Source organism: Mesocricetus auratus, unplaced genomic scaffold (genome assembly GCF_017639785.1).
Source record: "Mesocricetus auratus isolate SY011 unplaced genomic scaffold, BCM_Maur_2.0 Super-Scaffold_100676, whole genome shotgun sequence".
In the NCBI taxonomy this organism is placed as follows: domain Eukaryota; kingdom Metazoa; phylum Chordata; class Mammalia; order Rodentia; family Cricetidae; genus Mesocricetus; species Mesocricetus auratus.
In genome coordinates, this window is record NW_024429266.1 from 1,742,994 (window position 1) to 1,871,714 (window position 128,721).

Consider the following 128,721-nt stretch of genomic DNA (forward strand, 5'->3'; position numbering starts at 1 on the left):
CCACAAGGAGTATGACAGAAACACGCACAGGAAGGAGTAGGGAGAGACTTAAGAGTTTTGAGGTATTTTGGGTTTGGGACAGCTGGAGAGGCACTCTCTTGCTGGGTCTCTGGCCAAAAAGGAAGGTCAGCTGGTTGCATCTGGGTCTATCTGAGATAGCAGGTTTTCACCCCCCACATCTGACTCCGAGTCTTTATTGATAAGTAGGATGATAGGGACTTAGTTAAAAACTACACTTGGCGGCAGCCTCAGAGCCAGCGCCAGAGGGAACAGAAATCCCACCAGGCCCGCAGCCTAAGTGGCAGGGTTCTGACTGCAGGGCCACAGGGCTGCAGAGGGTAGTTAAAACATCAGTAGATTTCGGTGCAGCCCCTTAGCCAAGGGAAAGCAACAGTTGGGGACTGTCTGACATGTGGGCTCACGTGCCTTCAGTCCTCCAGTTGGACTGAGTTCTGGAACTTCAGCAGAAGGTGCATATAGTTCCAGGCCTGGTCACCAGGACAATTCTCCATCAAGGAGTCTAGAAACCCTCCTGACTGAACATTAGGTCTCTCTTGACGCCCCCGCCCCCGCAACTCTGCTCTTGGTCTCTGCAGCATCCCTAATAAGATGTCCTGCCCAAGCCTCATTCCCAACACAGGTCCCCGGGTCACAGTCACTGCATTAGAACTCTACCCAGGGCTCCATACTGGGGAGACAATGGCATTGCCTCACCTCTGGCGTGTGTAGAATGTTGCCTTGACAGTCCTTGGCCTGAATTCTCCCACCAAACCACCCTCAAGCTACAGGCCTGGCCTTTGTCTGGCTCTTAACATCCCTTTGTTCAGTGAGATAATAAAGAGTTAGCTTTTATATTCTAGGCACTTAAAGACACACATACAGTGTGTACTCTGGAGGGGGATGGGGGCTCGGATTTTAATAAAGTTTTGAGTATGAAGAAAGCACAAAATATCACCCAGGGTTGCAGAGAAAGTAGATTATTTTGCTGTGCAGGCTTTCAGAATAAGGCCTGAGCTGTCCTTGATGCAGAGCCAGGAGGGAGTCCTCTGGGCAAAGCCATGGCACATGTTTGGTGTCTTCTTGTGATCTAGTCCAAAACAAAGCAAGGAGTCACCATCTCCCTCCATGCCCTGTGCATCCTCTTTGCAGACCTGCTGCCCAAACATGGGGATGCATCAGTAGCTTGGTTGGTACTGTTTCAGGCCCTGCCATCAGTGGAGGATTTTCTGTTCAGCACAGGCCTGGCCCCTCCCGGGAGCCTATAACCCGCCTCTCTGCAATGCTTTTTGTGCCGCCAGTCTCTTCGCTTTTTTTGTGCTGTTGATTTTTTTTCCCCTCCAAGGTTTTACAAAGCTGTACAGAACATTCTTTCTGCTTCCTCCCACCTGTTGGGGGTGGGGATGATGAAAGCTGAGATTAAAACGATGTGTGAGAAGAGCTGGCAGTGTCCGATGCGTTCTGCTCCCCCCGCCCCCCCGCCCCCGTGCTGCTGTGGGCCACCCTCGGTTGTAGAGCGACCGTCCTCGGGTCTGGAATACCCACGGTGCCTGGTTTCCACGCACCAAGGGAAACAGCCACTGTTCTCCATCTTTAGACACGATGCAGCCTGCCTGCCCCTCCCTCCCTCCACTGGGTTCTTTCAATCCATCTCTGAAGGTCATATTTGGACCAAGGAGCTGAGAACAGAGTCCAGAGGTCTGATGTCTAAATCAAGCAATTGTTTCTTCCTCAGAAGTCGATTATTTCTTTGGCTTCCCACTTGTCCTCGGTTCTGTTATGTAAATGTCTATCTCGGGAGCACTGGCCAGCAGACACTTAGCTAGGAAGGCGCTGTGGCCTCAGAACCTGGGCTCTCCTGGGAGCTAGAAATGGGGAAGGGAAGGAGAGAAAATGGGGTTCGCCTCCCTATGGGAAGTCTAGGCAGAAGACAACTGGAAAGATGGATTTACAGCTGTGTCTTCCCCCACGGCCATCTGGTGGGACAGGCGGCCCTAGAGGCTGGCTGGCTCCCAGGCACTAGGAATCAGCTCTAATCAAGAGCCCTGTCACCTTCCAAAACCACTACCCAAGGAGATTCGAGTTCTAGTCCTCCAGCTGGCTGCTCTGCGTCTAAACTGAACAGGGTTTGACTTAGACATCCTGGAGCATCAGAGGGCTCAGAACTCAGGATTTCTCTCTCTTGAAGAAGATAGCTGCTTGAGTCATTGTTCCACTGCTATGAAGAGACATGGTGACCAAGACAACTATTATAAGAGACATCATTTAATCGGGGGCTGATTTACAGTTTCAGAGGTTTAGTCCATGATCATCATGGCAGGGAGCAGTAGCGGAGAACTACATTCCTGATCCATAAGCAGAGAGAGAGAGAGACAGAGAGACAGACAGAGAGAGAAAAAGAGAGAGAAAGAGACAGAGACAGACAGACAGAGACAGAGAGAGACAGAAAGAGAGAGAGAGAGAGAGAGAGAGAGAGAGAGAGAGAGAGAGAGAGAGAGAGAGAGAGAGAGAGAGAGAGAGAGAGAGAAGGAGTCTAGGCCTGGCATGGGCCTTTGAAACCTCTAAGCCCACCCCCAGTGTGGTGATACATTGTTTATATTTTATTGAAGCTTGCCCGAGGATTCAGAAAGCAAAGTCAGCCACAAGCCATGGAAGCCAGGCACACACTTTTCATCCCAGCAGCCAGAAGCTAGGAGGTGGTGGCACACCTCCTTAATCCTAGGACTCAGGATTAAGAGGTAGACGGAGCTCTCTGAGTTCAAGGCCACCCAGGGACACATGAGATTGAATCAGTCTAAGAGAGTAAAAGGTAACACCTGCTTTAATCCCAACACTAGAGGGGTATAAGAGAAAGAAGCAGGAACTCCATTCATCAGTATGAGGCATTCATTCTGCAGCCACACTGAGGAGAGGAGCATTTGGTTTTCCAGCCACACCAAGGAAAGGCAGTGGTTTGAGACTCGGTAAGAACTCGTGCATAGATCAGCCCTTTCAGCCTGCGCTTGAGGTGGGAGCTAGTGGCTGGCTGCTTTGCTTTTCTAATTTTCAGCTTGAAGTTTGAACCCCAATGCCAGTCTCTCGGTCATTTATTTATTCGTGTTACACCCAGTGATACACTTCCTCAGACAAGGTCACACCTCCTAATCCCTCTCAAGTAGTTCCACTTGCTGATGACTAAGCATTCAACTGTATGAGCCTATGGGGGCCGTTCCTATTCAAACCACCACAACAGTCATCCCAGGAAGGGAGACCGCCTATCACCCTGCATCGAAGAGTCGTATGTCAAAACTTTGCTGTCCATGAACACCAGCCTTCAGACCTGCACACACCCTCTTCTTAGCCTGTCTGTAGTTCACCCGCTCTCTTAGGCCACTTGGCTGGCTGTGTGGATGGATCCTGTAGTGTTTTGCGTTGATTCCTGCCCACAAACGTCCTCTTCTCCTGTGCTTCTCATCACCTGGCATTCCATATACTTTTTATCTCATTGCTAGGACTCCCACGTTGAAGAAAATGTCTCTTATATAGATTTTTATGTCCAAGGAGTATCAAGATACTCACTGAGGTGCTCAAGTAATTCTTCGGCGGTTAAGAGAACACATTACTCTTTTCAGGGGACCCGAATTTTGTTCCCAGCACTCATGTTGGGCAGCCGGCAGCTGCCTGTAATTATAGCTTCCCAAGACCCGATGCCCCCTTCTGGCCTGGGGGGGGGGGGGCATCTGCACTCACGTGTATAGACACAAACACATACATATGGTTTTAAATGATATAAAGATTCTTAAAGAGAAACACCGAGGGCCTCGTTGCCATAGCAAAGCAGTTCAGAGTCAGCCTCTCTAGGATTCTTGATGTCTTCACTGTAGTGGCTTTCATGGGGGGGGGGGGGTCTATCTAGAGAAAGTACCCATGAAGGCCAGCTATTTCCAGAATATCTGTACTCTGTGCTGGGTGCTTGTAGAAGACACAAAAGACTACCAGGAAATCCCTGTGGTACTTCTGGGTTCTTTTTACAAATGGGAGAGGGTAGTAGGGGGCCTTAGCTCGGTCTCCTGGAGTTCCCAGAAGGCAGATATGCCCTGGCCGTGACTAGCTTAGATCTCCCCTTCAGCAGGAGGCAAGACTAAAAGAAGGTAGGGGAGTCAAAGCTGTGCCTGTCACATTGCTGTACCCTCAGAAGACACTGGCACACCATCACTGGCCTTCCAAACAAAGAAAGGGAGCTGCTGTCATGACCCAGCTCAGAAAAATGGAAACCTTAGAGGAAGGCAGGTGGTTGACCGGAAACAGCCCTACCAAGAAAATGTCATGCTTCCCCAGTACCAGTAGAGGGCAGCATAGCTCTCTGGGAGGAGGGAATAAACCAGGTTGAGCCCCAAGACAAGCTTTCCTGGAGTAGGGGGCTCCACTGTTGATGTCTGATGCCTAGTTTCACTCAGGAGGTTGAGAACTGCTGCCTAGTTTCACTCATGAGGAAAGGAAGGTCCATGAAATTTAGACTTGCCCCAGCTGAGAGCCTTGTGCTCAGGGGACAGACTCTTGGTCCTTCCAGAACCAAACCCAGGTTGAATCCGCAGCTGTCTACAAGGTAGATGCTAAATCCACAAAGCTGATGCTAGAACTCTACCCACTGTCATTCCCACCGCTTCCCCAACCATTCTGTTTGCTGTCTGTCCATTCCCGAGAAGAAGAAGAAGAAGAAGAAGAAGAAGAAGAAGAAGAAGAAGAAGAAGAAGAAGAAGAAGAAGGAGACAGAAGCCTAGTGGCTAGATCAGACTCTTTAGGCAGCCATGATAAAGTCTCCATGATGGAAGTTAGTTCATTGTCACACACTGCCAGCCCCTCACCCCACCCCCACCCCCACCACCCCTATGACTACCACCAGCACTAAACACACACACACACACACACACACACACACACACACACACACACACACTGGTGCTTCAAGGTCACTCACTGGACAGTTACTGCTCCTTCCTCCAGGTCCCACCCTTCAGAGTTTCCACCTGAGCACAGAAATCAGAGCCGCTTAGTGGTTCCCGCAGAGGAAGAGAGCCCCTCAGACCTAACAAGGACCAGAGGCAGGTCCTCACATAGGAACAAGCCAGGTCAGAGCAAAGTTTAGAAGCCCCCGAGTGATGGACTTTATGCCCCTTACACACACACACACACACACACACACACACACACACACACACACACACACGTTCCTGGACATACGATCTACTAAGTGCTGCTGGGAATTGCAGTCAGGCACAAAGGTAGTTAGATTTCTCTAGAGTGGTGCCACGTGCCAGATACCAGGATGAGGTGGAAGGATGCCCTCTCCCTTGTAGATGCTCTCTGGTCTAGGGCCATCGGCTCACAGAGTGTGGTGAGTGGGGAGGCTGCAGGGGGAGAAATGAGATGAAGAAGCCATTGGGGGGAGAAGGGAAAGCACAGTTGGAGCTGCATCCATGACCCTACCTGATGCTCAGTTCTCCGCAGACTGAAGTAATCTGGGAGGTGTCACACAATGGTAAGAGACTGGCTGTTTGTGTGTTCTTTGGGGACACTGTTGTTGGCAGCCCTGGTAAGGCCATGCATCCCTCTTCCTTTCCAAGGTTCGTGGAGTCCAATATAGAGCACTCTAGAAAACTCTCATTCTCGGTTTGCATTTGAGGGTCTCGTGGGAACTCCTTCACCTGCGAGGTGATGGCATCCAGGACACAGAAACACAGCTCCTACACTTCAGAGCTCTGTTGTGTAAGGAGACGCCCTGGTGTATCAGGCCAGTGGCTTCTCTGCTGGGAGAGAGGCCGGAGCTCCCATCAGAGGGTCTTTCCCATGCCTGTGTGGGCAGGGTACGCCAGGGAGGAGACGTTAAAGGATCAGATCACTTTTAAAATATGAGTCTCTGTCAGGCCATAGGAACAGTGTGGATTGGGACATTGTGTGAAACGCCCATTGCAAGTCCCAACAGAGAAGTCTCATTGTTTAAGACAAATCAATACCAAAGTGGCTTGTCTGTATCGATTGATGCCAGTGTGCCAGCCCGCCCGCCCTGTCCTGCCATTTCTGTTTCTCCCTAGAGCTATCGTCCCTGATCAGACAATTCACTCTCTACCCTCCAGCCTCGGGTTAGGAATATCTGTCAGTCTGTCTCACCATCCTCTGGCACGCTGCCTCCCCTCTACCTACCCTTCCTGGACTTCCGACTCTTCAGCAGCATGATTCCTTCCCGCCCCAGGACCTGCACACGTGCTGTGGCTTTGTCTCTCTAACTCCGACTTTACAAGCAGCCCATTCTGCTGGTTCCCTGTCATTGCCCCCTTCCTCCTTCCCAGTTCATCAAGTTCATCTCTGTTCTGCCTCCCTTTCCCCTTCCTCAGAGCAAACTGTAAGAGGCCCCCTTAGTTTGTTCGCTTGAGAGACGAACTCAAAGAGATGGAGCTCTGGAGAGGGAAGGCGGTTCCACAGGGCAGCCTCCAGCCCTTGCCAGCATCACCTGAGAGTCAAAAAGCTCAGGCCTGCCATGGCTTTGGATGAAGGAGTGTCCTCTGGTGCTCACAACCCTCTCTTCGGGTTCTGTCTTTTCCTCTTTTGTCCTACTGCTCCCTTAGTCCAGGCTCTAAAAAACACACAAATTTGGCTGATCCGCATGCCAGGGCAGTAGAAATTCTGTGAAGATGGGACCAACTCCAGTTTCATAGCCCCAGTGCCAGTTCATAGTCAGCATGTAATAAATATTTTATGGGATGAGTTTGTGTGCGTGCGTGTGTGTATGTGTGTGTGTGTGTGTGTGTGTATGCGCGTGTGCGTGTGCGTGTGTCCTGGGCAAAACTTCAGAGGGACCGTTTCAGCTTCCAAGGAGACAAACTCTGACTTACGTGGGTGACCACAGGTACTGCTCAGCTGTCCCCAGCCACAAAGGCTCCAAAGAATTTGTCAGGTACCCCGTTTAGAGGGTTAGATGTTGAATGAGACGCCAAGTCAGCAACAGTAACAAGCCACAGTCCTTGGCAACAATAGCAAAAGCACATTTCACCTTTGAATAGTCTATTGTCCTTGGCAACAGTAGCAAACACACATTTCACATTTTTACCTTTGAATGTATCTTATTTACTTGTAACTACCTAGAGGCTATAGTTACTTGAATGAGACTGCACCCCATAGGTTCAGATGCTTGACCACTTGGTTCCAAGGCTGTTGGCTCTGTTTTGGGGGAGGTTTAGGAGGTATGTATGGCCTTGCTGGAAAAAGTCAGACACAGGAGCTGCGCTCTGAGAGGTTATAGCCCCCCCACACACACACACTTCTGGTTTACTCATGGCTGAGTTGAGAAGTTCTCAGCTTCCTGATCCAGATGCCATGCCTGTGACTCACTGTTACACTTCCCTGCCATAATGGACTCATCCCTCTGGAACTGTAAGCCCAAATAAATTCCTTCTTCCGCACATCACTGTTGGTCATGATGTTTTATCACAGCAACAGAAAGGTAACTGATACCAAAGCCTTTCTATGGGTCCCAGAAACATTCCCAGAGCCAGGCATGCTGAGATATCTGGGAAGAGAACAGAAAACCCAGGCCAAGTCTCTGCTCTTATCAAGCAATGGGTTCAAAATGGGCAATAGAAATGGGGATGGCGGCATCTAGACAGAAGAAAGGGTGGATAAGGGGGTGTGGAAGACAAAGAGTTTGGGGAACGGCTTATAGCTGGAAGAAATGTGTCCAGGGAAGGAGACTGCAGCCTTCACATGTGTGAAGACCAATTTCAACTGTCAACTTGATGAAGTCTAAAATCGCCTCTAAATGGGCCTCTATGCATACATGTAGGGGAATTATCTTCATTATGATAATGTGAGAAGACCTGCCCACTGTGGGTGGTAACATTCCCTGGACTAAGATCCTCTATAAGAGGGAGAAAGTGGGCTGGACTGATCACAAGCGTTCATCACGTCTATCATAACCACAGATGAATGTGGCCGATTTCCTTGCCTTGGTGACTTATACTCTCAAACTATAAGCCAGGGTAAACTTTCTCTCTTAAGTTGCTTTTATTGGGTATTTTATCGGGAAAAGTAATATGAGTACTTTAATATGCAACATACCCACAGGCAGACACTGAGGGCGTATGGTAAGTGAAATGCCAGAAACCAGTGTTGGTGTGACTGGAGCATCAGATGGGTAAGATAAGAATATCTCATAAGAGCTGGTTTGTGCTGGATTTCAGAATGTTTTCTGCCCAGTGTGCCCAGATCTCATTCTATAGGCAAACTTTGAGGTAGAAGTGGCATGCTTTCTTTCTTTCTTTCTTTCTTTCTTTCTTTCTTTCTTTCTTTCTTTCTTTTTCTTTCTTCTCTGTGTAACATTCCCGACTGTCCTGGAACTCACTCTGTAGACCAGGCTGACCTCAAGCTCACAGAGATCTGCCTATCTCTGTCTCCTGAGTGCTGGGATTAAAGATAAACACTACCACCTACCACTGCCCAACTGTGGAGTCTTTTTATTTTCTTTTGAGAAGCAATGCCTTTAATTGAGAGAATTCTAAGAAGAATGGAAGCTGGATTTGAAAAGTGGTTTATTCTGCTAAGACTGATATAACAAAATACTATAAACCAGGTGACTTATAAACAACAGAAATGGATTTCTTTGTCGGGGGCCATATATTTTGGAAATCTCTTCCACCCAGCCATGGGTTCTGGAGAGCCCAGAATTTCTATTGTTTTTAAAAAGTCAGCTGAAGCCGGGTGTTGGTGGCACACACTTTTAATCCCAGCACTCGGGAGGCAGAGGCTGGCGGATCTCTGTAAGTTTGAGACCAGCCTGGACTACCAAGGGAGTTCCAGGACAGCCTCCAAAACCACAGAGAAACCCTGTCTCGAAAAAACCAAAAAAAAAAAAAGAAAGAAAGAAAAGAAAAAGAAGTCAGCTGAATACCGCTGGATGACCTAACATCGGTGGGGAATGACTCCTATTTAAATAGCAATAGCTTTGGGCCAGGGCAAGTCTACACCCACCCTGAAGTCTAATGAGACATGCTGGTGCCTGGTGCCTGAGGGCTTGAGTACTTGCAGCAAAGGAATGTCTCTAGGATTAAGGGAATTATTTGCTATCAGCCCTTCATACATGATAACAGATATCTTCTGCCACTGCCCCCACTTTTGGATGGTTACTTAAGATGATGGAACAATAAACCGTGGCCTTCAGTATTAACTGATTGCCCTCCTGATATGACGAGATGTCCCTGTCTCTTCTTTAATGTCGTTGGATAGTTAGCCTTCCCTTGTCCACACTCCTCCACTCAGGGTTGGACCTGGTTTTTTTTTTCCTGTGGTTCCAATTGCAACTCCAAAGACATCAGTTTGCGATAAATGGCCCCTGCAACATGGGGCTAATACAGGCCAGACCCAACATTTGATTCTGTGGGTTGGGAGTCCAAAGTTAAGATAAAACACCAGCAGACTCAGCACCTGATGGGAAATCACTTTAGATTCATAGAAGTGCCCTCATGTGTGAAAGGGGCAGGGAAGCTCACTGAGTTGCTTTGAGAGGCCTCTAATCCATTCATGAGGGCTCCCTCCCTGTGACCCAGTCACCACTCAAAGGCCCTGAACATCCTCATACAGGGTATTAGGCTTCAAGGCAGGAACCTGGGTGAAGGCATAAGTGTTCAGACCGGAGCCCAGAGACAGTGATTGCAGCTGACCAGATACTGGCGAGGGCTTCCGTCTCCCTTCACCCCATGAAGAAAGAAAGGCCAGTGATTGTTGCACAGGGCAGATAGGAAAAGTAAGGAAGAAGAAATTCACTTGGCCAAGGCCACATATCCAGTCTTTGGAAGACTTTGGAATCCAGCCCACACACATCTCCTGCCTCCTGCAACTCCTCAACCAGCACCTATGAGGGGGGTGGGGTGGCTGTCCTGCCCCTATCCCCAAAATGTCCAGGACAGAGAAGAAAGCAAGACGCAGAACAGGGCAGTCTGGAATAATGTTGCATGGATGGATACTGGTTAGATTTCATCAACTTGACACAAGCTAGAGTTACTTGGGGAGAGGGGATCTCAGTTAAAAGTTGCCTCTAGAATACTGCCCTGTGGGCATGTCTGGAGGGCATTTTCTCCAACAATGATAAATGCTGGAGGGCTCAGCCCATTGAGGGTAGAGCCACCTCTGGGTTGGCACCCACGGGGTGCTGGGCTATATAAGAAAGCAAGCGGAGCAAGCCAGTAAGCAGCATTCCTTCAGGTCTCTGCTTCAGGACTGTGCCATCCAGCAAACCACCCCATCCCCACCCAGGTGCTTTTCCGGTCATGGCATGTATCACAGAGACAGAAAACAGACTAGGAGACATCAGAAGGCACAACAAGGAGACATGCGTGCATTCCATGTGTTTGCATCCACGGGAGCAAACACCACAGGCATGCACAAGGACTAGCAAAAATGTCCCACCCCCACACCCCGCCCCCAGAAAGCTAGGTCAGGCCCAAGGGCAGAAGGATGGTGCCTTTTAATATGGCTCCCATTGTGGACCCATGGAAATGTTTTTTTTTTCCCCAAGTCCACAATGTGACACAGAATGGAAGGGATGATTTAAAAGCTAATTCATAAGAGCACATGCAAGTGACCAGGGGCTCACAGGATTTGGGGGTAGCAGAGACAAGGAGGGCTTCTGATGAGCATTGGGAAGACCGTTAGCCATTAACCTCCCTGGGGAAACTCCAGGAGGAAAGTGGGGTTGAAGGAAGCCGGAACATGGCAGCATTCGGTTAAGGGTTCCTTGTGATGGTGATTGCGGGATGGTGAGTGGGTAGCATTGAGACGTCGGAGAAGGAGAAAGCAAGATGCAGAAGTCGGAGGCCTAGGGCACCCACATAGGGAAAAGAACACTGGTCCCAGGGGCAGGGAAGAGAGGGGCAGGTGAGGGAACAAACAGAACACCTCCAGGTCTCAAAGGTTAAGACTGGGGACAGGACAGGGTTGAAGGGAGGAGTGGTGTCAAACATCAGGATAGAAAACAGCCAAGCCCAGGGCTTCTCTCCCCACTCCACGTCTGGGTAACTGAGGATCACTGCTTGTCAGCCCACATAGACGCCGTCGCAGGGCTGGGGGAAGGGGCTTTTAGACCACCTAACCCAGCAACTGCTGTGTGAAGTTCTTCCTGTTTACACTTCAGGGGAAGCCCACAACTTGATCTTGCCTGTTTACTGTTCTTGCATACATCGATGCAGACAAAATTTAACACAACTGTGTTAGCACAGCTGTGACCACAATTGCACAGCGTGTAGACAGACACTTGGGCATCAAAGGGTTATTTTTTTTTTTGACACAGCTCCCTGGGAGGGAGGGAGAGCAGTGCCCAGGAAAGCAAGGAGAGATACCAGCTACTCTAGCTACTTTTACTCCCCTTTAAGGCTGCCTGGTTACGGTCCTGGGAAAGAAAACCCCTGCATTCCTCCCCTTTAATTGGGTTTATTGTTAAAGCACTTGGGGAGCTAATGCTCACAGACCTGTAGGAGCAGGTTTGCTGGCCAAGACCACAGACTGGAGCTCCTTTCCTGTGCGTCCCTGGGTAAGACAGCTTTGCTTCTTCTCTGGGCTTTCAGGGGAGGTTATCTTGTTTAACCAGAAACGTGGGATGCCGGGAGGGAGAGTGGGTTTGAAGACTCACTTCCTTTCAACCCCAGTCAATGTCTCCGGGCTCCAACGGTCTCAAGGGTAAGTTGTAGCAGTCAGGAAAGAGAAGTCTGAATGGGAACCTGGTAGGTGCTTCCTGGGGGAGCCATCTGATCGTTGCCTCGGGGCTGGCCCATGGGAACCTTCTGTACCCACAGGCAGGGACAGAAATAGGGGACCTTCATGCCCAGGTCAATGAGCTCCTAGCTGGGAGGTGAGGGGCAGAGGGTATCAGGGCTGACAGCTCCTTGGCACCCCCTTTTCCAGCTCACCTTTCATTCCTTCACCTTTGGAACCTTCCCCATCTATGGAGAAAAGGCTCACCTAGCCCACACCAGCATCCTTGGTTGTGGTGGGTAGCCTGTAGGTACAAAGGCCCTTGCAATTAGCCCATGGCTGCTCTTCATACTCCAGGGGAAAAGATGGCCTCAGGCCCTGAAGCAGCAGGGTCCCTTGCAAGGCTCAGCTTCCCGCCCCAGGGCCAAGGCTGCTGCTGCCTTAAGATGCAAGGCACGGCCACAACCTGCTACATCTGTCAGTCATAACCCAGCTCCTTCACCTTCCCCAGGGGCTCAACTGCTCCCAGAGTCTTTAAACTTCCCTAGCCTGGCTCTGTGGGGTTCTCGGAATAGGTCTGGATTCACCACCCACCCTCTCTCCACGTAAGTTTGACGCACAACACTAGCCCTGAGACGAGTGGAGGTGGCTGCAGTGTGAGCCTGGCCAGCCTCCTGCTCTGGAAACAGACAATCGATCATGAGGGAAATCTCCGAGTCGGGTCAAGAGGGTCTGGCAGGTTCCATCTCGGGTAAGGAGAGAATCTTTTCCAGATCACAGATCACAGACACCACAGGCAGAGTGGAGCCACCATTCCTACGGACTGAGCTAAACGGGGGACAAAGATGAGACCCATATCGGGGACAGACCAGAGTGCAAAGTGCTTAGTAATCGCTGGTACTGCTGCACTTCACGGCTGGCAATGGGCTTTTAGTTAACCTGGCGGTGGGATAGATGGCTCCCCACTTAGTGTATAGATGGGGCCACTGGTACTCAGAGAGAGAAGGGGATTTCCTGCTATAAAGCCAGTTACCACAGGCTTCCCTTGTGTGCTGGTAGCATCTGGACCCCAGTCCATTTCATGCTGCTATGGTGTGTGTGTGTGTGTATGTGTGTGTGTCTGTCTGTCTGTGTCTGTGTGTGTCTCTGTCTATCTGTGTATGTGTGTATCTGTGTGTGTGTGTGTGCCTGTGTGTCTATGTATGTGTGTCTCTCTCTCTGTGTATGTGTGTGTCTGTGTCTGTGTATGTGTGTGTGTCTGTGTGTGTGTCTGTGTGTGTCTCTGTGCATCTATGTATGTGTGTGTCTCTGTGTGTGTAAGAGTCCTGTTTAGAAAAATGAGGAAAACTTTGGAAAAGGCTGAGGTCTGAGAAAGTGAGGGTTTAAGCTGGAGCCTGGAGCAGCTCAGGCAATAAACACAGTGTGTCCAGGCTTCAACAATGAGGAATTTGAGCACTACGGGAGGCTCAGCCTTTTTTCAGATCATTGAAGCCATGTGTCTCCCAAGAATAAGTAAGGTGCTATGCAGCACGACAGAATCATAAGGAGGAAGGTGGAAGAAATGAGTGACACCCCTGCAGCCACCTCCAAAAACAACAACAACAACAAAAGGCAACAGGTCCCATGGTACGCTGACAAGGACACTGGTTGGAGCCTTAGAACTGGGTTCCCAGACCAACATGGTCACAAACTATCTGCTTGATCAAGGGGCATATTTTCTTTCCTTGAACACTGTTACTCACCAGTATATCTCATCTATAAAATGCTGTCGCTTTGAAAAGTGGCCAGGAAGCCACAACAGGGGTCATGCCTGCAAAATGCCTGGCACTGCCCTGTCCAAGGGCTCTGTCCTTACCCCATCATTCTGTAAGGTCTGGGAGCAATTCTGGCTAGAAGGAAAAGAAAACCATCTCTAACAGGAGGGGCTGGTAATTGTTTCATCTCCCCCATACACACACACACACACACACATACACACACGCGCACACACACACGCACGCACGCATGCACGCACGCACGCACGCACACCCAGCCAGACATAAATCGCCACACAGAATGCGCGAGTGAGTGACGAGGGACGGCACCCAGCCGCAGCAGTGTGCCAGAGCCAGGGAGTGAATGAGCTGTGGCAGCATGAATGAGAGGGGGAGCGGTGGAGTCTGAGGAAAGACAGCGGCTGCCTCTACAACTGCAGGCACGCAGGCAGCCTTGGTCAACAGCAAGGGGGCTGGGGCAGAGCAGCTGCCAGACAGCAAGTAGCAACGGGGGAGGGCTGCACAGCCTCCTGTCTGTGAGGATCAGAGCTGTGTCCCCAGAGGGAGGGTTTCTAACTCCAGGCATCTTGATGCAGCATCCTGAGTTCAGCCTGGCCCCTCCTCTGGCTCCTCCAATATGGATCCTTGCTGCCCCCTTCTGAGAGCCCCGGGGGAAAGGGCCTGCCTGGCTGTGACAGTTCCTAGGATCGAGTCCCAGTCCTGCACAGCAGAGGCACCTGGTGCATGAGCGTTAGGCATCATAGCCACCAATGTGTGACACGAAGACACACAAGATGATGGGTCATTAGCTCCTAAGGGCAAAAGCGCGTGATGTGTGGAGAGACATACCCAGGTCTATTTTCCTTCCTTTTGAGGTAGATGCCTGGTTTCTCAGCTGAAGACTGGGTGGGAGATACGGAGCTCATGCCTGGGGGCCGTGCCCTATGAAAGTGGTCTTCTAGCCCTTCAGAACCCCCAGGGAGATAGATGCTCATGTCCTGAGAGGCCTGGGAGAGAGCATGGATGGCTTGGGGGACAGCAGTTCCTCATGTGCGGTCGTGACCGTTCCTTCTGGGATGTTTACCAGTAGGTAAAACATCACCTGCTGCCCATGCTTGCCTTCCACGCTTGGTGACCAGCTCCCGCGCTATGCTGGGAGTACGCCACACGTGCTGGAGAGGATTCACGGGCCTTTTGATGCATTTGACTGCACTGGGGTACTAAGCAACAGGCCGGAGATAGCTAGTCCCATCCTGCAGACGAAACCGAGGAGGCCAGTGCGGTTAAGACTAAGCAGCTATCCCACTTTGCTGACTTCTGCCTGTGTCCCAGCCTCTCAGCCACCAAGGCAAAGCCACGGGGAGGGCTCTTCCTTCTGGCTCTGAGCTCTGCACTCCTAACCTGAAGCCAGCTTGTCAGGCAAGCAGTGGGGATGAGTCGGTTGAGCTTAAATGTGGAAATCTGGGGTTTTCCTCTAAAATAAACTGCGGGCCGAGCTGAAAGCCTTAGGTCGTTCTGTGAGCAGAAATTGGCATGCGGAGCTGGTGACGGGGCTGAGAACGAGCAGAGTGAGCCTAGGTGTTCCTCTCCAGCAGGAGGCTCTGGGGTCCTGCTGGCCGAGGAGCCACCGGGTGGCAACCTATGGGCTAGAAGCAATGGGTGCCAGCTGCACAGATGTCACCCCGTGCCTGTGACACCACACGGGAAGGGCAGGACTGACGGATGGAAAAAAAAAAAAAAAACAGGCTGCTCGGGGACTGCACGCATCCCTCAAGAAGACAAAGTAGAAAAAAAAAGGTATTGGAAACGACCTCACCTGCATGAGCCGATGTGTGCCGCCCCGTGAGCAGCCTGGGAGTGGGGGGTGGGTCCCTGGTTATTAAGAAAGCATCTCATCAAGGAGATGTGAGGACTGCTAGGGGACATGGCAGTAAGCAAGAACCCGCAGTCATCCTCAGAGCTGATGTGGCAGCTGGTGTGACGGAGATTCTACAGGAAGCCACAAGCATAGCAGAGCTATCTTTCCACATGGGTCCCTCTCAGGACTCAGGCCCACAAGACTGCAGGGTCTCACCTAGTTCACTAAGGAGAAAGGCCAAAAATACAGATATCTATGGTGATCTGCCTTGGGCTGCACGGCTGCAGAGCTCCAGTCACGATGGGCGTTTTCGGTGTGTTGTCAATCCAGGCTCTGGAGTCCAGAGGATAAACAGAGTCTGGTTCAGGTCAGAATTTTAGAAATTGTGGTACCAGGTCAGGAAAAATGCCCAGCTTTCATCCTCCGGACTGGTGTAGTCTGCCCCGTGTGTAGCTCTGCTTGGAGGCAGGGTACACATTCTTATTAAAGATGACACAACTGATAACCTCCCCCTCCCAGCACCCCGGGGTGCACGATGCAGGGCTTCCAACAAATCCCAGAGAGGACAAAGAAGCCTTATGGTGGCTAAGGGTAGACTTCTGGGGTAGACTGCTTGCTTAGTGTGGCAGGCTCTGGATGGACTTGATCTCCAGCACTAGAGAAGAAAAATAAATCTTGAGCTCTCCTGACTCGTCTGGGGTCGGGGAGAGCTGGCGAGGCAACGCCTTGCTGAGAAACTCCAGGCAGGAGTGCGGAAAGCATGCCAGTGCCTCCTCTGCAGGTGGAACCGGGAGCCATTATCTGCGGGTTTAGAGCCAGAGAGATGGCACGCAAGGGATTCCCTGGCCCTACCCTCCCCCTTTTGATGTGGCACGCAAGGGATTCCCTGGCCCTACCCTCCCCCTTTTGATGTGGCACGCAAGGGATTCCCTGCCCCTACCCTCCCCCTTTTGATGTGTTCAGGACAGCTTAGGGGCACCATGTCCTCCCTGCACTGTGCATGCAGGGTGGAGGGAATGGGTTTGGATGGAAATTCCACAGGTGGGCTAGGACACAAGGGTTCCAGGACTCTGGCAAGGGCGGCGCCGACTCCTTAGATGGTCCTAAGTGGATGAGAGGAGGCCACAGGGAGCAAGGGAGTCGATGTAGGGGTCAGAAAGCGTGGGATCATGATGCGCGCCCTGCACACGTGGGCTTAGTGAGGACACTACACAGGTCCTCACCTTCCGAAGAGTTCTACCTGGGTGTGGGTCTGGACCCAGTGGAGCTGAGGAGGGGATAGTGAGCCCCGTGGGACACCACAGCGGGGCCTCTTGCCCGCTGGGCTCGTGCCCAGCATCTCTCAGCCATATCTCATCAACAGCCAGGCAGGCTGCCAACACGGGTTAGAGCGCTTGTCCCAGAAGCACAGGGAGAACTCATACACACGCCAGGGCTGGGAGCTGTCCGTCCTGCGTGTCCTCTGGGAGGAAGTGTCCCCTCTGGATCCCCCACCCCCTTGCTAGAAACTTAAAGGATCCCAAGAGGCTAGGAAGACCCGACCAAAACCACAGCAAGACCGAGGCTTCATCTCTTTGGGGTTATTTCTAGAGAGGATGATAACCTAAAACAGGGTAGCCAAACACCAAACGCACTGTAGAAGGGAACTGGGGGGGGGGAGTGACCTGACAGAGTGTCCCAGAGACTCAGGACTGGACTCAGATCCTGTTAGTCCTCCTTCCGACGCCAGGACAACGACAGGAAGCTAGGGAATCTGTCTTTCTGCCACCATCTTGCCTCCCTCCCACTGTGCCTCAGACAGGACTTCCTATCAATGGCTTCATCAGGGTGCCACCATCTGCACAGGCTCAGAGCAATGGCAAAGAAAAAAGGCACCCATCCACCATTCATACCCATCTTAAGCCTAGCTCCTATCTGAAACCAACCTACTTTGCAGGGGCTTAGGCTAGCTAGACCTCCTGTGTGCACCAGGCTCAGTAACAGGCACCGCATGTTGGGAATGCTTGTGCTTTAGGTACATTGCCCGGCACTTTGCCTGTAGAGTTCCATGGAGGCAGCGTCCATTCTTTACAGCTAGGTTGCAAGCGTTTGCAGGGCCAGGCTTACATCATGGAAATACCTGCATTCAGTCCTGGGTGTGCAAGAAGCACTTAGCAAATGCTCACCGGAGGGAAGGAAGGTTGCCACCTCGTGATTCAGAGACGGTCTCATATGAACACGGCCATTTTTCTTTGCCAGGAGTCTTTGGTGTAGAATCCTTCCTCACAGAGGTCCCACTTCGTTGAGGGGTGAGGGGCGTAAACCAGGCACACATGCCAACACGGGGGTTGCCTCTTGAAGGCCTCCAGGGCTCTGTGGGAACTAAGCTCTAAAGCCCAACGGCAGACCACCTTGGAAGCAAAGCGCATAATATCATAGCCCAGGGCGACTCTGAAGTCGGGGAGGGGGGAGAGGAGGGTAAGACCGGGGTAGAAAGCAGCATGACCCACCTGGGGTGTGCGTAGCCCCTCCCCCTCCCTCCCTGTGCCCACCCCACCTAGGCATCCCTTCCCAGGAAGTCTCTGTGACATCATGGATCGTGGGAGCCCAGCCCTCGAAGGTGTGGGGTCCGGATCTGGGACCTGAGTGTTCCACACAGATGATGAAGCTAAATTGTCAGGGGTGGGCGGGAAAGATGCTTTCCACGGCTTCTCCTCAGCTAAGAATACTATGTTTTTAAAGCTATTTAGGAGCAATGGGAAGGAAGGAACACTGAGCCCAGATCAGCTACCGAGGCCCCGGGAGCCTCCTGCAGAGCAGTCGGTCATTCTCCGCAGGACCTGAAGGGGGAGTGGTGTGCACAGTCAGGCTTCAGGCTCTTCATCAGCCCCCCACCCCCTCACCCAGAGCGAGCTCCAGGCCCTGGTGTTCTGTGGAGGGGAGAAACCAAAAGGGAGGCGTTGCAAACCAACCTTGCCCATTGCAAATCAACCTTGCCCATTCCGCACCGTTAGACACGGACCTCTTTACCCTTGGCTGCTGCCTTCTTCAAGACCTTCCACCCACAGGGTGCTACCCAGTAGGAAGCTATCCCTGGACACCAGCTAGCCCAGCCACAAGACTGACACATTGCCACGGACAAAGCTCAAGTACAGCCGTCCCCCACCTTCCTTTTCTGGCTGCCTGGTAGGCGCGGGTCCAGGCATTCCCCCAACACCAAGGGTCCTGAGAGATTTGGAATTTGCAGTCTGCAAAGGCGTCAAGCTCTCACCTTATCCGTCTTCCTCGAGCACCTGCCCCCCCCCCACAGTCCAGGAAGTTAATAGAGAGAAGGGGATTCGAAGCACAGGTTCCAAACCAGCGCCCTGCGCCAGACACAAAGCTGGAGACGACCAAACATTTCATGCACGTGTGTGTGCACGTGTGCGTGCCCGTGAACGTGCATGTGTGTAAAGGCCAGAGGACGGTCAGCTGTCACTCCTCAGTTGCTGTCAGATGCTGTCAGATGTTGTTGTTTTTGAGACCTCTTGGGCGTAGAATAGGCTGGCCCAGCAGCTGTCCCCACCTCCCCGGGGCTGGAGCTATAAGCATGCTGCATTCAGCTTTTCCTAGAGATCAAGCACAGATCCTCCTGCTTTCAAGACAGTCTACTAAAGGGCCTCAGGGATTTTTGTGGGCATTTGCTTTTGTCTTAAAGTGGGACGAGAGCCGCTGCCTGCGAGGAGTGACCACTAGACATCTTTTCCTACTTCTCTGTTAGGTTCAAGGGGTAGAGGGTGTCGGCAGAAGGGGTGTGTCTCCCATCACTCTCAGACGCTCGGTAGCTGTGCACCCCGCTAGCCTGGCTTCCCTCCCTGCCTTGGGAACTTTGTGCTCTGTTTTCCTGGAGGGAAGCCCCTCTCTGTGCGGTGTCTGCTTGTTTGACTCCTTCGCCAGCTTCAAGCCTCAGCCTGAATCCAACCTGCGTGCAATGCCTCCACTGGCCTTGTCTGAAGACACCTGCTTTGTCCCAGTGACCCACCAAGTCTCTTGCCACTTAGCCACTGGCGTGGGAGTTTCCTGGCTGTCTCATTGCCTGCCTCTTTTTTGCCTGGCTGCCCCAGGATGGCGGGCCACCTGATGTCCACCATCACCTATGTAGGCCCTGGAACATCACCTGTACGACATACATGTGTGCAGCCCCAGAGCTTTGATGCACCCTGAGGGCATGCTCCAATTCATATGCTAAAAAAAAAACAATCCCCCCCAGCTCCATGTGCATGCCGTGGGGGAGGCAGGGGAAACACAGTGATCCCTCACAGGAGAGGCTGCAGGTAGGGGTAGGATCGGGGAAGGAGAGGCAGAGCTTTGATGGTATGGAGGAGCCAGGCTGACTTCAGAGTCTGAACAAACACAGGAAGTTCCTGGGCACAGCTCTGATGCCCCACAGCTAGGCATGCCGCATCCATCTATACTCCGTGCACCTTCACTAATGCGCAGATTGCTCTCGGGCTTCTACCCCCACCCCCACCCCCCCACCCCACCCCCGATCTGATCCACACCCTATGGCATCTAGCAAGCAGACACAGAGCAGCCGCCATTCACCGAAGTCGCTCCAGCAACTTTTAGAAAGCAGGTGGGAGAATGCTCTTATTTTTGCCGTTTTACCGGGTTCTGCCCCCAGTCTTTTCTTCTGGCCGTTACGTCATGATCCGGGTGTTTTTTAGATTCTCTCGCAACCTGTTCTGTCTTATTTGGGAAACACTTTGACCAGACCTTGTCTTGCTTCCCTCCCTCCTTCCCTCCCACGAAGCTTCCCAGGCAGATTCAGCTCTGGAGGGGATGGGGCGAAAGGAGGAGGAGGAGGACGACTGTGGTTCCTGGAAGAAACAGACCACCAATATCAGGAAAACCTTCATCTTCATGGAAGTGCTGGGATCGTAAGTCCTGGGGCTGGGCTGCCTGCTCGGTCGGGGAGGGCAGCCCCTGGAATGAACTCCCAGTTGCACTAAGAGACTTGGGCAGAATGTTACATAGCCCTGAAGTTAAAAGAGTGTCAGAAAATATGCCTGTTACTTTAAGGGCATTAAAAGACACCACCACCACCCACCCCCAGATTCTGTATCCTGAGCCACCCCAGTGGCTCCTGACGTACTCCCGGAGAGCAGGTGGGCTCTTCACACACCCCCCCCCTCCCGGTCAGCTCCCCTTGACACTCCCCCCCCCATCCTTATTCCTGTGCTCTGTAAGTGCTGGAGCTCATGGTGTCTGGGCCAGGCCCCTGGACAGCAATCACACGGCTGGCTGACTCCATGTGAGGTTTGTCTGGAGGAGACTCATCACACTCAGTCCTGCCTGTGCCCCAGGAGGTCACAGCCTCTGACGCAGGCCAGCCAGCAGCTCCAGCCACCAGTCTGTGCCTCTTCAGAGCCCCAGCTGGCCAGCTAATGAGCCAGGGATAATTGGGCCTAGGCAAGCGAGGAGTCCACAGGCTGCTCCCTCCATAGCAAGCTTTCTAGTCAGTGCCGGCAAAGGGTCACTCCACCCTGCCTTGGCCAGGGTGCTGTGACCTCAGACAGTAAGAAAGATAGGCACCAGGCACCACTGAGAAGAGACTCAGGCCGTCCCTACACAGCGAGGTATCTGACTGTGTGTGCACAGGGGGACACAGAGGCAGTGTTGGTAGTCAGAGCCCTGGCCCTTCCTTCAAGGGCCCTGCGGACGTGGGGGTGGCTAGAAAACGCAGTTGGCAGAAGCGAGGCCAGGCTCACAAGTGAAATCAGAAACGATTTGCTAAGCCACCCTAAGCTCCAGCAGTGGGGAGCTAGAAGCCCAGGTTGACGAGGGCTGATGTGGCACCGCCTCCCAGAAGACATCCAGAGGCAAATGCGTCCTCCCTCATGATGATCAGGGAAGCCCACCAAGGCAGCATTGTGCAAACCTAGAGGGACTCAGGAGCCACTCGAGAGCTACGCTCCAGCTTTTAAAGGAGCTTAGGCACGAGTAAAAGGTGGGATGGACTCAAATAAACCCTTCCACCTAAATCCAACTGTCAGCATTTCACTGCTGGGCCATCCCCGCGTCCTTCAGTTTCAACACCTGCAGATTCAGCCATCAGAGAGTCACATAGAGAAGGAGAATGCTGGGTCCGTCCTCGACATGTTCAGGTTTTCCCCTGTCCTCATTCCCCAAAACAGATATGATTGGCACAGCACTTACCCCAAAAGCTAAGATTCCAACCCCGGCTAACCTGATGCTCTGATAGCTGATCTCCAGGGCCCTTCACCCCCGAAGCATGCCAAATCCTGCTGGGTTACATGCATCCTGCCCCCAGAATCTTCAGAGGCCTCTAGGATGAAGGAGTGGATAGTCAGCCTCCTTGTCTTCTGGGGACAGAACGGGGTTACTACCAGCAGTGCATCGGCAAGACACACCCGTAGTCCTAGCTGTGCAGGAAGCTGGAGCGAGAGGGTCATGTGACCCCGGGAGTTTGAGAGCAGTCTGAAGATAGTAAGATCCCCCATGCAATTAAATTAAGTAACTCATAAATAAAAGCTAATTGAACTTATCCAGGAGTCTTTCTTCTCTCACTGCCTGTGAGCCTGTCCTCTCCTGCTACCACCACTGGCCACACCACGCTGTGTTGACGGGCTGCGTGAATTGACTCTGCCAAGCCTTAATGGGGTCTGCCATGTGGGGAAACATCCACAGCTAAAGCAGAGTCTGTGAGGACTACACAGGGGGGAGCAGCCTCCTGGTCCCCACGTCTGCCCCATGCAATCCACAAGGGAAAGAACATATACCGGGCACGTCATCCCGCTCATCTGAGTGCATGGTGACAATGGAAACCCACCAGCCACACATTCCTCCTCTATTCTCTCCCCCCTTTCCTTTCTGGCAAGCTCCCTGCCAGCCGGTGCTACATTCTCTGTCTCAACCTCTTCCCCCACAGAGGAGCTTTCTCAGAAGTGTTCCTGGTGAAGCAGAGAGTGACTGGGAAACTCTTTGCCCTCAAGTGCATCAAGAAGTCACCAGCCTTCCGGGACAGTAGCCTAGAGAATGAGATTGCTGTGTTGAAAAGGTAAGTTCTGGGGACGAGCAGGGGAAGGGGTCAGGGCCAGCAGGGGTGGGGAGGGGGAGGCAGGTGCAGCTGTGGGATTCTAACCTGCCCGTCCCTCAGGGTTTCCACACCTGTGGGGCTCGTGTCCTTTGAGTTGCTGTCAGGTCAGTCAGGGGGCGGCTGGGTCAGATGAATTGCGTGCCCGGCAAACTGACTGGGGAACTCACTAGTTCATACATGTCGGCCAGAGAGTGAGTAGCTCAGAGAATCAAGAGACAGCTGATGGCCAACAGCGGGAAGAATCAAAAACTCAGTAGGCGGTCTGGTTTGATCCAGAGAGAACCCACACTCACCCTGGAAACTTCCAGAGGCTGCACTGATGCATCTATCGCCAACTTTCACAGTGAGACTCTTACCCCGAGCCCGTGGAATGCCTGTGACATACTAAAAGTGTGACAGGCTCACTGGCACACAATCAGAACCGTTGGATGAGGCACACCTAGCCTAGGAGCCCACATTGCCCAGCTGGGAAGAAGCACCCATAATTACCTGACTGGCTATAATCCAGTAGGAGGTAGTGTATGGAGGCGACAGGTTCAGTTTTTTTTGTTTGTTTTTTGTTTTTTGTTGGCCCACATGTCTGCTGAATGTGAATTATTCGATGTGTTTTTCAAAGAAGACAGATTTTGACGAGTGAGTAGAATTTTTGTGGGCAAGGAGGCAGCACAGAAAATAAATTCAAGAGTTTCTGCAAACCCTTGTGTGAGGCGAAAGCATGCACTAGAATCCCCACAGCTTTGTGTGGGTAGCATCAAGGACAGCCAGCGAGAGCAGGGTGTGGACCGGAACACGGTTTGCAGAGGGCCCTTTACCACAGGATCAAGGATGCAGGCTTAACTCTGTGAACAAAGAGGACTGAAGGAGGGATTTCAAACAAGGAAACAGAATCAGATAAATAATCTCCCGTCTTAGGCAGGCAGGAGGGTGGGCCAAGGAAACCAGCCTAGAAGACATGAGTTCCATTATAAAACCCTCATAGCAATTGACGGAGGGTGAAGAAAACACGAGAGGTGGGATTGTGTGCAGACAGTTAGGGGTTAACTGACAGGAGCGCCCAAGAGCAGAACATTTGAAATGATCCCGAGACTAAGCCAAGCGCCCAGTAAAAGAATAAAGAACAGCAAGCCTAGACTTCAAGGAAACAGGAAGAAATCGGTTGGAACATGTGGACTGTAGATGTCTACTCAACTCCACTGGGAGTTGCAGGGAGGCACACCGTAGTGAGCTTTCTTACTGCACTGTATTAACAGTCTAGATTTTTCAGGACACATCAATTCAAGGTATGACTACTAAGGAAGTTAATATGAGCATTGCCAGTCTATTCAGGTTCTAGGAACCACGGTACCAGCTTAAAGATACCCTTAAATCAGATAATTGCCATTGGCTACACCTTTCCTAAGCACTATGCTATGTATTTTCATTTTTAAAAAGACTTTTTTTCGATTTTACAATGTATTTATCATCATTATTATTATCATGTATACACATGCCGGGCATGTGGAGGTCTGGTCCCAGGGGTTGAACTCAGGCCACCAGACTTGTACAGCAAGCACCTTAATCACTGAGCCGTCTGCGTTTTCCTCCTTTAGTCCTGATATAACTATAGGAGAGAGATGTGCTTTTCAGGCCAAAATCAACCAAGCAAACAATAAAGAGCGGATCTGAGAAAGCCAGCTAAAGTTAGGATATGCCAGAGTCAGGTGGAATCCTAGGCCCCCAACTCAGTACCAACCACACCTAGAGACAGTCTTCCTCCCCAGGAATCCACAGGAAAACTTCTGGGAAAGCCACACCCCTTGTCTGTCTTGATTCTTCTGCTTAACTCAAGGGCAGGGCTTCACAACAACCGGTGGACCAGACCATTCTATCCATGCTGAGGGTGGCCCTGTCACATTACGGACTATTTAGCAGTCTTCCTACCCCCACCCCACAGGTGCCAGTGGCAGTCCCAGCCTCCAACAACAACGTTCAGAAATAAGTTTCTGGAGGGCTGGGAAGACGGCCCGTCAGTTAAGAGTACACACAGCTCACGCAGAGGGCCCAGGTTCAGCTCCAAGCCCCGAGACCACGACTCATAAGCAGCTGCTGGAACTCTGATTCCAGGGAGTCCAACACCCGTTGACCTCCGCAGCCATCTGCAGGCATATGGTGAACATACATTCTTGCGGGCACATGTGAATGCACACACACGCAAATAAATACTTAAAAAAAGAAAGTTATTCTTAAAAATACATTGCTAGATATGGTGGTAAATGCCTTTTAGCTTAGCACTTGGGAGACGCAGGGAGGAGGATCTGCACAAGTTTGAGGATAGTCTAGCAGTATACACAATGAGTTCTAAACTACCCTGGGTCTGACCTACATAGTAACGTCCTGCCGAAAGAAAGGAAAGGAAGGAAGGAAGGAGAAAAGGAAGGAGAAAAGGAAGGAAGAGGGGAAGAAAGAAAGAAGGGAGGGAGAGAGGGGGAACCAAGAATCACAATGCAAAGGATAATTAGAGGGATAGATGATTGGAAAATAGATATAAGTTAAAGATAGATGATAGATAGATAGACAGACAGATAGACAGACAGATGATACACGGTGTAGCATGAATTCTAACAGGTCTTAATAATAAAAGCCTGGAGTCAGATATTGGGAAAAACGTTGAAAGTTCAGAGAGACACAGACATCTCTACCTCACTAACTTCCCATCTTCCCCATCACTTCCTCCCTCCACCCAGCCATATCACTTCCTGTCTGTCTGTACAGACCTCCAGACCTCTTATGGTTAACTACAGTCTAGCTCTGCCCTCTGATCTCCAGGCAAGCTTCATTTGTTAGAGTATAAACAAGATATCACTACAACATGGATGCATGCACGAACGGATACATGGATAGTCGCCAAATGTCCTTCAAGGGGCAAATGTCCCGACAGAGAATCACTTATCTAAGGCGGTCCACAGAAAGTCAGCATCTGCTTTTTTTTTCCTCTTCATACCTCAACTCCCTTTTTGTCATTACTACATTAATTATTTTTGTTGTCACTGTGACAAAATACCTGACCCCCCCCCACTCAAAAAAATGTAAAGAAGGAAGACTATAGTGGCATCTTGATTCTCCAGTGAACTTGCGGTGGTGGCTACGCTTTTAATCCCAGCACACAGGAGGCAGGGCAATCAACGTGATTGGAAGCCACACCCATAGTACGTGCCCATGGGATGACACCACCAACACACAGAGCAGGGCCCTTCATCCGCACCTGCTTTGTGCTGGCCTCGTGGGGAAGGCTTCTCAGACCCAGTCAATCCTCTTACACTTACTTTGTCATCCACGCAATCTGGCAGAAATTTGCGTCTGGGCCGGCAGCCTTTGCCACTTGAACCACACGCACCCATCAATCACAGATTCTTATCTTTCCCAGGATCAAGCACGAAAACATAGTGACCCTGGAGGACATCTACGAGAGCACCACCCACTACTACCTGGTCATGCAACTGTAAGTGACGGGGCTCGGGGAGGAGGGTCAGGGGAAGAGTGGCTGCCGGGTGAAATGAAGAACGCTCCAAGGGCTCTGAAATACCGTCCTTCTGGGTGCTGGGCTGAAGGGCCGCACTGGGCTGACCGTGGAGTTGGTTCATACCAGCATGGGCTTGCCGGTTGGGATATTTCCCACGTCAGACAATAGCTCTTTCCAACCATAAGGTCTTCTGGGGCTTCCCAACCACTCAGCCGCTGAAGAGGTAAATGCCAGGCATAAGGGAGTCCACCAGAATCCTCCTCTGGAGCCACCTTTAATGAGTCTATTTCTATGAACTCCACCTATTAACACCATCCTAGGATAAAGTGGCTGTGAGGGAGGAAACCTTAGGAGGATGATTTCAATTCAGAATCAAGAAGGAATTTCTCAAGCGAGATCTACTTAAATTAAATGCAGACTACATGGTACACCCTCCTGCCTGACCATAGAATGGTCCCTGTGTCTGTCACCATCACTGAAGTAAGAGTTGCAGGGGTGGAGCTGTTGTAACTACAAGGTGTCAGCTTTCAACATGATACCTAGAAATACTCAGAACACACTCAAGGAGAACGCAGTCTTCCATTAGAGACTGCAAGTTCTCTAGCACTCATGTTCTAGTACTGGCTGGAAACTTCTAGAAACATAGCATAGATGACAGCAGAAGGTCAGTCTTGATTTTTAAGCTCCTAACTTCCCATTCCCCATTCCATTCAAGTTCCAAAATACTCCTACGTCTCTGTCTGAAATTGCAGGCATGGGTAGCCCAGTTTCCCTAAAGAGGAAAGTAGTCCTATTATAAAGGTATGCATAGTGAATCTTTCACACTTTGCTACAATGGCTTCCTGTGACCTGGGGAAAGCAAGGAGAGCATCCATAGGAAGGAATTCCTAGCTTTTCCAGGTTCTCTAACCAAGGTCATTTGAAATACAATAGAAGCTTCCAGAAAAAGATCAATTAACCAATGCTTGAACGAAAGAGATGGACCCTAGTGGCTGTCTCAGACACCCAGAGGGAGTATTCTGCGGCAGAAGAATGTCTCCCTGCATCCTCACATCCCACTTTGGGGTGCCTGCCTGTGCTTACAGCCTGAAGCTTCAGGGAAGTGCTTGGCCTTTGACCCCACGTACGAAATCAGATTCTTGTACCCACAGTGTTTCTGGGGGCGAGCTTTTTGACCGGATCCTGGAGCGTGGGGTCTACACAGAGAAAGACGCCAGCCTGGTCATCCAGCAGGTCTTGTCGGCCGTGAAATACCTCCATGAGAACGGCATCGTCCACAGAGACCTGAAGGTGACGGGGCAGGAATGCTGGGTGGGAAAACGCACGTCTGTCAGGAACGCAGGGTGGGCTTCACGATGCCTCATCAAGCCTGAGGAAGTAGAGCTCTCCAATGAGAGTGTGGGCCTGGGTGGACCCTAAGAGCCCTCATGCTGATCCCAGGTGATCACTGTCCAACTACATCTCAGCCTTTCTACGAGCCTTTCAAATGCCCTCCCCATGAAGACAACAAAACAGCCCACAGTCCAAGTCAAGTGTAACAAACACTCACTAAGGGTCTAAACCACAACAGGCACCGCAGCAGGCTTTGGGAGATAAGAGACAATTAGCCGAGGGCTCTGTCCCTCAAAATGCAGTTTAGGGTATCAGGGAGCAGGGAGAGGTGAGCAAAGCCAGCACCATAAGCAAGACACAGAGCTGCAGGATGCAGATAGGAGGAAGATGGAAAGGAGCAGGGGAAGGGGTGTGGCCTCCGAGTTGGGAGTCCAGGGCTTAGCAGTCCAGGAAATCCCGTACCAGGAAGACTGGCACGCCGTTCAGGAGGTTCCTTCCTACGCTGCGTTATCTCCTTCTGCAGCCCGAGAACCTGCTGTACCTCACCCCCGAGGAGAACTCCAAGATCATGATCACTGACTTCGGTCTGTCCAAGATGGAGCAGAATGGGGTCATGTCCACGGCCTGTGGGACCCCAGGCTATGTGGGTGAGTCCAGGAGCCCGTGGAAGCTGGCCATGGGTCTGTTCAACCACCAGGGGTTCGAGTTAGCTTTCTGTTGCTGTGTGCGACAAACACCATGGCCGAAAGATGAAAGGGCTTATTTGATCTAATATCTTATAGCATGACGGTAACTCAGGAAGGAAACAGGAGACAAAGGGGAACTGAAGAGGAGGCCTTGGAGGGATGCCCACTGCTTGCTGGTTTTCTCAGAGATGACACCACCCACAGTGGGCTGGGCCCCTCCCATCAGTCATTAAGCATGCAAACATCCCATAGACTTGCCCACGGGCCAATCTGATGGCAGCAATTCCTTGACCCGGGTTCCTTCTTCCCAGATAGCTCCAGCTTGTGTCAGGTTGGCGTAAACTAACCAGCCCAACTGATGCCGTGTCAGTTTGACACGCAGATATGTAACTATTAAACCATAACCTTTCCTTTCTTGATTGTTCCCAACATATCGTGCCAGCAGCACAGTATCATACACAGTCAAAACATTTCCAACACTTTCAAAGTTCGACAACTTTTTAAAATACCCAGTCTCTTGCCTGTGGGGGTTTCCTGTAAAATACAAAACCAAGTTAAATGCTTTCTTACTCCAAGAGAGAACCGGTGTGAAGCTTCGGTCGAAGCAAAGCACAAACAGAATCTAGCATAGTAAATGCATCAGTGATGACATTTGGGATTCACAGTCTCCTTGGCTCCAAAGGGCTTGGGCAGCTCATTTCTCTGACTCTGCTATACACAACACAAACAGTTTGTCCCATAGACTCAAGACATCTAACTGCACACCTGCTACCATCCTTGATGGTCACCTGACAACCCTGGAATCTGTAGTATCCCGAGGCTTCCACCTCAATGAAGCCGCACCTTCAGCCTCTCCTGGCCTCACTACATGGAGACTCTGACAATGACACACAGGGCCAACCCTGAACTACTCTCCGTGACCCATTCAAAACCAGTACCGTGTGGCAGCCTCTTCTGCATTACTTGCCAAGTTCTGCTGCCAGCTTGATGTGCGGTCCGATGAACCCCAGACTACAGCTGACCCTGGAGAAACACTTCCCAGAGGACTTCAGCTCAATAATGCTGGCCTCTTGCTAATCTCGGCCGACTTTTAAGCTCCAGTTGGCCATAGGCCATGGATCCTTATTTATTTATTTATTTTTGGCTTTTACAAGACAGGGTTTCTCTATATTGTTTTGGAGGCTGTCGGACCAGCCCGGCCTCGAACTCACAGAGATCTGCCTGTCTCTGCCTCCCGAGTGCTGGGATTAAAGGCATGTGCCACCACCACCCGGCTAGGCCATGGATTCTTAATTCAAAACATCACACGCACAACCCTGGTACCCTTTACTTTCCTGAAATTTCACAAGCCAGGCCTCCATCCACCTGCACCCCACTTGAAAGTCTTATCTTCCATGGTCCCATAATAGCTCATTAATCTCTGGACATTTCGCGACCCTTTGAAGCCCAGTACCCCCACACACAAACCCTCCACAATCTCCCCAAAACTGACGTGGACAGGTCTGACACAGCAATATCCCCACTTTCTCTGGTACCCATCTCTAGCCTACTTTGCCTTTTGCAGCAGTGATGAAAACACTGAAGAAAGCGCTCTCAGAGGACAGGAAAAAGGTTCTTTGGCTTGTATGCCCTGACACAGTCCATCTAAAGAGGTCAGGACAGCGCCTCAAGGCAGGAAGGACCCTGAGGCCAGAACTGAGGCAGCGGCCACGGAGGATGCTCCTTACTGCCTTTCTCGGCCTGCTTCCTTATCCCACCAGCCTGCTTCCTTATCCCACCGGGGACCACTTGCCAGGGGGCGGCACCAACCACAATGGCCTGGGCTGCTGTTCTATGTTGTTTTATTTTACTCGCTTTGCTTTTGGAGGGCCCGCCACCCAGCTCCCAAATGAATCACACACACGGAGGCTTATTCTTAACTATGAATGCCCAGACTCACCCTGGCTTGTTTCTTGCCAGTTTTTCTTAACTTAAATTATCCCATCTACCTTTGCCCCTGGGCTTTTCCTGTTCATTCACTTCTGGAAATCTTACTCTTGCTCCATGGGTCGCTGTGTGGCTGGGTGGCTGAGTGGCCGGTCTCCCCGACGCCCTCCTCTCCTTGTTCTCTTCCTCTCTCCGCCCTCGCTTATTTTTCTATTTATCCTCTCTGCCTGCCAGCCCCGCCCACCCTTGCTCCTGCCTCGCTATTGGCCGGCCGTTCAGCTCTTCCCTGGGACCATCAGGTGTTTTAGACAGGCAAAGAATCACAGCTTCGCCGAGTTAAACAAACGCAGCATAAACAAAAGTCACACTCCTGAAAATAATATTCAACCACACTGGGCTCCTCCTCGTCCCACATCAGCCCCAAATCAATAAAATGCCCCCACAAACCCACCCCACAGGCCAATCTAATGGAGGCCACGCCTCAACTGAAGTTCCCTTTTCCTGAATAACTCTCTAGCTTGTGTTAAGTTGGCAAGCGCAACAGATAAAACCCACAGAGAAAAGTGACTGTGTGGGGGCACGTCCATCCTCAGGGACTGTCTAGTCGAGCCCTTGGCCAGCCCACTTGCCTCTCTAACCCTGCCCTTTACAGAGCTCGGCCTGAGTCCTTCCAATAGACTCTTAGGCATCCTTTGCCACCGTCACAACCTGAGCGAGATTGGCAGAGAGCTAAGGGCTGGAGCGACTCACCCCTTTTGCCCCCTACACTAGACCCCCGACTGCTAGGAGTCTGGCCCCACGTGATGACGAGTCTGGACCCAAGGGGTATGAGCACGTCACGTAACTCTGGGACGCACGTGGGAGTGGCGGAAGCTGGGCATTGTGCCTGTTCAGCTGCCAGGATTCCTGAAAAGAGAGGCACTGACAGGCACTTGGTGATCGCTGACCTGGGACTTGAGAGGAGGAAGAGTGACAAGGGAGTCAGTGTGATGTTGAATATAATATATTTATTTATCAGAGAAAGAACTTACACACAAGCTGGGAGATCAGAAGTGTGACAGGCCTCCAAAGAGAGAGCTTACTTTTTCTTTAGCTTCCTTTTATTCTCACCTGTGCCCGGACCTTTGTCCACACCCCAAAAGAGGGTGTGGATTATATTGTGAGCTCACCCCTATTTAGGCAGCTACCACAGGATGGACTCGGGAAACTAGGAGTCCAGACTCCCAGGAAGAACCTACTCTGTCCCACAGGGAGTTAAGTCACTTACCTAAAGATGTGGAATTCTGTGGATACTAAAGCTACTATTGGGGGTACCCTCAGAAGGCAGCTCTCTCTGCCCGACTCTCTCCCATCTGAGGGACGCATGGCTGATGGTCTTACTGAGCCCTCAAGCTCCTGCCCTAGGCAGGTACCCAGAGACAGATGAGTAAGTTCCCGCCACCTCCTGGGGGCTTCCTGACAAGAATGGGGTAGGGAGACTCTGCCTTCTGGGGCTTCTTCTGCAGTGGGGAAGAGACCATGCCACCCTGCAGATCCCTGCTCTGAAGACAGAGACTGGGGTCCCTCGTGTGAGCACACACACACACACACACACACACACACACAGCATTCCCCCACCACAGCTGCCAGCTTTGTTCTTAGGAAAAGGTGCTTGTCTCCTAGTTAACTTTCAGAGGGAGTGATGGAGCTGGAGACCTCCAGGCTGATGAAGGAATCACAAGCAGCTTATGGAAACTCCCAGATGGATGGAGGAGCAGGTCTCTCCTCTCAGGAAGCGTTTGTCTGCTTGGGGAGATACAGTCCCCGCCTTTGGGGAGTTTTCAGTCTCATAGATGTTCCCTACCCTACCCTTCCATCCCCTACTCCCATCGTTTTTCCTATTCTCTGCTCCTCTCTCTGGCTTCCTCTCTTGTCCCTAGCCCTGAACCTACCATTGATTTCCTACAGCTCCAGAAGTGCTGGCCCAGAAGCCCTACAGTAAGGCTGTGGACTGCTGGTCTATCGGCGTCATCACGTACATATTGTGAGTAAAACCTGGCGTCGGTGTCCGTCTCAGGGACTGCTCACCCTGTCTCCCTTCATGTATCGTGTGTACATGTGTGATCATACACTCACAAGCTCACTTATGTACATATACACAAGCTCATGTATGTATACACACACATATACTCACACAAGCTCACTTATGTACATATACACAAGCTCATGTATGTATACACACAGGCTCACTTATGTACATATACACAAGCTCATTTATGTACATACACAAACATACCTACACAAACTCACTTAGGTACATACACACATATACACACAAGTTCCCTTACATACACACACATGCACACATACAAGCTCACTTATGTCCATATACACACAAGCTCACTTATACACACACACACTCAGTTATATACACACACTCTCTTACTTATGTAAATAACTCCTCTGAGCTCCACCAAGCCGTGAACAGAACCCAGCCTGCACTCACTCTTCAGCCCCGTAGACCACCCTCCTTTGGGGCTCTGCATCCCCACCCTGTGTGCAAGCATGTTGCGCTCCAGTCCCTCTGTGGAACCAGCAAGTAAATGAGAGACCAAGGCTTAGAAACCATGCAGGCTGAAGCATCTCACCTCCCCACACCCAACAGTGGCACCATCTGAAGGCAACGTCATGAACCAGTCTCTCAGGCAGGGCCTTCTCCTGCACACATGCTCAGGTTCTCCCTTTCCTAGCCTTCCCACACACACACACACACACACACACACACACATACACACACACACACACACACACACACGCATGCACACACGTACGCACACACCCCTAGTATTCCCCCACCACAGCTGCCAGCTTTGTTCTTAGGGAACAGCGCTTTAATCCTAGTGCGGATTCTGTTAAACAGCGCTCTAACTCATTTACTCAAATAATATCTGTCTGAGTCGTCCCCTAGGCTGGGGCCTGGGGATGGAACTCAGTTGGGAGAGAGCCTGCCTAGCATGCATGGAGCCCTGAGATCAAAACTCAGTGGAGAGATGGGGGCTAGAGAGAACTGAAGAGTCGGGAACACTTGCTGCTTCTCCAGAAAACCCACATCAGGCCTGCAACTCTAGCTCCAGGATTCTGATGCCCTCTTCTGGCCTCTGCTGCATACCTGTGCACATGTGACACACAGACCCAGATAATAAACATGTGCATGAAAACGAAGCGTCCTTCTTTAGAAAATAAAACCTGGTTATGGCAGCCCGCAATTGTAATCCCGGTACCTGGGAGATACAGGCAGGAGAAGCAGAGGCTCAAGGTCATCCTTAGGACTATATAGCAAGTTCAAAGTTAACTTTAGGCTACAGGAGACCCTGTCTCGAAAAGTAGACCAAGAAAGCCCAATCCCTTGTGATGTCCCTCCCCCCCATTCTCCTTAAGAGAATACTCGAGAGCCAGAGGAATTGAGGGCTCGGTGGGCAGACGTCCTTCCAGAGACTCTTGTTCAGACCTTGGCCCTGCATGTCCTTGCTCTGTGGGACCTGACCCCGTTCTGAACGACGGACGGGCCTACCTCCTGGTCAAACTGCTCCTCTGGGACCCTCACCGACTATGAGTGTGTACAGTGGGAGGCTGGAAGGAAAGAGAGGTTGGTCCAGGGAGGAGGGGATGTCTAGCAGACTCCCTCCTCCCTGTCTTCCTGCAGGCTGTGCGGGTATCCCCCTTTCTATGAAGAAACAGAGTCGAAACTTTTTGAGAAGATCAAAGAGGGCTACTATGAGTTTGAGTCTCCGTTCTGGGACGACATTTCTGAGTCAGGTGAGTATGAGGGCAGAGGCTGCAAAGAGAAAAATTCTTGATGGAGATGACGGTCCCTGGGGCTCACACAGGAGAAGCATGCCAGAGAGAGCAGAAGTCTTTAACTGGTTTCAAAGGAGTATGGGAAGCTAGGGCCGCTGCCCTTGATTCCCTGGAGGAAGGCACAGCAGCGAGGGAGAGACGAGGAGGGGTGTTAGCCAGATGAGGGGCCAAGAGTGAAAAGTCCAGCCAGAGACGAGGGTTGTGTGGGAGAAGGCAGCATGGAATCCAGGCAGGAGAAGGCATGCATCCCATATGCGAAAAAGCAGCCATGCATGCTTGTGGGGCCTGGTAAGTGGTGGTCAGAGATGGGAGAAGCCAGCTCTCACGTGCCAGCCCACGTGTTTACAAGCAATTGCATGCACACAGTGTGCAGGCACATCGGTGTGACGTGACTGGCAAGGTTCCCCTGTACGTGTGGGTGAGGCTGCCTAGAGCTCTCTTCTCCGTGGCTTGTGGTGGGTTGTTAGGTGGTTTGCATTCCCTCCTCTCCTTCCTCTAAGATTTAAAACCACCCCTTTGCAAGATTAGCTAAAGATGCATTCACCACCACCCACCAGCCCGGGAGTGAATTTCTATCCGTCATGAAGTCTGCTCCTCAGCTGAGCCTCTGATATTCCCCTTAGCCAAAGATTTCATTTGCCACCTGCTGGAGAAGGACCCAAATGAACGGTACACCTGCGAGAAGGCCCTAAGACACCCCTGGTAAGTGACAGGTGGGATGGGCTCTGTATCCCCCCTCCCATTCTGGTTCCCAAGGCCAAGCTAACTCCCGTGAAGCCCCTGAACATTAAAAAAGGCAGTACTGAGGCATCCAGGAAACACCCGTGTTCATCAGGCCCAGGCAGCCTGCGGACAGTCTTGGGTTGGGCCAGCCTGGACCTGCAGAGGCCAGCCAAGTGTTCTAATCACCTCCCATCACTTCCCAAGGGTTCATTCTCCAGGCTAGGCATCGGCTTCTACATGTTACAGTGTTTAGCACTGGTAACCAAAGAGGCAACCTGTCCTAAGGAGAATGTTGCCGGGGGCTGTAGCTCAGTGGTAGAGTGCATGCCTAGCTCTCAGGAGGCTTTTAGGTCAATCCCTAGCTCTGCAGATAGTGTGAGTTTGTGCATATGCATGTGTGTGTGTATGTGTGTGTGCATGCGTGTGAGTGTATGTGTGCGCGTGTATGCTCATGTGTGTCATGCATGTGTGCACGGGCGCGTGCGAGAGTGTGAGATGTGACTTGATAGTATGAATAAACCTTGAGACTTTTCACGTTACCCCTGGTTCTTCTGCCCCCTCCCATAGCAGGCACGGAGCCCTTCGTCTCTCCGGGTTCCCCCCTAATCTTATTCAGCCTTTCTTCTCCAGTCCCCCACAGTCCTAGCCAGCTATCTCCGATCCAGACAGACCTAGGAGCTAGGCCACTCTTCCTGCCTTCCCCCTTGCCCTCACCCCAGGCTCGTTCTCTGCCACACCTTTGGTGGCGCCCGGAAATATCCATCCCCCTGGCTTCCACGTCACCTGTAGGATCCAGATCCCCTGCACTGAAGTCCTGGCTCCTTAGTTCGCACAGACCTTCCGTCTCTCCTCCTTCTAATCGCACGGCTCGCCATGAATTTCCCTAGCCCACAGCACGCAGCTAGGGTAGTGGCTCCTGGTGGCCTTGGTCCCATCTCTCTCACTTCCCTCCAGTCCCCTGGTGGCTGTACCAGTATTGTGCGCATGCCCATGTGTCTGAGGAGCACTTGGAGACAGGTGAATAAGAAGTCAAAGAGAGGAGTAAGGCCTGGCCTGCATGGTGGGGGGGGGAGTATTACAGGGGATAGCCCCACATGGACTGGCTGCTGAGCAAGGATAAGAGTCCAGGTGAGCAGGTGAGCAGCCACAGGGTGGCCTGTGGTGTAAAGCATCTATGACACCTACTCAGCGCTGCTGAGTAACACATAAACAGCCATGGGCAACGCCTGTCGGTGCTCATAGCTGCACCCAGTGAGCTCTTCCTTGCCAACAGCAGGCATTGGATGAGCAAGCCAGTTCCCTAGGACCACAGTTTGCCAGCACTGTTCTCAAAGTTTTTGGTTTTGCCAAATCGTAAGGCCCCGATGGCCTGCCCAGGGATACACAGGAGTCCTCTCCTGTTGAAACCACCCTTCTCCTGGGACATCCTATCCATTGAACCCAGCCCTGCATGCTCAGAGCCCTGTCCAACTTCTGACTTGAGTGTCAGGGTCACCTGGTAGCCAAGTCCCCTCCTACGTGCCAGGATTGACGGGAACACGGCCCTGCACCATGACATCTACCCATCTGTCAGCCTCCAGATTCAGAAGAACTTTGCCAAGAGCAAGTGGAGGGTAAGCCATGCTCAGAGGCTGAGCGTGCTCTTCTGGGCCCTGGGGAGGCTGGACCGTCTGGGGTTGGGCTTCCCCAGGGCATCCCTCTCTCGGGCAACAGCAGTGGCCTGTCCTCTCTGTGAGCTGGGGCATGGGCAGGTTGGTTTCCAGAGGCTCCAGAGAGAAGCTGGAGGCCAGCAACCTCTGCAAGAGCAGAACCGGACACTCCCTGCCTCCCCAGCAAGCCTTCAACGCGGCCGCAGTGGTGCATCACATGAGGAAACTACATATGAACCTGCACAGCCCCAGTGTCCGTCCCGAGGTGGAGAACAGGCCACCCGTGCCCCCAGCTCCTGAAGTCTGCGGAACAAGCTCCCACGACAGTACCATCACAGAAGCCCCCCTCCTGGACCCAAGCACACCCCTTCCTGCCCTGACCCGGCTGCCCTGCCCACACAGCTCCCGGCCTTCAGCTCCCGGAGGCCGCTCCCTCAACTGCCTGGTCAATGGTTCTCTGCGCATCAGCAGTAGCCTAGTGCCCATGCAGCAGGTCCCCCTGGCCACTGGGCCCTGTGGCTGCTGCTCCAGCTGTCTAAATATCGGGAACAAGGGGAAGTCCTCCTACTGCTCGGAGCCCACGCTCTTCAGAAAGGCCAACAAAAAACAGTACGTAGTCTCAGGCAGTCAGCCTCGCCCATGCTCATCCACCTCAGAAGGGGGCAGGAACACTTCGCTTAAAAGACATGAACACAAAAGTCAGGCCCACTGATAGGCAGGCACAGGGTGGTAGGAGCCCTGGGCCCAGGCAAGGGAAGCTTCTGCCACCAGCCAGAAGAAACCAGCTAGGTCTCACCTTTGGCTTGAAGTTTGCTCATCTATAAAATGTGTCATGCTGCAGAGGTCTAGTGCAGAGACAGGCTGGGCCTCGGCCCTAGAGCAGAGAATTTGTTTCACATGCATAATACGCTCAGTCCCAAGTGCTGAACAAAGGACAAGGCAGATGTGTGAATGAGAAGTCCCGGTGCTAGATTCATTCTCCGACTCACCAGTGCTTCCCTATTTGGGGCAGGAAAAGAAGGGAGCCCTGGGGGTCTTTACAGCAAGGCCTCTTCCATCAGGGCTTCAGAAAGGAAAACGTCGTAGCCGTGGGTGTGAAGAACACCAGCTGTTTTCCTTCTTCCCTAAATAACTCAAGGGCTGACTCTACTCTGCCTCCCTTCCAGGAACTTCAAGTCGGAGGTCATGGTACCAGTGAAAGCCGGTGGCACCTCCCACTGCCGGGCCGGGCAAACGGGAGTGTGTCTCATTATGTGATCCCAGGAGCCTGTGAAGTTTTCAGGTAAGATCCCAGGCTGGCACGTCACGCTGGGGATCAGGGGAACTGTTGTCCAGAAGGGAAGACCCACTCCTGTGGTTAAAGGAGGTACCGGGTGAAAGCCCCACCCTCACGCAGTGTGCTTCCCTTTTCAGGAGACACGGCTGACTCTTCTCTACCTTTCTAAGCTGGCATCTGCCCTGCAGAGGAGGACAGAGAGCAGTGGAGCCGGGCTGGCTGCAGCAGTGTGTGGCTTGAAGCAGTAGCCTGTTGCTGCCTGGGGCACACACTCGCAAGAAACTGCCGAGGAGCCCCAAGGCCTGGACATTGCCTGAGGCCATGGGGCAGGACACAAGGCATCCCAGCCTCCAGGTCTCCCGACCTGCCCATTCCATGCCCCCTCCCCATCCTATGTGCAGTGACTCCGTGCAGTGTCCATAGATAGTGCTCATCTGGGTCTGTATTGTTTGTTGTGAAAAGCTCTACGGGCTGACCAGGCTGTGCCACTTCCTCCAAGCAAAGCCATATGGGAGTCTGGCTGGGACTCCCCGCTCTGCATACTCACACTGGCCTCTCTGGCCCCACAGCCAGGCTGGGCTCCACATCGTAGTACCTGCCTATTCGCATGAATGCCAGGCTGTTCCGCAAAGGCCTGGGGGCACTCACAACTCTAGTCCTTCCCTCCAGGATTAGCTTCCACTGCACTGAGACCCAGGACACTTCAAAGCTCTCCCTGCCTTTGAAGCACAGCATTGCCCATCCTCCACCGCGGAGTAGGGAAAGCCAAGACCATGGACTGTGAGCACTCCTCCTGGCCACACACCTCACACACCACCAGTTCAGAATTCGGGGAACTGTTTCCATGTCAGCCAGGTCTCCTGCCTCCGGCTTCCTCTTTCCCCCTGGAAGTCAGGTGCATTGTTCTGTCTGTGTTTGAGATGTCACACCCTCAAGCTTCATGCTCTGTGTTGTGCTCAAATAAAATGGACATATTTTTCTCTATGAGGTTTCACTCATTCTGTCCAAGTCAGAGGCAGCTCATAGATAGCTGGACAGCTAGAGGTTGGTGCAGCCAACATATATTGGGAGCCAAGTGCCTAGACACACAACTCAGGTGACTGTGCACACTGAGACCTTGGGTGTCTGTGCCTTGTGTCCCTCACTTGTCTGATGGAGTGCCAATTACATCATGGGTGGTGTGTGTAGCATGCCAAACACACTGCTCAAAACAACCCAAATGATGAATAATGCTCAAGAAGTTCATTTAAGCCAGTCCCAATGGTATGGACCTTGATTTTAGCACTCGGGAGACCAAGGCAGGAGGGCTGTGAGCTCAGGGCCAGCGTTTGCTAGATACATAGTGGGACCCATCTCAAAGAGAGGGGAGGGACAGAGAAGAGGAAGGGAAATGGAGGGAAATAAGAAATGAGAGGAGACGGAAAGTGCAGGAAGGAGAGAGAGGGTGCCGGCATAGGGCCTGGACCCATGGCTAGCTCACAAATGTCTGTGATGTTGCATATCAACATACACGGTCATCTCATAAACAGTTTCTACCCCTGCCCTACCTCTAGGACAAGTAAAATGACCCAATTCTCCCCCGGGAATATTTGGCTAAGTGCAGAATACTAAACTCTGTTAACGCAATGTTGATGTTAAGAATAGGCAATTATTATAAACAGTCTTTTTAATATTTATTTTCCCTTAAATAATAGATGTTGAGAGGGGAGGATGACAGGGTACCGATTTGTTTCCTTAGTTGATAGTTGCTGGACCCCTTCCTTGGCGTCCAGTTGCCTTCAACAGAGGAGTTCCAGGCAAGCAGCCCCTCCCTAATGGGTGTGTGGATGCTCCCATTGCATCCTGGCTGCTCCAACCCCACAGGGATGCCTTAAGGAAGCTACACTACATCACAGCTGCTTGTCACAGCTGTTTCAGAGAGCAGCATTCCAGTACTACTCTTCTAAGCCACTTACAACAGATGTCCTACCATCATGAACCTCGGTAAACTCTGTAACTCTTTTCACCTGGGCCAGAGAAAGAGCACTTGGCCCAGGAGAAGGGCCTAAGGTTAGTACAAACACAGTCTGCAGTGTTCTGAGTAAGTATTGCCACCCCCCCCCAGTAGGCTGATATATTTGAATGCTTGGAAACAGAGGCACTATTTGAAAGGATAAAGAGGTGTGGCCTTGTAGAGGTGGGTGTAGCCTTGCTGGAGGAAATGTGCCGTCACTGAGGGTGAGCTTGGAGGTTTCAAAAGCTCAAGCCAGGTCCAGTGTCTGTCTGTCTGTCTGTCTGTCTGTCTGTCTGTCTGTCTGCCTGCCTGCCTGTCTCTCTCTCTCTCTTTCTCTCTCTCTCTCTCTCCCTCCCTCCCTCCCTCCCTCCCTCCCTCCCTCCCTCTCCTCTCTCTCTCCCTGCTACCTTCAGGTCCAGATGTAAAACTCTCAGCTACCACATCCATCTGCCTGCCACCATGCTACCCGCCACGACAATAATGGACTAACCCTCTGAGACTGTAGGTGAGCCGCAATTAAAGGTTTCCTTTATAAGAGCTGTCTTGATCGTGGCTTCTCTTGGCAGCAATAGAACTCATGCAAAGGTGGAGGGCTGTTCAGGGACACGCCAACCCTCCCATGCTCCTTCCGGCTGCACAGACTGCTCAGCCTACTCTTCAAGCTAACAGGGAGACAGCCTGAGGTGGTAAAACACGAGGAAGAGATGGACAGAAGCACCAACAGGAAGACGGCAGCTGGGAGGGAGGCAGCAGCCTCCTGACGTGAACGGGGCAGAGGCAGCAAGAAGAGGGCATAGCAGACAGGAAGCCAAAGCTGAAAAAAAAAAAAGACTTCAGTTTTCCAACAGCCAAAGATAAGGAACTGTGGGTTCCTGGTAGCTGGAGAGTTCCCCAGGGAGCTGCCAAGCCTCAAGGGATAGGAGGTGCCGTGAAAGCTAAGGAGTGTGTGAGCTACCCGGTGCCCTGGCTGCTAGTGATGGAAACCAAGGGAACATCCATACGCCACCCGCTTGGGCATCGGCATCTACGTGGCTTCAAAAGCCTGGCTCTCAGGGCTGGAAGCTGAGAGCATTGGGGTCCTCTGAGCAGCGCTGACCCTGGGCAATCGCAGGCTGGCGATTGCCACCTAGACGGTGTCCCCTCCCCCGGTACCAGCTCCAACCTTGGGCAATCGCAGGCCAGGGACTAGCGTCTCTCCTCTCCTCTGCTGCCTGGGTAGAGCAGAGGACACTGAGAGGTGGAAACGGATGGACTCCGGTCCCGAGACAGAGGAGCTCAACCTGCCCGAGTCCAGGAGCCAACAGAACTAGACTGGATACTCATCGGGGCAAGCGATAAGACTGAGCTCACGAGAACCTCATCGGGAGGCAGAAAAGGTGACGAAGGTTACTTAGCGCAGAGTCAGGGTCGTTTTCTTCTTGAGCTTCCAGGCTCCTGCTCAAAGATTTTTTTTTTAATTGGGCTTTGTATTTGTACATCACTCTACGTTTTTGTGTGGATACCAGATTCCACCACAGTGGAGGGCAAGAGAAGGTGTTGGGGGGAATACCGTGCAGCCTAGCCTCCTGAGCTGGTGTACCTCCAGCTGTGACAGCCCATCCTCCCCCACACAGGCCTTTCCCTTAAATGTGGTCATGCAGAAACAGGCTCAGTGGCAGTCGGATACCTAGCAGCGGCACACCCAGAGTGACCCGATGGTGCCATCAATGGTATCGGAGTGTCCCAGGGCTAGGAAACACCGCCCTCCCCCCCCCCGCCGCCGCCCACACGCAAGTGTGCCCTTCCAATGTGTGTGAGGTTGGGGCTTAAGGTCACTTGCAGGTGGCATAGTAGAGCACACGCCCATTGATGTAGCTGCGGATCTGCTCCACGCGCTTCTCCAGCCCTGACAGGTCTGCCGAGCGCAGCATGATGGCCTGACTCCCACGAAGCAGCTCTGACTCCATGTCTGAGGTGGACGGAACAGCCGTGGGGAAGAATCAGGAGGTGAAACCACACCCAAGGACTCCCAGCCTGTCCTTCCCCTCCCCCAGCCTGGAGGCAGCAGGGACAAGAGTCTCCCCTGAGTGCAGTCAGCCACTGGAGCAGACGGTTATCACCTAAGACCCACCTCTCCAGTCCCATCGCACTCCAAAACCCGCAGGCCTGGGCCCAGGCTGCTCTTGGTTTTCCCCCTTGCCTGTCCCTCCCCCCTCCACGCCACGCTCCCGGTTACCCCAGGGTGCAGAGGGGTTGTGCAGCCCAAGTTGGGCACGCAGGCCCCTGAATCCTACTAATGGCCTTCAGTGGATGCTGGGGAAAGCTGGCCGGGTTACTTGGATCTTTTGCCACTTTCTGCTCTCTAAAAATACCACCCCAGGAAAATGTAGTCGCTCCCCCACCCCCAGTGCATTCTCATACCATCCCCAGACGAGACAGGAGATCTGAAGTTCTCTAGAAGGACCCAGGCATCCTGACCTCACGCAGGAGTCCCTGCTACCTTACTGGGAGAGCCTGTGTTTTGCCAGGAGTAGGGATGCGGTGTGTTCTCCCTCACATGACAGCCCTAGCTATGTCAGGAGTCATCTTCTCACAGAGGCCAACTCTGACCCCTTCTTGCTGCACACACAGCTACCCCACGCCTGCCTCCTAGGGGATAGGAGTCTATCTGTTGTGCTCCCGTGGGACAGTACGTTCAAGACAATTCCCCGGTTTCTATAGTACCCCTTCCTCCTGCCTACTCTGGTTCCTCCTCTCCTATGGATGAAGGTCTGTCAGTATTCTTTCTGAAGACGAGGTAGCCCTCACCATCTCCAGCAGAGTGTAGCAGCATTGGCCCTGGGCTGTTGGGCAGCCGGTGGGCCTCTACATGGAATTTCAGGCTGATAGACACTGGAAACATCCATAATGTTAAAACAGCCAGTCTTCCTTTCCTTGGCCCCCCCAGTCCCAGAGGATCCCATACAGACAAATCCTAACAAGTAGGTAAACTCCTGCCCCCATGCTATGTGCCAAGCCTTTTCTGTTTGCTGGGACCAGGCCATGCCGGGTGTTAAGTCATTTCCTTGAGCTGTCGTCATGCCTCCTGTTCGTTAAAGTCTTCTGGCAGTGAGCAAGACGTTGCTGACTTATGACAACTCACGGTGACTCAGAACTCTCGAGTCTCTTTCGGGTGAGTAACAGGCGCTTGCCACTGTTTATCAGTCACAAAGCACGTCTGGTGACATAAGCCACGCACAGAGGGAGCTTCCCCTCAAGCCGTGGTTTGGTGATGAGGCCCGAAGAGTGGTAGAGGTAACTTCCCCTCTCACACAATTCCATCCGGCTGGCCCCAGCCCACCATTCTAGACCTTGGCAGTGATTCTGTTTCCCGGTGTATCGTCTGCTCTCTTCAGATACGACAAATCGTTATCTGTAGACACAGCATTGCTCGACAAGGCCGGAACAAGTTCTGAACCCGTCTCCAACTCTCCTCTGGGGTATCTGGTCACACTTCTCAGCAACTCACCAGAAGCCCACCAACCTAATCTCTTCCACGGTGCCCGCCTGTCTATAAACGAGGCTTCCGCCAGCCACTTTTACTGAAATTCCGATGAATAATGTGTGTGGCATTTGCTGCACACGCCAGACAGCTCGTCCATCCCGCCATCACGTCTGTGGATTGTCGGGTTCCTCGGGAATGCCCGCTTCCCAAGACTATTACTGTTGATTCCACGTTCCAAACCCTCAGGTGGGTTCACAGCTATGCCCATGTCTGTCCTCACCATCGGGGCGGCATGCTGCTGTCCCCCTCAGGTTCCTCTCCTTCGGGGTGTGAGGCCTGTCACGAGCCCTCTCCCTTGTCACCAACATCCTCCAGGCTCTCCCAGGCCTGTGCCTGCTCCCTCAGATACTACATCTCTGAACATTTCTCTCTGGCACTGGCTGCCCTCTGAGCCCCTAGAGATCTGCGTATTTTATCCCCGACACAAGTGTCACGATACAGCAAAGCATGCATGGTGAGGGTAGCGGGAGAAAAAAGGCTCCCAGCTGGACTGTGTGGGCTTCTCCGGGGACAGGCCATGTGACCCGCACGTCTCTGGGTTCCTGCAGTCTTATCGCACGGACTAGCTGCTCACTTACGTCTTGGCAGCTCTCGTGCCCTTAGCACTGCTGGCTTGGGGCCAATGAGAATGAATTTTAGGAGGCCCAGATGGGACCGGCTAGTGAGATGTCTCCTGCCACCCAGCCTGACCACCTGAACTGGATCTCCAGAGCCCACAAGGTGGGAGGAGAGAACCATCTTCTGCAAGCTGACTTTTGACCTCCACAGGCGTGCTATGGCAATGTGTACTCACACATGTGCGCGCGCACACACACACAGAAAAAAATATAATTTAAAAATATTTTAAAGACGTCACGGATGGCGACTGCCCAGCAGTCCGCGGTCCTGGATCACGCTCACCTTTCATTTTGTCCATCATTTCCACGGTCTCCCCAAACAGCTCCTCTGCCTCTGTCTTGATGCTCAGGATTCGACTGCCTTGCTCACCCAGCGCAGGACTCTGACCCAGCCGGTCCTTCAACTCTGTATACTTTTGCTTGAGTCTCTCAAAGCCCTGGAAAGGCAGGTCATTCTCGATATCACCATCAACATCACCTAAAGTCCCAAATGCCAGTGGCTAACCGACATCGCCCAAATCAGGACACGGTCTCCTAGTATCCCCACACCCAAGGGCTGTGCTTGCCTGTAATGTCCTACCCTGAGGCCCTAAGGAAATGGCTTAAAATTGTGTCTTTCCTCCTGTTGTATGACAATCCACCGTTACTTGCCATTCACAGAATGGCAAGTTAATGTCAAGGTATGTTGGCAACTCGGCCACTAGACCAGGGTTTCACGGGCCCATTTTTCTGCCCTGAGTAAAGCAAGAGGTACACCTGAGATACCGAACTGGCTCTTTGATTTTCTTTGTCCTGATCCTGACTAGGGTGGAACCCAGTGTGTCTGTTTGAGCCATGAATGTCTAACGAGGCTGGACTCTGGAGATGAGCTACCTCCAGGGTGGGTAGTTTTCTTTTTTGTAGATGAATTTGGACCTGGGGACAAGTCACTACACTTCATTTGCAAAGGGACAGTATCTAGGATGGTCCTTGTGTCCTGCACCAGCTACCCAGGGGAGCAGGAGTGGGATTCAGACACAGACTCTGTCTGGGTCCACCCTGAACCACCCACACAGTTCTGTCCCATGTGGTCTTATATAAGGTCTTCCTGGCTCAGGAGTCCCACCCCGGTTCCATGCCATTGGGATGATTCCGTCCTTTGTACCTCTTGGGCACTCAATGCCTGCTTGCTGGCACCCTCTGCAAGTGCCTGGGCCCGAATAGCCTGTGCCTGCTCCTCCTGCGCCTGGTGGCGGAGCTTCTCCATCCGTGCCCAAAATCCACTCATCTGCTCCTTCATGCCTCTCACCAGCCTCTCCGCTGGCACCAGGACCTGCTGGACCTTTGGAGAGAGAGATAGAGAAATCAGTGTTTGTGTTGGGTCTCACAGGTATCAAGGGACCACGTTTCCGCAGCTCGTCTCTTCAGGGAGGAAAATCTTCCTGACCACGACACTTTGGCTCAAGCTGCCTGCCCAGCAGTGCCCAGGCTTTCCCCCTGTTTTCCCAGTCCCACGGACTTCATCCCCAGCGCAGCTCAGAATCCATCCCTGCTTTGGACTCTCAACGCCAAGTGAATCTAACCAGGTCACATTCTAGCTCCTTCTGTACCTAACCGGTTCACTCCCAAACACGGGGAGCCCTAATGCCTCACCTCAGCAACCCTTTCCTGGATGAGCCGAAGGGAGCGGCCGGTGCCCTGCATAGTGTCCTGAGCTTCCTGAAGAGCCACGGTACCCTGCCGCAGGTTCCCAACCACATCATCTACCTGGCCTTCCACAGCGTGGGCTCGGCTTCTGAGTAAAGGAAGAGGAAGGAGAATGAGTGAGCAGCAAATGAACAAACAGGATCTCAGCTCACACCATCCCTGGAGAACACTGTGCTTAGGCAGGCAAAAAGCAGGGAAACATTAACTCTCTCCCCACGGGACCCACCTAGAGACAGGTGAGTATGTGAGCGATGCCCATGACATTCTCGGGACACAAGCTCCTGCATGAAGGACTAGGTCATGCGAATGATACCTTGGCTTCCCTGGCATGGTAGGCCCCTCCCATGCCACAGCCCCTGTAACCTTCTCGCAGCCACAAGGTTGGGAAGCAAACATGAACCCGTTTCCATTAGGAAATGGCGCTGAGGCCAGTGGCCATACCTGGCCTTCTCAGCCTCTGCCTGGAGCCTGCGTGCCCGTGCAATGTCCTGCTTGGTCTGGGACAGCACCAGGTCCACATTGGGGAGCCTGGCAGCAATGGCCTGGATCTCTTTCATCTTGCGAAGCACCGTGGCTGAGTCAGTGGGCAGCCAGAGCGCCAACACTGCTTCACTGACCTCTTGGATGGTGGCTGCATCTGTGTCGGGGTCTGGAAGACAGACAGCCAAGCCATCGGATTAGAGGCCCCACTGGGCTCCTCTAGGATCCACAGCCCCTCCAGGCTGGGTAGCATTGCCAGAGGATGTCTGCCGTAGCCCCCTCTGCTTTCTTTCCCCAAGAGCCCTGCTCCTGGACAAACCCAGGCACCTTCCTCTGGTTGTGGTGATGGTGGTGGTGATGGTGCATGTGTGTGGTAGGGTGTTTCGGGGAACCTATGGAATTCTTGCCCTGTGTTCTGCTCAGAGCGGGGGAGGGATTGTGGGCACAGCTGCGGCAGCTAAGTGTCTGGTGCCACAGGAAGCTGTGGGCTTGGAGGAGGAGGTGGCGCCAGGCAGCTGGTACTGAACAATGCCAGCAGCACATACATAATCAGCTCCAAATTGGGAGGGAGTGGCCAGGAATCGGAGCTGCTTCCGTGGCAATAGGACCCCCTTCCCTGCACCCCTCTTCAGACCTAAGTGCTCGGTTTTTTTTTTTTTTGCAAAGGCAGAAAAGGACTGCCGTTTCCTCCCCCCACCCTGAAATATCACCGTCTCAGATAGGCCAACCCTAGCAATGGAATCTAGAACCAACATTCCCTGAGAGCGTGGCATGTTCCCCCCACCACCTCACGTTTCTCCCAAGCACATGGCTTGTCCCCCCACACCTCCATGAAAATACTCCTCTTACTGGCTCAGCTCTCTTCTCCTGCTGCAGTGGGAACCCCTGAGAACAGAGACGGGGTTTGGTCCCATTTGTATCCCCAGATCCCAGCTCAGGCCAGGAGTCTGGAGGCCCTTTGCATTTGAGGAGTAAACCAAAGACAGAAAGGGCCCTGGCTCCTTCACCTCTCAGGCCGCTTGGGTTCAGTTTCCTGACCTGTGAAATGCCTTGAGTGACCCCACACACACACCCTGCTCCCCATCCTGGGCTGTGGCATGTCACCATCAGCTAGCAAGGGGTTTTACAAAGTGTCCCAGAGAGACAGAGATCCAGGAGACAAGGGCAGAGGTGGTACCCGTCTCATCTCTCAGCTGCTTCTACTGGATACCACTCTGGAAAAAAAGTGTCCACTCCAGCAGAGGTGCAGCGTGGCGGAGAGAGAGGAGGGGCCTGGAAGATCCCACCAGCTCCCAGGAGCAGAGCCTAGGCTACACTGAGAAGTCAGCTACTCCCACCCTGACCTGGGCCTGCTCAAGTTAACACAGGGTGGCTACTCAGCCTCAAGCCCCAAACCTTGGTTGTCCTCTTGTCCTTACGTGCCAGGGACCTTTGCCCTGCACTCCTATAGCGTTTCCCAGTGGCTCCTCCTACTTAAGTCACAGTGCAGACCCTTCCTGGGCTTGAGACACGCTTGTGCCAGCCACAGCTCCATGCATGGCCTGCTGTCTGCACGCGGGAAACAGCTTTGAACTATTTGGGGGGGGGGTGAAAACACTGCAGTAGTAGCACCAGCCGTCTCTGTGTGCCCAGCCCGCGGCTCATATCAACCAGGCTTCCAGCCAAGCAAAGTCCTGGCAGGGACCCGAGAGCTAATAATATCAACTCACACTCCAGAGGCACCTTTAATTTGTCAAAGCGCATTTCACAGCGGTTACTAGGTTCTTGGGGATAGACCTGTAGAATACGCCCAGCTCCATTTTCAAGGGAAAGGCAAGGTCAAGAGAAGCAACCTGCCCCAAGTCCCCTGAGTCCTATCTCATCCCCTAGGCTGACAAAGAGAGGATCTGGCCCATCCATTCATTTCTTCATTCATCCATCCACCCATCCATCCATTCATTCTGCCAGTCTTCCGTATGTGCCAGAGACAGAGCCATGACTAAAACAGACATCCAGCCTCGCTGTCCTAGAGGCACACTCATAGTGGGCTGTACAACCGTTTCTGCACGGAGGAGGGATACACAGACAGGGAGCCTATAAAAGGTCTCTCCGGGGAGGTGGCTTTTGAAGCAGTAACCCTGGAACCATTCATCCCAGGCCAGCGAGGATCAGTTAAAGACTCCACAAGGGCCTGACAAGGTCAAAGTGATGCCCAAAGGGAAGGGAAACATCAAGTCCCAGAGAAGAGATGGACAGAGGTCAAGAAAGGAGCCCCAGTCCATCCAAGAACAAGGCGGGGAAGTTGGAGGAAGAGCAGGAGGGCAAAAAAAAAAATCAATAGCCAAAGACCGGGCAAGCGATATGGCCAAGCCAGTGGGCAGCAGGCAAGGCGGGAAGGAGGTGGTAGGCTAATGTGGGCATGGGGGGGGCAGATGGCGGCCAGGACACCCGCAGAGGCAAAGGCTAGCTCACCTGTGAGGAAGCCCCGGACCTGCTGGATGAGAAGCCGCGTGCGCTGGACGTCTTCTTCCATTTGCAAGCGGCTGGTGCTCACCTGGGTCTCTAGGCGCTGGGCGTCTGACTGGACCTTTGATGCGGCTTCCTCAGCTGCCCTGATCTGTTGAAACGCAGCGTGGGTCAGAAAAGGACGACACCTCCGAGGAGCCTCTGTGGTGCACCCTGCCCAACTCAGTTAGCAGATGATATTTATGGAGGACTTAAAGAGGAAGCTCAAGATTATCAACTCCAAACTCTCCCTTACGCTTGCTGTGAGGCATTGGACAAGTCACCCGAGACCTCTGGGCTTGATCCTCCTGACTTTGTAAAGTGTGAACTCCGAATGGCTTCAGGGACTTCTCACCTCTGCCTCTTGCCCCCATGGTCTGCGGTACCTACCATCTGCCTGGTCTGCTGGAGCTGGGAGTTGAAGCCCCGTAGTTGCTCAGCGACTTGCCCTGCCATGTGGAAGGCCCCTCTGGCTCTGGGTAGGGTTCCCATGCAGCGAGAGCCACAGGCTGTGCCATTGTCCTGGGGACACAGCTCTCCAGGGCATGCTCCTGGGGTGCAGGCTGTCTGTCTAGAGCTCCCACAAAGCTGTAGAGAGAGGAGGGTGTCAAAGAGGCCCCACCATAGCCCATCCCACACTAAACAGCCGCGCACCTCCATGGCAACCAGAACTATGTTTCCTTGGCGAGCCCCTCGGTGCACAGCACAGACATGGGGTCAGAAGGAACAGGGTAGGCTCTGAATGGGACAGATTACGGGCATGGGGGCTTAGGACACTGGGCTCTCACTCCCACTCACTTTGTTGATGGTGGGTGTCAAGTCAGGCAGAGAAGCCATCCCCAGGCGCAGGGCCATGAGCTGGGCTCCTCCAGCTCCTCCTCCCCCAGCCTGACTCTCCAGACCTTCTATCTCCCTTCGATTGTCCCTCAGCTGGCTCAGCAGGCTGGAACTGTCAGACACCTGCTGCGCAGCCCGGGAGGACTGCTCATAAGCAGTGGTCAGCATGCGGAAGGCTCCTGAGGAAGAAAGAAGCAGAGGGATTGGAGGCCATGGGCATGGGTGGGTGCCTTCCTCCCTAGGGAGAGTAGCCTGTGCCCAGGTCCTCACCTGAAGGGTTTGCACTGCTTAGCTTCTCAAATTGTTCCTTCTTGGTCTGGTATATAAGGAGGAGGCGACTGAAACTTCTGTCCAGATTCCCCAGCTCTCCAGAGAAGGACTCCATCTCCTCCTCTAAGGGTAGGTCCAGCTGCAGGCCCTGAAGAGTCCGCCTGAGTCAGAAGGGTATTTGCTGAGGCATAGGGAGACTCTGTGCCTGAGTCAGGAGAAACAGGCTGCACGGGGACCTTCCACAAGGGCATGAGAGGGGACAATCCATGTGCTTGGCAGAGGCTCGGACAAGCTGGGGTCCAGGCACAGCCTACCCCACCTCTCTGCAGGTGACTCTGACTGCTCTCTCTCTCTCTCCTCCCTCTCTCTCTCTCTCTCTCTCTCTCTCTCTCTCTCTCTCTCTCTCTCTCTCTCTCTCTCTCTCCCTCTCTCTCTCCTTGACTTCTGTCAGCCTAACATGTAGCACATTATTGTTTACAGGACAGACACCTTAGCCCTTGGCATGGGAAGCCCACGTCTCAATAATATATTAATGACCCTGGTACCTTGCACAATTACTTGGATGCTATTTGGGTTCTCAAAAGCCAATTTGGAAGGGCTGGGGAGATGGCTCAGTGAATAAGAATGCTTGTACTGCAAGTCCAAAGACCTGAGTTCAAATCTTCAGAACGCACATTAAAAGCTAGACCTTAGCTAAAGCAGTGAGTCCGTGGGAGACCCTGTCTCAAGGCTGCAAGTCATACAGGGACAGCTAGGAGACACACAACATCCTTCTCTGGCCTCTGTGTACACACACCTACATGCTCATGTGCACCACACCCACACCCACACCCAAATGTGGAATGAATGAATGAATGAACAAGTTACAACAAGCTATCATTCATCCATAGGGCCCCCCAACCCTCACACTGACAAGAACGCCTTAACATCCTCACGGTTAACAGAGCCTCTTATTCTTTTTGGGGCTTGGCACCATCCATCCACCAATGCTCAGGGACACAAGCTAATTATAGAAGCTTCCAGAACCCGAGCTCCCAAAGAAGGCGCCTCTGCTGGTAGGAGGGGGTGTGAGTGGGACCGCTTCCATGCTAAAGACAAACTCAGAGATATTTTTAGTGCCCTGCCTCTTGGGTGCCCTCTGCCAAGGTGACTAATCCGGTGCTGACTGTCCCACTGGCAGTGCCGGCTCAGGAAGAATGCTGGGCTCAGGCTCTGGGTCTGTGTCTGCACAGCTCATCACATCTGTGTGTGTCTCCACAGAATGGGATCAGTACCAGCACTCCAACTCCACAGACATGCCTTGGTAGCTAAGAGAAGGTACGCATAAAAACGGACCAGGGTGACCCTCACCCAAGCCCAACAGGCATGACCCCTCTAACCGCTCGTTGGGAAAAGGACCTACCTGATGGACAAGATTCCGTCTGCCACCTGAGCCACATCCTGCTCTGTGACGGAGCTGCCCCCCAGGATCTGTCTGATCTGCTCCATCTTGCTCCTGGCATCTAGCAACCGAGAGGCCAGGCCGTGGTCTTCTGGACCTGTCCGCGCCCACAGGCCTTCGGTGGCGTTACGGAGACCACCAAGGCGCTGGGCCTGCTCCTGGAGATCCACGTCATAGGTCTGGAAGCAAGAGTGGCAAGCCACACACACCGGGTAGCGGTCGCAGTAGCCTCGCTGGCACCGGTCGCAGCGGGGCCCGGTCACGCCCGGGCGGCAGAGGCAGCGGCCTGAGGCTTTGTCACAGCCGGGACCCTCGGTTCCACTGAAGTTGCAGTCGCAGGCTAGAGCCAGGGGAAATGACATTCAGAGGCTGGGGTCAGGAAGGGGAAGGAGCATGGCGGGGTCTGCCTAAGGGACGTGGACTGTCAGATCACAGCCGCTAAGACAAAAGCCTTGGCAGCGACTGACGGAAAGGTTGTCGTTAGCACCCATGGCAGGCCAGGCGTGTTCTTAGTGACACATTCACACGCATGAGAACACGTCTGACCAGCACACCACGGGGCAACCACACTCTGATTTCCTGCTTCTGTGTAGAAGGTGGCCAAGGCAGAGAAGGGCTCAGTACATGGTATCTCCCCATTAAGAAAAAGAAGCGCAGAGGGAGAGCCGCTTGCTCAGACCCTGCAAGGCAGGGATGAGACCAATGCTGGTCTTTGGACTCTAGTTCTATTGCCATTGATGATATATAAGCCCTGCAGGAAAACACTCCAGTCTTCCTCAGGACCCATTTTCTCCACTGCTGATGGCCGCTGCTCTCGGGGAGTGGGAGCAAGGTCCCCTGGTGTTAAGGAATTTCCTGCGGGGTTCTGCAGCTGTCTTTCCCCCAAATAAACACACAGACACTATATTATTTATGAAACTGTTGGCCATTAGCTTGGGCTCCTTATAGGCTAGCTCTGTCTTAATTAGTAACCCATTTCTATTAATCTAAGTATCTCCTCATGGTCTTATCTTACCGGAGATGGGTCCAGACCTGCTACTCCTCTGTGTGCTACAACTCAACTGCCCTCTGCCTACATCTCCCAGAATCCTCCTCATCTCCTAGACCCACCTGTCACTCTGCCTCATTGGCCACAGTGCTTTATTCGTCCACCAATAAGAGAAACATATGTGCAGAAGACATCGCCACCACCATGGCCCCCATTCTGGACTGTGAGGACCACCTTAGTTAACCTGATCCAGGCACAGGGAGGCCAGACAGTCTTCAAGCGTAGGTAGATGCTCACAGAGCTGTCCAGGCCATCAGTACAGGAGGCCCAACCACGTCAATACCCTTCACCGAGCACCCCTTATCCCACCCCTCTACACGCCTGCTGTCTGGCCATGTAATAAGTACACACCTCGGCATCCCGAGGCTACATCTCCGTGCGTCTGGTCAGGACACTGGCGAATGGCTGCAGAGCTGCACGTCAGGCCACCAAACCCTTCCCGACAAGGACACTGCCCTGTAAACTGAATAAAGAGAATGCCATTGGGGGGGGGGACTTCCAGTCTTTTCCTGGCCTTCCTACTGGTGACTGTACCCAAGCCCCTCACTCGACAGGTCTGGTGCTCCCCAAAACTAGGGCTTCCACTGGAAGACAAGGCCAAAATTAAGTCCCAGTGCTGAGCTGCAGATGGTGTAGGGGACAAGTCTGACCCAAGGCTGAGAACCACAGAGGGAGGGACATCTGGTGGCCTCCCCGTAGGGTGAAGGGGACAGATGTAGCCTTGCCTGACTGTAGGAAGGCCAGAGATCAGTGAAGGAGAGGCAGAGGCATTACTAGACAGGATGCCTCCATGACTGAGGAGCCCCCCCCCTGGGCCAATGTGACTCGTACCTGGTTGCACTGGGGGCTGAGGGAGTTGCGTGGGTCACAGGCACAGGGCTCGCAGCCCCTGCCACTGGCCAGCTTCCAGTAGGAAGGGGCGCACTGGTCACATTTGGGGCCCACCACGTTGGGCAGACACAAGCAGCGCCCACTTTCCTCCTCACAAGGCATATCCCGACGGGCGCCTAGGATGCTGCAGTCACAGCCTGCGGAAGGGAGGGCTGGTCAGTATAGACAGGCTCCCATAGAGAGGAGAAGAGCTGGTCAGTATAGACAGGCTCCCATAGAGAGGAGAAGAGCTGGTCAGTGTAGACAGGCTCCCACAGAGAGGAGAAGAGCTGGTCAGTGTAGACAGGCTCCCATAGAGAGGCTGGCCCCCCAGAAAACATGCACCAGAGAGGACCCCCAGCCCTGGAAAAGCACCTGTCCTGTAGCTTACTGGGGACCCTTCCTCCCAGGCTCTGTCTGGCCCCGCTTCTGGGGACCGTGCCCCAGACTCTCACTCCGTAGACGGAACCCCGGGCACATGCTGTGCAGAGCTGGCACGTCCCCCAAAAGTTGAGCTCTGCTACGAGACCAGCCTGAAGCCCCAGGACCTGTCCTTGTGTATAACGTGGCTGACTCATAAGGACGCTGTGCCTCCCCAGACACCTGGCAGTCTGGCAGCTGGCCTGCCCACCCTGACGCAGACCGACCGAAACCCACCTTGCAACCCAGGCCCGCACTGCCACCTGCTGAAGGACGGAGGTGCAGCACACAGCGCCTGGAGTGGGGCTCCCTCTGAGGAGAGGGCACTCCAGGGACCCATACGGCCTCCTCATGCCACGCCACACCGCCCCCAGGCCCTCTACTCACGGCGGCAGCCCTGTGGGTTGGCAAAGGTGAGTCCGGTGAAGCCAGGCTTGCAAAGGTCACAGCGCTCTCCTTGCACGTACTCTTTGCACACACACTGGCCGGTCAACGGGTCACAGGGAGCTCCCGGCACTGCCCCATCTGGATCACACTCGCAGGCTGAGAGTCAGAAGCGAAGGAGGGTCAGAGGAGGTGCCAGGATGGCCTGCTCCAAACCCCCAATCCACCGTGGGCTTCCAGCGAGCGGACCCCAGATGAGCTTGGAACTCAAGGTTCCTTTGTCCAGAAGGTTTTTTTTTTCCTGACCAAAAGGGGCCTCAACCTCTTGTTGTATCCTGCGTTTCTTCTCTTAGGTCAGTGGTTCTCAACCTGTGGGTCACAATCTCTTTGGGGATCAAATGACTCTTTCACAGCGGGGGTCATATATCAGATATCATGCATATAAGAAACCCTGCATATCAGATATTTACTTTAGCAAAAATTACAGTTATAAAGTGGCAATGAAAGTAATTTTATGGTTGGGGGTCGCCGCAACGTGAACAACTGTACTAAAGAAAGGGTCGCAGCATTAGGAAGGTTGATAACCACTGTCCTAGGTTAATCCAGTGGCCTGGCGGTATATCAAGTCATTCCACTCACTTATTCAGTCAACAAACACTCAACCATAGTGATTCACCGGTCATTGTGCGGGGAGGATTAAGATATGATCTCAGCCAGGTGGTGTGTGGTACAAACCTTTAATCCCAGCACTGAGGAGGCAGAGGCAGGAGGATCTCTGTGAGTTCCAGGCTAGCCTGGTCTACAGAGCGAGTTCCAGAACAGCCAGGGCTACACAGAGAAACCCTGCCTCAAAAAAACCAAATCCAAAAAAGTAAAAGAGAGATATAACTTCATGATGGAGGAAGGAGGAGTTCTCAACGCTGGAGAAACAGGAAAAACAAGACACCCACAGGAGCATCACAGAACACAGCGCATGTACCCCTGGGCTTCACGATGTGTGTGTGGCTTTCCTCCCTCTGCACCCTCTGAAAAGAACCTGTACACTGCCAGGCGGTGGTGGCGCACGCCTTTAATCCCAGCACTCGGGAGGCAGAGGCAGGCAGATCTCTGTGAGTTCCAGGCCGGGCTGGACTGACAGCCTCCAAAACAATACAGAGAAACCCTGTCTCGTTAAAACCAAAAAAAAAAAAAAAAAAAAAGAACCTGTAAGCTCATTGCATGGTTGGTGCAGACGGGGGGGGGGGGCGGGGGGGGGCGGGGGCGGTGATTTACTCGGTAGTTTACCGGTACAGACAGGGTAAGCAGAGTGCGGTTGAAAACAATCCCACAAGTCCTTCCTTGGGACCAAGGCTTCCTTGCTTCTTGATGGCCTCCATGTCCCCGGGGATAAACTGGGGAGGACGAGTGGATGGTACCCATCCCCGAAGCCACTACTCACGGATACAGGTCTCCTGAATGGGAGCGCCAGGCCGTCTATTCCGGAAATAGTGTAGCTGACAGCGCTCACAGTTCTTGCCCTCCGTGTGGTCCCGGCAGTTGTCACACACGCCTCCATGGGCCCCCTGGCTGGCAGCGAACACAGCTGGGTCGAAGTGGCAGGTCTCTGAGTGCCCGTTGCAGTCACACCCTAGGTGGGGAGATCCGAGATTGACTCCATGGACAGAAACGGACCACCATGACAAGCTACCAAAGAGCGCTCGGCACCCCTATTCCATGGGGCAAAAAAAAAAAAAAAAGACCACCACGACGGGCTACCAAGTAGTTCTTGGCACCCCTTTTATCAACTCTGCAACATGCAGAGCAGGGAAGTGGGACCCAGTTTCAAAGGAGACCAGGGGAGGACTGCGTGACCAGGAAGAGGGCTAAGTGTACAGGCACTCAGGTCTCCCAGTTCCCTGTGTGGGATGACTCCAGAAAAAGAGAGAGCCTGATATGCCCTCGATACAGTCACAGACAGGCCCCTGTCACTTTGGGATCTGCACAAATGAAGATCCTATATCCAAGGACCATTGGATATAGGGATGTGTCTGACACAGAGCAAGGAGCCTGGAAGGGGCCACAGTGGCTCTGGGAGCATATGCTTCAACAGGGACCAAAGCCTGGCTCTTCCAGGGCTGACACAATAGGGATGGAGGCAGAGAGGTGACCCCAGCCCCGCTGCAAACCAGAGAGATCTGAACTGCAGGACTGCAGTTCCGTTATAAGCAACAAAAACAAAACAGGTTCCCGGTGTTCCAGGTAAGGAAACAGACCGGTCAGCTCCCCTTCAGTTGCTACGGTCAGGGGCTGATCCCAGGTTCCTACTTTGGCACTCGTGGGCATCCTGGTCCTCTGCAGGTCCCCACGGTCGGTTGTTGTAGAAGGAGGCACAGCGCTCACAGTTGGTGCCAGCCGTGTTGTGCTGGCAGATGCAGACGTCCTGGACCTGGGGGAGGAGCCAGTGGTTACCAGAAAAGGGTGTGTGCGGGAAAGCTTGAGGGCTGGGCCTGCCCACTCCCCGAAGACCAACCCACCCGCTCCTCGAGACCTTTGCCTTCGAGTCCTTCTAGGACACCTAAATGCTTCAGCCTTCACCCGGGCCTTGCAACACCGTGGTGGTCTCTGGATCTTTACCGTGCTGTGTGTGCCCATGGGAGGGCAGCGTGAGTTAGGTGTGTGTGCGTGCGTGTGAGCGTGGCGTGCGTTCTGCATAGCAAACGTCCCCCGGGTTTGACGCCTGTGATGTGCACGCCAGGGCACCAGGAAGGTGGTGGGCACTGTGCTGATGAGCTGTGGGGACTCTGGAGCCTGACGGGTTCTCTGCAGCTTAGTTCTGGCAACCTGTGACTAAGCTGTTTGGCTGGTGGGACATGCGTGGTGAGCTGGGACTAGACTCATTAAGGTATTAAAAATAGAATCACTGTTGTGTGCTAATTGCTTCCCCCCAGTGAAGCCCCGCCTCCACAGCCTGGCATTGGGCGGGGGGGGATCTGTTCACCCTTAGCTCCTCTTCTCTTTCTGCCACCGCTGAACCTCTAGCCGCTCCCCCATGCAAGCTGGCATTTCCCGTTGGCCAGTTCTGATGTTTTCCTGCCTGCGGTAATCAATGTCTGCGCTCGCCAGCCAGACAGGTGGGGCGTGTTTATTCCCCCTTCCTAGGCCCGCCCAGGCCCCTTTAACCCCATGGATTGCCCTGTCACCTGCATGCATAGTCACCCGGGCAGTGGTTTACAAACATCGGAGCCCTGAACCAAGTTCCAGCTGAACCTTGAACCTCAGGGACAAGGCTGAGGCACAGGTGTAGCCCCATGAGTTCCTTGCATTCCTCTGGCCAGCCTTGGGTTCCCCTAATCTATCTGCTATGCCCCGGGAGGTCTTGTTTCCTCTGGGCTCCTTTGCAGCCTCCAGCAGGAATTGTCCCAGGAGTGGGCAGAGCGGAGACTGAGCGGCTGTCCCCACTAACCTCCCTCCTCAGAGCCAGCCATCACTTCCTCCCGCCTCTCTGCCACCAGGCTGAGCACCACACACCCTGAGGTTGGCAGATAAACTGACTCCCTGGAAAGACGAACGGACGAAATGTCCCTGTGCTCCTTCACCACAGCCTCTCTCGCCTCTTCCCAGGGTCCTCCTGAAGGGGCTCACAGTGAACCCCGAGATCTCGCTAAACTGGAGCGCCTCTACCTGTCCCTACTGCATCAATACTGGTGCAGGGTGGACTTTGTGTACATGCTAAGCAGTGACCTCTTACCCGGCTCCACACCTTACTGCCAGATGACTAAACCCCAATGCCAGTCGCTCCCAACCCCTCAGGACATTACAACAGCCTGGAGCTTCAGACATCGGTAATGAAATCAGAGTATCTAAGAGGAGAGGTCCAGGCAGGTCATTTTGACTCTCGTTTCTTATGATTCATGATGATAATCCTCATAGGTCCACAGCAATTTCCACAGCATAATAATGCTGTGAGACCCAGGTTGAGAAACTCTGCCTCACCTCAGCTTCCCCTGGACCCGCATGGAAGCTGAAGTTATCTCCAGCTGTAATGCAGACCTAAAGTATACAATTTGGATTTCTGAAACAGTAGCTTTGCCTTGGTCCTTGCAGACTTAATAAATGCCTATGTTTGTTTGGGGATTGTTTAAAAAAAAAAAAAACCAGGATGGCGTGCAGTCCAGCTAGTCTCAAACTCACTATATAGCTGGAAAGTACCTCGAACTCGTATTCCTCCAGCTTCTGCCATTTAACTATGCTGGGCTAACTAGGTATGCACCACCGTGCCCGGCGCCTTCCCCCCAACCTATCTCCCTACCCTGCTTTGGCCTTTCACTTGTTAGGCAACTGCTCTACCACTGAGCTGTGTCAACCGCTGTGTCCACAACTTAAACTGAGCAGCTGCCCGGCTTCGTGGGAAGGTCTACTCTGGTCCCACTCCCCGCCCTGGGCTGTCACCTGCACAGCCGTGGTGGGACCTCTAGGGCCTCTGGGATTGGGGGCACAGCGGTTGGCATGTCCGTGACAGAAGCAGCTCCCCTGTAGACGTAGCTGTGACACTGCAAAGTAGGCGCTGGGTGGATAGGAGCCTCTCCGAGGCACGGGGGCCAGCTTGGTGAAGTTGACTCTCAGGTTGGTGATGTCCCCTAATTCTGAGAGTTGGCACCAGCAAGGAGGAGAGAGAAAAACAGAGGCAGGGAGTCAAAGGCCGAAGGGGTCTCCCTCTTTGCTACCTTCCCACCACGCCACAGACACCCCGGTCCTCAGCCTTCCCGCACCGTGTTAGACAAACTCCCAGGAGGGTGAGTGGAGCTAACAATAACCAGAGTGAAGATGCAGGAAGGAACTGGAAACTTCCATGACCTGGATCCCAAGCTGCTTCAGGCCCCCTTACTAACAGCCCTGTTAGAAAAGAGGAAGGAGAGCCAAACCAACCTTGAATCTTTCTACTTTGGGATGCGGGGATACCTGACGCCAAATCCATGAGGTTGAGCTGGACCTGCGCGGAGAGAAGAAAGGTCGGAACTGCAGAGGACGGAAATGAGCACCAAGCTCAGACGCCGGCCCCCCTCCCTTCTGTCCTCATTCTCCTTATACCCCTTCTCAACGGGAACTTGAGACAGACCACGGCCGTGAGGCCTGGCGTCTGTGCTGGGATAGTAGATAACCGCTGGACCCTAAAGGAGCACGCACAGACGTGGGGGGCGGGGGTGCATGCATGCGTGTCTGTGTGTGTGTATCTGTGTGTGTGTGCCTGTGTGTGTGTGCCTGTGTGTGTGCCTGTGTGTGTGCCTGTGTGTGTATGCCTGTGTGTGTGTGCCTGTGTGTGTGTGCCTGTGTGTGTGTGCCTGTGTGTGTGCCTGTGTGTGCCTGTGTGTCTGTGTGTGTGCCTGTGTTTGTGTGTCTGTGTGTGTGCATGCGTGCCTGTGTGTGTGTGCCTGTGTGTGTGCCTGTGTGTGTGCCTGTGTGTGTGTCTGTGTGTGTGCCTGTGTGTGTGCCTGTGTGTGTATGCCTGTGTGTGTGTGCCTGTGTGTGTGTGCCTGTGTGTGTGTGCCTGTGTGTGTGCCTGTGTGTGCCTGTGTGTCTGTGTGTGTGCCTGTGTTTGTGTGTCTGTGTGTGTGCATGCGTGCCTGTGTGTGTGTGCCTGTGTGTGTGCCTGTGTGTGTGTGCCTGTGTGTGTGTCTGTGTGTGTGCCTGTGTGTGTGTGCCTGTGTGTGTGCCTGTGTGTGTGTCTGTGTGTGTGTGCCTGTGTGTGTGTGCCTGTGTGTGTGCCTGTGTGTGTGCCTGTGTGTGTGTGTGTGTGTGTGTGTGTGTGTGTGTGTGTGTGTGTGTGTTGGAAAACACAGGTCTACCTGCTATGTCATCTATTACAGAGAGGGCTTTGATGATACTAACTTTTTTATTATTAGTTTTAATCTTTTCCTTTAGTGTTAGCATGTGGATATGGTGAGTGTGGGAGCACATGTTGTGCATGGCATGTGTGCAGAGATCAGAGGACAGCGCTGGGGCATTGGTTTTTCTCCTTCTCGCTTTACATGGGTTCTGGGGGTCAAACCCGCGCCGTCAGGCTTGCACGGCCAGCACTTTACTCTCCAGGCCAGCGGTTACTTCTCTTTTGCTCTAGCGTACACGATGATGGGCTTTGTCCTCATGCATCCCACCCCACCCCACCGGGTTTTCACCCCAATGCCTTACAAATAAGCACAAAGCCGTTGGGCTCTGCTCAGGGCTAGGAACACCTGGACACCCTGGCTGAGTAAAGATTTAACCAAATAGCTGGTGGGTGGACGCAAGGACACCCGTGGCCACATGGGGGCAGCACTCGGCCTGCCTGTCCCCAGAGCTGCTCCTCCAAGGGAAGGGGAATGGCAGCCTCCTCCGTATGGAGTGGGATATGCTTTGGGAAAGCTGAACACACAGGAAAGGGTCCAAGAGAAAATTCTGGGTGTTTCTAGAGGCAGGTTGTCATTTTCATTGCAGACGCCCTCAGAGCTCTGGGTTAGTCTTGAATCTCCCTCCATGGACTAGGTCTGGCAGACTGATAGATTAAACCAACCAAATAAATAAATAAATTCATGTGTGTATGTGTGTGTGTGTGTGTGTAGTAAATCCTATAAAAGTGAAATTACATGTGTTCTTTGCTCACTTATATGTAAGTGGACATTCAGAAGTCCTCATGACGAAGTCCAAAGAGGGATGCTGCCATGAGCCCTACGTGAGGAAGCTGGGGAAAACCAGGGAGGATGGTACAATAGAAGCCTCCAGATGTTTCTGGAAGGTCCCGGGAAGATGATCTGGCCTGGCTGTTCTCACTCTTCGACTAGGAGATGCGGGCTTCCTCCCTCTGCCGGCTGGTTCGGGTTCCCCGAATACCTACCTTCCCCCCAGTTAGATGCCCATTAGGCTTCTGGGGCAGGGGCTGGCACCCGACATCCTGCAAGTTCTTGGGCTGGCCCCGGCGGACCTGGGGAAAGGTGCTGGCGCAGTCTGCAGCTAGGTACTGGTACACCCTCCAGGTCTTGCCAAAGTCAGAAGAGCGCTCGATCAGCATGCCAGCCGGCATGGGACTCTGGGGAGACACGGGGACAGGGGTGTGGAACACGGTTGAAGAGTGAGGGAAGGAGTCACCACCGGCAGAATCCAGCAGGGGCCACAGTTGCAGAAGGAGGCCGCTGCTGAGGGGACCGGGGAAGAGGGACCAGCAAGAGCAAGGACTGTGGAAGCCCCCACCGCAGCCAACACGAGGTAAGAAACCACACTAAGCCACACTCCCGGCCACGATGCTTAGCTTCTCCACGGACCCCAGAGCAACAAGACCAAGTGAGTGGGCATGGTCTGAAACCTCTGAGTCTGTGAGCCAAACATCTCCTCTTTGTTTCCCGGGCGCCTTGTCACTGACCAACATGCCCACCCTTCTTAAAATCTAACCTAACCTGACCTCGTGTGAGGGTCTGCTCTCCTTGCTTGGTCCTAACCATCCCCATCTTAGTGAGCCCACCCCCGCCTCAGCCTTCCCACCTGCATCCCGTCTGGGACACTCCTTCCCTGTGAGCTCCTTCTTGTCTTTTGTTGGAAGCCTAAATATTACTTCTGCACGGATATATATTTATCGATCTAACTTGCATTCTCCCACCCAGCCCGTGGCACTGTCTCCTAGTCTACCATCTGGCTTCCTGTAGAAATAGCACCGCCGTCCTAATTATTCACTAGTCAGTCCCCTGCTTTCTAGGCAGGATTTCTCAGCTTCAGCGCAGCTCCTGTTTGGGGTTGGACAAAGGGACCTTCGCCAGGCCGCCCTGTGAATAGCAGGACACTTGCCAGCATCCCTGACCTCAGCCTACCCGATGTCATTGTCATACCCACGGCTGTGACAACCAAAAGGTCCCCAGAAACTGCCATGTGTCCCTAAGGAAGAGGAGAGCAGAGCTAGGCTGGGAAACAGTCCCCTGAACACCCCCTTTCCCCTGCCTGCTTGATTCCCGGTTCTTTCCAGCATGTAGCGCACACTGGGTGCTGAGGACACACTGTCGAGTGAGTGGTAACTTGTGGTGATATTGTGTTGATGATCTAACAAATAAAGCTCGCCTGAAGATCAGAGTGCAAAGCTGGCCACGCTAGTCATCCACAGAGGCTAAGCAGTGGTGGTGCACGCCTTTAATCCCAGCACTCGGGAGATAGAGGCAGGCAGATCTCTGTGAGTTCAAGGCCAGCCTGTGATGGGGGAATATCCTTCTGTACGTTGTGAATGTTTCTCCTATTGGTTGGTGAATAAGGCTGTTTAAGCCAATGGGCAGGCAGGATTTAGCCAGGTGGGAAATCCAAACAGGGATGGAGAAAGGTAGTAGGTGGAGTCAGGGGGATGCCACGTAGCCACCAGGAAGGTAGGACGCCTGGGCATCCTCCAGTAAGATAAGGCCATGCGGAGATACACAGATTAATATTTATGGTTTAATAATTAAGAGAGAGATAGCCAGCAAGAAGCCTACGCCATCGGTCAAACAGTTTACAATATAGGCCTCTGTGTGTTTATTTGGGACTAAACGGCTGGGGGACTGGACAGGACAGAAACTTCTATTGACAACCCTGAGCTACACAAAACTGATCTAGTCTAAAAGAGAAACAGGGCTCACACAAAGGTGATCCCAGCATTTGGGATCCCACACCTTTAATCCCAGCACTAGAGAGGAATATAAGGAGGGAGGAGAAGGGAGAGCTGAGGGCACTCTGAGGTTTGGTGGAGACAGATGCAGTCTGAGGAGGCAGTGGGAGGACAGGATCGCCCTCTGGTCTGAGCATTGGGAAAGGTGAGAACTCTCTAGTGGCTGGCCGCTTTGTTTCTCTGATCTTCAGCTTCAACCCCAATATCTGTCTCTGAGTTTTTATTATTACCAACTAGAATTTGTGCTACAGTGACTTGGAGCCTTCTCCAAACCATAGACACTCACCCTCTAGATCCCTCTGAGACTCTCCTGTCCTCTCGCCTGCCATAGGCTTCCTTGATCCTCACTCTGGCTTCAGCCCTGAAGCTTTGAGAGAACCCTGGCCTGGAATGAACATCGCCCTTCCCACAGGGCTCTGCAGTGGATTCTCTGACCATGCCCCACCCCCAAGGCTAGCCAAGCTAGACGCCCCTCCCAGGCCCATCAACACTAACAGCACCTCATCCCCACTCAGTCAGCCTTTTCCGACTTAGTGAGAGCAGCCTCATTGTGACTTCGATTTGCACACCTTCCTCTCCCTAACAGCAGAAGCCAATTCTCCTGCGCTGTCGGCGTTTGGTATGTGTGGGGCCAAACCCCACACATGGGCGGGCCAGAGACGGCATAGCGGCAGAAAGCGTTTGACAGCATCCGAGTTAACACCGCCTTTCAAAACTGTCACCTTGAGGGACCGGGCATCTGTTCAAACACTGCTGGCATTTCTCAAAATACTTTGACCTTTTGTAGGGCAGGGCTCTCTGAGCCAGCTTTCTCTGTCAGATAAGAAACTGGGTCCTGGTGTGTTTCACTCCACACTCCTGTCAACTCCTAAAAGTCTTATAGATTTTCCTGGTCATCTCATCTCATTAACCTAAATTTATCTTTCCATGCTTGACCATTTCTGTAGAAAGAATGTAAATTAAATCCTCTGGGGGGGAAGGGGGAAAAGCACAATATGACCTGCTGCAAATGAATGAAACCATTGCCTCTAACAGGAATATCTCAGGAGGAGAGTCCACGACAAGAGGGAGGCTTTGAGAGGCCATGGTGCTGACAGGATGGACTGTTCACCCAGCGAGGTGTGTCATGGGTGTGTCCTCCCCGTGGGTAGGCAAGTTCTTGCCACTGGTGAAACTTGATCTCCTCTTCAAAGCTTTTAAAGTAGAGCACACCAGGGATTGGGAAGATGACACAGCTGTGCTTGCTGTGTAAACTGAGGACCTGAGTTCGGATCCCCAGCCCCGTCTGTCTCTCCATCATTCCACTCCACCCCGCCTCACACTCCCTGCTGTGATATCCAGCCTCGGCTCAGTCAGTGGAGCAGACACTATGGACCGAGACCTCTGACACCCAGAACCTAAATAAATCCTTCCTCCTGAGACCGGTTTCTCAGAGGTTTTTTTTTTTTTTTTGTCACAGCAACAAAGCCTGACTATCACAGTCATTTACCACGCAGACTTGTGGTCCTGGTATAGTCTGCTCATTTTTGTGTGTTAACATGTACATGTCTGTGTGTGCACACATGTGGGGGTTTGGAGGAAATGGAGGCTAGCGGCCAGCGTCTCCCTCAATAGCTCTTCTTTTTAAGGCAGGCATTCCTGTTGAAACTGGAGCTAACTGACTCAGCTAGAATTGCTGGCCAATTAGCACTACCCAGGGATCCATCTGACCCTGCCCTCCTCCCCCGGTGCAGGGATTACGGGTTGCACACTGTGGAGTGGAGTAGACCACATTGCTAAGGGTGGACAGAAAGACAAGGAGCCGGGAGAGGCAGAGAAACAGAGAGGCAATGCCCAGGACAAGCCTCGAAGGGTATTGCCCACAGTGACCTACTTCTTCAAACCAGGCCCCACCTGGAATTTTCCATCACTTTGAAATAACACCTCAGATCGCCAGTCCATCAATGGATTAACCCCCTGGCTACATCAGGGACCTCGTGGTCCAATCACCTCTTGATAGCTAGGTCCATCCGCTGGGGACCAAGTCATCAGCCTAAGCAACCTATTTCTGGGACATTTCATATCAAAACCATACAAAGCAACCAAGTCCAGTAGAACTGGTGTGTGTGCCAGAGTAGAGTCTATTAGACAGGCTAAAGATGCTGGCTACAGAGAGGACCAGGGTCTTCAGCTGCAGCATGGCCGGGACAGGGAGCTGGGAAGCAGCCATCCATCTGTTGTCACCATGATGTGAAATCATACTGGGTGTCCCTACTCTGAAACAGGACCCCTGACATATGGTGTCATCATCCCAGCTTAGGGAGACAAAACATTGTTCTCCTCTCAGCCCAGGTCCTTCTCCTGTCCCTGAGGTCCCCAAGAGCAAACCTTAAAATCCATCATGATGTCCTGAAGCTGCATTCTCTTGTCCAGGTCCAGCTGCAGAGAGACAGGGTTCACATCTAGAAGGACAAGAGGCAGAAATGTTAGACAAGATGCTGTCCCCCCATAACCCCCAAAGAAGGCCTTGGTAACATCAGCTCTGGGCAGTCTTGGAACATCCCCAGACTCGACTCTGAGCCACCTCTGGGAAAGGAGTGGACCGGTATGGTCCTGCCTGTGGTAACTACTCAAATATGTCCCATCAGATGGTGACGGTCCCGTCATCGCTGACGCCTCTGATAACACAGGTTTGTTCCCAAGGCCCAAATCCCACATGTACCCACCCACAGAGACAAGACAGCGTGAGACGGGTGTGATCCTCTCCCAGGGCACCTTCTCCTCAACCCAAGTAAACCCTTTCGCCTACTGCGGCGTCCAACAGACCCCACCTCCAATACCTTCTACCACGGAAACCCAAGCTGTCTTGAACGCCCCCCACATGCTCCAGCCTGCTGTGGAGCCTCCATAGCCATGGGCTCCTGAGGGTGGCAGGTCCTCACCGTTCTGTGACTGCCACCATCGCACGGGGCCTGAAGATGACGCGACATTCTCCACACGGTGACTGTTGTAATTGTGAGGCAGCCTGGAGTCACACTTACAGCATTTCATCTGCCACTGTGGGGAAGGGAGACGGCAGAGCTCAGGGTGGGGTCCCCGTGGGGGGCTCTCCCCCCTACATCCTGGGATGGCAGTGCATGCAGTACATGCCTCCATCTGGAATCCTGACCCTCAAGGCACCTTGCCGACGTCACCAGCACACCAAGAAAGATGGGTTTCTTAACCCAGGGTTGCTTATCACCTCTTGGTTTAATTTCTGCAGGGTTCCTACTCACAGCACAGTAGGATCAATGTTGGGGTTGGAGAAGGGAGGCGCATGCCATCCCCTTAAAGAGAAACTGCAGAGGTGTGAGATGGGCAGAAAGAAGAAAGGAGGGGAAGCCCACCCTGACTTAGCACCCACTGTGTTAGGGAGCACTGAAGAGAGCAAGGAAACTGGAGGCTCTGGTGCTAGCTCCATTATTACACTCCCCAGGCCCAGTCTTTTTTTTTCCTGTATAAACTAAATCAGGGTTGAGTTAGAGTCACCCCACGTGTATTTGTCAAGCGTGACTTATGTACCGGGCATGACACTAGGATTCACAGGTAAGATCCCTCTCTAAGAAGGCCCTTATGTTTGGTTACCATTTCCCAGACCAGGATACTCTCCTGTCCACAGGAGAGAAGTCAGCCATCCTGGTTTCTCTTTCCGTTGCTATGATAAAATCTCCGTCAAAAGCAACTTAATGGAGAAAAGGGTTTATGCAAGATACACTCTGTCCTCGTCAGATTTCCTCCAACCGTCAAAGCTGCCTCTGCTACCTCGGAGCATTTTTAAAAAATCACAAAAAGCCTGTTCCCAGTGTCCAAGTCCCCCCCCAGGCACCTACCACAGAGACTAAGCCGAGTGAGACAAACCATCCTCCCAACCTCAGAGAGCCCTTAGCGCCTAGAGGGAAACAGCCGACCACACCGGGAAAGTCAAAGCTGCAAGGGCTTGAGGCAGCTCGGCCATGCCACATCCACACTCAGAGAGCAGAACAGGATGAATGCATGCTGCTATACATGAATTCATACGCACGTGAATAATTCAGCACACTTACATAGGCCAGGATCCCAGCCACACCCACAGCACAATGGTAATCCCCCACAGGCCGGCCCAAAATGAAGGACTTACTCTGACCGTCCTAAGACAGGCCTGGCAAACAATACCCACGCCTTCCACGGCCTACACCTTTCTGAGTGGGACAAGGGACTTAACCTCAGAGCTGCATGCATGGGCTCCAGGTCAAGGGGGGGACTATGTGAGAAAGAAGGGGATCAGAGAGGTAGCCTGTCTCTGAGTCTGTGCCCATGTGCACATGCGCACTGCAGGGCACTCCCCGCAGGTACAGCATGGCCCTGCCCCAGCTTCCTCGGGTTCCACATACAAACATCAGCTCTCTTTGAGTAGTCATAGCCATAAAGCATGCCCAAATCCAAGAGCACAGCCCAGAGAGCTGAAAGTTCACTCACAAGCAAAAGCAAGGCTCAGATGAGACCACTGGGCCCTACGGATTCTACACACACACATGCACACATGCATGCACACACACATGCACACACGCATGCACGCACACCCCAGGTCTCTGCTTCCCCCAGTCACTTCTCATCCACAGTCCTGCAGCTGTTCAGTCTCAGCCATGTGCAGGGAAGGCCATGTGCTGCCTCAACAGTGTCACAGGCCTGGGGACACTGCTCAGGTATAGAGACTCTGTCACCATGCTGGACCTGCTCCTGGACTGTGGACACTCCTTCCCCCATCACCATTTTCCCTCTGCGTGCCCACAGCGCTGGCCCAAAAAAAGAAGGGAAACTGAGTGTCCTGTTCTAGGGCCTCTGCTCTCCTCCCCACTCCCCAGTTCCTAACCCCCAGGGCAGCGAAGGAACAGCCCTGTCACCCTTCCTTATGACAACCAGAAATGCTTTAGTGGGCACTGGTAGCTGAGCCCCAACTAGACTGGGCCCGTTACTCACCAGCCAGTCTCCATCCTGGTCATACCCAGCCTCCCCTGCCGGATTTCTTGCACCACCCATCTCCGCTTCATGCTGCGTACTTCCTGTTGACTTCCGTCACTGTCTACTGACCCTTTCTACATTGCATTCTCCATGAGAGCAAAGGCTTGCCTTCCGTCCCTGCTGCCTCCCAGTGGAGACAGTACCTGGCCCACCACTGGCCCTTCGCTAAACACTCACTGAATTCATGAACGAGCGATGAATAGCAAGGCTCACCATGCGTCAACTATTGTCAAGCCCATGATCGATACCTGCTCCTTTCCTGAACTCAGGCATGTTTGAAAGGAATGAGGGAATCGAGTGTTAACATTAAGCAGTGTGCCCGTGCTGCCAGCTCCTTGGGAGGCTGAGGCAAGAGGATAGTTAGCTCAGACTCAAGCTCGGTGTCAGACTGGGCAACTCGGTGAGACCTACCTCTTAAGAAAATAAAATTAAGTGATGAAGGTACCAAGAGCTCTATTAGATAGTTTAATATAAGAACCTGTGTCAGGGGTTGGAGATGTGGGTGGTGAACACCACTCGACTACTATACACTAAGCTCTGGGTCCTCATCCTTAGTATGGCAGAAGACTGGGCATGCTGGTTCATGCCTGCAATCCCAGCCCTGAGGTGGTGGAGGCAGGAGGGCCAGAAGTTCAAAGTCATCTGCAGTGAGCTCGACACCAGCAGCACTTTAAGGTAAGTAGTATTTCCCTCCTATTTTCCCCCATGAGAGCTGCAGAGGGACAGACCCCACCTGGAGCATGCTAAAGTTTACCATCTCTGTCTTGTCCACAGAGCAGCAAGCAAGACCTGTGCTGACCCTGAAGCTGACCTTCAGGGAGACTGCAACACGGAGAGCACTTTGGGAAGGACTCAGCTTCTCCAGCTCACTCGGCTCAGCCGCCGTGGAAACCGGAGATGGGCCACTAGCTGAAATACCTGGGCATTTAGTGTCATCTTTTCTGGGCAAGAGAAGGCTAGAGCAGGATGCCTCTCTGGACTCTATTTTGGTCCCTGGCAAGAGTGTTTGGTACCTGGCTTCAGGCCCCTCGTGGGCAAATTTTCTACCCCCATTCTGTCTGCACTCAGCACATGTCCAGAGTATAGACAAGGCCAGCTGCTTCCTGGCAGATGCTGTCACCAGAGCTCCCTAACCCAGGCTCTGCTGGAAGCTGAGCCCAGCTCTTGCCTGCACTCAACACATGACTCTTTCTTTCTTAGCTCAGGACATTGGTGGAAATGGCCTTAGTACTCCCAAATGACAGAGTATTATATAACCAATAAAAGGAGTTTGGAGAAACTTTTTAATTTCATGAGGAAGAGATTATAGCATAATGTTTTATGGGTGAGAGGCTTAAACTTGAATATATAATGTGATCTCAAATGTGCACATTTTAAGGAACAGGGTATGTTGAGAAAGAAGTATGCCAAAATAGTAGGAAAAACAAATGAAATTCCTGATATTCACCGATTTTGACCTATAAGTATGCTAGCTACGTATAGCTCAACCTAATATCTCTATATTAGGATTTTAAGTGACTTTTTTGATATGTTTAAACTTTATATATTGAATGTTACTTGACTTTTAAGTGTAGGAATACAGACAGGATTATAAAACAAAATACACTAAAGATAACCAGTGTCAGTGTAGGTCACTGCTCCCAGCCTCCCTCTGTCACACAGACACCACTGGGGGGGGCCTGAAGCCATCTCCACCATCATTCCATGTGCACAAGCACTGGCGAAGGATCAGATGGCCTCACGGGCTCAGACACGCTACGTGCTTCGTGCTTCACGTCTGGGAACACAGCTGAGGAGGGAATTGGCTTCACCCTCAAAGGGAGGCTTAGCCTCAGCTTCAGACAGGTATTTTAAGTAGCTCTGCTGTCAACTCACCAGCAGGATGATGGACTTGAAATAGAACACTACAATAGAAGCTCAACTGGAGATATAAGATGTGAGCTTTCCCTCTGGGCCTCGGTTTCTTTCTCTATGTAATGTGGGTGTGTGTGTGTGTGAGTGTATGTGTGAGTAAGGTGTAAGTGTATGAGAATGTGTGTAAGTGGGAGAGTGTGTGTGAGTGTACAAGAGTGTGTGTGAGTGAGTGTATGTGTAAGTGTGTGCATGTGAGTGTTAGAGTGTGTGTGAGAGTGTGGTGTGTGTAAGCATACGAGAGTGTGTGTATGAGTGAGTGTGTAAGTGTACAAGAGTGTTGTGAGAGTATGTGAGTATATATGTGAGTGTGGTGTGTGTAAGCGTACGAGACTTTTTGAGTGTGTGCATGTGAGTGTATGTGAGTATGTGTGAGTGTATATGTGAGTGTGTGAGTGTGTGTGTGTTACTGCATGTGAGGCTCTTCTTACGGGTGCCTTCTTCTCTCAGTGGCTGCTCTCAGCGCTGCCTCCCTCCCTGGGGTGGTGTAGCCACCATGTTCCCCGAGTTTTACCAGAGATGAAGCATTCTTATCAGTTCAGCCTGCCAGGCTTCCAGCCAGTTTGGCTCCTATTTGCTCTCCAGCTGGAGAGGCTGGGCTTTCTCCCAGAGCCTTCTTGACTCTCAGAAATCTGTCTGAAAGACAACCCCTTCCAGAGAGCTTAAGTAGGGCAGAGGAATGAACAAGAGCCTGTGGGGCCTGAGTCGGTGAGAAGGAGGGAGCGTACACAGGAAGGGCGTGAGGAACAGAAGGGAGACTAGGAAAGCAAGCTCTGGTTCGCCATGATGCAGCTCCCTCCGGGGCTGATCCAGGGAGCTGCCCATATCCATCTAAGCTATGTCCAGGGTCATGGCCACTAGCCAGGGCCCAAAGCAGGATACCAGGAACAAAATCAAACAAAAAGTCCTGCTGTCTTCAAGAAAAGCAATTTCTACCAAAAAAATGAAAACAGAAAAGCAAGATAAGTCTCCATGTCAATGTCCTCCTTGGGAAAGCACAGGGAGAACGTGATGACCCTGTTATAACATGGGTCAGAGCTCCCTGGGTTGGGATTATCATCCCAGAACCACAGAAACATTGGCGTCCACCAGGACAGGAGAGTCAAGAGAGAAAGAAGACACTGACCAGAGGCATGCTGGGAAACCCAGATCCCAGAAGAGAAAGAATTGTGGGAGACCAGAGAGGGCACTCTGCAGCCCTTTCTCATCAGCTCGCAGAGGTAGCGAGCAGCAAAAGGTTGAGGCCAGCCTGCAACAGGCGCCGGGTAGGAAGAGGGCCCAGAGTGCAGCCATTTTCAACTCCGTCTCCCTCCTGTGTAGCTCAAACTGTTCAGACAGCTCTCTCTCTCTCTCTCTCTCTCTCTCTCTCTCTCTCTCTCTCTCTCTCTCTCTCTCTCTTTCTCTATCTCTCTCTCTCTGTCTCTCTCTCTCTTTCTCTATCTCTCTGTCTCTGTCTCTCTCTCTGTCTCTGTCTCTCTCTCTCTCTGTCTCTCTCTCTCTCTCTCTCTGTCTACACTAAATTGAGAAAGGCAGTTGTCCAAGGCTGATTATAGAGTCCCCGGTTCACCACACAGCCCCAAAACTGCCTTACACTGCAGTTGCTCTCCTGAGTAACACAGGCACTCCCTTGACTCACCCCTCCAAGACTTCTCTGAGGCAGGTATACTGCATTTGACCTGGTGGGTATCCCCAGCCTACTGGTCAGGAATGTTACGGGAATGAAGCAGGGATTTGTGTACCGGGCATCTGACTCCATACTGGCCTGTACCATTCTGACAAAAGGCATACAGAGGTCACATGGCCACCAGTACGCACGGCTGAAACTAAATAGACTTCCAAGACATTGTTCTCCTCTGTCTTGCACGCCCCCCAAAAGTGTAGATCCCTCTGAAACAGCAGTTATCAACCTGTGGGGCAAGGTCGCATATCAGATACCCTGCATACCAGATATTTACATTACGATTCATAACAGTAGCAAAATTACAGTCACGAAGTAGTAACAAAAATCATTTTATGGTTGGGGGGGGTCACCACAAGATGAGGAACTGTGTTAAAGGGTCAAAATATTAGGAAGGTTGAGAACCACTGCTCTAGAAGCAAAGATGCCCCTAGTTCTGAGTGTCGGGGAGACAACTCTATCCATGACAATGGCTTGCTAAGTCCATGCCATGACCACAGACAGAGGACTTAGCTGGCAAAGATGGGCCTGCCAGACCTTGCTGGAGGCTTCCACGGTGTGCGGTGAATTTCCTAGAAATCCCAGGCCCGTGTGGAAGAATCTAAAGACCATTAGAACTTCATGACAGTGGATAGAGAGTAACAGATTAGAGGCAGAATGGTCTTGGGCTACCATCAGCCATCCTCATCTACCCATGCGGGGTGCCAACATCCTATGACTATACGGGAAAACTTACTGAATGTGTGCTCTTAGCAGGCAATGAGCTTCCACCAATCCAAAATCTGAGACTGCCACCAGACACCATCTGAAACTCGCCTCAGAGATCGGCCCTCTTTGCTGTAACCAGCCCGCCAGCTGTCCCCACTGATGTATGTGGTGACGTATTGTTTATGATCTAATTAATAAAGCCGCTGAAAATCAGAATGCAAAGCCAGCCACAGCCATGGAAGCTGGGCAGTGGTGGCACACACCTTTAATCTCAGGACTCAGGAGACAGAGGCAGGTGGATCTCTGTGAGTTCAAGGCCACCCAGGGGTACACGAGAGTGAATCAGTCTAAAAGAGAAACACAGCTTGATCCCAGCCCTTTGGAGTATATGAGGAGCTTAGTGCAGTCTCAGAGAGAGCTGCCTAGGGTTCTGAGGCTTGGTGGAGAGCAGTGCGGTCTGGAGATGCAATCTGAGGTTCAGTGGATTGCCCCTTGATTTACTTTTGGTCATATCATTTCATTACAGCAGCAGAAAAGCAGCTAATACAGTGAGTGCACACACACACATGCACACACACATGCACAATTTCTGCCTATACACAAGCCTTTTAGAAGGTCACAAAATAGACCGTTTCCAAGCAAAGAAGGACAGAGGCTGGTGTGGGCACAGGCGGGCATCTGGGTGCCCGTGCGTTTATTGCTGAGGGGCCTCCGACGGGGCTGCAGCTCCCTTCTTTGCAACAGACTAAAAGGGCAGCTGTTAGGCTTCTTCGGGTGATTAACCTGGGGAATGTGCTGTGCTAGACTACCATTAAGACAGTGGGATGATTGCGTTTCCCTTAGAAAGGGAGGCAACGGAGGCAAGGAGAGCTTTTGAGAAACAGAGTAGACATGTTGTCAACATTGTTGGGAGCAGAAGCCAAGGCTGGGAACATCCAGACCCCACCAAAAAATCAAAACAACAAAAAAACCTATGGTCTCTGTTTCTCTGCCTTGCAAAGCCTTGTGCATCGGCAGTCCTTGTGCCATGGCCCCAGGTGGGTACACCATGCGGTATCGGGGTTTGGGGGTCTCTGAGAAGCAGGCAGACACCAGGGCTGAGCAAGCAGGAAGTTTCCCATGTGGAGAAATGGAGATCCAGAGAGGAGCCATAGCTTTCCCAGAGACTCAACTCTGATGTGAGAGTCAGAATCAGGACACACACACCCCCAGTCAGGGTTGGCTGACTGTGGCTTCTCCAGCAGTCTCCCACAGACCAGACTGGCAGCAGTGACCTTATGTGAAGCCAGCCAAGAGGGCAGGGAACCAAGATGGTTTGACTTCCCTCAGGGGGCCAGTGGCCTGACAAGGAAGAAATACTCAGGAGATCTGTGAGCAGGAGACAAGAATGGGGGTGGGTGTGAGGGAAATGGGGTAGAAAGGAGGGAGGCAGAGAGGGTGAGAGAGAGGATGGGAGGGTGGGGGAGGGGGAAGTGACTTGAAGGAGCACAGTCCTCACAACGGTCCCTTGAACCGGACGCAGCCATTGCTCCCTCTCATCTGGGCTCAGAGGTAGCGCAGAGGGGCACCAGGGTGGGACAGCCTCACACACGATTTCATCCAGTCCCTGAGACTGAGCCTACCCCGAAGACACCAAACACTGGAAGGAGGAAAGCATGGGGCTGGCCGGCTAGAACCAGAAACTGCAGTTCAAACTGTTCTGCTGTTCTGGGAGAGTGTAGCCCACACGTACGGCCAGACCTTTAATGGGTCAGGAAGGCAGGCTGGCTCAGAAGGGCAAAGATGGAGTAAGGGCCACCGGGCAAAGGTAACGATGTTTTGGGCAAAGATGATGATGTCCAGTGTCCATTGCAAGGGTTGCAACAACACGCAGCTGAAATCCAAAGAAGACAGCACCAGAGGCCAGAGGCGCTCACACAGGACTCGGCCAGCCACAGGGGCGGGGGCGGCGGCGGCGGCGGAAGGAACGTGAAGACAGGCTAAGACTGGCTAGCAAAGGAGCCATTTCTGGAGGCCAGGAGCTCAAAGGACACTTTTAGAACTGGACAGATGCCCAGCATGCCTGCAACTCCCTGCCATCCACTCAGGCCAGCTGGGGGGGAGGGAGAGGGTGGAGTGAATCGAGACCCAGATGCCCGAGATCATAAGTCCCTCTACATTCGCCCCCATGCCACTTCAGCAGGCCACCACTGTCACCCATATACAGACAGAAGACTCAACTCCAGAGATCTGCAGAGAAGGAGGATGAGGAGCTAACTACCCAGTAACCCTCCCTGCAGAACCACTCTGGATACCAAACTTTCTCATAGCTCACGAGGTCAACTAGAGCTGTTTTATAAGGTGCCATGACAATTACTTGACATATTTATATAAGATTCTTAGTATGATGCCGTCCATGCATTCCTCGGGGGAGGGCTTGGGTGCACCCAACAACATGGGACTGAGAAGAGGACTCTGAACACTCCGTGCATGTATGCATGTGAGTGAGTGTGTGTGTGTGCGTGCGTGTGTGCGTGCATGCGTGTGCGTGTGTGTATGTGTATGTGTGTGTGTGCACAACTGCCTGTGTGTGGCTTAATCATTGAAAACCACAAGTTTTAAGAAGGAAGAGAAGGGAGGAGGAGAAAAGAGAAACAAGGCAGGGTACAGAAAGGACAGGAGAGATGACGCCGTCCACACCCAGCTCATTCCCGAGTGCACAGATGCAAAGAGGGACCCTACAGACAACTCGGCCCCACACCGGCTCATGGAAGAGAGAGGGAGACGGAGTGCTTGCCCAAGGTCATACTGCAGTCAGTGGGAGAACGGGACTCTACACCGCCCACAAGGTGTCCCATATTCTACTCTCCAAAAAGCTTCCTGGATTTATTTCTCCCTTAGAAAAAGGGAAATGAGCCAATGCTTCTTAGCTTTCACAGCAGAAAATAGCTAATATTTATCCATTCCCAGGATTGCAACAGTCTAGACTTCTCTTTTGCAAGCACCCCACTTTGCTCTCATGAGGCTGCTTTGGAGCATGAAAGGAGGCCAGTTCCTGGGGAGGCAGCTGAAAGAGGCAGAGGGCAGGCCAGGGAGAAGCCAAACGCCCAGGCCAAGTGGAAGAGAGGCTCTTCTCACAGTCTCGGTGGGACAATATCTTCCACCATGGAGTCCTGATCTCTCCCTGCTCCACCTGCTAAGGCAAGTCAGTCCCAAGAAGAGGGCAGAAGTCTTCCTGAAAAATCAGGGCTTAGTGGTGCATGATTTGGGGAGTCTGCGGGTGGGCATCTGAAGTCTCCCTACTGCCTAGACCGCTTAACCCAACCCCGTTGCCTGACTTTCGGGGAGGAACCTGTTACCCAACCTGGTCAAGCAGGCTTCCCATATCCAAGGGAAATGGCAAATGGCACATCCATCTTCACTCAGCGTCGCCAAAGCCCCACCCTGAACCTTCTATCATTAAAAACAGTCACAGGAATGCCAGAGCTGAGAGTACAGTGAGGCAAGAGCATTTCAAATACCCTCTTTCGGGTCCTGGGGACAGGGCAGCCTGGGAGGGTATAGCCACAAAAACCCTTGCTCCTTCATCAGGGCCAAAGGCAACTGTCCATTTCCCTCCCTGTTTCTCTTTTCCATGAAGGCTGCAAATGCTCCTGGCAAGCCTTTCCCTGCCATTCTCTCATACAAGCCCAAGGGAACCAAGTGGCTAACAACTTGAGCTACTCAGGAGGCTGAGACCAGAGCATAGCATGTTCAAGGCCAGTCTGGGCAACTTAGGAAGACTCAGCTTATAAAGAGTTAAAGTAAAGAGGCAGAGAGATTGAAAGAGCCAGAGGTGGTAAAGAGCTTCAAGGAAATTACATTCTCTAGATGCAACAGGCATATACGAACTCATACAGACACTATGACAGCATGCACCCAACCTGCACAAATTCAAGCCAGAGGAAATCCCAGTGTGGAGCAAGGGAAATGCACACAATTCCTACCCTAACCAAGAAGCTATTGGCAACTGATAGCTGCTGGAAGAGGAAAAAAATCAGTTTTCTTCAACAGCGTGACACTGGGCATATCAACCAAACTGCAGGACAGACCTTACAATCAGGAGTAACTGGCCAACCTAAATCTAACTCTGTTTTTATGTGCTTTTTTTTGTTCTGTTTTGTTTAAGTTTTAGGCTTTTCTAAGGAGATAAAGAATATGCTTGTTGGAGCCCATTCCCCATGGTAGAATGCCATGCTTGGTCCTAATGCATGAGGGAGGGTCCTGGTCCTGCTCCAACCTATTGTGCTAGACTGTGTTGACTACTCATGGGAGCCCTTACCCGTGAGTAGGAATGGATTGGGGGAGGGCTAGTGGGGAGGTGATGGGGGTTGGGAGGAGGAGTGAGAGGAAGAACTGTGTTTGGAATGTAAAATGAAACCAAAAAAAAATTAAAAAAAATAAAAGAATATGAAGTTTGACAGGTAGGGAGGGAGGTGGGATCTGAGGGTATAGAATATGACCAAAATATATTTCATGAAGTTATATTTAACAAAATGAATTTTGACAACAACGCTGGTGAGGACATGGGCAAAACAGAACCCTCGGCACACTGCTGGTGGGAATGCTAATTAGTCTCTAGCTCTACAGACGTCAGAATGGAGGTTTCTCACAAAACCTAACAGCATTTACCTTCCGTATGACCCAGCCATGTTACTCCTGGGCATTTGTCCAAAGGACACTAAATCAGCCTATCACAGAGACACCTGCCCTCATGTTTACTGCTAGTAACAATGGCTAAGTTGTGGATCCAACGTGGGCGCCCAGCAACAGAAGGATGCATAAGGAAAATATGGCAGGTTTTTTTTATCCATAAAAAGAATAAAATTACAACATGTGAGGGAAAATGGATGCCACTGAAGATAACATACTAAGTGAAATAAGCCAGTCTTGGAGAGATCAGTATCAGGTGTTCTCTCTCATGTTTTGGTTCCTAGTTTTTATATAACCACATGTGTATAAATTAAATGAAAGCAGAACTGTCTAGGGGACAAATAGGGGCAGGGAATACACTCAAGGTGTATGACATGTTACAAAAGGAAGATTGCTAGAGCGAGTGAATGTGATCAGAGTATATTCCTGTGTCCTGATTTCATTTGTGTTGCTGTGATTAAAAAAAAAAAACCTACCACCTAGCAAACAGCATTGCAGGAGAGGTAAGGGCTTATTTGGCTTTCAATTGCAGGTTCCCATACATCATTTCAGGGAAGTCAAGGCAGAAACTCCATGTAGCTAATCACATGTCTCCCAGAACCAAGAGCAGAGAGGAATGAAAACACCTACACTGCCTGCTGGCTTGCTTAGTACTCGACCACTATGTCCGCTCATTTATTATTGGTTCTCAGCCTTCCTGATGCTGCCACCCTTTAATACACTCCCTTATGTACTGAGAGGAGTCCTGCTAGTTCCCCCTACTTCTAAACTCCTTGGAAGCAGGGATCTGAACTTACATCCTTCTGCCTCTCCCAGAGCATGGCCCTTGCTTGGCCTGTGCCTCCAATACTTTTACCAAGTGACCCCGTTCTGCCTCACCTTCCTCCTGTCCTGGAGGCCTGGGAAGGAGGACCTACCTCTCCATACTGGGTGCAGTAGGTCTCCGGCTTGGTCATTCCACAGGTAGATGAGGCTCGGAGAAGCTGAGTCCTTCCAACGAGCAAGTCCCCAACAGGTGGATAACAGGCCCCTCGGGAGCAGTCTTGTTGGGCACACAGGAGGCCAGGCAAGGCTGAAATCACAGGGTAGTATTGGTGTGGGCCCAAGGGGTAAGATCCCCGCTGGTTACCCCAGCAGTCCCTCTGTGGAGCTGAAATCGGCAAAACGGGGGCCCCCTCATCACCAGTGCCAGTGTGATGACAACAGTCCTGACTTGGGGAGTTGGATGAGCTGATCTCATATCTTATGTAACCCAAGCTTGGGAAGGAGAGGAGGGCTGCAGACCGGAACACAGTTAGTAAGAGTGTTCACCCAGCATGTATGAAGTCCTGGGTCCGGTCCCCAGTACCGCATAAACCAGATGTGGCGGGGCACACCTGTAATCCCAGAATTCAGGAGCCAGCAGGGTCAAGAGTTCAAGGTGATCCTCAGCTGCATAAGGAATTCAGCCCAGACTGGATTACATGAGATCATATACATATATGAAATTGCCAAACTACGTTTTTAGTTAAAGAAAAAGAAGAGGGGGAGAAATTTCAGCCACCAATAGCCAGCAGTGATCCTAACGCATGATCCGTGCTGTCTGTATGTGGCTTTAGAATCAATCTGGAGACACATACAGGGCCATGTAGACACGGTGACAACTGTTTGGGCCTGTCTAGTGTCCTCGGTCCACAGCCCATAAGTGGCTATTGGCTGAGCCATTGGTGGAATGTTGACAAAGTACCTGTTATTTCTACTCTGTCTGCACAGGTGACTAACCTAGCCATTATCTCCCCAGAAAACAGAGAACTCAAGACACATTGGCTCTGCAGCCAGCTTGAGAGTGGAGAGGATGGAGAAAAGACGCTCAGGGAGCCACGTGTCACCCTTGGGTGAGGGCAAGAAGACAGGGAGAGCCTTCTGAGAGAGGTGGAGAAGCCCCTTCTCCCTGAAGCACAGAGAGGTTGGAGCTCTCACAGTTGCCCCATCAGGCAAGGGTTCGGAACCCAAGAGCCTGCAGGTAGCAGGCGGTATTCACACCTTTGACCGGCTCTCTTCTGTTGGTAGCCTAGAAGGGGGGGGGGGGGGGGATGCTTACCAAACCACAGGAGTAAAAGTGCTGTCATCGTGGGCCAGTGCAGGTCCCCAGAGAGGTCACCTAGAGCAAAACAAACCATCCTGGATAGTCAAGTCCCCAGCCTCCCCCTCTCTGCTTTGTGCTGGACTACTATCCTCACCAAGTGCTCATCTTGTATCTTCACAAAGATGCTTCTGAGCAGTGGGCACATTTGTGGCCAATGGCAAGGGCCTGGGACCCCTGTCTGGACAGCAATGATATACAGGGAGTCTTGGCGGGGCAGGGGGGGATCCCAGGCTTCAGCTTCCTCCTCTAAAATGGGCAGGAATGTGGGGACTGTGCAGGCGGAGGGAGGGCAGGGCCCACTGCCTCAGATAGCTAAAGGGAGGTCCAATGCTTTGTTTCTGCCTCAAGGGAGAGGTATTGGGCTCACTCGGCGCTTCAGCCCAAGCCAACACATAAACCAAAGGGACGTAGGTCAAAGGTGCTGCCCTGAGGGGGTCTCCAACATTACAGGGCCACAGTAGTGAGGTTGAAGCCGTGGTGAGCACAGCTCTAGGCTAACCCAGTTGCAGGGACGCTACGGGAGGACGTGGGATCCTCTCAGTGTAGCCCATGCTGTCCTGTACCTTGCTCTGTAGACGAGGGTGGCCTGGAACTCACAGAGATCCACCTGCCTCTGCATCCAGATTGCTGGGGTGAAAGGCGTGCGCCACCACTGCCCGGCTAAGATGTGGGATCTTAAGAAGACAGGCGGGGCACTGTGAGGAGAGGCAGACCTGACTATTTTAAGAAAGGTGAGTGAAATTGGGCAGAGGTGGTGCACACCTTTACACACCTTTAATCCCAGCACTCAGGAGGCAGAGGCAGGCTGGTCTCAGTGAGTTCGAATCCAGTCTGGTCTACAGAGCGAGTTCAGGATAGACAGCTGCCAGGACCGTTACACATAAAAACCCTGTCTCGGGGAAAAAAAAAACCAGAAAGGGAGGGAGGGAGGGGACAGAGAGAGGGAGAGAGAGAGAGAGACAGAGACAGAGACAGAGACAGAGACAGAGACAGAGAGACAGAGAGAGGCAGAGAGAGAGAGAGAGAGAGAGAGAGAGAGAGAGAGAGAGAGAGAGAGAGAGAAGACTTTATCTGCACTGAAAGCAGCTCAAAGTGTCAAAGTATCTCCAGTTATGGGTAGAAACACTGAAGGCAGCTGAAGCCAGCCCAGGGGGCAGGCCTGTCTCAGAGGCACTCTCGGCCCTTGCTCCACCTGGGACAGCAGGCGAGCTCTGCCCAAGGAGCTGAGGAAAGATGGGCAGGCAGAGAAACCAGGCAGCCTTTCTGCCATCTTTACACCCCAACGCAGCCAAGTCCCTCCTATCAACCTCCTCTAGGGCAGTCAGGAGCCCAAGCTGGGGTGTGTGGCCTGGAGTCTCAGGGCCACGGACAGAAAGCATCTCTGCTCTCCTGTCTCCGCTGAAAACCCACCGAGAGAGAGAGAGGCTGAGTAGAGCCTAACCATTCCTCCCAACTTGCCTTTGTGCTCAGCCCGGATTTTCAGCTGCTTTCTTCTAAGTTGCCAGGTGCTTATTGGACGTGAAAAGCAATTCAAACAGCCACCGATATTTACCCAAGTATACTCAGGTGTGCTCCTGGGAAGAATGCTGCATGGGCCCTGCACCCGGGCCTCGGAGCATGGAGACACAGCCCTTCTCCATCCTCCCCCACAGGACAGGTAAGGCAGAAACCTACCGCTCCCCGAGGTCCTATGCTCCCCTGCCTTTCTCCAGATCCCTCTCGGAGAGCTCCCCGGGAATGTGGTGGTCCCCTCTCTTGGCTCCAAGGTTTTAAACAACAGCCTCACCTCTGGAGACTCCCTGGCTGGGTGTAGCCTCAGCACAGGGCGGGCCTCAGGAATCTGTCGGCCGCCACGCCCATCTGACGTCACTGCCCCCCCACCCCCAGGACAGGACTAGGCAAGTGGGTTGGTCTTGGAGACTGACTGCCTGCCCTTGGGTGTCTGGTGGGCTGGAAGGTTCTGGAAACAGGCAGCAGCAAGGTCTTTAGAGATGGCAGAGAGGAGGGGGTGTCCCTGGGGCAGGGAAGGGCCCAGGTACAGGATCTGGCTCCTTCCCAAGTCTGGTACGTGTCAGCTTATTTCCAAGTCCCACCCTGGACAGAAGACCAACCAGGCTGGGGACACACAGCAGGCTGTGAGGACTGTGTCAGGTCTTGGGCATGTCACTGGGCTAGACAGTGTAAGACCCAAATCTATTCAGAACCCTGGAAAGCACCAGGCCCATTCCAGAAGAAGAATGTGGAAAATCCCAACTTCTTGGGGGGCTTTTGGGGGGTGGAGTCCTTAAGAGGCTCAGGAAGTGGTCAAGACTCGATGCTCCCACGGAAGCTGAACAGAGCAGCCTGCTTCCGAAGCCTCAAGCTCCCTTGGCAGGGCTGGCAAAGCGCCCCAGGACAGGTAACTGACTGTGAGTCACCGTCCCAGCTGCTCCTGGGCCCCACCTTCCTGGGCAGGAATGCCAGCCTGCAGGGCCAGAAAATAGACCTGACCACAGGAGGGAGAGGGTGAAGCAAGCCTACCTGGGCTGGAGAAACCAATGCAGACTTCCCGTGTCACCTGCCAGGTCTGGTAACACATCCCTCTGTGGGGTCTCACCGGCTCCAGCCACACGACAAGTACAGAAACAGGACCGGGGGAAAGGCTGGTCAAGGACACTTCCCCTTCCAGCATCTCAGCAGACCTGTGAGGACACAGTCCCTGTCCTGGCCCTGAAGACACTGACATCGTTTTCGAACACTCTTTCGTCAACGTCACAATTTGAAGGAGACTTTTTTTGTTTTTGTTTTTAAGACCAGCCCTACGCAGGCCTCCAAGCCACTGGAAAAGTCAACGATGGCCTTGATTTCCTGGTCCTCCTGCCTCCGCCTCCCGAGTGCAGCGGTTACAGGTGCATGCCCAGTTTATGCCGTGCTGTGCGTGGAACTCGGGGCTTTGTGCCTGCTGGGCCAGCACTCCACCACTGACTGAGCTACGTCTCCAGCCACAGGCAGGACTCAGTGACTCCCTATTCCAGTGTGCTGAGGTTTCCTCTGTACTGGAGGGATATGCCCGAGATCCTTAAGGGAGAGACAGACCGTTCTGAAGACTGAACTGGACAAATCTCACCCCAAGTTTCAAATTTAGCTCAAGCTCAAACTGCAGCTACCAAGTGGACAAGCAGCACACTGATGGTGTCTGGTTTAACTCTGCAAGTGGGGTCAGTCCACGACGTCCCCCTTTCATCAGTCCCTGGGGGATGGGTCACATAGCCACCCCATCAGTTAACATCTTGAGTTTCGAGAGCTCAGGTATACCACTAAGTCTGTTTCCATGCCTGAAGTCCAGACTTCCGGAAATTCCCCCTTCGCCAGAGGATGTGACAAAGAGCTCAATAACAATTAGCTCAGCCTGATGCAAAGCTTAGGTGTGGGAGCCCCAACCCTAGAGGAGTGGAAGTGGGACGGGTCTCACTATGAATGAACTCTTTAAATTGCCCCGCCCCCCGCCAGCTTTCTGAGCCCAGAAGCCCAGGTAAATAAGCTTTTGGTGTCTCAGCCTTTGCAAGCTGGGGCAGGTCCTAGGTTTGGCTTCACAGGAGACAAGCATCAGCTGCTCTGCAGGGGCCTCCCACGCAGGAATGTACTAGAAGACGTCTATGCAGCCCTCTAAGAGCAGCCCAACTCTTCAAGGACACCAATCATTGCAAAGCGGCCCCCAGAAGTCCCGGTGACACCTGCACAACCTTTAGGACTTTGGAGCCCAAAGTATCCGAAGTTTAATAGTGTGAAACAGAGCCCACAGCTCCATGAGGGTCTGGCAGGAGCTATGGGGCAACTGGGGCGTGGCCTGAGCCCCTCAGCTCTGCTCTGTCCCCCATTTACTCTGATCCTACCAGTCAGCCCCCTCTCCAGAGCCTGGGCTGCCAGAACTTTTGCTCAAGCTAGTGAGGTTTATCCCGGGCTGTTTTGGTTTTTTGTTTTGTTTTGTGTCCACACCAGCAACTAACAATCCCAAATTCTCCTGGTTCAGTGTCCAAAGTAACCAGAACACCCCCCCCGGCTGCCCCCACTGCCCTCCTGGCTAAGCCACTCTGCCCCAAGCTGCACCAATCTCCAGCCAGATCCACAGCCAAAGCCAAGCACAGGAGGTCTGAGATATGAGCTGAGTCCTGCCAGGCTCTCTACCTCTCAAGGCCAAAGCCAAAGCACAGGCCATTCGTGAGGCCCTCTGTGATCAGAACTACCCTAATGGACTCTCCATTCCTGCTCCCTCCCCTCCCTATCCTGACATCAGCAGCACAGCCTCTGGGCTAGTACCTGCTGGGTCTGCTTCTGGCTTGTAACCTTTGCCCCAGCTGCTCCATCAGTTTGGGTAGCTGTGCCTTGGGCATCTGAAAAACAGTCTCTCATCATTTTCAAGCCCCTTTTCCAATCCCAGATGCTGACCAAGGCTTTCTCTCACCACCGTATCTAAAATTACAACCATCCTCCCTACCCGTGTCTGCTCCCAACCTCTTCTGTACTGTTAGGAGGGTTTTTAACTTTTCTTTTTTCTTTGTCAACACCACCTTCTGACCAGCTGCCTAATTTAGTCACAGCCTCATGTAGCTGGAGATGGCCTTGAACTTGATTTGTAGCTGAGGATGGATAGCCCTGAGCTTCTGATCATCCTTCTCCACCTCCTGTGTGCCGGGATTACAGACACGTAGGAACACTCCTGGCTTGCGTGGCGCTTGGATCCAGTTCGGGGTCTCACCCATACTAGGCGAGCATTCTGCCAACTGAGCTACAGCCTCAACCCCCAAATTTCCTTATTGGTCATATTTGTTTCGTGTCCACCTGTTTGGTTTTCCGAGACAGGGTTTCCCTGTGTAGCTTTGGAGGCTGTCCTGGAACTAGCTCTTGTAGACCAGGCTGGTCTCAAACTCACAGAGATCTGTCTGCCTCTGCCTTTCAAGTGCTGGGATTAGAGGCGTGCGCCACCACCACCCAGCTTCTTGTCCTGTTTCTTAGGGCTTGTCTTTCTTTGTAGGACTCCTGTTGAAAGTACTCTGCATGCATGCTGGCTTAGACAGCAGCTTAGGAAACAGCCTGAGCCTGGCAGGCAGGCGATCCTAAAAGGTCAGAGCCTTCCCCACAGTGTGACGCCTGCTGCGCCGAGAGAGCAAGTCTAATGTATGTGGTGAAAGCCTGGAGATTTAAATGAAAGACAAGACGTCTGGCCGTTTCTGCTAAGAGAATGTGTGTGTGTGTGTGTGTGTGTGTGTGTGTGTGTGTGTGTGTGTGTGTGTTTGTGTGTCACTATTGCAAGGAGGGAGCAGCCTTATATACAGACTTACAGCACAGTGGAGAAACCCCGGGTGTAAGAGTTCATGTTTTCATAATTAGAGGTCTTTGCCAGTGGGGCAAGGCCGGGGCTGTAAGCCAGGACTAGAACACAGGATGCACCTGTGGTTATTGGCTGACAAGCAACTCACAGAGACCCCATGGGGGCTGGGGTCCAACATCCACCACTAGGGCACCTCATCTGAAGAGACACAAGTTCCTGTCTGCTCTGTTCATTATTCCGCCCCCCCCCCAAGCGCCTGGAACCTTGTAGGAAGGAGTTTGATGCTGATAGAGAAGATTCCTGTTGACGTGAAAATAACTCATCCAGTTTCCTGAGTCTCCAAGGTCTGCTCTTCATCACTGAATCCTCAGAGGCCACGGTTGCCAGGCTCGTGGTTACCAGAGCGGGCCACTCGCCGTAAATGCTCTGCCTTGCCGGCGGCACTGGGGGCTCTCTTTTGAAACACCCACCCCAGAGTGCCAAAATGGCGCTCTGTTGATAAGGCTGTCATCTCATTTGCCTGCTCATGAGGCCCCATTGGCAATGATTCTGATGAGTAGACACTGGAAGTCACTGTCTCCATTATCCATCTGTTGGGCACAAACCATGCAGGTAGCCAGAAAGGACCATCTAGGGTCTGCTCCGTGAGCAATCACTGGGGAAGAAAGAAAGGTAGGGAACGATTAGAAGAGGACTAAAGGGTATGATTCTGTGCCTGGCCCTTGGGAGTCAGAGCACAGGGTGCCTGGTGACTAAGTCTGGGCACCCCTGGTGTATAGTGAGTCATGGCTGAATCCTCGTCTGTGAGGCAGGATGGGCTCCAGCACTGACTCTGAGACTTTACAATGTGACTAAATCTAACGTGGCCCTGCATACCAGTTATCTGGGGAGGGGAGGGGAAGAGAGGGGAAGGGAAGAGATGGGGATGGGGCAGAGGTTCTGGTTAGTTGCTGAAGCACAGATGAGAGGCAGTCTCTGATATGGGCCCATGGGAACAGGACTAGACTCTGAGGCTGTCTGTCACTGAATGGCTGCTCCATGGCCTCCCCTCTCCAGCACCCTCATGCAAGCGTGCTGTCTGTCTGCCTGGAGGACAGGCATGCATGCTGCCAGCTAGGTCCTGAGGAGTTGGAGAAATCAGGATGTCCATCTAAAATAACTCTAGTTGGCTGGGCGTTGGTGGTGCATGCCTTTAATCCCAGCACTTGGGAGGCAGGGGCAGGCAGATCTCTGTGAGTTCAAGACCAGCCTGATCTACCAATCGAGTTCCAGGACAGGCTCCAAAACAATACAGAGAAACCCTGTCTCGAAAAAACAAAAAAAAAGAAAACAATAAAATAAAATAAAATAACTCTAGTTAAACTTCCTGTAACACCTACCACAGTTCTGCAGGTGGCACTTAGCTGGCCTTCACTTCTCAGATAAAGAAAATGGGGCCCATTTTCAATAACTGGGTCCCAGCTGGTGGGCAGTGATTAGATCCTTTATTGTTTGTCTAGGCATCACCCACATTCTTAATCATTACCAAGGGTCACAGACATGCCGTATGACCTGAGAACCAACCCACCCTCTATTCTGGTCTTCAGGTTTCCTAGGCCCTGTCAAGATCCAGTACCTCAAAAACTCATCCTCAGGAGTTGGGGAGATGGCTCAGTCAGAACAGTGCTTGCTTGCTATGCAAAGATGGAGGCCTGGTTAGATTCCAAAAATAAAAAAAGAATGTGTGAGGTACAGTAGCAGGCACTGGTAACCCCATTTCTGAAAAGATGGAGAGGGAAAGCCTTGGGGCTTTGGCCAGACCAGATGAGTCAGAGAGTTCCGGGTTCAATGAAAGACCCTATCTCAAAAACTAAGGTGGATGGTGGCACACACCTTTAATGCCAGCACTCTAGAGACAGTGGTAGGTGGATCTCTGTGAGTTGGAGACCAACCTGGTCTAGAGTGATTTCTAGAACAGCCAGGGCTACATAGGAAAATACATCTCAAAAAACAAAAGCAACAACAAAAACAAAAAGAGTAGCATCCAAGGTTGTCCTCTGTAAGCACACACACACACACACACACCTCCTCTTGTGCCATGTTCCAACCTTGGAGCACTCATGTTGGCTGTGGCCCCTGAGTGATGCTGCTGTGCACACATCAAAACAGACACCGCTAGGTTTCCTGGCTGTTAGCTTCTCACATGAGCACCAAGGTGGGTGCTGCATCAGAAGCTCTTCCGGGAGGACCATCACATACCTGTCTTGTGGTCCCCTGCACCAGCTGGGAGCTTATGAGGTCATGAGTATACAAGGGAGGAAATGAAGACAAACCAGGTGACTAGGCAGGCATCATGCGCACGACGCCCACCTGGGTATGAGGAGAGGCTACCCACCCCCACCCCAAAGGACAGAGGAAGGGGATGGCTGCCTTGATGTCAGGCTCCTGGGTCACTCTTGGGCCTCGACACACTGTGTGTGTGTGTGTGTGTGTGTGTGTGTGTGTGTGTGTGTGTGTGTGTGTGAAAGTATTCCCCAAATGGCTCACTACTCTGATAGGTTCAGTCCAATGCAACACATGCTGCCCCCTAGGTAGCTGGATTCTAGAGAAACTAGAATGTGACTGTATGTTCCTGTCATGTCCATCCTCTGCAATATCCCCAATGTCCTGCAGCTGATAGCTGACCCATCGTCCACACCCACAGTTGACCTCTGGAAATTAGGTTCTTGGGAATTAAGTCCTTTTTCTGTGAACTCTGGCCCTGGACTCCGCACATAGAGTTGTCTGTGTCTGTCCTTGGCCCAGTCCCACCAAGGGAGAGCTGGATACCTTCCTGAGAGGGCAGCCGATAGCCCCTTGGGCAGTTTGGTGCAGCATAAGACAGGACATGGTCGTATGAAGGTCCTCTCCCCGTGCTATAGAAGACTGCCCATGGGACTTCACGGCTAAACATGATCTGCAAAAGCCTGCTGGAGTCAGGCTTAAGCTCCTAATGTTCAGTCTAGCAGCGAGGGTTGAGTATGGAGAAATAAGCACCCTGAGTCTGGGGAGGAAGGGGCGGGGTGTGCCTGGCCTGTCTGGACCAGCACCATCTAGGACTTAATCAGCATCTCCCGCAGTGCCTGCACCACTCACGGGTCTGTGTGGACTTGACCTCGCTCCTGCCCTGCTACTCAAACACGGAAAAGCTTGGAGCTAGACTGTAGGGTGGTGTAGACAGATTTTTTGGGGGGGATGCCAGCTCCCATGCAATGAAAGCTTGACCATAGCCTAAGCTGGTTCCTAACTAGTTCTTATAACTTAAACTAACCCCCCTCTTTTAATCTGCATTCTTTTATGTAGCTTGGTTGCCTTCACCCTGTACTATCCAACCTGCTTCTTTCGAGTTTGGCTAGCGACCTTGCCTGTTTTCTTCCCCGAGATCTCTCTCTGCCCTGAAGTCCCACGTAACTCCCGCCTAGCTATTGGGCCATTCAGCTTTTTATTACATCAATCACAGAAATACATCTTCACACAGTGTTCAAATATTCCACACTTCCCCATTTTTGTCTAGATAAAAACAGAAGATTTTAACTCTAACACAACAAAACTATATACTACAACCACAATTACCAGACAAGATTTGTATCTACAACATCCGGTCTATCTGCATTTGGCAAATTCAGAGAAAATTTTTCATTATCTAGCTAATCTTGGTGAGTCTAAAGTTTTGTGCCTAATTTATTTTTTATCCTAACTTGTATGACCAACCCAAAACTATCTTTTTAGAGCTCAAACCCTTTTCTTAGATAAACAATGTAAGCTGTTGTGTCTCTCAATTCTATATATTTTACACCTCTTTTGTGAGTTTCTTTTCTGAGTTAGCTAACAAGAAAAACTGTAACTATAACTGTCTAGTCTTTGACCCCATGAAAGGCCCAAGAAGGATATAATGTTATCTGAGTAATCAGGAAGTGCAGAGCAAGCAACTTTCAAAATTATAGAAACGACAGAGACACCTGGCTGCCTAAACAGTCAGTCACCCAAGGTTCCTCTGCATTGCTGGGACATCCATATTCAGTGTACAGGCCTAGAATGTCTGACGGACTTTTTTGTGAAGCGGGAAAATTTGAAGATCTGTCCTACCTTGTCTGGGAAAATTCAGCAGTTGCCATCTTTTGTGTACCCTTGTCCAATTTGGACAACATAATGTCATCAATTGAAGCAAGGGCAGTTTCTTGCCCAGGCTGACTAGTTTTGCTACATATAAAGCAAACTCCATAGGGAGGTTCTTGGATGCCCACCATCCTGTTTTGAAGTAAATTGGTGTTGCCAGGGGCAGATGTGTCTCACTGTCATGAAAAGCTTTATGCTACTGAAACATTTTAAATGCCATATTCTGTAGGCCTTTGAAATGTTTGAAGACCATCTATGTATTTAAAATATATCTCTGTTTGACCTTGAAAACATACCTATCATGATTCATTTGATTGTTATAGATTATTAGCTCCTAGCCTGCTTTTCTTAATTATCCTAAATAGTTTATAATAATAGCTTTCAAGGATTAGAAATTTACATTACATTGTTAAATGAGCTGCATAGGTAAAATACCTTAAACTAGAATAGAAATATATATATAACAAAAATAACCATTAATTTGTATCTATATATAAAAATTCATACGAATGTAAAGTATCTGAGACTAGTAGTCCTTTTTAGTTCAAAAGTAGACTCAACAATCCACCTTTCTATCCAATCATTCTATACTATATCCTTCCTTTGCTCTTTCAGAAAGAGATCCCTTAAATCTAATCTCTTTTGCTCAGCTTGTTTTTCCCCCTGACCATGACCAACAACAACTTGTAACCAACCCCTCTGAATGATGGCAAACACTCATAACCCACCAAATGACCAAATGCCATCCACCCTGCTGCTTGGAAATGTGGTTATTGTGTTCTCTAGACTGCTTCCTGCTGTGTGGGGGCACTGGCATCTTTAGGAGACCCTGAGAAAATTGGGGTAATGGTCTAGTCCTGGGAGAGCTAGCTGTATTATTTTTTGTTCTGTGTGATGTGTTCCCCCTCACCCCAGAATTGCTCTGCGTGCATGATCCAAGATTCCGTCCAGAATGGACTGAACCAGAGCGCAGAGAGGCCACCAGGAAGGGCCTCCTGAGGATAGGGTTGAGAGCAGAGCCTTAGCTTCCGGCATTCCAGGACAGGACTAGGCAAAGGGCAGGGCCAGGGCTGGGAAAATTTACAAACAGGGAAGGCAAAGAAACAAGTGTGAATGACAGGTGTCTGGTTCTTGTAGTTTTCAAGGGGGTCATAGGGACAGAATCAAAAGGGAAAGACTGAACTGAAGCTGGTCTAGTGAGGTCTGAAGGTGAGCTCCCTCCTGCCAGCATGTCCAGGCAGCAGAGGAGACCTCCCTTTCCGGGGCCTCCGTATTCCCAGGGCTGCCTGATTTTATCCTCTAGGTTTATTTGTTGTTTGTCTGTTTTATTTTAATAACTTTAGGGACTGCTTGTGAGGTCCAGTTAGCTGCTGAGGCAGGGACAAACGCACACAAAACCAACTCAACTCAAGCAAAAGGAGAACTTTTGCTCAGAGAGAAAAAAAATGGAGAAATCAACGTTAAGGCTTCCGTCTATGTGTTTCTCTGTGTTCTCTTATTTCGGCGGCATAGTCAACCGCTGGGGGAAAGCACATCTGCAGGAGGAGAGTGGTTTGTGTCCAGAACCACAAGGCCCCTATGCTGCTTTCTTTGTATGAACCCCTTCCACTGAGCCCCAGGCTCACGACCGGTGCTGTGGGTTTCCCAGACGGTTGGGAATTTTATAAGATCTGGGCTTCCTGTCTTGAGTTTTGTTTCTGGGGACTGAGAACGACTCCTTACGTCAAAGACTCCTGACATGCTTCCTCGGTAAACACGGGAACCAATGAGAGGGAGCGGTGAAGAAACACGGCAGAGGGAGAATGCTTAAGCAAGACTCGTGGGGACCTGCTGTGGAGCCGAAGACTGCAATGGGAGCCAGCCCCCTCTGAGAGGTTTGAGGAAAGAGAGAGATGGACTCCGGAACTAAAAGCACCGCCTTCACCCAAGGCTGACTCTCTCTTGCAGTCCTTCCACCCGATTCTTCCGGAAAACCGTGTCCCTATCAGCGGGTGTTGCTCGGTTGTCTGTGTGTGTTTATATTCATGACCATGGTGCCCCATCTGTCTTTTGTGGTGGGGGCGATGTCTCCAATGAGAGACCACGGGCCCTCTGTCACTCACACAGCCAACGAACACGGGATACCCAGAAGCCTGGATCTCCGCTAAATAAAGAATACGTTGGCCATATATAAGTAAGTTCCAAAACACCATATGTGACAACGTTCATACTACAGTGTTCACTGCTTCTCTGGAACTCTGAGCTTCCTGACTTTTCATTTGCAGAAACAGCCGCACATCTCCCTGGGGTAGCAGGAGAGAACATGGCCGAGGGTGTGGCCTGGTTCAAACCATATATCAGGCTGTTGTAGGCCCAGTGACTCCTGTGGTCATTGCCACATTCCTCTAAAATATATCCTGAGGGAGCCACTGTCATCCCCCCCTCCTCCAGCTAACCCAAAGTGAGTAGCTAGACTGAAACACTCTAAGACCGTCCGTTACCCACTAAGATGCTGGAGTCGTCAGCTTCCCCCACACTTTTCTAGGCTATGGGACGTTCAGAGTGTCCCTCACGCTGGAAGCAGCAGAGTTCTGAAAATTCTCCCTCCACCAGGGTGGTTTGCTGGGGTCTCATTGCTCACGTCTGTAGGGTTCCCTGATGGGGTAAGTGTGATGTAGGTCAAGGCTAAGATGCTGACAACTCTCAGCATCTTTGCCTGGGGGAAAATGTGTATTTGCAGCTCACACAAAGTAACAGGCAAGACAGGAGTGGGGGAGGGACCCTTTGCCCCGTATGGACGGATGGTCACCTGGGGACTTTCGCAGTCTTGTGGCTGCACTAACCAGCACAGGCGGTGTCCTGGGGCGGTTCCTGTTGTTGTGGTAAACACCATGACCAAAAGCAACTGAGGGATGAAGGCCTTATACCATCTCACACTCTCAGAGCACAGCTCATCTTCATGGGGTGGCGTTGGGGGAGGCAGGACAGGAGTTTAAGGGAGGAACCCGGAAGCAGGGGCCTAGGAAGAGGAGTACTGTGGTGGGGAATGCCCTTCTGTATGTATGCTTCTCTTATTGGCTGATGGATAAAACACTGTCCAGCCAATGAGGCAGGGAGATAGTAGGTGGGACTAGGGGGAGGAGAATTCTGGGAAAGGTAGGCAGAGTGAGCCCCACCACACAGGGTCTCCGTGCTGCCGAAGGCGTAACAACATGTTGGGCTTAAGGGGTAAGCCACAGCCTCTCGTGGCGACACATAGATAGATAGAAGTGAGTTAATAATAAAGACAGGGCTAGCCAATAAGAAGCTCTAGTCATCGGCCAATAGCTTTATAGTTAATACAGTGTCTGTGTGCTTCTTTGGGGGCTGAGAAGGGCAGCAGGACCTGGCTGGGAAAGAGAATCCAGCAGCACTGCTGCTTACTGGCTGGCTCTTTGCAGCCTGCTCAGCCAGCCTTCCCCCAGGAGCCAGGACCACATGCCCAGGGATGGCCTCACCTAAAAGAAAATGTCACAAAGGATAACTTGTAGATGGCAACAGCTCAGAGAAGCAGGGAAGAGAAACGGCGGGAAGGAGTGGGCTCGATTTGCTGGGCCTACATCACACTTACCCAATCAGGAAACCCTACCAACGCGGACAATGAGACCCCAGCAAACCACCCTGGTGGAGGGAGAACTTTCAGAACTCTGCTGCTTCTAGTGTGAGGGGACACTCTGAATGTCCCATAGCGCAGAAAAGCCCTCAGTGTGGGGGAAGCTGACTACTCCAGCATACATCGAAACTCTCTCCTCAGACAGCTGAAAGTTCACCTCAGATGGTTTGTTCAGTAAACTCCCCATGAAGACATGCACTGACGGTAGGAGGAGACTGAGCCTGAGTCCAAGACTAGCCTAGGTGGATGCAGCCCACGGGAAGGAGGGTATGGTGGCTAATGCCTGTAGGGTCAGCATTTAGAAGGCTGAGCAGGTGGCAGGGGCAGGGGCAGGGGCAGGGGTTGCCGTGGGTTTGAAGCCAGCCTGGGTTATGGAGTGTTTTTTGAGGCTAGTGAGTTACAGAGTAAGACTATGTCCAAAAAAATAGAGGGAGGGAGGGAAGGAGGGTAGGAGGAAGGAAGGAAGGGAGGAAGGAAGGGAGGGAGGGGGCGGGAAGAAAAGAAATAGTTCACAACTAGCCCAAGGAATAAATCACACACACACATACACACCACACACACACACTCACACACACACTCACACACATACACACACACACACACACACACACACACACACACACACACACACACACCCGCACATGAAGGGGCTCAGGCTCCTGGACGAAGGGTGGTTTGCTGAGTGAAGCCATCCTCTTGTGGATTTGTGGCAGAAGAGAGTGTGCTGGCCTGGCTCTGTCCTGGAGGCCACCCCAGCGCTGCAGCCAGATACAGGAGGCTTCTCCCACTGCAGTCACAGCACCAATGGTGTATTTACAGACACATTGACGACTCTGTCTGTTTCAAGTCCACACCATCAAGGCAGGTTGCACCATCTTGAACGTGTGCTGCTCTTACGCCGTGTGAGCACAGATGCATGCACCAACACAGACCTTTGCCTCACCCCTGTTTCATCTTGTTGGTTTTGGCTAGCACTCCATTAGTGAGTTGGATTTGGGGTAGACTTTGTCCTGATTATACTCCATCATCTCCAGGTTCAAGTCCACAAAGTTCCCAGCCAGTTACGCAGGGTCCATCTGAGTCACCTGTCAGTTCCTATGCCACCAAGCCCCCTTTGTAGCACGATAAATAAAAGACCCAGAGACTGATACTGGGGTTCAAGCTGAAGATCAGAAAAACAAAGCAGCCGGCTACTAGCTCTTACCTCTACCTATGCTCAAACCAAAGGGGCCATCCTCAGGCTGCTCCCAACTTCACTGCTCCTCAGATTCACTCAGACTGCTATGCTCTCCTCAATGTGGCTAAAGACTAATCTCAGACTGGATACGTCTACCTTTTATGCCTCTCCAATTGTGGGAATAAAGACGTGAGCTCTGCTTCACTCTCTGGTAGCCCAGGGTGGTCTTGGACTCACAGATTCCTCTGCCTCTTAATCCTGAGTCCTGGGATTAAAGGTGTGTACCGCCACAGCCTGGTCTCTATAGCTTGAGGCTGACTTTGCTTTCTGAATCCTCCGGCAAGCTTTAATAAATCACAAATAATGTATTACCACCCAAGCTCTTCACGCAAGCTCTCTAACCATGCCGTCTGAGACCACATTTAGGCTGGATTCATCCTGCACCACCAACATGCTACCTCCTGTGAGCTTAACAAAATCTTGACCCAAGACTCAGCTCTGATTTCTGGATCTGTGGTGGCTTTTTCTGGTATTTCCTTCCAGTTCTCCTCTCCTCTGCAGCAGGATTTCCTATACAGTTATCTCGGAAGCCAGTTCTGTTCTGTTTGTAAGTCCTTTGTAAGCATCTCAAACTCATACACTTGCAGTCATACAACCTTTAGTTTTCATAAGTGGTCCTCAAGGGTGACAGGTACACCAACCCCTCAAGGTCAGTGTGTCCCCAAGTAGCCAGCTTAATGTTTCCATTATCAGGCGTTCAAATAAACAAAATTACTACAGATTCTTAATAGATAATAGTAAAATACTACTTTAATGGAATATACTGCATGAAATTAAGTACCCACCATGTCTCATTCAGAGCTCCCATTCCTGAAAAAAAAATTCCCTCAGCCTAAGGCTTAGGGATCATCATGGAAGAGGGGGTAGAAAGATGGTGGGTGCCAGAAGAATAGGGAGTTTGCCGCAAGATTGTGTCTCCAGATAGTTTAATTTTGTAACTGATGTGACTAACTTCCTCTGCTATCCAAGAGCCTTTATCTGCTATTGTCCCAGAAACAGTGACCCTGAGAATTCATACAGCATCCCAAAGCTGGATGCCCACACACAGCATCCCAAAGCTAGATGCCCACACACAGCATCCCAAAGCTAGATGCCCACATACAGCATCCCACAGCTGGATGATCACACATAGCATCCCAAAGCTAGATGCCCACATACAGCATCCCACAGCTGGATGATCACACACAGCATCCCAAAGCTGGATGATCACACACAGCATCCCAAAGCTGGATGCCCACATACAGCATCCCACAGCTGGATGATCACACACAGCATCCCACAGCTAGATGCCCACACACAGCATCCCACAGCTGGATGATCACACACAGCATCCCACAGCTGGATGATCACACACAGCATCCCAAAGCTAGATGCCCACACACAGCATCCCACAGCTGGATGATCACACATAGCATCCCAAAGCTAGATGCCCACACACAGCATCCCAAAGCTGGATGATCACACATAGCATCCCAAAGCTAGATGCCCACACACAGCATCCCAAAGCTAGATGCCCACACACAGCATCCCAAAGCTAGATGCCCACATACAGCATCCCACAGCTGGATGATCACACATAGCATCCCAAAGCTAGATGCCCACATACAGCATCCCACAGCTGGATGATCACACACAGCATCCCAAAGCTAGATGCCCACATACAGCATCCCACAGCTGGATGATCACACACAGCATCCCACAGCTAGATGCCCACACACAGCATCCCACAGCTGGATGATCACACACAGCATCCCACAGCTGGATGATCACACACAGCATCCCACAGCTGGATGATCACACACAGCATCCCAAAGCTAGATGCCCACACACAGCATCCCACAGCTGGATGATCACACACAGCATCCCAAAGCTAGATGCCTACACACAGCATCCCAAAGCTAGATGCCCACATACAGCATCCCACAGCTGGATGATCACACACAGCATCCCAAAGCTAGATGCCTACACACAGCATCCCAAAGCTAGATGCCCACACACAGCATCCCACAGCTGGATGATCACACACAGCATCCCAAAGCTAGATGTTAACACACAAGCTCACCTTCATTGTCCCTGAAGCCCTGCTAGTTTTCCTACAACCATTTCTCCACCCCAACCACAGCCTCTTGAGCCCCCAAGCAAAACAGGAGCCAGAGTCCTTCCTTCGTTCCCCAGGGAACAAGATACATAGCTCTTGAGCCAAGTAAACTTTACTGAAAATGTGGGGGTGGCAACCTGAAAATGAGCATTAGCTTCTGTGCCCCCCCCCAGACTACAACCAATATTAGCAGCTCCCTGCCACCTTCCTTCTTCCTTCCCAACTCAAGAGGGCAGCCTCTGGCAGAGTAATCTCTCAGTAGTCACTTTTCTTATCACCATTGACAAAAACTCCGTGACAAGAGCAATTTCTGGAAGGCGGTTTGTCTTGGTTCACAGTTCAGGGGATGGAGTCAATGATGGCAAGGATGTGTCTGGGAAGACCGGGAGAGGGGAGATGAATGGCGGGTGATCAGCTCACCCTCTCATCTTTATTCAGTGGGGGGGGCAGCTCACAGGAGGGAGGGCACTGCCTTACTCCACACCTCACAGGAGGGCACTGCCTTTAATCAAGGTGGAAGGTGGTTCCTCCCTCTGTGAGCTCATCTTCTCTCACCATATCCTTACAGACACGCCCATCCAGAATTGCCACACACACACCCCATGCCAAGTCCAGCCAAGTTGACAGTGAAGAGCAGCCAAATGATCCAAGCTGGACAATCTATCTGGAGAGAAATCTGCTTGCTATCGCCGTTTGGCAAGAGGCTGCATGCAATACTTGTTCTTCTAGTAAATACTTCTTCAGCCCTTACATTGACCCAGGCATTACCTAGATGGAGAGAACCTGGCATCCAGCAAAATAAACGAGGATCCTGGAAGAACAGAAGTAATGGGAAGTAAACTGGAAACTAAATCTAACAATTGCATGTTTCAATACTATGAAACACTGGGGGAAAGAAAAAAAGAGGTATCATAAGACAGGTAGGGGTTCTCAGGAAGATAGAAGTGCCACCTCATAAAGCATAGGGACAGAAGGGAGCAAGCCTTGGGGTTGGATTCTCTGGGCCAGCAAAATATGTATTTTAGTTAGGTACAAGAAAAAAACAACAGAGACACCAACATCCCATTTGAAATTTTTCTTTTTATCATTTTTCAACAGACAGTAGCTGATAACTTTTTTTTAAAAAATTAGGATGCTATAGGTCTCTCCCTATACATATTTTTAAATTACACACACATCGTGGGGGATGTCCTTTTGTATATGTTTCTCTTATTGGTTGATGAATAAAACACTGATTGGCCAGGCAGGAAGATAGGCGGGAGTAGGAGACAAGGAGAATTCTGGGAAAGGTAGTCAGAGAAAGAGACGGTAAAGGTGCCTTGCTGCCAAAGGTGTAACATGCCAGATTGTCTAAGTCACAGCCTTGTGGCAACACATAGATTAACAGATAGAGGTTAATAATTTAGAGAGAGCTAGCCAGTAAGAAGCCTAAGACATCAGCCAACAGTTTAATAGCTAATATAGCGGCTGTGTGTTTATTTGGGGCAGAGAAGGACGGTGGGACCTGTCTCGACAGGAGAAACTAATGTAACACACACACACACACACACACACACACACACACACACACTATAATATAACGTATCACCCCAGCATTTGGGAGGTGGAAGCCAAAGGATCAGGAGTTCACAGCAATCCTCAGCTGTGCATAGCGTTCAAGACCAGTCTGAGCTACAAGAGACATGTCTTAAGAGAAAAAAAGTTTGTGGTCTTAAATTTAACAAGTAGGCAACCTGGATGGGGGTAGGCGGGTGTGGACTGCTCAGGCACAAGTTTGCATAGAGTGTGTATGGAACACCAACTGTGTCTACATCCCCCTAGGCGGTTCTACAGGAAGCACGCAGAAGTGAGTGAGTGTCAGGCACCAGAAAGTGCTTCCAATGAAGACTGACCAGGCTCAGCCAGGTTCTCCCCAGCTGATCATCTTCCCGGTCAGTCCTCATCAGGCTTGGAACTGATTTTTTCCCTTCATCTTGCTGCTTGGATTCTGCTCCTATCGTCACACAGCAAACGGCCACAGATTCAGCAGTTTCATGGGTCCCTCTCCAGCGGGACAGAAGTCTGGCCACAGCAGCAATGGAGATGACACCAGGTGTTGTGCGGAGTCTCCTCTGGAATGGTGGTCTTCTTTTTGCTCGTGTGGCTACAGATAGACAACCAGTTTGCTGCTATCTGGGACCACACCACCTCTCCATCTCCAGAGTTAGTGGGGAAGAAGCCATGCCACTTGGGGACCTTTGTGATCTTTGATTCTCTTTTTCAGAAAGGTCAGGTCCCACTGAGGGACACACCCGACAAATCTGGTCCTGAAACCAGTTGTGTTATGTAACGATCTGATTTTGAGAGACATCTCAGTAGTTAAGGGCACTCACTGCTCTTACAGAGAACCCAGGTTGGGTTCCCAGCATCACTTGGCAGCTCACAACCATCTGTGACTCAAGTTCCAGTGAAGGCATGGGTGTAAAGATTTCACTAGACCCAAGATAAATGATAAATGGGTGCTTATTAGGGACAATTTCACAGAAAGACACAAAGAACCACGGGAGTGTTTCTCTGTCCTCCCTACCGAATCTGCTGACCCACCAGAAAGACCCGGGCAAAAGAAAGCCACCACTCAAGCTTCCCTATTTCTGCTCACGTCTGCCTGAAACCACGCCCAAAGGGGGTGTGGTCCCATTACGGGTTCACCTGCTAGACTCTGCTGCATGGGGGGGGGTAGGGGAGCTGACTCCTTCTGGCCTCTGTGGGCACTGTACGTACATGGTACACAGGCACGAACACAGACAAAATAACCACACACATAAAAAATAAATAAATAAATCATCAATAGAGGCTCCAGGCCGAGTCCTGAGACGTTCAGACAATGATACAATCAGTGGATGGAAAGGAATCCTAAGCTGCAGGCTTGGAGGAGAGCTAGGAGAGTGTGCAGCACAGAGGCCAAGGAGTCGGTGCTTGCAGGATAAAAGACACCACCCACGTGTCCTGTGTGTGACACATGGCACACATAGGTAACTCTGTGCGTGCCTAGTTCTTCGTCTGGTTACTCCCCCCCCCCCCATGATTTCTACCTCGCTTCCTGGAATTTCCAAAACCCCCTCTCCTCTCTGTGCTGTAGCTACCCTTGCCTAACAGCTCTTGACCGGTCATCGACTGCACGAGAGACTCTCCCCCGTCCTGCCCCTCCCCCCTTTCACTTGTAGCCCTTTCCAGGCTTTTCTCAGCCTCGCGCACCACCCGCTGCCTCCAGCATCGCCTGACGAGGCCCTGTCCAACTTTTGACCACCCGAGCTGCTCAGAGACCATTTATTCTTGCTCCTTCTGTGACTACTGCTGAAGTGACCTACTCTCCATCCGTCTGTCTCCCCGACGCATACTGCGGCACCACGCCGCCCAGCGCACAGAGGTGCTGGCACCTCGTCCTTGCCCTCTGCCGGACTGTGAGCGTCTGCAGGAGCAGGAGCAGCCTGTTTCTTGCTTCCTGTAACTATGCATAAGGTGCCCGAGGCAATGCTGGATACGTGGATGCCTTCAACAAATGTTTCTGGAACTTACCCACCTGTCACCCAAGAAGTGAAGGTGTGCTGGGCTTGGGTGTGGGATTGTGGGACCTGCAAAGACTGCTGGGTAGTAAGAGGTACAGATTGCCTCAGACCTCTTGTGGCAAGACCCCCCTCCCCATATCTTTCAGCCCCCACCACACCCCGCTTGACAGGCATTGTCTTCATTCTCACTTTGCAGACAATGGAAGCCGGTCATGATTAGTCTCTTGCCCGAGGTCCGGCGAACAGGAAAAGGCAGGGCCTGAGTGAACCCAAGTTTGCTCGACCCCAGATCCCCATACTCTTACGTCTATTTCCCACTGAAGCTTTGTGGAGGCTGTTTGAGCTGATCCAGACTTTTTAAAGCCTCCTATTGCCACTCAAAACATGCTGGCAGCAGAGGCTGGGTGATCCTGCCCAGGATGGGAGGGGTCCCAGAACAGCCTACCTGCTCTAGCATCTGGTGGCTCTGTTTGAGTCCAACCATGAGGGGCTGAAGCTCCATACCATGTGTTTCCTCAGGGAATAGTCCCAGAGGCAGGCTGGAGGGGTGCCCCCCCCCAGCAGTGCAGCGAATCGGATGCCGGACAGCAGGCTGGGGATGGGAGCGAAAGGTGAGGAGGCCAGGGTTGAGGGAGCTAAGGCAAATTGTCAGCTCTTGGGCAACTTCAACCTCGAGGCTGTCAGCCAAGGACGGGCCACCGAGCCTAAAATAGCCTCCCAGGAGGGTCTAACGGGTCGTTTTGCAATCTATTCCAGAACTGGCATTTAGGTCAGAGTGATTAATATTGACTGGGCCCCTGTTGCAGGCATGAAAAATACAAAGGTTTGGTCCTATATACAGAGAGGAGGCAAACTGACGGGAAACACACACGCGTGCGCGTGCGCACACACACACACACACACACACACAATGAGGGCTCTGTATAAACCAGTGTGTATTCCAGTGCCAAGCTATGCAGTCGGAGCCATGCGGGCAACTGAGATTCACGGAAAGGTGTGCTGGCAAGGGAATGAGTGGCTTCTTGGGAGCCCAAGAGGGAAGGCAGAATAGAAGGACCCTAACTTTCCAAGAGGAAAGCAGAAAGCAGTCTGAGAAAAACGATGGGGAATGCTGGTGGGCACCAACTGAAACAGCACAGGGAACAGACTCTGCCTTGGCCTGAGAGGGGACCTCTCTCAGCTCCCTGTGGTGACCACAGGCGTCTTACGGGAAAGGGAACAAGAAGTGAAGTTAGGCCAGCAGAGGGACCACACCCACGAGGCCCTGACTACCAAGACTGTCGGGACATGCAAGGTCAGCACGCAGAACCCAGGCGTTCGATAGCTCACAACTCAGTCAACTAAAGATAAAAGATGAGTGCCGGAGAAAATTGTTCGTTTGGTGGCGGTGTTTGGGATGGGTCACGTGGAACCAAGGGCAAAAGCCCTCTCTCCCCGAAGCCGAATGTTTTCTTGTGAGTGGTGACCAAACGGCTGACTGTGTGCGAACCTAATGAACGCACGGCCCTCCCTGCTGAGCTCCTTGGTCCACTGACAGGGACTATTCATTGAACCCACACTGACCTACTGAGGACCTCCACTGTGTGCCAGCGGTCTCTCGCTAAGTACTGGAGACCCAAACGAAGCTCTAGCCCTCATGAGATGCATCCTCCGGTGGGAGTGAAAGACAGTGGAAAATTCAACTGGAAATTCTATCAACTCAGCAAGCAAGGGTGTGGAGTGGGTCTTGTGAGACAGCGTGCTTGAGGAAGGCCTCACCAAGGAAATGACATCGTATTTAAAGCCAAAGAAGCAATAAGTGGAAGTCTATCTGCTGGGAATGTGGGTTCTAAGAATGGGCTGGGTTTGGAAGAGCGCAGGAAGGTGAGTAGTGTCAGATCAAGCATGCTGAGTAATGCCTGCAGGGCATCCACAAAGACATGTCTGAACCCCACAACTCCAACCTGCAAATGCAGAGGAGATATAAAGGTCAGAAGTGTAAATTTAAAAATTGACCATCTGGAAGCAGAGACAGATACCCACAGCTAAACACTGAACTGAACTCCTGGAACCCAGTGACATAGATGGAGGAGTGATGAGCAAAGGGGTCAAGACCATGATGGTGAAACCCACAAAGATAGCTGACCAGATAAGGGGGAGCTCTTGAACCCCAGACTGATGGCTGAGAGGCCAAAGGGGGGAATGATCCAGACTCCATGAATGTAGTGTCGTGAAGAGGCCACAGAAATCACTGGGGCCTTGGGTAGTAGATCAGTGTTTACCATGGTGTATGAATGAATTTTGGGAGCCCATTCCAAATAGAGGGATTCCCTCTCAGCCTGGACACATGGGGATGGGCCTAGGTCCTGCCCTGGATGAAATGACAAACTCAGGAGATCCCCCCCAAGGAGGGCCTCACCCTCCCTGGGGAATGATGTGAGGATTGGGTGGAGGGCTGGGGGAGCTGGTGGAGGGATAAGGGAGGGGTGGGAGAGGGAGCTGGGATTGACATGTGAAGCATTCATGCTTCTAATTTAAATAAAAACATATATTGAGGGGAAAAAATTAACCATCTGGGGCTGCGGGTTAGTAGCAAGGTACATGTTCGTCCCACACTGGAACCCGAGTTCAATCCCAGTACAGCAAAACAAGTCCTAAGTTATCTATTGAAGCTTGAGTGCCAGGAAGCCCTCCCTCTAAAACTGATATGAAACGACGGCATCATTAAGGTGGCTGGAGAGACAGCTTAGTTTGTAAAGTGCTCTATTTGTAAGCATGAGGGCTTGAGATTGACTCCTCTAAGAAAATGAGGAGGAGGAAGAGGAGGAGGAGGAGGAGAAGGAGGAGGAGGAGGAGAAGGAGAAGAAGAAGAAGAAGAAGAAGAAGAAGAAGAAGAAGAAGAAGAAGAAGAAGAAGAAGAAGAAGAAGAAGAAGAAGAAGAAGAAGAAGAAGAAGAAGAAGAAACAGAAAAAGCCACCACTTGCCAGCCTGTCTGACAGAACTGGTGAATTCCAGGCTAATAAGAGACCCTGTCTCAAAGAAACAAGGTGGACACAGCATCCCAAAGAATGACACTCAAGATTGACCTCTGGCCTCCACATACCTGCAAACCACACACACACACACACACACACACACACACACACACACACACACACACACACCCCAGTGGGGTGGAGCTGAGATTCAAGGAGTACAAAGGTGTTTTAAGTTGGGTGTAAAACACAAGCATAGTTCAATACTATGTCCACTGACCACCCATTTCCTCCAGGCTTCTGGGATCCCAGGGGCAGACAGGGGTTTTGTGCAGGAGGCAAGCAGGTGGGAAATAATGACAATGACAACATCAGCCATCACAACACAACAGTCCATCTGGGAGGCTGTCCCTGCCTCAGCAGCGGAGGCACAGCTCCAGGGACAGCTCTTGCTGGGCCTTGGATGGCATGCAGCCCCCTTATGGGTTTTTCCTCACCAGATGCTACTGATATTTCAATGTATCCAGAAAAGGGGTTAGAAAAAAATGAGATAAAATGTAGAAACCGCCTCTCCTAGGATCCCTAGGAAGAATAAAAACTGAATATCAGGGTAGACTGTGAGATTTGAGTGACACTCCAGGACTCTAGGTGTTGAAATGCAACCCCCCACTTTGAGAGATTAAGGAAATATAGCATTTAAAGAAGTGATTAGGGTTATACAAGGTTTATAAACAGAGTAGAGATACAGAAGCACGCGTACACCCTCACACCTTTCATTTTATCCATAATCGACCACACACATACACAGAGAGAGAGAGAGAGAGAGAGAGAGAGAGAGAAAGAGAAAGAGAGAGAGAGACGCACACACAAAGACCAGATGAGGCCATTGATACCTTGGAGATCCAGAACCACAAGCTAAATTTACCCACACTGAGGTACAACCTATTAGTAACAGGACTGTATCTGCTCTAACATGGTAAGTCCTTATCGACACTCAGCCAAACAGAAGGTTGGTCACCTTGAGGCTTGGTTTGATCCTGACCCACGTGCAGCAGAGACCTGTGCTTCTGAAAGTGACATTGGCCACGTCAAAGTGTACGATTCATTCCCAAGCCTTCTCGAGCCTCCGAGCCTCCCTCCAAAAGCCAAGGGGTCTTCCTCCAGCAGATGGAGTCAGGCTGAAAAGCCTCCGGACATGGCCCACTCTAGACCCTTTGCCTTTTCACCCCTGTGATCTGCTTCAGGCCCTGCTACTCCCTCAACAGGCACCACCAAATCCACCAGTGACCTCAGCCCATATGACTTGCTGCCTAGCCACTGACAGCAAAGCTAGTGGGGTCAGGGGTCAAGGTCGGGTTGCCCTAGAGGGAAGAAAGATGCTCATCTGACCCAGCCCTGGGAAAGGGGGAGCCTGTCTGAATTACAGCTTTGTGGTTGAGGAGGATTGTGTCTGAGGTCTAAATTACAGAAACATGGGAAATACTTGCTGCCCAGTCGCTTTTGGGTCAGACACTGGGCTGACTCACCTTGGGGAAACCAAGCGGGCGCCCTCCTGTCAAGGTATACATCATAGTCTTTCCCAGGAGCCACTGCGTCTGGAACCCTCATGGTCGTTGGGGGAAGCTCCAGGGTCACTGCTGCCAGCTACTAGGAGTGCTCCAAAATTATCAGGAAGGCTCGCGAACAATGCCAAGACTGAAGCTAAACTTGGCTCGGACCCTTCTTACAGAACTTTCTGGCTCGACAAGGTTAAAAGAACAATAAGCCAAGCCAGGCTCCTCCAAGAATAACCCACATTTGGCCTGTGGTTACCTTGACCACTTACCTACCAACTGAAGTGTGAACTTTAAATTCCAAACTTTCACCGTTGACTAGACCCCAAAGGGCTAGTAGCAGACCAAGGGATGGTCATCGATGTTGCCTTCTGACTCTGGCCAATGACCTTGGACCCCTTCCCCCAAGAATGGTACCCTTTCCCCCTCTGGCTCTGGGCTCTAACGAGGAAGGCTGAGCAAGCTGTTGCAAGATTGCATCAGTGACCTTTGCGATTTTCTGGCCAGCTGGTTCCCCTTCCTCCCCACCCCACCCCCTGCTGCAAGCCCTTTGGCCTACCTGCCTCTCCTTTCTCCCCTACTTTGCTAACTCAGGTACACCAACAGCCAGAGGTAAATTAGAGCCACCCCCACCCTTGGGGGATCATGTTTAACCTTAAGCTAAGCAGCTTCTAAGAGTACTCCCCACCCTGGATCCTGGCCCTAGGGTCTGCAGCACACTCTCCCAAACCTGGGCAGGGTGGGTGGCATGGAAGCTTTGCAAGAGGATGGGACTCTTCCATTGCAGACCAGCTTCACTTAAGTGAATGTAGAAGAGAGGGCTCTGTGTGTGTGTGTGTGTGTGTGTGTGTGTGTGTGTGTGTGTGTGTGTGTGTGTACAAATATATCTGACCCACACAGCCTAACACACGCTAGGCAAGCACTCTACCAATGAACTATGTCTATAGTTCTCTTTTTAATTTTCATTTTTGACACAGGGTCTCAGTACATTACGCAGGCTATGCTTGGATTTGCCATCCTCCTGCCTCCGTAGCTGGGATTCCAGGTCTGTGCTTTGAATTTAATGGCTGTTCCCTGTTACACAGAGAGACCTACAGAAACGCCTTAGGGGCAGAGACTAATTCTCTCTCTCTCTCTCTCTCTCTCTCTCTCTCTCTCTCTCTCTCTCTCTCTCTCTCTCTCTCTCTTCTCTCTCTCTCACACACACACACCTCTATGCAGTAGAAGGAACCCTCAATTAACAGTTTTCTATTAAATGACTAGTAGTGTTCTCCATGTTTCAGTAAAACCCACCAGCCGTGAAAGCAGCACTCTGGAAGGACATTCTGCCTTATTTACTCCCTGGAATGCTTTTTTTTTTTTTGCTTTGTTTTGTTTTATTTCTTTTATTTTTCATTTATTTATTTTTTGCCTGTTCACTGCAGGGGTCCCTCCCTTCCCTTCCCTCCCACTCATGCCCTCTCTGACAGGTGAAAAGGTGGACCTTTCTGAATGAAAATGAAAACTTTCAACTATTTGGAACCCCACATTTTTTCATTAGGGTCTTTCTCGGGTTCCTCTGGGATTGCAGGAGTTGGGTACCTACAGACAAGAAAAAGAAAGTGTGTCCTGTCAGGAGAGCATGTCATCACCTCCTAGTGGTGCCTCGGGCTGTCAGCCTCTGGAGCACCCGTGGTCTAGGGTCTCAGGCTGCACATGGCAGGGGCGTGCACCGCTCGTGGGCACCTCCCCCAGGGCCCCTGCTGTGCTACCCTTCCTCCTCCTCCCCCTTCTTTTCCTGGCGGCAGCAGACAGGGCCCAGGACAACGAGCCAGGAGGCGGATCCCAGGCAAAAGATATAAGGGCTCTCTCTGGACGCTGAGCGCTGCAGCGGCGAAGTGACCATCTCGAAGAGCGGCCACTGTGGGAAGAAGAACGCCAAGGCGGTCATCCTGATCCACCCACTCCTGATCACCGACAGCAAGTGCTGTCTGTTCCCGCTGCACCCTAGGTGAGCATCCTGCCCGGAACCGAGGGAGGGCGGACGGGAAACCGCAGATCCCCTCCCCAGCAGCCTTCTCCCCTCTGCCCGCCAAGCCCCCTCTCCCGGCGCTGGGTCCCCTGCTGTGCTGTTGTTCAACCCCCCAGAAGAAAGGCTCAACCCTCTCTCTCCTCTGCTATCTCTGCAGGCCCTCGCCACCCAGAGCCCAGATGGAAAGTGTGCGTGAGCTGATCCCTCTGGCCAAAGAGGCGATGGCGCAGAAGCCGCGAGGGAAGCTGGTGAAGCTGTACGTTCTGGGCAGCGTGCTGGCACTGTTCAGTGTGGTGCTCGGCCTGATGGAGACAGTGTGTAGCCCTTTCACAGCTGCCAGCCATCTGCGCGACCAGGAGGCTGCAGTGGCCGAGCTGCGGGGCGCTTGTGAGCAACAGTCCCTCCACAAGCAAGCCCTGATGGGCAGAGGCAAGGCACAGGAGGCGACCCTGTGCAACCGGGCCCTGTCCCTCAGGCAGCATGCTTCCTAAGGCGGGGACTGGCAGAGGAGGGAGGGAGACAAAGACAGAGACATAGAGAAATCATGACTCCCGGTGGAAGACAGCAGAGTCAGGTGCTGTTCCGAGGAGAAGCCACCGAATCCAGAACGGACCCTGCACAGATCACCCAAGGAGTCTGGGATTGACTTTTGCTGCTATGCAGCATGCACTGTGATTTGTCCAAGGCTGTGGGAGCGACCGAGGAGCTATCCATCACTTTGCATTAGAGAAGGAGATGTGCTTTTTATACTGTTGTTTTTATTGTTATTTTTTTATTACTACAATGGCTACCTTTTTTCCATTTTGAAATAAAAACATTTTATACTCTATTGCATTATTTCATTCCTAGGAGGTGTGGTGAGCCTGTCACCCAGCACTGCGGTTAGCTCTGCTCCAAGCATGCTGCCTGGCACAGGTCTACTCACAGAAGAGTGACACTGGCAAAGGAGCTAAAAGCGTTAGCGTTTTTGGGGATCGCAAAGTAGATCCATTTCTGACCTAGAATAAGTGAGGGAGAGAGAGATAACCACTGGATTTCTAGGGTAAAGAAAAGGTGATTTGTCATTTACCCCTTTGCCGGTGATTCTTGAGGCTTATCTCCATCTGATTGACTATTAGAGAGGGGAGAGGGAGAGGGAAGGAGACTGGAGGAGGAAATGGAAGGAAACTGGAAGAAAAGCAAGAATGAGAGAGACAGAAGAAGAAAGATTGCAGAAGAGGGCAAGAGAGAGGTGAGGGAGGACAGGAGAAAGACAGGAACCAGATGTCTGGTGGGGAGCAGGGGCTCTGGCTAGCGAGGAGTTACAGCTTGGAAAGAGAAAAGACCTTAGCAGACTTGAGGCCTCTCCCTGGAGTCAGAGTTGACAGAGTGCCAACAGCTAATTTAGTAACTGTGGGACTCCCCAGAGGCAACCCCCCCCCCAGCAGAGCCTAGAGGACAACCTGATGCCACTCCCTCAGGATCTTTAATGTCACCAGATGTGGGCGTGTTACCCTGACTCTCCGTCCGTCCTTCCAAGCTACCCTTACACACCTCCAATCCATTTAGGTTTCAAACCCCCTGCGTGGTGCTTCTGGCTCTGATCGGCCGCCGGTGCTCCCTAAAGTCTATCCTCAACATCCCCAAGGAGAGAGCAGTGGCGGTTAACGAAAGAAAGGACATGTTGGAAGCTTCAGGGGGAAAGCATGTCAGTGACACCAGTGTCCTTCCTGTTTCCAAATCCAGACACTTGACCCTGCGGTAAGGCAGAGGCCGACCTCAGTGGCCCCGGAGCTCGCTGGAGCTCAGCCAGTCCAGCCCTTCAGAAGCCTCTTCCACAGGCTGCTTGCTCCTCTACCCGTCCGTCCAACACCTCGCCCAGCTCATCTCCTGTATCACCTCACAGGCTGACCCTCCCCCCCTCCCTTCAGTACCTCTCGCCTTGTCGTTCCTCCACTAGACACTAAACTCCTACGCAACACTAGCGGTTCCGCGACCCTGCTTCTGTCTACCTCTTGTCTGCCTTTGCGAACTATCCAACATGGACACCGGTATCCTCAGGTTCCTTTTCCATCCTTGAATAACATCACTCTCTCTGGCAATATTATCTCCTTATATACAGATCCTCTACATCTCTGAGGAAAATATGCCTCAACCATCTGAGGATTTCAAACTTTCTGCCTATCAGCCAACTATGTATCAAACTCTCTCTCTCTCTCTCTCTCTCTCTCTCTCTCTCTCTCTCTGTGTGTGTGTGTGTGTGTGTGTGTAGGTGATGCTATGTCTGTATTCAGAGGGTTTGGCTATGTATAAAGGCATGAGTGCCCAAGCATACAAATAACACTAACTTATTCAGGATTCAGTGTAACGTCTCTGGCAGATTCTCCTTCACACTGTCCGGTCTGTCGGCCTGAGTTGGTGGAATCTTTTCCCCTCTCAGAATCTTGCACTTGTGAAGTCTAGGTCTCACACTGGCCCATGCTAGCAGACCTTCCTCTCAGAGCATTGTTGATAGCATGACCTTCCTGAGGGGAAGGACCAAGTCTTCTTCATTTTCACACAAATCATCAAGGTTTGGGAAATCGTGACATTTTCATAGACATTTGATTTATTTGTCTCAACTGCACCCAGCAAGGAAAGTGTATTTGTCCCACAAGGATGCTCACAGAGGGAAAGGGGGCTGCTTTATCACGACCGAATCAAGTTTTGCTGTGGTCTCTCAAGACATTTGGTCATGGCCAAACCAAACAAGGCCCTTACCCCACAGAGACAAAAATTATCCTTGGTCTTATTCTATTTGGCAGTGTTAACACCAACCTAGGGAAGGTAACAGAGGAATGCTTGTTGGTTCTGTTGATGACATGGGACCAACATAGCAGAGTCAAGATTAATAATAATAATAATAGTATTTCACCAGACTGGAGTCAGGCACTGAAGCAAACTGAAATTGAATGGGGAAGAGTTGTTGGATAGTTTATCACACTATGTGAGGATATGCCGCTGCTTCATCCTCCCTGCCTAAGACACCTGATTGGTATATAAAGAGCTGAATGGCCAATAGCTAGGCAGGAGAGGTGAGACGGGACTTCCAGCCAGAGGTAGGAACTCTGGGTTAGAATCTGGCACTGGGGATTTCACCAGTGAGACATGGAGGGAGTCAGAAGTACAGAATGGAGAAGAGGTAGAGAGTCACGTGGCAGAACGCAGATGAATTTAATGAGTTTAGAATGTAGGTTAGTTTGGGAGCCAGTTGGAAACAAGCCCAAGCTAAAGACCAACCTTTTATAATTAATAGTAAGTCCCCATGTCATCGTTTGGGGGCTGGTGATCCAAAAGTGTCTGACAATAAAGACCTACTGCATTTGGCATCCAGTGTGGAGGCCAAGGCCCCTATATGCAAACACAGGGTCTGAGAAAACTGAAAAAAAGTCCTAGACACAAAACCCTCCACTAGTGGTGTCCAGAGTCGCAGCTCCTTTAAGAGTCCCCACTGTGTAGATGAGCACTTAAATGATGAATCCTAGTAAGGATGGGATTCTAGATAGAAATGCCTGCCATAGCACAAACCCAGTAACTTCCCAGAGCTGGGGTGGTGTGAATGTGGCTCCCGACAGGACCTGAGGGCATGAGGCTTGGCTCTCACTGACCCAAGGGGGGTCAGAACCAGCCACCAGTGCCACGCGCTAAATGGAACCACACAGCAGGTAGCCTAGTGGTTTAAGGTTTGGCTCATGTGGTCAGAAAAATTCTGCAGACAAGCAGATAAAAGCCAGGTTTGGGCAGAGAAAACCTCTAAACAGGTGCAGTAGGCTTGACAATATGCTTAGGTGCTGAAGGAAAAAGAAAAGAAATGTGTTCCATTGGGGGAGAGGTTATGCTTTTGTTTCCACAGGAAACGAAAAGCTATGAATTCCTTCAAAATTAATAAAGACCAGATTTAATTGGAGACCTCCTGAAAATCTTGACTGCAGATATGAAGGAAGAAACCAAGAAAAAAAAGCTACAAGATAGGTGATGTATACGCTGATCTCTCTGCTATGGGAACAGCTCTGAGACTGGATGAGACATAATAAATCTTGTTGGCTACAGAGTCCTCATGACTAATTATTACATACTATGCCTTCATATGACATGGATGGAGATTTATATCACAGTTTGGTTATGCAGTCCAAGCAGACTTAAAAAGTTGAAAGATGCCTTTTACCTGCTCAAACAGAAAGCAAAAAATCATCCTTAGTTGGCTTGAGCACACTGTACATTCCATACTTGTTAATGAAGATAAGTATGCTACCTTTAAAAGTTTGTGTGTTTTCAAGGACGGGGGAGACAAGACATCAATTAAGACAAGTAGTCTAGGTTACCCAGCCTCTCAGAATGCCTGTTACAGTTTCCTCAAAATTTTGCATCCAGAACAACTTCAAAACTGCTGACTGAGATGGTCCAACCTCATAGGCTACTCCAGCCAGAACATCTGATAAGCCCTGAATTTTCCCATTACATACAGACTGACAACAAATGATACAGCTAGCTCTTGCAGGACTTGACCATTATCCCAATTTCTCAGGGTCCCCAAAGATGCCATTACCCCCTCACAACAGAAAGTACTCTAGAGAACATGATACCCACATTCCCAAGAGGTGGTGTAGGTGGTTATAGATGTTTGTCTTTTTGGAGTGGGTTAGTTGTAACTTGTTATTGTTAATGGTCAGGAAGGAAACTAAGCAAAGGAGGTTTGATTCAGGAATCTCTTTTTAAAGAGAAAAAAGGGGGTATAATAATGATGGGATAAAATGCAGGATTATTAAGTCTAGTTTTAACTAAAAAAGCAACTATTAGTCTCAAATACTTTACAGTGGTATGGATTTTTATATATTGATACAAATTTAAGATTATTTTTATTGTAGTATACTGTATATATGTTTCTACTCTTGTTTAAGGTATTGTACCTACGTGACTCATTTAAATGTAATGTGAAGTTCTAGTCCTTGAAAGGTGTTATTATGAACTATTTAGGATAATTGACAAATTAAGGTTAGAAGTTAGTCATCCATAATAATCAAGCTTGTCGTCATGTTAGGTAGGTTTTCAAGGTCAAGCAGATATATGACAGATAGATAGATAGATACATACATAATACTAAAACACTTCAGAGACCTACAGACTATGTCATTTAAGACGTTTTAATAACATAAGTCTTTTAATGACAGTGAGACATGTCTGCTCCTGGCAGCACCAATCTATTTCAGAAATGATGGGCACTGAAAAACCTCCATAAAGAGTTTGCTTTCTATGTGGCAAAGTTAGCCACTGGGCACAGCCTTGACTGATGACAGTATGCTATCCAAATTGGACAAGCAGCACACAAAAGAAGGCAACTGCCAAACTTTATCAAGACAAGGTGGGTTAGTCCTTCAAAATTCCTGCTTCACGGGAAAAAAATGTCAGCTATTCCAGGCCTGTTTGTTAAGATGGATGCCCCAACATTGCAGAGGAACCTGGGTGGCTGTCCAGGAGTCAGCTGTCTCTGTTGTTTCTATAGCTTTGGAAGTTGCTTGTTCTGTACTTCCTGGTTACTCAGGCAATATTATATCCTCTCGGTTTTTCTGATGGGATTAGACTGGTATCCATTTTCTTTGTTACCAAATTGCAAAAACCTTACAAAAGCCAGGCGTTGGTGGCACACACCTTTAATCCCAGCACTCGAGAGGCAGAGACAGGGGGATCTCTGTGAGTTTGAGACCAGCCTGGTGTACAGAGTGAGTTCTAAGACAGCCTCCAAAGCTACAGAGAAACCCAGTCTCGAAAAACCAAAAAAAAAAAAAAAACCAAAAACCAAACAACAACAACAAAACTTACAAAAGAGATGTAAAGTTTATAAGGTTAAGGTCCATAAAAACTTAAGTTGTTTATCTAAGAAAATGTTTCAGGGTCTAAAAAGGTATTTTTATGATGGTAATGAAGTCAGAAGAGAAAGTGGTTTAGGTATAAAACTTTGGACTCATCAAGATAGGATAGATAATAGAGTTAATTTCTCCAAATTTGCCAAATTACAAATGGACTGGACACTGCAAATGTAATTCTTACCTGATAATTGTCCTTAATGTATATAATTTTACTGTAGTAGAGTTAAAAAAAAACCTTTCCTTTTTGTTTAGACAAACAAGGAAAGATGTTTCAGGGTATTTTATCACTGTGTGAAAATGTGTCTCTAGTTTACCTTGCCTGCCTAAGACACCTGATTGGTTTAATAGGAGCTGAATGACCAATAGCTAGGGAGGAGAGGTTAGGCGGGACGTCTAGGAAGAGATAGGAACTCTGGGTTAGAAGCTGGCATAAGGCATTTCACCAGGGAGACATGGAAGGAGTCAGAAGTACAGAATGGAGGAGAGGTAGAGAGCCATGTGTCAGAATGTAGGTTAGTTCAAGTTATAAGAGCTAGTTGGAAACAAGCCTTGAAGGCAAAGATGTAATGACTTCACTAGGCCCAAGATAAATGATAAATAGGTGTTTGCTGGTGAACAGTTACACTGAAAATTACAAAGAACCATGGGAGCATCTCTCTGCACCCCCTACTGGGTCCACCGAGGCACCAGAAAGAGTCCTCAAATAGAAGCCATGCCTCAAGCTTCCCTCCACTCCAGTCCTCCTGAAGCCACACCCGAAGGGGTGTGGCCACCATTACAAGGCCACAGACAAGCCGACTACAGCCTAAGCTAAAGGCCAAGCTTTTATAATTAATAACAAGTCTCTGTATCATTATTTGGGGGCTGGTGGTCCAAAGACAGTCCAACGAGGAAGACCTACCACAAGAGCTAGGCACTGAAGCAAACAGAAACTGAATGGAAGTCAATGAGAACACAAGCCCAACAGATCAGTTTTATAACCACAGAACAGGAGACCTGTCTCTGAGGGAATCTTGAGGTTGTTCACTGAGGTGGACTGGGGTCCATGACTCTATAAAAGAGAAAAGGAGACCCACAGGACACTGGCATCCACCTCTCTCCTCCCTGACTATGAAGTGAGTCTTCCCCCTGCTCCTGCTCCAGTGACTTAGCTGCCAAAATGGATTGCATCACCCAATGGCTAGCCAAAGTAAGCCCTTTCTTCTCTTGATTGTGCCAAGTATTTTGCTATCATAGCAGAACAAGTAACACCCGGCAGACCCACTTGGGCCTGGAAAGGTACACCAGGGCCCAAACTTCTCTAGCGTGAAGCTCAGCAGAGCTCAGCCTCACTGTAATCAGCAAACCACTCACCTTTCAACTTCATTTCACGCCTCAAATGATGGTTTCACATTCTTCGACAATCCTGGAGGGTCTGCCCGTTTGAGAGTGTTTCAGAGGACCCTTGGGCCACCTGGCATTTTCTCTGGGCTCCTTGTGCCTAAATGTCATTTGTCTTCATTTCTGCATCTGGTATATTGAATCTCAAGGAGTAATCTGCGCTTGACTAGTCGGCTTAGGGGTGTGCTTTCTGATAATGACATCTAGAGCTTCATGTAAGGTCCTTAGACCTTTTGTTTAGGAGGCATCTAACCCCCCCCCCCACACACACACACTGAGTAACCAGACGGAGATCTCTGCACGAGAGTATTTGGCACTTGGGGTGGGAAGCGTGTTATCATTCGCTGGTACAGCATGTGTCTTGGTGTAAGTAGTCCACTCCGCCTTTTGTTTTGCTCCAGAGGTTCACTGCCTGTTTAAGACAGTGACTCAGAGTGGCCTTGTGGTGGTTTCAATAATAGTCTCAGGGGTCTGAACACCTGACCCCCAGTTACAGGTGCTGTTTGGGGAGGTTCCGGAGGCAAAGCCTTCCTTGCGGGAAGTATGTCACCGGAAGCGGGCTTTGAGAGTGTGACGCCTCACCTGCTTCCGGTCTGAGCTCTCTGCCTGTGTTTGAAGTTGCTGGCTCTCAGCTGCTTGTTCCTGCCCCTGGGGCCTACTGTTTGTTGTCATCACAGGTGCTCATCCCTCTGGAACCCTGCGCCTAAATACACCCTTCCTCCTACAGATGGCCTTGGCCGTGCTATTTTCTCACAGCCACAGACAAGCAACTCACACAGGCATCAAGTCAGTTATGAGGCCAGAGTAACCTTGAGCGAGGCCTCTCTCTCTCCCTCAGCTTTCCAAGCATGAGGACTGAAGGTGTGTGCCCCCATGCCCAGCTAGACGTCTTCCACTTGGTTAATGCTCTTGACATCCAACCATTCATTTTCCCGCCACTCACTTTGCATATCTATTTATTTATTTTCGGGTTTTTTTTTCAAGACAGGGTTTCTCTGTGTTGCTTTGTAGAACCAGGCTGGCCTCTATCAAACTCACAGAGACCCGCCTGCCTCTGCCTCCTGAGTGCTGGGATTAAAGGCGTGAGTCACCACCGCCTGGCTTCTCACTTTGCTTTTTGTCTCTGTTAAGTCTTGCTTTATGGGCCTTTTTTTTTAAATCTATTCTTGGCTGTCTTAAATCTGATATATAAAAGTAAGCGTGTTTGATAGGAATGGGTGGAGATAGGGACAAATGAACTACCAGGCTGATCCTCAAGGACACGGTCTACCTTGACTGATGGGCAATTCTAGGGTGGGTTATTGGTCACTCTGAGCTATGGGAAGTGGCTGCATCCATTTTCATCTGTGTTCCAGGGCCACTGGATGGATGGCGCCTCTTCCACGCGTGGGAGGCCGTGTTCACATGTGTTCCAGGGGCACTGGATGGATGGCGCCTCTTCCACGAGTGGGAGGCCGTGTTCACATGTGTTCCAGGGGCACTGGATGGACGGCGCCTCACCCACATGTGGAAGGGTGTGTTCGTCTGTATTTCAGGGTCCTTTTCTACATTTTTTTTCTCAGAAATGGAAACCCAGACACCACTCACAGGCACGTGGCCCCTGAAACGAAAGTAGGACAAGGTCCCCGACCTCTCAGAACTGGATACAGCAAGAGGCGCCACTGAAAAAAAGCCAGCGCTCATGTTAGCTAAAGAAGGAGAAAGTGAGCTGTCCCAAAGCCACCCCAGGACCCTTCCCCACAGGAGACATCACCACCCAGTGATCCACCCTCTCAATGAGGTCAGGACCCCACACTGCAGCATCCGGTATGTGCCGCCATGCTGATTAACTCCCCTGCTCAGCATGGGACTGAGTTAAATCACCCTCGAGATAAGAGCTGATCGTGGCATGGCTCAGTGCTGAGACCAAATAGATGCTCTTCAAATATCTGTTGAATGTGTGAATAAGCAAAAATAGGAAAGTGAACATTGTGTGTGTGTGTGTCTATGTGTATGTCTCTGTGTGTCTGTATGTGTGTGTCTGCATGTATGTGTATGTCTCTGTGTCTACATGTATGCGTGTGCATGTGTACGTATCTGCATGTGTGTCTGTGTCTGTGTGTCTGCGTGTGCATATGTGTGTGTGTCTGTGTGTGCGTGTGTGTCTGCATGTGCATGTGTCTCTGTGTGTTTGCATGTGTATATGTCTGTCTGTGTCTATGTGTATGTCTCTCTGTGTGTGTGTGTGTGTCTGTCTGTCTGTCTGTCTGTCTTCGTGTGTGACTGGGGTTATTTGTCTCTGCTAATGGAGCCCCTGCTCCTCTGAGTCTCCTTCTCCCCCCACTCTTCCCCCTAACTGCTGTGGTTATTTGTGACGGTCTGAAACTCACCTACAGTGTGGGTAGACACGCGGGCTTTATGGAAAGCACTGGGTTACTAGAGTCTCTCCTGGTGGGGAAGAAAAATCTGCCCAAACACAGTTCTTGTTTCAGTAACTTCCTCTGAGGCAAAGCCAAGACTACAAAGTGAGCACCTGCTTGGATGGAACGTGGCTCTACCAGGGTTGCTTCCACTGAGTTTAGTTAGAGCTAACAATAGTAATGGGAAAGTTCCCAGGGCAACCCGGACCACTTCCAACATCTCCATGCCAGACTGCCTGGGGTCCCCCTGTCCTTTGGGGAACCTGATGCTTGTGCCTGGATTGGCTCCCGCTTACAGGTGTCTCCATGCTGCAGGCTGGGTCCTGGGGAAGGACCCTCTTCCTGGGGCTTGGTTTCACGTACATTGTGTCATGTGGCAGACCAGCTGCTTTCAGTCTTGAACCAGGTCTTCTGACTCCTCCCAGAAACCAACCAACTTGTGAGCAGGAAATCCTGCCCCTCCCCAAAGAGTGGGAGACCACAGAGGAAGACAGAGATGACACAGAAGGATAGAAAGGAGAAGGAGAGAGAGGAGCAACAGGAAATAGGCAGCCAATAAAAAGGAGCGGCATTTATCTGAAGCCTCAAGGTAAGACTTTATGACAACTGTATGCTGTACGTGATACTATCACCATTCAGGGCTTCATACACAGTAGGCCTCAAACACACACACACACACACACACACACACACACACACACACACACACACACACATGCACTCACACACGCACGCCCTCCAAAAAGTAGTGGGTCTATTTAAACAGGATAGTGGGTCCAAAGAGAAAGCAACTTCGATGTCTAATTCAATCGCTGATCAAAAAAGCTGTAGAAACCCCGGGGGAGTTCTCGGGTGTGGGAGGGCTGAGATAAAACACTGATGGAACAAGACGTCCAGTGCTGGCACCAAGAGCAGCCCGGTCACTTGGGAACAGACCGTTGGTTGGAATAAAAAGTTGCTAAGGCAGTGGGGACTCAAGGCATCTGCATGTTCTTTTGGAGTCACACAAAGCCAGCAGGGCACAAGGACTTTTGAGCTGATGACAGACACAAGCGCTATGCCGCATCTCCTCTGCGAGCTCTCAGAAAGGTCACCCCACTGCAGCCAATCCACTGGGCCTCCGGGCCAGTGGTCTGGGATCTGAGGAGGGAGAAGTGGGCCTCCATGGCCATGGGGGGGACAAAACTCTCAAAGCTTCTCCTGGAGTCCCAGAGGCTTCATTCACACAGCCTGTTCAGAGAGCATCCCAAGGTACTTATTTCACTTCAGGGAGTTGGAGAACCCTTAACAGGAGAAAGAAAGAAAGAAAGAAAGAAAGAAAGAAAGAAAGAAAGAAAGAAAGAAGGAAGGAAGGAAGGAAGGAAGGAAGGAAGGAAGGAAGGAAGGAAGGAAGGAAGGAAGGAAGGAAGGAAGGAAATACCATTCTCACTTCACAATTACCCAGATTCCCTGGTCATCACTTGCAAGCCAGTTCAGAGGGCTTGGGCTATTTCTCCAATCACTTGGGGGGGGGGAAGGGGGTGTCAGGGGAAGGGTTCAAAATACCTAAGTGCTTTCAGTTGGCTTCTTAAAAGGGCTGTTCTCCCAACTTTTTCAGAAGTGTAATAGAATCTGAGTGTATGTGTATGTGTGTTAGATTATGTTGTATGTAGTGTGTGTAGTATATGTGTTGTATGTTGGTGTGTGTAGGGTGTCTGTGATGTGTGTATGCCTCCAGTGACGTGTTTCTCTCTGGAGTTTGGGTCTTAGGCTGTAAATACGGTGGGAGAGGTAAGGAGAGATGGAGAAATCTCCCTTCTGCTTGCTTATCGACGGTTTAAAGGGATTACCTCTCTCTCTTTAGCATTATTTTTTAAAAAACAAGATAAAATAAACCTTGCCCCTTTCTTAACACTAGTCTTTGTGAAGCCAAAGCTGCCTGTGGCCAGTTTCTGTTTGGGAACAAACCTTAAAGGTAAATCTAATTTAATTTGTCCTCTTTGCCAAGTGAGCCAACGGAAGCCAACACGGGGCAGGGCCTCGCTGAAGGCCGTATCTGTGACTGTGGCTGAAGAGCAGCTGGACCTCAGCTATTCTTGCTGAGGGTCTGTCACAGCGTCACCCAAAACTGACATGTCTGCTGAGCTTGCAAACGTCACCCAAAACTGACATGTCTGCTGAGCTCGCAAACACTGCATCCACGCTGGTGGGGTAAGAGACCCAGTTATAATCTGTAAGTAATCTTGGCTGACAGGAATAGGAGAACAAGGTTTCACTACTGTGTGCTTTTCCAAGGCCTATTTCATAACCGTTTGGACACTAGAGGCTAGACGTGGACAGGAAGTGGCTTGTCATTTGGGAACTGGAACAGTCCCATTCTTGTCATTGAACCAGCATTTAATACGTCTTGTCTCTCTGCAATCTTCAGATCGCCCTCGGTTTTTTTTTTTTAAATAATATTTTGGGTTGACTCAGCTCTTCGGAGGGAGTAAGATGCCGTTAGCCCTGTGGGCACGGCCTTCTTCACAGGCTGCCCTTGCACGGTCCGTGGTGTCCAGGTGGTTTCCCCGGCTCCTCCTTGCTCTGGCTGCTTCAATCTACTCTTAAGTCTCCAGACTCCTGCTCTGCACCCACAGGCCTCTCTGCTTGGAGTGACTTTCCCCCAGCTTCACATCCAGAAATCACAGCCTTCATACCTTAGCTCCAGGGACACCTCCTCCCAGAAGTGCCACCCTGGGCTGGCATGAGCCACTGGGCCCTCTCTGAGGACCCCTGTTACAGGCTGTCATCTCACACACTCCCATGATACTGAACTATAATGTGCTTTGGAGTAGGGGGGGCAATACATCCCAGTCTTCATATTCCCACCACCGAGCAGTTTCAGAAATATCTTAGGGCCCAAAAAAGTTATAGCAACAGCAACAGCAAAAATGGATGAGGCCTGGGGGAGGGGTGGACTCAATTGTTAGGGTGCCTGCCCAGTATGCATAAAGCCCTGGGTTTGATCCCCATCACCACGGAGTAAAGGGGGCACAGTGATGTGTGTCTGTAATTCCAGCACTTGAGAAGTAGAGGCAGGAGGGTCAGAAGTTCAAAGCCATCCTTGGCTACACAGCAAATGCCAGGTCAGCCTGCACTAGAGACAGGTTCTTTTCTTCTATCAGCACCCTTGTATCAAAGCATCCCTTCCCACGATTTCTGTCTGTGGCCCCCTCACGGGTGTCTGCCCTCCCTCTGGGCCTGGAAGAACGCTCAGAAAAGGCCACTGAGGCTTAAACATGACGTCTTGAATGAGTATCTCCACCTCCTTACAAAATGCTCTGGCTGCGGGAGTAGGATGTCCACGAGGGCCAAGAGAGGGGAAACGGGGACAGAGATAACAGCAATTGAGAAATGTCAACACCCTTTCCAAAGACGGCCTGAGACGTGGGGGAGATGCTGCCCTCACCCCTGGGAGACACTCGCAGGAGGGACAGCCTCTGAAACACCAACCACAGCTAGAAACGGTAGGGTGAACGAACTCTGCATGGAAGATGAGGTTGCCAGCCCCCTTTCCTGGCTCTGCTCCTAGAGCAGGAACAGACAGGCGTGTGTGCCTTTACCTACTCACCCCATCTCAAGGCAGGCAATGAGTGAAGGTCAACCCTGCAGGAGAAAACGCAGTGAAAGAGGAAGAAACAAGAGACCTTGGCACATGGGGTCTCCCTGTGGAACTGCTAGGCGCCCTTAAGCATCCCACAGCAACGTAGCATTGAACGTCAAACCTGGTCAAGGTTGGATGACAGCTTTGGACAATGGCAGACCCCCCACAGAGATCACCCCCAGCAGCATCAGCGTTCTGTGACATGAGAGAAGACAGAACATCCACAGATGAGGACCAAAAGGACTTATTTTGCGGTCTCACAGAACAAGAAAATGCTTCTTGAAGCAACAAACACAAACTGTAACATTTAAATTACAATGTTGGGACGGGGGGGGAAGGGGGGCCGGCCAGTAGAGACCTTGCTGTGCAAACACAGGAACCCCAGGTCAATTCCCAGCATGACCTTAAGAGCTGGGCTCTGTGACATCTGCCCACATCTCAGGGCTGAAAAAAAGCCTGAAGGTGGCAGGTCCCTGGAGCCCTCTGGGTGGCCAGCCTGGCTGACTCAGAGAGCTCCTAGTTAGGGGAAAGAACCTGACTCATACACTAGGGTAGAGAGCAATAAGAGAAGCTACCTGGAGTCGAACTCTGAACTCTACACGCACATGCCTGTACACCCACCCACAAGTATATATACATCCGCCCATATACATGTATACATACATATGTGTATGTATATATATATATGCCCAACCACATACATGTACACCAACCCACATGTATATACATCCACCATATATATGTATATATACATATATGTGTATACATGTGCCCAACCACATACATGTACACCAACCCACATGTATATACATCCACCATATATATGTATATATACATATATGTATATACATGTGCCCAACCACATACATGTACACCCACACACATGTATATACATCCTACATCCACCCACATATATGTATATATACATATGTGTATATATGCCCAACCACACACATGCACACCGACCCACATGTATATACATCCACCATATATATGTATATATACATATATGTGTGTACACATGTGTCCAACCATATGTATGTACACCCAACCAGAAATATACACATCCACCCATATGTATGTATATATACATATATGTGTGTGTATACATGCCCAACCACATACATGTACACCCACCCGCATGTATATACACCTACCCATATTATGTACACACTCCCACAATCGCACATATAATTAAGAAGACGGACCAGAAGATAAAGCTATGGAATTCTTCCAGAAAGAGAGGAAATGGGAGGGTGGAAGATGAATATAAAAGATCAGCCTAGAATCTCTGACACATAATAAAAACCAGAGAGGGAATGACAGAGAGAGAGAGAGAGAGAGAGAGAGAGAGAGAGAGAGAGAGAGAGAGAGAGAGAGAGAGAGAGAGAGAGAGAGAGATCCACCAACCAAGAAGTACTTTCTCCAAAGTTTCCAAAGACAAAGTACTTGCGATTCCGTTTGAGCAGCCGGGAGGATACTCAACACACCCTGCAAAACAGAAACCAAATCCCCGCCAAACATAACACTGGAGATGTTAGACCCCCCCAGGAACAAATGGAGGTGAGAAGTTCTGGAGAGAAACAGCCTGTGACAAGACAGCTAGGATCAACAGCGGCTCTAACACTGCCCAGTGTTGACACTGCAAGCTAGAAACAGAAGCAGCCAGAAGTGTCTTCCAGATGGGGCGAGAATCATCTCCAACCCAGAGTTTCTTGCTCAGCTAAATACAGCGAAGGGGAGTTAGGACAAGGGTGGGGATGACGGGAACTGCCACACCAGTTCAGTTTGTCGAGCAGGCTCGTTGAACCGCTTTGGACAGTATTAGAGGAAGATTCACACTCGCCCCACACAGCAATGCTAAAATGTAAACTACTACTCCCCAGTTCAGAGTCCTTTTTACGTTAAAAAAAAATCCTTCGGCATCCTCAGGAGGCACACCCAGAAAGAGAAAAACAGGGATCCCCAGGTATCTGCAAAGGGAGGTCCCCACATCGCCAAGCTGTAAAGATCTGTCCAGGCTGGAAGAGAGGAAAAGTGGACTTACTATGTGCTATTTGTTTGCTTGGTTTGTATTTCTTATCGGAGAGTCTAGAGAATGTGAGCAACCCAAAAAATAGAGAAATTAAGGTGGAGATGTTTATTAACTCCCAAGGGAAGGCAAAGGACACAGGCAAAGAAAGGCAACCTCAGCAATGGCATGGCCTGGGCCGGCCCGGATAACGTGAGTACTGACTGACAGTGCCATGGAGACTGCGAAGCTACTGTATTAGGGTCTGGAAGACACCAAATGAAGGCATTGTAAGGGGGGCAGGAAATAGATATTCCTTACGGGAAACCAGTGAATAACTTCTGAATTTGCAAAATCAGAAAATACTTAAAAGAATATAGTATAGTTGAACCCTCCTGGGGATGGGGGTTGTGATTAATTTTAAAAGCTATTGCCTGTGAGTAGGACTATGGCCCGGAACCTTCAAGAGCCTTCAGAAACCGTGAAGACCTTTTAAACATTCCAATTCGTTATAATGACAGGCATACAAATGTGTTTAGTGTATGTATACAAGTGAGTTCACGTGTGTGGGGCGTGTGTGTTAATGTGGGTACCAATCCTTCTGTGTGCATGCTGCTGTAGAGGCTGGAAGTCAGTCTCCAGGGTGGTTCCTCGGGAGCTGTCCATCTTGTTGTTTGAGACAAAGTCTCTCACTGGGACCTGGAGCTTGATGGTCCGGCTTCCTGTGTCCACCATCCTAGAGCTGGGACTGCAGGCAGGCACAGACCACCACAGCCAGCATTCTGTGTTGTGCTGGGGACTGAACTCAGCCCCTCATGCTTACACAAGAGGCTCTGTACCAACTGGGCCATCTTGCCAGCATCAAGAATTAAGTCTAAAAGAAGCTCAATTGTGTTCTATCAGCCACACGTTGGTGAGATGCGTGTAACTAGCTATACAACTAAGGCACTGCCTAATTAGTTAACACGGAGTTCGGTTTGTTGAGAAGGTTCCTTGAACCACCTTGGACGGTCTTACAGGCAGCTGGAACCAGAACCTAGTTAAAGGGGTCAGATCCCATGCAGGACCATTGCCACTAGGGAAGGAAGAACTCTGCACGGAACTGGGCTCGGTTCCCAAATCAGACCAGGCAAGTGAGGGTTTGCAGCCAAACTGCAGGATGGCTATTGGTAGATGGAAAATTACTAAGAGGAGAAACAGCAGAGTGAGGGAAGAGAGACAGCTCCCGTGGAACCGGCCTGGCAGAAATCTTGCTGAAGGGTGGCCAAGGTGACCACCATCACCTGGGGATGGGGGAAGGTGAGGAGACTGATCAGATATCGGGGTTGAATAGATAATGGGGGAGGGGAAGGTTTCCTGCCAAGTGAATTAGCAGAATCTTGCTAAAGCTGGGTTTTGTAAAGAAGCCCGCACAAATGGGCCTTGAAAATGGCCCCGGGAGCCTGCTGGGCCAAACAGGAGCCTCTTTGTCAGGAACCTTGGAGAAATAAATGCACATTCCTGGGTCCCACCCTTGACTAATATAATTCTGCAGGCCTCCACTTTCCAAAGGACGAGGTGTGGTGTGATGTGGGGTATGTGGTGTGGTGAATGTGTGTGTGTGTGAGTGTGTGTGTGTGAGTGTGTGTGTGTGAGTGTGTGTGTGTGAGTGTGTGTGTGTGTGTATGTGTGTGTGTAGGGAGGGGTCAGAGGTACTGGTTCCCTGCATGCGGCTCTTTCTGAGCATATGTCAGTGTTTATGACTCTTTCTCCTCACATCTCTTTCATCCTCTTTTGTCCTGACTTAACCCATAGGTCCTTCTGGGTTATAGAAACATTGCCAGAAATTAAGTCCCAGTGTCTGTCTCTGGCTTTAAATTGCTGCAGTCTTTTTTCTTCTCTCAACCCTTGGGCGCCCTCTCCTGCCAGAAGTCTGTTAAAACCTTCAGGATCCAAAAAAAATCAACATATATATATATATATAAAAGCATTTTCAACATACCAATAATGAACTTGCTTTAAAAAATCAGGAAAAACAAAATATCGTTCACAATAATTCCAAAACACCTAAGAACAAACCCATACAACAAGATTTGGACTTCAAAATACTGAAGAAATCATTAAGGAGACCCCCTAGAAATGGACTGAAGAAATAATTAAAAGAGACCCCTAGAAGTGAATTAACATTGTGAAATGGTTCTTACCAAAAGAAATCTACAGGTTCAATGCAGTCCTCGTCAAAATCCTGCAGGACATTCTTCATAGAACTAGAAAAAAAATCCTAAAACTGAAACTCATACAGAACCACAGAAGACTCCAAGAGAACCAAAGCCAAGCTGGGCAGAAAGAGCCAAGCTGGCGGCACCATAATACCTGACCTCACATGACATCACAGAGTCACAACAACAAAGTCAGTACAAAAGGGGAGACAGATCGGTGGGCTAGAGCAGAGGCCCAATACATCGATCCGCACAGCTGCAGCCACCTGATTTGTAACACAGGCACAAAAAGCATGCACTGGGGAAAAACGGCTCTTGAACAACAGTCCCAGGCAAACCAGATAGCACATACAGAAGCGTAAAGTTAAATAGATTTCTTCCTCACCATGCACAAAACTTAATAATGGATTAAAGACCTGATACTCCAAGGATGCTCAAGGAAAAATAAAAATATAAAAACACTTTATGATAGAGGCACAGGCAAGGACTTCCTAAAAATAACTCCAACAGCTCTAGAAATAGTTCCAAGATTGACGTGTGAGGTTGCATGAAATTTCAAAGCTTCTGTATAGCATAGGACATGATCAGAAGAAGGAAGAAAGAGCCCTACCTACGTAACGGGAGAGAATCTGCCAATTACACACTGGACAGGGCGCCAACATCTAGCTGTATAAAGAACTACAAAAAATAAACACACACACGCACACACACATGCACACTCGCATACATGCACACACATGCACACATGTGCACACACACACAAGAACACATGCACACACATTCACATGAACATGCACACACAAGAATGCATGGACACGTGCACATACATGCACACACATGCACATGCACACACGCACATGCACACGCACACACAAAACAAGTTATCCAGTCAATAAACAGGCTGGCGAACTGAATAGATAGTTCTAAAAAGAAGAAATACAAAAGACCAATCAATACTTCTAAAAGCCCTCCTACATTTTCCGTGAGGGAAATACAAATTAAAATGTCTTTGTGAGTTCATCTCATGCCAATCAAAATGGTGGTTGTGGGGAAGGGGAAATGTAAATTAGTGAGTCACTGTGGACGTTAGTATGGGGGTTCCTCAAAAAGTAGCGGAGCAGTGTCCTGCTCCTGGGTATAAAGCCAAGGACTCTAAGTCAGCACACCATGGAGATGCAAGTGCATACCCGTGCCCACGGCTGAACTGTTCACAATAACCTGAACCAGCCCAGATGTCTGCCAGTGACGAATGGGTAAAGACACAATGGAGCTTTATTCACCCATAAAGAAAGTGAAATTATGACATCTGCAGGGAAACGGATGGAACTGGAGAGCATTGCGTTAGATAGGATAAACCGTCAGAGAGAAAACCTTATATGTGGAATTGAGAGTTAAAGAAAGGGGGGAGGTGAGAGAGAGAATGTGTGTGTGTGTGTGCCAGTGTGTCAATGTATGTGTATGCGTGTGAATGTGTGTGTGACTATGTGGGGGTGATATGAAGGTAGAAAATGGACTGTGAGAGGAGGTGAGTGTGTGAGTGTGTGTGTGTGTGAATGCGTGTGTATGAATGCACATTGTGTGAATTGTGTGTGTATGTGTGTTTGAATGTGTGTATGTGTGTTGGAATGTGTGTATGTGTGTGAATGTGTGTATGTGTGTGAATGTGTGTGTGAATGTGTGTATGTGTATGAATGTGTGAATGTGTGTATGTGTGTGAATGTGTGTATGTGTGTGAATGTGTGTGTAAATGTGTGTATGTGTGTGAATGTGTGTGTGTGTGAATGTGTGTCTGACATGGAGGTAGAAAGTGGACTGTGAGAGCAGACAAGGAGGTCTAAATGGAAGGAGAGGTTGAAAGGAGAAGGTAATAGCACATCTGTCATGAAAACAGAAGGGAGCACATTTGGAGGAATGAAAGGGGCAGCAAGAGGGGAAGGGGCAGAGGAGGGAATTAGAATAAAAATAAACTATACTGGCATTTATAAAATTAAGCCCGTTTCTTTGTAAACTACCCCCTCCAAAAACCATTAAATCCTCCAGCATCCTTAATCCAGAAATGTCCCCAATTCCCTCACTATTAGGTCATTTCTCAGGGCTGCTGCCAAGCCCTCAAACTTCATGGACCTGCCTGTGAGACACAAAATGGGAAAATAAACATGGGAAAGACTCTCCAGACAGAGCACATTAAGACTGGGAAGGCAAGGGGCACAGCAGAAACAAGACCAAAAGATCCACGTAGAGGTCAGGGCTGAGGACAGCAGCATGGAAGGAACTCCCCTCCCACCTTTCCTGCACCGTCCCCCAGGATTTGTAGCTGCCTGGAGTTAAGCCAAGAAGCTCCCTAGACTCGAGAGCAGGAGCAGCAGGCTCAACATCCGCACTCACTGATTTCCCTAGACACTTGGGAGTGGACTTCTTTGCCGGCGCCATGTACCGTATAGACTGGGATCAGACCCCATAAGCATGACCTTCCATGGCTCTGACATCATTCTCCACACGCTCTTTCTCTCAGCTTAGGGGGTGCTCAGCGCGTGGCTCAGAAATGCTCACATGAAAGCTTAACTGCTACTGCCTCTTCAGAAGAAGGTCCCTTAACACACACGCATTCTCTCTCTCTCTCTCTCTCTCTCTCTCTCTCTCTCTCTCTCTCTCTCTCTCTCTCTCTCTCTCTCACACACACACACAATTATGTAAAAATTAAAAACGGGTCACTTTCCGCATACTGGACTTGAGGTGTTTACCAAGCACTCTAAAGGAGATGCCATGTGACTAGGGGCTATGTTCCCTATAGGAGAGAAAAAAAAATGACAGTAAGCAAAGCCATAAGGATGAGGGGAACTAGAGAGAGAAGAAAGGAGGAAGAAAGGAGTCAAGGCTCTCAGCTTTTAAGGAATTGGGTCAGTCGGACAGTCTGGAAGATAAACCCCAGAAAGACTAACCCAGGCCAAAGGAGGGCAGTGAGGTAAAGAGCGAGAGACGGAAGGGTCACGAGAGTCGGGAAACAGAGGAAAGTGTGGCAGAAGAACTTGGTAGGTCCTGAGGATCCTGCTGATGGCACTGGACATAGCTCCAGGGGGCGCCATACCCCCAGGGACATGGCCACACGGGGATGGCATGGTGGGCAGAGTGGAGTCCTAGAGGGCAGGCATGGATGAGCCTGAAGAACAATGAGGAACCACAAAGGGGCAGGGGACTGGCAGCATCCTGGGGCTGAGATGCGGAGGCACCGAGTTCAAATCTGACTGGAAAGAAATGGCTAGAGCTATGTATTCTAGCCGCAGCTACTTAAGGCCCTCAAAGGTCCAGCTACTGCTTTCCTTCCCAGCCATGCTTCTCACCTGGGAACCACGTGCAAAGTGTGGCGGTCCAACACACGGCGCTGCTTGCAGTTCTCCAAGCACAGCATTCTCATTCACACTCCCCTCTGTTTTCTCCCGCAGCTCCCTTTACATGGAGTGCTCCCAAAACAAGCCTCCCCCCACCCACACGTGTTTCCAGGCGCTAGCTCAGCGTTCATATTCAGCCTTCCTCCTTTGCCTACACACAGCTCAATGTGGAGCGAGCACAAGCTCTTTCCAAGCTTTTCCTGTTGGTCAACCCCACTCATGGATGATTGGCTTCCTTCTTGACAGACCATTGCACCGTAGACTCCCACAGTGTACACGTATGATTGGCTTCCTTCTTGACAGACCATTGCACCGTAGACTCCCACAGTGTACACGTATGATCGGCTTCCTTCTTGATAGCCCTTTGCACTGTATATTCCCACAGTGTACACGTATGTTTGTTTTCTGCATTGTTTTCTTGTAACACCTAGTCTTTACATTCACAGCACTTGACTCATGGTGTCTTACGGTTTCTATTGCTGTGACGAGACACCATGACCATGGCAGCACTTGTAAAGGAGAGCACTTAATTGGAACTGGTTTACAGCTCACAGATTTAGTCTGTTATCACCACGGTGGGAAGCATGGTAGTATGCAGTGTAACGTATAGTCTTCCTGCCAGCCGCTCGGGCCCTGCCAAGCTGTCTGAGCCCCCAAGTAGCACACAAGACAATATATTAACTATGAAGCTGTTGGCCATTTGCTTTGTTTCTTATCAGCTAGCTTTGATTTGATTATTAACCCATACTTACTAATACATATTTTATAAGAATTTATCTTTTTGAGGACACACTCCTGAGTGCCTGTTGCTCCCAGGAGATCACATGGCGAGAGCTCTCTTCACTACAGTTCCCAGAATCCTCCTAGACTCCTATCCCACCTATCTTGTTTCCCTGTTGGCTAACAGTGCTTTATTCAAACCAATCAGACACGTATTTACTGAATGATGGCTCCCAATATCGCAGTCAGACATGGTGCTGGGGATGTAGCTGAAAGTTCTACATTTGGATCAGCAGGCAGCAGGAAGGAAGAGTGAGCCAATGGGCCTGGCTTGAGCTTCTGAGTCCTCAAATCCCACCCACAGTGACACACTTCCTCCAACAAAGCCACACCTGCCCCAATAAGGCCACACCTCCTAATAATGCCATTCTCTATGGAGTTAAGGGGGTCATTTTGATTCAAACTACCATATTCCACCCTGTGGTCCCCATAGGCTTGTAGCCATACCATAATGCCAAATAATGCATTTAGCCCAACTTCAAAAGTCCCCATAGTCTGTCACAGTCTCGACAGTAGAAAGTCTCTGATATTCCTGGCAACCTCCAACCTAAGAATCTGCGTAAAATCAAAATGAAGAAAAAAAAAAAAGCAAACCACATACTTCCAACATACAATGGCACAGGATATACACTGCCATTTTCAAAAGGGAGGAAAGGCATAGTGAGGAAATTCTGGACCAAAGCAAGACCAAAAAACAGCTCAGAAAACTCCAAACTCTGGATCTCCACGTCTGAAGTCAAAGCGATCTTCAGATCTCCAACTCCTTTCAGCTTTGTTGACTGTAACACACTTCTTCCTCATGGACTGGCTCCACTCCCTGTTAGCAGCTCTCCTTGGCAGGTTTCCCACGGCTCTGGCATCTCCAATATCTTGGGGTCTCCAAGGCAACCCAGGCTTCCCTGTCACAGCTTCACAAAGTGGCCTCTTTAGGTTTCCATGCAGGGGCACCCCTGACTCATGCCTGGCCTCCGTAGCTTTCCCTAGTCACATGGGAAGATTCCACAACTTCTTCCTGTATCCTTGGCTCTAAAGCCAGAACCATGTGGCTACAGCTGCCAAATTCTGCTGCTTACTGGGCCTGGAACATGGTCCCCTTGTTCAAATACATTTTCATTATATATCTGCATAAGATAATAGCCTGGCAGTGGTGGCGCACGCCTTTAATCCCAGCACTTGGGAGGCAGAGGCAGGCGGATCTCTGTGAGTTCGAGGCCAGCCTAGTCTACAGAGCGAGTTCCAGGACAGCCTCCAAAGCCACAGTGAAACCCTGTCTCGAAAAACCAAAAAAAAAAAAAAAAAAAAGATAATAGCCACACAACACAATCAATGCTATGTCGTTTGGAAATGTGCTCTGCCAAATCTGTTAATACGTAACTCTTTAATTCAGCCTCAGGCAGATTTTCTAGACAAGGACAGAAAGCAGCCACATTCTTCACCAGAAAGTCACAAGAACTATCTCTAAGTCGAATATTAAAATTCTTCTCCTCTGAATCTGCTTGAGCTAGTTCCCCACAGTTCAAATCACACTCAGCACCACTGTCTTCCACGACCCTACGAGGGTGACCCACTAAGCAGCACTTAAAGCCTTCTGCTACTTTCCTCACCCAAAGTCCCAAAGTCCACATTCCTCCAAACAAAAACACGCCCGGGACTGTCACAGAAATACCCAAGTCCCTCTACCAACTTCTGTCTTAGTTAGGGCTTCTATTGCTGTGGAGAGACACCATGACCACGGTGACACTTATAAAGGAAAGCGTTTAATTGGGGCTGGTTTACAGTTCACAGATTTAGTCTGTTATCACCACGGTGGGAAGCATGGCAGCACGTATACAAACATGGTGCTGGGGAGGCAGCTGAGAGTTCTACATCTGGATCAGCGGGCAGCAGGAAGAAAGAGTGAGCCACTGGGCCTGGCTTGAGCTTCTGAGACCTCAAATCCCACCCCCAGTGACACACTTCCTCCAACAAAGCCACACCTGCCCCAATAAGGCCACACCTCCTTATGGGCCTAAGGGGGCCATTTTCATTCAAAACAGCACATATGGTAAATGCCCATGTGGGTAATGTGTCCACTTCCTCTTTTCCTGTTGTGGCCCCGTCTGTGGCCACACTGTTGGGCTCTACTCTGGTGAAGGCAGCTGGGATGTTCTTAGAAGCCATGGCCCGTTATGGTTTTTGTCCACATCTAAGACATAATTTCTCCGTGTTTCCAAATCTCTTTCTGTCTTAGTGACTTTTCTTGCTGCTGAGATAAAAAAAAAATGCCCTGATAGAATCAACTTAAGGGAGGGAGGGTTGGCTAAGTCCACAGCTCCAGGATCTAGTCCATCATGGTGGCAGCAGGAGCTATGTGGTCAGGAAGCAGGGAACAATGATATCTATCTATCATCTCTATCATCTATCTGTCATCTATATCCATCATCTATACCTAACATCTATATCTATCAATCTATCCATCATCTATCTTCCAT

General features: G+C 51.0%; 3 protein-coding genes across 7 annotated transcripts; 2 read left to right on the top strand and 1 right to left on the bottom strand.

Annotated features, from left to right (window-relative positions):
- The first annotated feature begins 11,391 nt into the window (after nucleotides 1-11,391).
- Nucleotides 11,392-38,314, top strand: Camk1g (calcium/calmodulin dependent protein kinase IG). Of its 2 annotated transcripts, none has more exons than XM_005082845.4 (13): nucleotides 11,392-11,551; nucleotides 20,096-20,222; nucleotides 22,235-22,363; nucleotides 25,806-25,880; nucleotides 27,053-27,191; nucleotides 27,757-27,880; nucleotides 31,793-31,868; nucleotides 33,528-33,640; nucleotides 34,306-34,384; nucleotides 35,931-36,018; nucleotides 36,239-36,663; nucleotides 37,221-37,336; nucleotides 37,468-38,314. In XM_005082845.4, the coding sequence occupies exons 2-12, from the start codon at nucleotides 20,125-20,127 to the stop codon at nucleotides 37,309-37,311; spliced, it is 1,437 nt and encodes a 478-aa protein (XP_005082902.1). In that variant the 5' UTR covers nucleotides 11,392-11,551; nucleotides 20,096-20,124; the 3' UTR covers nucleotides 37,312-37,336; nucleotides 37,468-38,314. The 2 variants fall into 2 exon arrangements, with proteins under 2 accessions (XP_005082902.1, XP_012978106.1); XM_013122652.3 differs by lacking the exon at nucleotides 11,392-11,551 and adding an exon at nucleotides 12,247-12,463.
- A 2,416-nt stretch (nucleotides 38,315-40,730) lies between these two features.
- Nucleotides 40,731-79,947, bottom strand: Lamb3 (laminin subunit beta 3). 4 transcript variants are annotated; one of them, XM_013122649.3, is made up of 23 exons: nucleotides 79,796-79,947; nucleotides 78,077-78,136; nucleotides 76,914-77,068; nucleotides 64,934-65,048; nucleotides 64,380-64,453; nucleotides 60,231-60,422; nucleotides 58,289-58,352; nucleotides 57,812-58,005; nucleotides 55,688-55,808; nucleotides 54,822-55,010; nucleotides 53,387-53,542; nucleotides 52,541-52,737; nucleotides 52,061-52,172; nucleotides 50,623-51,001; nucleotides 49,221-49,381; nucleotides 48,912-49,129; nucleotides 48,504-48,701; nucleotides 48,081-48,225; nucleotides 45,591-45,798; nucleotides 45,096-45,237; nucleotides 44,608-44,784; nucleotides 43,747-43,900; nucleotides 40,731-41,271 (listed from the first exon to the last, which is right to left on the bottom strand). In XM_013122649.3, exons 2-23 carry the CDS (start codon nucleotides 78,102-78,104, stop codon nucleotides 41,135-41,137), a joined length of 3,516 nt encoding a protein of 1,171 aa, XP_012978103.2. In that variant the 5' UTR covers nucleotides 78,105-78,136; nucleotides 79,796-79,947; the 3' UTR covers nucleotides 40,731-41,134. The 4 variants fall into 4 exon arrangements, with proteins under 4 accessions (XP_012978103.2, XP_040593763.1, XP_040593762.1 ...); XM_040737829.1 differs by having other exon boundaries at nucleotides 79,908-79,925; XM_040737828.1 differs by lacking the exon at nucleotides 79,796-79,947 and adding an exon at nucleotides 79,580-79,661.
- A 24,462-nt stretch (nucleotides 79,948-104,409) lies between these two features.
- G0s2 (G0/G1 switch 2) lies at nucleotides 104,410-105,421 on the top strand. Its single transcript, XM_013122623.3, has 2 exons — nucleotides 104,410-104,571; nucleotides 104,750-105,421. The coding sequence occupies exon 2, from the start codon at nucleotides 104,772-104,774 to the stop codon at nucleotides 105,081-105,083; it is 312 nt and encodes a 103-aa protein (XP_012978077.1). The 5' UTR covers nucleotides 104,410-104,571; nucleotides 104,750-104,771; the 3' UTR covers nucleotides 105,084-105,421.
- The last annotated feature ends 23,300 nt before the right edge of the window (nucleotides 105,422-128,721 follow it).

Bases quoted from the DNA above. Each gene is read 5' to 3' on its own strand.
- Camk1g (XM_013122652.3), top strand. From the start codon at position 12,412: ATGAGGGAAATCTCCGAGTCGGGTCAAGAGGGTCTGGCAGGTTCCATC. The intron at 12,464-20,095 runs GTAAGGAGAGAA...CCTCCCACGAAG, and splicing joins TCTGGCAGGTTCCATCTCGG to CTTCCCAGGCAGATTCAGCT. The intron at 20,223-22,234 runs GTAAGTCCTGGG...CTTCCCCCACAG, and splicing joins TTCATGGAAGTGCTGGGATC to AGGAGCTTTCTCAGAAGTGT.
- Lamb3 (XM_013122649.3), bottom strand. From the start codon at position 78,104: ATGACAGCACTTTTACTCCTGTGGTTTG. The intron at 45,238-45,590 runs GTATGGCCACTG...TCCTTTACTCAG, and splicing joins GCAGAGGCTGAGAAGGCCAG to AAGCCGAGCCCACGCTGTGG. The intron at 44,785-45,095 runs GTGAGGCATTAG...CTCTCTCCAAAG, and splicing joins TCCAGGAAAGGGTTGCTGAG to GTCCAGCAGGTCCTGGTGCC.
- G0s2 (XM_013122623.3), top strand. From the start codon at position 104,772: ATGGAAAGTGTGCGTGAGCTGATCCCTCTGGCCAAAGAGGCGATGGCG.